The sequence below is a fragment of the Telopea speciosissima genome, chromosome 4, assembly GCF_018873765.1.
Source record: "Telopea speciosissima isolate NSW1024214 ecotype Mountain lineage chromosome 4, Tspe_v1, whole genome shotgun sequence".
NCBI classification, from domain to species: Eukaryota; Viridiplantae; Streptophyta; class Magnoliopsida; order Proteales; family Proteaceae; genus Telopea; species Telopea speciosissima.
Window position 1 is genome coordinate 39,375,840 of NC_057919.1, and position 144,179 is coordinate 39,520,018.

The window sequence follows — 144,179 nt, forward strand, 5'->3', positions numbered from 1 at the left end:
AGGTCCATCCTTATCTAATTGGTTATGTTAATTCATCTGAACTATGAAACCAGCACAAAACCAAACCATATGTCAGACTCTGTATGTGTAAATTACAAAAATACAAATCAAAGGAAGCACACAAAATTTCAGAAAATACTTAAAATTTCTCATATTAGAAACAGAACTCTTGTTGAACAGTAGAGAGTTCAAGAGCAGGAATAAAAACGCCAAAAAATGCAAGGGAAAATGGTAAAAAAAAAAAAAAAGAGAGAGAATTCAGTATCTTTGTGGCGTTGCAGAGGTCGAGGGTGAAGAGAGCACCAGGACGGAGAGTTGCAGAGGGCGAGCGTGAAGAGAGCACCAGAGTTCAAGCCAAAGCCACAGAGTTGCAGAGGCCGAGTGCAAAGAGAGCACTAGAAATCGACGGAGAGTTATAGAGGTTGAGCGATAATCGTCAAGGTTTTAGTATATTCTCTACAAAGAATCCCAATGGACGATTAAGTTGCATTCACTGGCACCATATCAAAAGTGACTAGCACCTTAAGCGAAAGTGACTAGCACCACGTGTTAAAGTCACTATCTTTCTCAAATAAAATAAATTCTAAATATCCTATTGAACCGGAACATGGTTGGAAATCGGTTCATCTTGGTTGGGATACCCAATTGGGTTTGGGTCGGTCCAAGGTAGTATATTTACGTCAATTCCCCTGGTGTTGAGAAAAACTCGACCTCGAGTTTTGTAGAATGGTTGAAATAAAAGCTCACGAGTGGGGGCTATCGGTTCCATGTCTGCAACTTGAAGAAAATCCAAGATATGAAGCTTTGGAAATAATTTAGACAGCAAAAACAAACTTGGTTTTCTAGACCCGGTTGATGTAAGCTAATTGATTTGGATCAAAGATCAAGAATGATCGAATTAATATTAGAAAATTCAATAAGTCTTGATATATAGATTTGAACCACCATGTGGAATCACGAAGTGCTCTCCTGTCAGTCTGTCACTAGTCCCATGCATCGACGTGTCGACTAAGAGAACTGATCCAAATATCAGACCCAAGTGGATCCTAATAGAAAAAAAAATACCAATGGCTTTTCAACATTTTTGTCTATATTTTCAGTTCTAAAGTGTTACATATATGACAATTGTCATTTACACTAATACCATTAGAATTCATAAAAATTAGACATAAGAAATTCAAGAGCCTTGATGGATTTGAACCATCATCTCTTGGGGAATCCCCAAGTGCTCTACCTATTTGAGCTAAAGACTCATATATAAGAAAGTAAATGAGGCCAATTATAATTGAATAAAAAAGAGAATTCCAAAAAAAATTCATATATAATGGAAAGCCAAGGACTGCAGTAGAATGCTAAAAAAAGACACGACAATAACAAAGTATAACATATCAACTTAAGTAGAAGAATAAGCAACAATAGGTATACCTCTGAGCTCAGTCAAGAATCCTACATTGATAGATATGCGTGTTCTTCACGTGTTGGATAACGATCCTTGATGTTTGAGGCCGGGTAGGATTACTTCTCTTTGGGGATAAGGTCCGTCTGGTCAAAGGATGACGTAGACCTTGTTGGTGACGTCATGGTTGGACCTCGTTGGCTTGCATGGAAGACTTGGTCTCTGGATGACTTCTTGGGTCTATTCCTCATTAGATTTTCCGAATGAGTTCTATTGTGGTCCGGCTTGGGCCAGCCTTTCCTTTGGGTCAGGACATGTGGCATCTCTGGACTGGCCCGTGTACTTTTGGTTTATCAAGCCCCACACTTAAAAAGGAGATCAATGGAACGAGCATTGTTACAAGAGAAGTGAAAAGAGAAATCTTTTACAAGTGAAAGGAGATGATCTCTTTTGCAGATCTTGTCTCGACTGTCGAGCTTCACAAAAGATTTTTTTTTGTACTTTTTGAAAATCAAAAGAAATTGTTTCAGCCCATGTGTTATTGCAAGTCAAGCCCAGTTCATCGTTTTAGCTTCGAACTATGGATTCAGCTCATTATAATTGCTTCAACCTCAGTATATAGCTATCCGTCTGTCTCAGTATGAAGCTGATCTTTAAAATGAACTCATCCAAATGAAGTCATGTTTACTATTGATTCAAACGTGTGAGATATTAAGGGAAAAAAGAGTTTGTGACAAAAGAAAAAAAAAATACAACTGCATATTTAAATGACATGTCCACCAACGGGTGTGCTTAGGCCCATACCAAATGTATGTATAAGCATGAACCTTTGTGGGCTGTATTTTAATCCCACATTCAGTGGGCTGAACCCACAATTCAAAGCTGAAACGATGAACTGGGCTTGACTTGCAATAACACATGGGTCGAACTCTATTTTTAAAAGATAACCGAAATTGAGAAATGGGCTCCGGACTAAACCGGACACGAAATTGGTCATCATTAGGTCGCATGGACCTAAAATCCACTCATGGCCCATGGGCTGAACTCCACTTCATGGAAGTGGATGCGATATGGACTCTTAAGAACTTGAAGAACAAGTAAATACAAAGGCCCTTTCACCAAAAAAAAGAATTTCCTCAGATCTCAGAGTTAACAATAGGAAATGAAAAAAAAAAACTTACTGCGCAAGGCTGAAAATTCATGTATGTGCACGTTCTTGAGAATCTCTTATATGCTTTTGGATCTCAACGCTTGTAGGATGACTCATGGCAACCATATATTTCAATTCAACATTTGTTTAACCATGCATTGGACGAGTTTTGAAACTGAAATAATTTTCCTCTTAAAAGAGGGTACATAATAACAATCCTTTAAAACTAAATTAACAGAATTAAAATTCAAAATAAAAGTTCCCACAGCCATCGCCATGATTTCAGCTCCAGTGCCCATCCGAAGGCACACCTCATTTCTTTTTAGATTCCTTGTCTCATGGAACCCTTGTAAATTATTGCAAATGTGAACAGTGGAACCGCTATCCACCAACCATGATCGGTTCAAAGGACAAATTAGACACGTAAAGAATGTAAACATCACATGTAACTTCTTTAGAAGCCTCTGTATCATCTGGATTCTTGTCTTTCACAGTAGCCAGGAATGCACTATAGTTCCTTTTCCAGTGACCCTCCTTCTTGCAATAGAAGCACTTGTCTTTAGCTTTCTTATTGCTAGACTTCCCACCTTTGGGTTTCAAGGGCTTATCCTTATTTCTCTTTTTCTTCTTCTTCCCATTTGAAGAAGGCTTCAAATCAGTAGCATGGATCTCAGCCTTATCATTTTTTAAGGTGGCCTCCGCTTCTACCAGTGCATTGGCAAGCTCGGTGAGCTCCAGTTCCTTATCTGACATCTTGTAGGACATATTAAAGGATGCATAGGCAGAGGTGAGTAATGCTAAGATCAAATCAGTCTTGTATCGCAGTTCAAACCTGATCCCCATGGATTCCAGTTTCTCGAATAAATTAATCATTTTCAAGACATGGTCCATCACTTGACCCCCTGGGACATCTTGTAGTTATGGATCTGCCAGAGTGTGCATGTGTCAACTGCCTATTGAACAATTCAACAAGCTTGTCCATTTTATTGCCTGGGGTACATATATCCTTGACTAAGTCTAGTACTGACTTCTTCAATAATTCTAGGATATAAAATGATGCCTTGGAGTCCCCCTTAAGGAAATCCCACTTCTCCTCATATGCCTAAAAATCATCTGGGTCAGGTTGAGGAGGAACTTGTTCATCAAGAACTGTGTAAAGTCCTTCTATAGTTAGGAGCAATTTAATGCTCTGGTACCAATCGACATAGTTTATACCATTTAGTTTGTATTCACTAATAAGTGTTAACAGATTGGAATTAACAGCAGCCATTGAATAAAAATCTACACATGTACAAGTAAAAACACATGCATATTAATAACCATTGATAAAAATTGAGTATATACATCAATGATCTTTCATGATTTAGGTCTCCCTCATGACCTAAAAAATGAATTGGATACCTACAACCCTTGTATGCATAACTTACTCTGTTGGGAGTCATTATACACACCGTGGTAGTGTGGACTAATCTGTCCGCCTCATGGGCTTCCAATATTTTTGGCCACCTGGGTGTCATGCCCAGATCCTGTCGGCTGACATACACCAAAGTCATGCATTTACCTATTGCATTAGTTAGAATCATGAAATCATGAAAGATGGCCCATTGCCGCAGTGCCCTCTCATTATCCATATCTTAACGTATCTAGATAGAGGTAAATATAGATAACCATGTGATAACGAGCTTGATAATGTCCTGTCGGCGTATGCGGGGTCATATCGCACAACCTCTACATTTACCTTTAATAGGAGGCCATAGACATGTCTACTAACTTAGACTAGTCCATATCATACATAAGGAGGAAGTTGGTCAGATGACAGCCCTGTTAAAAAAATTTCAAGAAGTGTTCACATGGTCTTACGAAGCTATGCCAGACACCGATACAAGGATAGTACAGCATGAACTGCCCACTTATCCAGGTGCTCAGCCTATTAAGCAGAAGCCCAGAAGAATGCGGCCTGAATGGAGTGAAAAGATCAGGGACGAAGTCATCAAGCAGTGGAATGCATGATTTTTCCAAGTGGCATAATACCCTCAATGGTTGTCCAATATTGTCCCAGTTTCCAAGAAAGATGGGAAAGTACGGATGTGTGTCGATTTTCGAGATCTCAACAAAGTCAGCCCAAAGGACAACTTCTCATTGCCTCACATTGACTTGCTAGTAGACAACACAGCAAAGCATGCCCTATTATCATTTATGGACGGATTTTCTGGGTATAATCAGATCAGCATGTGTCCAAAGGACAGAGAGAAGACATCGTTTATCACACCATGGGGAACCTATTGTTACAAGGTGATGCCCTTTGGTCTGAAGAACGCAGGAGCAACGTATCAAAGAGTAGCTACGGTCATCCTACATGACATGATACATATAGAAGTAGAAGTGTATGTGGATGACATGATTGTCAAATCGATCACCCGACAGGGGCATTTCCTGGCGCTTAGAAAGTTTCTCGAGCGGATAAAAGAATACAAGCTCAAATTGAACCCTAAAAAATGTTTATTCGAAGCAACAGCGGGGAAGCTTCTGGGATTTCTCATCAGTGAAAGAGGAATAGAAGTAGATCCCGACAAAATAAAGGCTATAATAGAAATGTTGTCACCAAAAACAGAAAAAGAGATCCGAGGTTTCTTGGGTCACATCCAATATATAAGCCGGTTCATAGCACGCCTAACCACAACATGTGAACCCATTTTCAAGCTCTTGAGAAAAGAAGAACCAAAAAAATGGAATGATAAGTGCCAAGAGGCGTTCGAAAAAATAAAAGAGTACTTGACCCATCCGCCAGTACTTGTCCCACCGATACTGGGTGAACCCCTACTATTACACTTATTCGTTAAAGAAATGGCAATGGGATCAATGGTAACACAGCTTGATTAGAAGAATGGGGAAGAGCACGTAGTCTACTACTTGAGCAAGAAACTACTAGAGTACAAAACTCACTATACTCCTTTGGAGAAGACATGTACTACCCTGGTTTGGGTGACTAAAAGATTGAGGCATTACATGCTTTCGCATCCAATCCAACTCATCTCAAGGATGGATCTGATAAAGTACTTGTTTGAAAAGCCAGTACTAACTGGAAGGATGGCCAGATGGCTGTTGTTATTATCAAAATTTGACATAACATATGTCAATCAGAAGTCTATAAAGGGGTGACCAGTCTCAGACCACCTAGCTGCACATCCGGTGGAGTCGAATTCGCGAATAGAAGATATTACCCCGGATGAGGACTTAGCATGCATGGAAGAAGAAGAATGCAAAGATTGGTGGCAGTTGTACTTTGATGGCGCAACCAATCAGAGGGGATATGGGGCCGGAATATTACTGATAACCCCAGAAGATCTTCATCTCCCTTCTACTTTCTAATTAAAATTCCCATGTACCAACAACATCACAGAGTACAAAGCATGTATGATTGGCCTCGGGGTCACCATGGCATTGAGAATCAAGAAGTTGAAAGTTTATCGGGATTCGTCAATCATAATCTATCAAACTCAAGGGAGATGGAAAACGAAAGATGAAAAGCTGGAACCCTATCAAGAACACTTGGAGGGGATGATCAAAAACTTTGAAGAAATTACATTCGAATATTTGCCAAGGGTCAACAACAGATTTGCAAATGCTTTGCCCACCCTCGCCTCGATGGTTGAATGCAGCTCAGACACCCAGATCCGACCATTTCTGGTAGACAAGAGATGTGAGCTGGCATATGAAGAATCAGTGAATGCCTTGATAGCTGGTGGGAAAGTATGGTTCACACCCATAGTTGACTTCATCAGAGAAAGGAGGTATCTTGAACATTTCACTGCGGGTGAAAAGAAGCGGCTACGAAAATTTGCCACGCAGTTCATGCTCCAGGGAGACTTGTTGTACAAAAGATCTTATGATGGCATACAACTGCTTTGTGTAGATGAGGAACAAGCTCAAACAATCATGAAGGAATTCCATCAGGGAATCTGCGGAACGTATATGAATGTCAGAATGCTTGCCAAGAAGATCCTGAGATTGGGGTATTATTGGGCAACCATGGAAGAAGATTGTGCCACATTCGTGAAAAGACGTCACAAGTGCCAGATATTGGCCAACATTAGCCACATTCTCCCACAAAACTCCACTCATTGAATGCTCCCTAGCCATTCTCCACATGGGACATCGACATCATAGGGAAGGTGACACTGAAAGCGTCCAACGGACATGAATTCATCCTCGTCACCGTAGATTATTTCACCAAATGGGTGGAAGCACAGTCTTACACCATCTTGACGACTGTGAAAGTAGCAAAGTTCATCAAGGAAAATATCATATGCAGATACAGAGTGCCACATGCCCTCATGTCTGATCAAGGAGCACATTTCTTGGGAAAAATGGATAAGTTTTGCACCAAATTTGGTATCAAAAGGCACCGGTCTATGACTTATAGACCACAGACTAACGGAGCAGTGGAAGCAGCCAACAAAAATGTCAAAGTCATATTACAAAAAATGGTTGATAATCATAGAGATTGGGCAGACAAGCTTCCATATGCGTTATGGCTTATCAATCGTCCATTTGAACTTCTATTGGGGCAACTCCTTTTTCATTGGTCTATGGAATGGAGATAGTATTACCTGTGGAAATCCAAGTACCATCCCTCAGAGTATTGATGGACTACAAATTACCAGAAGGAGAATGGATGCAGAAAAGGCATGATGAGCTTAACCTGCTAGATGAGAAAAGGATGAAAGCCATGGATCACCTTAAGAAGTACCAACTCAGAATGGCGAGAGCCTTCAATAAAGGAGTTCGCCCGCAAAACATCAAAGAAGGAGATTTAGTTCTTCGTGAGCAAAGGGCACCTGTCCACAACCCAAGGGGCAAGTTCAGGCCAAATTAGAGCGGACCTTGTCAAGTAAAGGAAATCCTAACCAGGCAAGCTGTTCGACTTGTGGATCTTGATGGAGAAGATGTCAAGGGCCTTGTCAACATGGAATAACTCAAGAAATATTTCATGTAGCCGTCAGGTCTACATGAACTACATTTGACCTGATTCATTTCAAAGGATACTTAGGCAACTTGGCATGCTCAAGTGCGGTCACATTAACCCTTTATCATGGGCATATTCCTAAATCCGTCACCCGACAATTTCCATCACCAATCCAAAAAAATCCCGCCGTCCAACAAAAATCTGCCATCCGGCATCTCATTGTGTGTTATTAGTAGGAGCTGACTATTCCTTGAGTCCAAAAAAGAAAAAAGAAAAAAAGAGAAATCTTTTCCAGTTTACTAAGGAGTTCTTTGGTTGGGTACAGGCAATATGCATCCCCCAAAGAAAGCAACTCTTGACGAGACTTTACATAAATGGACCGTAGACATGAGCTCAAACGGTCCAACTGCTTTGGAAGATGTACATCTCCTGATCCTTACAGGGATTATGTATGTGGAGATCCATCATGACATGCTTCGGCAAGTATACCAATGCTGGGATCCTGAACTGCACGTTTTCAGATTTGGAGATGTGAAGATAACCCCCATAATTAAAGAATTTCGAGCTTTCATTCTCTCACCGCCATCAAGAAGACTTTTTCGTCCCCCTCTACGCAACAACTATGAAGAAGAGCTGCAAGATTTCTTCGAATGGCCCAAGAGGGAAGTCAAGAAGGTCATGGAATATGGTAGAGTTGACATTATGAAAATAGCAAGAATCTTTTCCAAACAAGAAAGTGTCGGAAACACTCGGCAAGAGAACAGGTGGAAAGCATATTTGTTTTGCATGATTAGGAGATACTTGCTGCGCACCCCAAGAAAAGGTGTTCTCCCTGTAGTGGTCGACGTTGTTCAACAGCTTCTCGAAGGATGTGATATCACCCCTACAGTTCTACCTGAGACTTTCAAAGGTCTGGACGACATGAGTGCTTCCCAAAAGTATGGCACAGATTATTGTGCAGGATCCCCTGCAACTTTGCAAATGTGGCTATTAGAAAGGCTACGATTGGTCCAACCAACACCTGATGCCACGCTGCATTTGAAGCATTTCCGAACCCAAAGAGAAACGATACGATTTCATGCGATCAAGGATTGGAGGAAATATTGAAAGAAAGAATGGATGAGAAGATTCAATGGAACTGCCATTGGTGGAACACAGAAGCCCCGATGTTCAAAATTCCAGATGGTGATTATGTGTGGTTGATGGGTTTGACTCATACCACCTTCTACCTGCCTCATCTTGTACCTACACGATGTCATTTGACCCTAAAAGAAGCAACGGCGAAAGTTCAACCACCAAAAGAGTTAACGCTGAAGATCGTGAATCTACTGGACGAATTATGGATGAAACATGTAATTGAGGGGTGACCTTATTAGACTATGTTTCGTTTCCAGCACTCTCTTTTCCGTTGTCGTACCCTCTTGTCCGTTGCTCTACCATTCCCATGCATATAACCTTTAACCATCAGGGGTTAAATGAAAGACGTTTAGGATTATGCCATGTAAAAAAAAGAAGTAAATATTTTAAAATAATTAACCTACTATGTACATAACATAAAATAAAAATATATATATATAGTGTACAACATCCAAACAACATCTAAAAAAAAATCCCAACAACACTCTAAGAATCCATACAAAAAAGAGAACATGTTCAATAACTTGGGGAGGGAGAAGACTAATTCTCGCCACCAAAAGATCCGACCTCGCTCTTGGCCTTCAGGATGTGCTCATCGTCACTGTCGTCATCATCATCATCATCATCCTCATCAGCATCACCCTGCACCGGGGATGGGAATCGAAAAAGTCATGCACGCGCAAGCTCCCTTCGAAGGTGCCCGTTCTCCTTAGCATACTGCCGCTTCACCTCAGAACTCCACCGATAGCAATGCTCAAAGTGGTCCCGAGATTCCCTCATCTCGTGAAGCTGATCGCTTTGAAAAAGAAAAAAAGAAAAAAAGGGGAAGAGATTCCAAAAGAAGGGAAAGCATCAAAAGATACAGAAGAGGAATTACTCACCAACCATTGGATGTCACGGATCCTCTCCTAGAACTCGGCGTCCACACTCGCCTGCATCCGGTGCATGTCAGCATATCTCTCAGCACTAATCTGTTATGATGACACCAAGCAAAAGTCAACCAGGATCAAGGAATTAATCATAAAGTAAAGAAAAATAAGAGAAAACGTACCCCAGCAAAGGGAATCAGGAGCACAAAGTCGTGATCGGGAACTCAATAGGCAGGGAGGACGGTCTGGAGACTGATGTCAAACCTAGAAGGGATGGTCCACCCCCTGTACCCTGGGATGGGATCGCCCATCTACGCAATAGGCAAGTCAGTACCGGTAGCATGGGAAGGGCGAGAGCTCACACTGCAGCCACGTGAGGGAGGCAATCCGTACTCCCCAGGAATCAGTCGGCGACCTGGATACTACAAAAAGGAAGAAAGAAAAGAAGAGACAAGACTGTCAGTTTCAAAAGAAAAAGAGAGGGACGGAAAATGTCACAAAAGGAGATAAGATTCAAGGGAATACCACGGGACCCTCCCGGGTCAAGCGAACACAGACGATCTCCCGATGAAGGTAGTCCTGGTAATCCTAGTTTGCCACAATCAGCTCTATAGCTGCAATCCCGGCCCTCAAGGCCTCGATGTCAGGGGATAAGAGAGGAGCACGCATATGAGTAGGGGGAGGCCGAGGTACCACCTGAGTAGGATCCCACTGTCGGGTCACACTCCCTCTAAGGTACAACTCCACCCCAGAAGGGCCCTCAAAGGCTATCTGCTTCCGGACAAGCCCACAAGCGAACCGGTACTCCTCCAACTCAGCAGGGTACAAAATCTCCTCATCGTAGGGCTGCCAACGGATCTGCCAACAGAATCATTTCAGTTAAACAGGCAAAGAGGAATCAGTTTAGGAAGAACAAGAAGTCTCAGAGAAGTTTCTTTGATCATTACCTGGGTAGCCACCAAATCATTGAGCTGAAGATGTACTTGCAGCTCTTCGGTAAGAGAACACCTAACCTTCTCCCAGCGAGTCACTCGGGGAATGTAAGGAGCCAACTCATCAGGGAGGCCAGGGGTATGGATCCCAAGAACCTTATAGCATCAAACCTATCAAGAAAATATGAGAGAAATATCAAGAACCAAACGAATATTTAAGGCTAAAAGAAAAAAAGAGAGATCAGGGGAGCGAAGCATACCCAAAGAACATAGGCGTAGCCAGTTAAGCCAGGAGCACCGAAGGCAAGACGATCCAACATCCTCAGAAAGTGAGCATAGGCAGACCCGCCGCAGTTAAAGGATGCTGCTTCATGAAAATCCTCAAAGAAACAAGCAAGAATAGTGTCTGTGTGGCCTCGCCCGTCACAGAAAAGAACATTGGAGACAAGATAAAGGAGAAAACTCCTAGCAGCCTGGTCCAATAACTCCCTGGGGGAGTTGTCATCAATGACACGGTCATCCCACTCCTTTAGGGAAGACAAAAGAATGACACGGGAGGTCACTGTAAAACCCAGGAGTTTCTCAATATCCTTGAGAGACCTCGTCTCGAGGGAGGGAGTCACAGAAACAGGTTTCCTAGTGAAGGGGATCCCTGTAATCATGAAGAAATCTAGAGGAGTGATGGTTACCTCCCCGGTAGGCAGGTGAAATGAATGGGTCGACGGCCACCAGCAGTTCGCCAAAGCATAAACTATGGGAGTATCTAGCTTGGCTCAACTACTTGAGCAGTAAGCCCTAAACCAGTCAAGTCCACCCTCTCCCTCACGGCAGGATGAAGGTGCGAGTACCATGACAAGACGTTATTGGTACGACAATACTTCTTGTAACCAGGGGAATAAAGCTCCTACAACATATTGGGCGGAAATCAAATACTAAACAAGAACATGCGTTGCATGAAAAGAGAAGAAAAGGTGAGCACCACTTACCTTCTTGAGAGCCTGATCCCAGATGGTGCAGCATTTGTGGAACACGGTGTCCACCAAAATACTGCCCGTGTACCACTCCGCCTTCAGGTCGCCGAACACCTCAGAGGAAGAAGATGACAGCCTACCACATTTGGATGAAGACATGGCAAATGGCTCACAAGAGAGATGGAAAAACAAAGAAGAAAGAGAAGACTGAGAAAAACAGGGAAGAGAGAAAGAAGAGAGAGGGGAGAGCCCAAGAAGGGAAGGAACCAAGCAAAGGGAGAGGGGGAGGTGAGAAATGAGGTCCACCCCCCCCCCCCTCTTTTATATAAATTTGGACTTGGCGGCCCCACGGGCTATGGGCACACGCCCGGTGGCACCGCGGCCCAGGCTACGGCCCCGCGTGGCAGTGCCGCGTAGGTCCGTGGCCCTGTGTGGTAGCGCCGCATAGGTCTGCGGCCCCACGTGGTAGCACCATGCAGGTTCGCTGCCCCGTGTGGCAACGCGCAGGACCGGCAGCGTCGCAAAAAAAAAATAAAAATTGGGTTGCAAGCCCACCTCACCATGCACTATGAAAAAATTGGCCACGGGGCCATCTCTTCGAATATTTTTTCCAAAAATTGGTCGCGATGCCATCTCATCGTATGTTTTCCAAAAATTGGTCACGATGCCATCTCATCGTACGTTTTTCAAAAATTGGTCACGATGCCACCTCATTGTATATTTTCCAAAATTTGGTCGCAATGCCACCTCATCGTATGTTTTCCAAAATTTGGTCACAATGCCACCTCATCTTGCTTTCCCAAGTGGGTCGCGATGCCACCTCATCGTACGTTTTTCCCTAGTGGTCATGATACCATCTCATCGTATGTTTTCCAAAAAGTGGTCGTGATGCCATCTCATCGTATGTATTCCAAAATTTGGTCGCGATGCCACCTCATCGTACCTTTTTTCCAAGTGGTCACAATGCCATCTCACCGTACGTTTTCAAAAAATGGTCGTGATGCCGTCTCATCGTTACACATTTCAAAATTCGGTCACGATGCCGTCTCATCATTGCACATTTCAAAATTTGATTGCGATGTTGTCTCATCCTTGCACATTTCAAAATTTGGTCATGATGTTGTCTCATCGTTCCACATTTCAAAATCAGGTCGCAATCATGTATCATCATTACACATTTCAAAATTTGGTCGCGATGCCATATCATCATTGCACATTCAAAATTTGATCGCGATGCCATCTCATCACATTGGGTCACGATGCCATCTCATCGTTTGGTCGCAATGCCATCTCATTGTTTGGTCGCGATGCCATCCCATCGTTTGATCGCAATACCATCTCATCATTTGGGTGCGATGCCATCTCATTGTTTGGTCACAATGCCATCTCATCGTACGTCCCAAAGGAAAATTTTGGTCAATATGCCTTTCTAATCGAGCATTGCCCAAAGCCATTGCCCTTTTTGATCACCCATTTACCGAGATAGGTTTTGGTGTTCAGAATTACAAAAAGAATTTTCATCGAATGGTTTGCCGAGATAGGTTTTATCATTCACCGAGAGATTTGCAGAGTTGAGTTTTATTGTTCAAAACTTCGTCACCTATGAGCAAAGCGACGGTAGTAGTTGCTCAGAAGATTTGTTGAATGGTTTACTGAGACGTAGTTTTATCGTTCAACTCCGCCACCTATGAGCAAAGTGGCGGTGATGCATGCTCCTGTGACAAAATCAAGAGGTCTTTTGTCTTTGCCCTTCGGCTATTGGCACAGGTCTCGGCCAAAGAGGAGCAAACTGTAGACGCTGAATTTTGCCACCCCCCAGCGATGACAACAACTAGACATGAAAGACTGGTAATGCCCTTTAAATACTCCTTTCCTTCGGGGTAACTCGGACACCCCCTATTTTATTTTGTTTCCACCCATGGTCCCCCGCATTCCCGAAATGACCCCCCATGACGCCCACGCTTAAAGCCCTGACCCAGTGGCTTCGCTCGCTGCCGCGGCATCCCCTGGCAGCACCCCGCTCGATCGCAGCATTGGCTAGCAACACCGCGCTTGGCCGTAGCACCGCCCGATAGCACTGCGCCCAGCCGCAACAGTGCCACGCCTAGTGGTAGTGTTGCAGCCAGGGAAATATCCCCTCCACGATGCCGTACAGCAGCACCGCGCCCAGGGCCACGGCGTCGCCAGGGTACCCAAAATGAGTTTTTTCTGTCCGATAGACCACCAAAACTCCCATGGCGCCACCAGACGGATTTTTGCCTATAAATAGCCCCCCTCATTTCAACAAGGTCTTAAGTGGAGGAGAGGGGGGACCCCAGAGCTCCATTTTTTCAGTTTTTTTCCTTTTTCCTAGTTTTATGGCCCTGCCCCTGTCCGATTTTGAGCCTTCGAGCCTAGTCCCTCTGTCTGAAGTTCGGGTCCTCCAGACCCAACTTCCCTAACCCGGTTCTATCCAAAACCCCGAAGCCTTCCATAGCCTAGTCACCCTACCCGATGTCCTAATCCCCAGTTTCCAAAGCGCTTTTTGACGCCATTATTCTATCTGAGGTCCTAGTATCCGACACCCATGCACCGTTACTCTGCCCGATATCTGAAGAAGCCTAGCTTTTGAAGCTCTCTAATGCTGTTATTCTGTCCGAGGTTTCAGCACCCGACACCCGTACGCCGTTACGCTACCCTCATCTGGGTAAGTACTCCCCAAATATTTTTCCAACGTTGTTATTTTGTCTGATATCCAGGTAACTACTTTCCGACGCCATTAATCTGTCTGACAAAGGACAAAACCATTCTTTTGCCTCCACCTGAGCTGGGGGACACGATTCGTCCCGTATAACTGCATTAGTTTAAACGCATATAGGTATTTAATTCTTTCACCGCATTTTAACTCCGTAGCAATGTAGACCTTTAAATTATAACTGCATAGTGTACAGTAGTTAATTTAATTAAGCAGTTTGCGCATCATTCTAGTCGTACATGTGAGAATAGGACATTTATGAAGGAAGAATATTCGAAAACCAGCATCTAGTAGAAAGACTGGCTTTGCCAGGCGAGGTGCGTGCCTAACACCTTCCCACTCTCGTAACCTGACCACTTACCCCGAATCTCTGACCAGACCAAACGAAGTCCTGTAGCCCTTCATGGGGCTACACCAATGCGTCCTAGGCCCTAATCCTAGGTGGCGACTCCATTTCATTTAATTGTATGACCCCCATCCCTTGATAAATCATAACCATTTGAGAAGATGCATTCCTTCTCTCTCTCCAACCGAGGAGCATGACCCCAAACCCATTCCGAGCCAAGCGCACATGGGGGGGAACACCAAACCCCCCCCCCTCACGTGCGGTTCCCGGAAAGGAACAGATCCTCACAGGTGTAACCCCGCATATGAGGGTGTGGGATCACGCCCGCAATTGTGGACTGTGCAAGCCTCTCTTTAAAAAGTGGAGGTAGGTTCACTTCCTCCTTACTACTTGTGCTTCCTTGAGTTGCTTTGGAGCAGATTGGTGGGTTTCTTAAGCAGCTGGGTCTTGATGATAGGTTACTTTGGCAGCAAACTCGCTTCCCATTTTTCAGTGAGTCTTCTCCCTTCCTTCTTTATTGTCTGCCCTTCCATTTTATAGACCGTGTTAGCCATTTTCTCACTAGAGTGGGACCTTTTCTTTCACCTTATACGAAAGTAAGTACAATGTGCATCACCATCATGGATGAAGTGCTAAGGGGGTGGATCTTCGACATGCGATACGAGAAGTGAGAGGTATTAAGAGAGGTTGGCCTAAGATCTCTTAAGCAACTGTGTGCCATGTTCCCATCGTTGGGGATGCTAGTAGTGGTAGCTCGATTTTGGGTCCCCGAATAGAATGTCTTTCGCTTTGGACACGCAAAGATATGCCATACCTATGAGGATTTTTGGGCTTGCATGAGGTATTCTTTTGAGTGACTAACCTACTGCTTTGTGCTGGGGAGAGATAGTTGTCGAGATGTACTCGAGTTCTTCACTTGGACAACAGAGGAAGCTCAAGGTTCATGTTTGGGGGAACCATTGATATCCATGCTGCGATGAGATTCTTCGTTGCTTGACGTCACGAGATAGAGAGGTACTTAGGCTATCGAGACGATGCATTCCTTTTTTATGTCATTGCTCGTCTTTTGCTATGATCCCCAAGGAAGGGGTGCTTCAGCTACTATCATTGATGTAATTAGATATCTATGCTAACACTAGGGAGCTGATATCGTGTCAGTTGTCCTTGTTGAGACATTTCATGGCTTAGACTTTATTCAAGAGCACTGCCACTACAAGTGGCAACTTTTCTCCGGCAGTCCTAATCTCCTTCAGGTTCAGAATTTATTTATTTGACCAATGGTACCTTCTAGATATGATTTGGAGAGCGTCTATTGACATTCTGAGTGTTTGTAATTGGGTGAGACAACTAATAGGGGAGACGCTGAGAAGATAATACAATGGGATTATAAGTGGTGGAGGGTGGATAGTCTGGTGATGGTTATGCCAGATGAGAGTTATGTGGGACTGATGGGGCTGATGCATACATCATTCTACAATAGGGGCAGATATGTCATTTTATAGGAGGGAGGGGAGAGATAGACACAGAGTGGCGCTAGCATACACTACATAGCTTGGTAGCGTTCTTTCTCCCTAAAATAAATTATAGTTTTGTCATGGCTACCCTTTAGTTGTTCCTTGCATTAGTAACTCCACCACCTCTTGAGAGTCCATCCACACCTCTAGATGTGTCCACCTTAGGATTTTGCTCCCTACAAGTATAGGGTATATTTACATTTAGGGAAGTAGTTTTTCTGTTCAAGAGTGTGCCCTACGCTAGCACTCCCATGTGTATGGCTCTCTCCTCCTCAAAACAAAAGGGCAAAGGTGTCTTTTCAAATGGGGAGCAGAGAGATAGACTCATGGGGAGTGCTGGTGTGGGCCACACTCCCAGACAAAGTTCTTTTTCCCTTACATTTATTTCATATAAGTATATATGCTTTATTCCAATGGCACGATTTAATGGATCTAATCTGATATAACTTAAAAAAGTGGTTGAAGGTTTTGCCTTCTCGAATGGTGTCCAACTGTATACGTGTTGGATTTTTTGCTTCCATTACTTTGTGTCCTCCCTCCATTGCTCTAGTTGCTCGAACTTAGATCCACATTCCTTGTCAAACCTGCCCCTAACTGGCTAAGAATTTGAATAAAGGACAGGAACCCCTGACATGGCATCCAAGCACACTGTGGAGTATCACTCCAGTGATTGAATTTAATGGAGAACCTCCGAGGATGTCCTCCCATATACCTGTCAAAAAATGGATTGCAGACCCTTGCAGTTGCACTGCATATAGCATAATGTACTGCATAAACTCCAAGTATTATTTCTCCTCTCCATAAATGTGGGGCCCACACCTGGAAAGATGTGTGTTGGACCGTAGGTAAGGTGTAGGTACAAAGCCTAAGCCCTGGGCCAAGCCCATGTGCAAGCACAGTGAGTTACAGCTTTGTTGTATTCTCTGGGTGATGCACTGGGCGATGCACACATCACCCAGTGAATCGCCCAGAGTGGTAAAACTGATTATTTTAAACATCAGGGGTGTGGGGACCATCCATACAGACCATGGACACCCTCCAGAGGTAGATGGGAGTCTTGGGAACCACCACATACTCTCAGACTCCTATGGACCCCACCAGAGTGGCCAGAATGGCCCAGAATTAGTTCCAAAATGCATTCTTGAAAGTGGGCCCAGGCTGCCAAATACACCCTAGTTATGGCTGGTCTATAAATAGAGGACCCCATCCTAAATTTAGAACTCTATACACTGTTCAAATCATGGGGTGAGAAGAGAGAAAAGAGAAGGAAAAGAAGAGGAAAGGAAGGAGAACAAGAAGAGAAAGAAGAGGGAAGCTTACCTCTGCATCCATTCAGCTCCAGCAACAACCTCAGCTCAGATTCAGGTATAAAAACCATGACCTTACCTGCTGCTATGCTGGTTCTGTCTATTTCCTTAGATCTCAGTGTTTTGGAGGTGTTTCTAGTCTAAGACAGCCCAGATCACCTGGGGGCTGCCTTGTACTGCCACAGATCTAACATGCAAATAGATTGCATGGAAGATCCGAGGGTTATTCATGTATTTTTGTTCCGTTCGAGACTAAAATCAGTCTCGTGCTGATCGCATTGCTGTTGCACCAAGAAAGCATAACTGGGCTTAGATCTGTGCACACAGCTGCTCTCGGCCTAGCCCTGTGTTGCAGCAGCCTTAAACCACCCTACTTTGCGTAGGATCACCCTTGCATGCAACCCAAACCGTGGCCATAAGCTGGAACCCAGCTGGGCTGCTATTCTCTGTGCTAGCTGGACAGGTCCTGGCAGCCAAATGGTGGGCCCAGGTCATGATCCATGTGGACCACCGCAAACCACTCCTCATGGGGTCCACAACAACCCTACATGCAAGATGGGTCGACCTAGGCATTGCCCATGGCAAAAATTCCAAGGTTGGAAGCCTGTTCACGTTTCAAACAGGCTCTGGGCGATGCACACATCACCCAGAGAATCGCCCAGAGAATGGAAAAGGGTTGATTTGATGTCCTGCCTCAGTGGGCCTCCACCAGTGGGCCATGAATAGTGTAAGGAGGTGGTAAATGACCAAAATACCCCTCCTCACATCTGTCCAAAATTATTTACACTTTGGGTACCCAAGTGGGCCCCACATGGCCTTACAACCCTACCAGTGATGGTCCAACAACACTGCTGACCTGGGGACTGAATTGTGAGACTGTCTGGACCATGTACTACATGTCACACTGGTAAAATACCATACTTGACCCTGATCCACATCTCTGGATGATGCACCAGGACATAGACCCTATGGCCCAGTGCAAGACTCAGAGAATTCCAAGTGATACTATACTGAGCTCCAAGTCAGACCAGTGAACCTAGACCAACACTAGGACATCCAAAAACAATTTGACTAATTAAATAACACAATTCTGATTTATACTATAGGATTTTATCCTACGCTCGAGGTACACTTCCAGTTACCGGTCGGAACTGAAACAGCAACTGAACTTGTAGAACTAGACCCTGGTGAGTGGAATGTCATCGCATATGTAGATGTAACATAAATGACATGCTGAATTCAATTTTATAATATTAATATTGTGATACATATTTAATTCATAAATCTTTAAAATTCAATACACACTGTGTTGACTGCTGGAAATTATGTTTGTATACTCTATGTTGCATGTGAATGCTAGACTAGATGTCATAGCCAGCTTGGAAATGAGGCCTATGGTAGTCCGTAGAATAAGATACGGTTGACACCGCCTGACTCATACGATGCCATATAGACATGGGGTTAGAGTTTCATCACCCGTGCTACGCACCCTTGCCAACAAGGGTTAAGGTGTTGGATGCCTATGGGAGTGACCATATATATGAAAAAGAAAAGAAATATGTTTGCACCGGAATGGTGATTATGGGCTATATGCCGGGCTATAAGCCAGAAAAGAAAAGAAAAGAGAAAAAGGGATGGATGCCTCACAGGTTAATCACAGAGGGCTGGTCGGGCTGACCTTGGTGTACGTACAACGGACTAAGATCGATCCGCGACCTCTTTCTGGTGTGGTGCACCCGAGTGTGGGAGCGGTGCGGGGATTATTGTTGATGGTGTAGGGAGTCGCCACCTAGATCAGGGTCTAGGACCCACAAATGGTGTCCGTCCTTCAGAGAAGGGTGCTAAATTAACACCAATGACTCAATGGATGGTCTGCTCCAAATCTCTGGGTAAGTGTCAAGTTACGGGCTGGGAAGGTGTTAGGCACCCAGCAACCGCCCGACCGACGGTCGGTCTTCCTAAACCAAACTCTATTGTATACTGTTGTGTTATACGTATTATGCACCTAATTAAACTATTTTTTTTTGTGTGTTGACTATTTTTGTTGAAATTTATGGACTTAATTAGGCTAATTAAAATTAATGTTTTAATCCTAATTACTACCCCTAAGTTAGTTGATTATGTACATTATGCGCCCTAATTAATCTAGTTGATTTATTTTACCTAAGTTAGAAAATCTAACTCTATGATAAAAAATAGGGTCAATTGTGCAAATTTATTAAGATCCTAGGGCAATGGTAATATCATGGATAAGTTTGATAAACAAAATGGCTTAAGGATCAAAATGACCAAAATACCCCTAAGGGCAAAGTGGTAAAAATGCTAGAACAAGAACTTTTAAGTCATTTCAGGCATTTGATATGTCATTAAACATTCTGAAATTACTAAACATGTCGAGTGAGACTATTGGATGGCACAATGGGCTTGCATTTGGTAAATTACCAAAATGCTCCCGAGGGCAAGAATGACTTTTTGCGCATGGTTATGATCCATGGTGGGCATGTATGCATATGAAAACATTATAAAACAACTTGAAACAGATTTTCATGTTTAAAAATATATTTTTTCTGATTTTCTTGGATTTTCACAGCAAATAGAAAAATGATATCTACGTCCCTAACATGGTAGGGAACACCTATGAAAATGATCAAACATTCATGTCAGTGATTAATGATCCCATAAAATCAATCCTGATGAAATATGTATCCCATTAATTTTTTTGTGAATTTTTATGCATTTATACTATTTTTAATATTTTCTGAAATGCTAAAAAGAAGGGAAAACAAAGAAAACTACAAAATCCCCATCACAGATCCGAATTGGATCAAACCAGAGCCCATTCCCACTAATCAAAACAAGATCTTTAACATGGTCAGAATTATTTTGTCCAAATCCCCACCCACAGGTTCAGATTTCATAAAATTCTAAAATACTCACAGGGGCAAAACTGTCACATAAAACATGGTTTAGAGCTCGGAAAAATTAATGGGCATCAAGCACAATGGGGACCATCTTCCCTAAAAGTTTCAGAATTTAATCATTCTTGTGATAGTTTTGAAGATTTTTTAACTGAAAACAACCTCTTTTAGCTAAAGAAAATCAAAAGAAATACATAAAAATACTTAAAAATATATAAAAACTACCCTTGAAGCGTGGCAATATCTGGGCTCAGTTTACATATCCTTGGATGGCCAGAATTATTGCCAAAAGGCACCGAAATCCGCTCCAAGTGTGGTTGCCCCGAATGGCAAGAGTGGTGAACAAGGGGTATTTGAGGAATTTTATATGTCCATGGGAGCTTGATCTGGGGATTTATATGGCATAAATGGAAAGAGGGGATCGTGAAATTCATTAAGGTAATTTTTTCTGAATTTTCCTGGGTTTATAAATCTTCCAAAACACAGACTATTTCTAGGCCAAAATGTGTTCGACAAAATGACTGAATGAGCCCTGGGCATTCAATGCTGATTGACAAGAAAGGGGGTTGGGGCTGGCGGGCTGTGGCCTGTGCCCTGGCAGGCTGCGGCCAGGTGCATGGCCATGGCCTGTGCACATGGGCCTTAGGCCTTGTAGCCTCTGCCGACAGCCTATGTTGCCGACATGGCTAGGCTGCCAACAGGCCCAAGCAGGTTGGGTTGGTCCGGGTCGGGTTAACCCGGCCTGACTCGGTTCAGTCAACTTTTTTTATTTTTGTATTCCATTTTAAAGGTCCACATTCAAATGCTAATATCTCCCAAACCAGATGGCCGATTTTACTGTGCCACACATCGTCACGAAGGTCTCAACACCTACTTTCCATCCGTACGGATGATCGGGTCAGATTTCACCGCGAAATGGCATAGATATCGAGAAAAGTATAAAAATATGGTTTTTCACACCCATCAAGGTCCAAATGATATCGGAATTACACGAATTTTTACGTGTAAGCACAACATGACCAAATGAGATCATCCAAATGGTTTCGGGTCACATCAGGTGGCTCGGATACCAAAAACCGTGCCAAGGGCAAAATGGTCATTTTAACAAAAGTTATCCAAATTGGCCAAAACTTAACGTAAAAGCTTAATATGATCAAATGAGGTCATCCAAAGTGTTTCGAACTAAATTGGGTGGTCCAGATACCGAGAACCATGTTAAGGGTAAAATAGTCATTTTGACAAAAGGTGTCAGATTGGAGTGAAATTTCACAGGTGGGCTTAAAATGGTTAAATAAGGCTATCCTAGGGATTTGGGCTCTACTTGGGATAGTTTGGTTACAAAAAGTGGGGTAAGGGTAAATTGGTAATTTTTTACCATTTGTTCACCACGCAAGCTAGTCGGGCTTTGATCATCATCGTCGAGTCACACTTCCAAGGTGCCAAAATTCACCGTCTACAGAATGCCCCCCTTTGACTGAGGGCACGCAGTGTACGAAAGTCAAAGTAATGACTCAAATTTTGGCACAAGGGGAGCAAAAATGAAAACTTCCCACATCTTGCTCATGAATGTGGTAATTTGAAACCATCGGTGAAGTACGGTGTACAATAAAATCACGGCGGTGTACAGTGACATTCGATGAAATCAAGGTAATTCATCATACGATTAGCTACAACAGAAACATGTAAAGCTTACAGTGCATTATGACTGATATAGTCTGACGGGGCTCTCTATCGGCTGACAGACGACATAAACAAAATGGTACACCTGCAAGAGATACATGTAGGGGTGTCAATAATGCCCGGCTGGCCCGAACCCACCCGAACCCGCCCTGAGCCCGGCCCGGACCCGACCCTGATTTCCCAACCCGAAGGGCGGGTTAGGATTGAGTTTTTTGCTGACCCTGGCAGGGTCGGGTCGGGTCAGGGTTAAGACCCCGGGCTTAGCCCGGCCCGGCCCGGACCCGACCCTGATTTAATTATAAACATTTATATATATGAAAATACCAAAATGCCCACAAAATACCCTAATCCCATATTCCCTATTTCCCTTTTCGTTTTCACTTTTCACCCTTCATTCCTCATCCACGAGAAAGTGAGAAACTGAGAAAGCCGCCGCTCAACTAGCCTTCTTCTTCCTCGGTTCCTCCTTCCCAGATTTGCATCAAGGTAGTTTAGGGAGTACTCACTCAGTAGTTGAACTTTGCATCACTCAGAAAATTTTCGATTCTCATAAGCATCTTTATTTTGTTTTGTTTTGTTTTATGTAGGCTGAGAAAATCACAAAACTTGCAGAAACTGAATCACCTTATCCGAAACTCATACTTCTTCAAGCTCCGAACCTCGATTAGCCTTCTTCTTCACTCATAGAGGTACGTTCGTTCCCTCCCCTTCTCTATCTCAGTTCATCCTTCTGTGCAATAATTAAACAACTGCAGAAGAAGGGTTCATAAGCTACTGTAATTAAAATTTAGGGCTTTCTCTCTCTCTCTCTCTCGCTCACCCCACACAAACACAGAGAAAGTTGAAAAAAAAAAAATTGATACAGAGAAGGGGAATTGAAGTGTGAAATGGGGCTAGACCTTGAAATCCTTTTAGGGCTCTGCCGACCTTCCGAGCACAAGCCTCACAATACATATCAACTTTAAGAACGATCTCCTGAGGCTCTTCAGCTTTCTTCTCCTCTTCTTTCTTTTCTTCTTCTTTCTTCTTCTTCTCTTCTGTGCCTCTTACCTCTTTCTTCTCCTCTTCTTTTTTTCCTTCTTCTTTGTTCTCCTGCCATAATGTTAGAGTCAAAAATACCTTCTAGATCAGCCCTTCAATTCTCTAATTACCAACTACATCCAAAACCCAAATAAAAATTATATTCCAGATATCAATAGTGACAAGAAATTTCTGCTCAGAAACTAGTGTAATATACTTACTTCACCCATCTGTACCCAGATAGGGAGCAGCAAACTGTGCTTAAGACTCTCTGCTACCAAATAATTTCTTTGGTGCAAACTGCAAAAGTTGCAGAGCACTACTTAGAAATGCAAAAACCAAAAAAACCCTTCTTAGATGAGTTGGATTAATCAGGGCCAACCCGACCCTATCAGTGTCGGGTCGGGCCAGGCCGGGGCGGGTTGGGTCGGGTCAGGGTTGAGGGTTTCTTGACCCTGCCAGGGTTGGGTCAGGGTCAGGGTTTAGGCAGGCCCGGCCCAACCCGACCCATTGACACCCCTAGATACATGGATGCAATAGACTAATAACACTATGACAAACAACAATGACAGTGGATGTTGGTTTGATGGTTTTAAATAGTAATACAAAATAATGACTCACTAGGGGGAGAAATACACTTATTTGAGGAAAAATGTGTGTAGCTAGTATCGGCACTACTTGGCAGATTAGACTAGAAGTCAACACGAAGGTTGAAAATGCATTCAATTGGCAAATTCGATGTCGGGTGAAAATGCACTCAATCGGCAAATTCAATGTTGGATGAAAATGCACTCAATCGGCAAATTCGATGTTAGGTGAAAATGCACTCTATCGGCAAATTCGAAGTTGGATGAAAATGCACTCTTTTGGCAAATTCGATGTTGGGTGAAAATGCACTCTATTGGCAAATTCGATGTTGGGTGAAAATGCACTCTATCGGCAAATTCGGTGTTGGGTGAAAATGCACTCAATCGGCAAATTCAAATTTATGAGTCTGACTTATATGGTCTCAATGCTATTAATTGAAGGAGCTTGTGAACTTTGGTGATTTATTCCCTGTAAAACAAAAACATGCAATTTGCAACATATATTCATGCGCACAATCCTAACGCTATGTTCATGCAAAGGAGAGAGCCCGAATTTCAGATGAAAATAGTAGTGATGCTGATGATGGATTGTGGTAATGGTTTTTGGATGGTTGGATTGTATGGTGAGTTTGTGGTGGTGACCTTCGGATGGCTGAGATTGATGATTTTTTTTCTAATGGATGGGTAGATGTGTTTCATCATCTGTATGAACACCTTCCCAAATCATAGACCACCCTTTCTTGATGCCCCCTGGTCTTCTGTGTTGATAAGACATGTTCATTGATGCATGTTACCTTATATCTGTGCTTGTGACTCTTGAAGTCAAATCTTCTCTTGCCCCTCGACTTGGCTTGACCTCTAACTCAGTTATTATAGAATCATCCAATGATAGCTTGCCGATTGAATTTGTATCAGTGAACTACCTTTTAATCCAAGAGAGAGAGAGAGAGAGAATCTATTTTTCTTTTCTCTTCTTCCTTTTTTTTTTCTCTTTTGTTTTACTTGGACTCTGCAATGTATCATGTCAGACTACAAATAACTGACTGAGTCTTCAATACTGTAGTCATGCCACTGGATCCGGATAACAATAGAAGATTACAAGGTGGGATGTTTCGGTTAAGATAAAAGACTTATCTTAGCCAGAGGTGATGATGAAGTTGATGGCCAAGTTGGCAGATTTCATGGAGAATGATTGGAGAATGACGAGTTTATTAGTGAGATTAGGAAGTGCACAGTGGATGAACATTAAGGTGAGAAAAGGATTTGGAAATCTGACAGATTAAGATCGAAAGAGATTCAAACTTTGGGAATGGAAGAAAGCAGAATGACAGAGATGATATGAGTGATGAATCTTCTTTTTTTATGATTTTTTTTCTTATTTTGACCGAGTTTGTTGTATTTTTTTTTTTCAAGCTGCCTACGTATCCTCCCTTTGAGGAATCAGGTCACACCGTAGTTTTATCCTGATGATGGTAAGAAAATGAGGTTTGATGGAAAGATGTGATGGGTGGTGTGACCGAGCTTGAAAGCTGCCTACATATCCCAAGTTGGGAATCAGGTCAAACGTAGTTCGTGCCTTTATGGTGTCAAAGCCTTGATAATTAAGTTCCATCGTAGCCGGGTGAGCTCAGAGCCATCGATGAAGATCTCACCGCGTTTAGCCTAGGAGGACTTATTAGGTTGTAATGGGGTTTAGGACATGGGTTCTAAGAAATGGTAAAGGCTCAAATATGCCCCCAGGGTCCAACCAGAATTCAGTAATTTTTGCCTCAAAAGGTTAATTGAAAGCTTGGCAGTTACACCCTCAAAGGTTTGGCAATTTTTCTTCTCAAAGATTTGACTAAGAGGTTTTACAATTTTGTTCCCCAAAAGTTAGACCGAGAAATTTGATAATTTTGCCCCCGGTTACTTGTAAGAATTTTTCTCAACCTTGCTCAGACTAATGCATTCCCTTGACTTTTTTAATTTTTTTTTCTTGCTTTTTTTGAATTTTTTCCGTTCTTTTTTTTTTGGATTGTCATCACTTTTTTTTGGCTCATTTTTTTTGTCCCTAGCTTGGGTTCTTGAATCTTCTCTGGAATAAGATTTTTCTTTTCACAATCTAAATCTTGGGGATTCTCCTTTTCCCTTTGTTGCTCCCGGCACATCAAACTTTAATATGAAAATGCTTCCAATTAGACCCTGGGAGCGGTTAGGACTAAGTATATCAAGGGTACTTTGGTGATGGGTTAGAGGGTAAGCTAAAATAGGTTTTCCAAATGAGTAGGCTGAGGCCCAAAGTGGTAACTAGTGGATTCCAATGTTTCAGGATTTATTTGGCATAGCTAGCGGTCAAGGATGGCCTCCCTTAACAGGTTCAATGAAGTGAAATCTCCTTCTAAGCTCCGTGCTCATCAGATGTTTGGAAAGCTCAAGAACTTTTATTGTCAAGACTTCGACACCATTTTTTTCTTTTCATTTTTATCATCACGAAGATCATCTTCAACATTGAGTGAAAGCAAAGAGTAAAGAAGAATGTTTATGTAGAAAAAAGATAATTTATTGATAACTGATGGAATAAGCACATCAAGAGGCATTTACAGAAGGAGATTCGACAAAAGAAGAATCTAAAGACCTAAGGGACTCATATCCGGACCCGGTAACGTCTTCAGTGTGCATTCTCCATCTCCGTGCAGTAGTGTCATGGTGCCATTTGCCATCTCAAAATGTGCAGTAACCAAAAGATGCCCTTCTAGCTGGAGCTGGGAGCCTGGAATCATTTTTAAGTCAGCCAGCAAGACTATTCTCATCAATTTGATGACCGTAGTTTAACGCCTTCGGGCAATTCTGCTTCCCTCACTTTGGATGTGTCGGGAGGGGATTGGTTATCACATTAGGTTGCTCCTGTTTGGGATGCAATTCAAATGTTCCAGCTTCCAAAAGGTCTTGTATCTTGTGCCGAAGGATCTGACAGTCATCAGTAGAGTGCCCATGTTGTGTGTGGTACACACAATACTTTTCAGGTTTATACCAGCGTGGTGGAGGCTGAGGGACAAATCAAGGCTCTACTGCTGCAATCAAACCTGCATTGAGTAGCTTGGTGAAGACATGACTTAATGGCATTCCAAGCTCTGTGAATTCTCTCTGTGGTTTCTGTGGTGGAGCCGCCCTTTGTGCATAAGTGGTGGGAGGTGGAGCTGATGACAGAGACATGACTGGAGTAGGAAGCACAAGGTTCACCTCGGGGGCCCTCTTTGGGAAGTTCTTCTTGCCCCCACTTGAACTAGGGGCATAACGATCCATCTCTGAAAGCGACCCATGGGATAATTCATCCTCAATTTACTGCCCAGCTATTATCAATGAGTTGAATGAAGTTAATGGCTGTGGAAACAGATACTTCTTGAGGTGGGGTTGCGATCCTCTGACGACCATTGCCACTTGTTCTCGTTCAGTGGGGCGATTTGCCATCAATGATGCTTTATCGCGGAACCTTATCAAGTAAGCTGTGAAGGTCTCATTGGGCTCTTGCTTTGTTGTCTCGAGATCCCAACGAGTCAGCTCAACATCAATGTTATAAGAGTACTGTTGGTTGAATGCCTTGATCATATCATTCCAAGTACGAGTCTGAGATGGGTTAAGGTTCATAAGCCATTGGAGAGCTGCATCCTTGAGACTCAGCTGGAAGGCCTGTCCCATTTGCTCAGGGGTAAGGTTATCTATCCTCATCTGCCCAATATATGCTCTGAGATGGGCTCTAGGATCTCCTTTTTCTACGAATTTCTCACCCTTGTATTTGAAATTCAAAGGAAGTCTCACTTCAGGAAAGAAACATATTCCTTCTGCATCAATAATTTGATCCTCGATGCCCTTTACATTCTTGAAAGCTAACTCGAGCTTCTCCAACTTCTCACGCATAAGCTTCTCCCTCTTTGTCTCAGGGGGTTCTTCAGGATTTTGGTGTTGCTTGAACACCACATCTTCCTCCTCATCCAACATCATGTGTCGGATGCTCCATGGAGTATGAGGAACACTCTGCTCACACACGAGTTGTCTACTAGCCTGAAATTGTGACTGAAACATTGCTGACAAATTGGTCACTGCCTCTTGCAATTTGTTCATTTGCTCTTGCAAAGACTCTTCTCCGACAGGGAGATTTTTTGTTGAGCTCATGGTGAACGAAATACCTTGACTAACTGGTGGTGATGATATTCTGACAAGACGGCCGTCCCTCCGGGCCCACAGAGGTTGATTTTGTTGTCGGGAAATGGTGCCTTACAACTGAGAAACACACCTTGATCAGGTTCGACTTCAGGTGAGATGACTCAATGCCACAATAGAAGGGATGTTAAGGGATGGACTCACTCCTTTGATAGAACACAAGGCAACAATCATGCACAAGATAAAATGACCGAACCATACAAGGGTGGCTTAGGTAAGAACAAACCCTATTTCCAATTCTACGTTGAAACAGTGATCGAGAACCATGTAATGGATGAACTTGATCTGTCCTTAACATCGAGATAGAGACGTGGTACCTTTACTAGGTTGAAATGTACATCACACCGGATCGATTGTGTAGGCATCACCCTACGATACCAACCATGCGGAGTGGATGCATAAGTCAACGCTGATGTAGTTACCAACACTCAAATCTTAATGTTAAAGATGGATCAGGTTTGTCCGTTTGTGGGCGAAAATTGAAACGGATAGAACTGGTTAATGGGGAGTTCTAACCCGAGTCTCGGACAATTTTACATTTGTAGCATTCTTAATGATTCATATCTCTATCCACTACATGATGCATGCAAAGGGTAGGCTGATAGGACAGAACAGGCCACCCTTGACAGACCCGATATACCTATTGCTCGTATAAGCGAGTCATGGGTACATGGTTCCTTTGATATACCAGGGGAATAGATCAGTCGATCTCAGAATGGTCAAACTAGTGCCTTTTTTTAGTATCGAATGTACCCCACAGCACACTAGTGACCACCCTCACCAGTGATTCTAAATCCATAAAGTACAGTATCAAGGGGTGTGACTTAGCCGCGGATTACCCATGACTACACATGGGTTCTAATGACTAAACCACGTGGTTAAAGTGATTCCATGCCGTGAGTGTGTGCATGATTGTAGTGTAGAAAGTGGCCATCAGTTGAACTTAGAATATCCGTAAGGAACATCGTCGTTGCCTAATTTCACTTCGAACACTCTTATGTAGGAAGCGGGTATCATCCGATCTTAGAGTACTTAGTATGATGTGTCTCACCTCCCAGGGGGTAGAGACACAACAGGGTGTACCCTCGTCGTTTGATTTCACTCCGAACATGATGCATGATGTAATCAGTACAATTATGATATATACAAACAAATATGTATAACACAACAAGTATACAACAAAGAGTATGGTCAATCACATGTCTGACAATCCCCAGCGGAGTCACCACTGTAGGTACAATGGACTAAGATCGATCCGCAACCTCTTTCTGGCGTGGTGCACCCGAGTGTGGGGATTATTGTTGATGGTGTAGGGAGTCGCCACCTAGATCAAGGTCTAGGACCCACAAATGGTGCCCGTCCTTCAGAGAAGGGCGCTAAATTAACTCCAATGACTCAATGGATGGTCTGCTCTAGATCTCTGGGTAAGTGTCAAGTTACGAGCTGGGAAGGTGTTAGGCACCCAACAACCGCCCTGCCGACGGCCAGTCTTCCTAGACCAAACTCTATTGTATACTGTTGTGTTATACGTATTATGCACCTAATTAAACTATTTTTTTTTTGTGTTTTGATTATCTTTGTTGAAATTTATGGACCTAATTAGGCTAACTAAAATTAATGTTTTAATCCTAATTACTACCCTAAGTGAGGTGATTATGTACATTATGCGCCCTAATTAATCTAGTTGATTTATTTTACCTAAGTTAGAAAATCTAACTCTATGATAAAAAAAACACGATCAATTGTGCAAATTTATTAAGATCCTGGGGCAATGGTAATATCATGGATAAATTTGATAAACAAAATGGCTTAAGGATCAAAATGACCAAAATACCCCTAAGGGCAAAGTGGTAAAAATGCTAGAAGAACTTTTAAGTCATTTCAGGCATTTGATATGTCATTAAACATTCTGAAATTACTAAACACGTCGAGTAAGACTATTGGATGGCACAATGGTCTTGCATTTGGTAAATTACCAAAATGCCCCCGAGGGCAAGAATGACTTTTTGCACATGGTTATGATCAATGGTGGGCATGTATGCATATGAAAACATTATAAAACAACTTGAAACAGATTTTCAGGTTTAAAAATATATTTTTTCTGATTTTCTTGGATTTTCACAGCAAATAGAAAAATGACATCTACGTCCCTAACATGGTAGGGAACACCTATGAAAATGATCAAACATTCATGTCAGTGATTAATGATCCCATAAAATCAATCCTGATGAAATATGTATACCATAATTTTTTTTGTGAATTTTTATGCATTTATTCTATTTTTAATATTTTCTGAAATGCTAAAAAGAAGGGAAAACAAAGAAAAATACAAAATCCCCATCACAGATCCGAATAGGATCAAACCAGAGCCCATTCCCACTAATCAAAACATGATCTTTAACATGGTTAGAATTATTTTGTCCAAATCTCCACCCACAGGTTCAGATTTCATAAAATTCTAAAATACTCACAGGGGCAAAACTGTCACATAAAACATGATTTAGAGCTCAGAAAAATTAATGGACATCAAGCACAGTGGGGAACATCTTCCCTAAAAGTTTCAGAATTTAATCACTCTTGTGATAGTTTTGAAGATTTTTTAACTGAAAACAACCTCTTTTAGCTAAAGAAAATCAAAAGAAATACATAAAAATAATTAAAAATATATAAAAACTACTCTTGAAGCGTGGAAATGTCTGGGCTCAGTTGACATATCTTTGGATGGCCTGAATTATTGACGAAAGACACCGAAAGCCGCTCCAAGTGTGGTTGCCCCGAATGGAAAGAGTGGTGAATAAGGGGTATTTGAGGAATTTTATATGTCTATGGGAGCATGATCTGGGGATTTATATGGTATAGATGGAAAGAGGGGATCATGAAATTCATGAAGGTAATTTTTTCTGAATTTTCCTAGGTTTTTAAAGCTTCCAAAACACAGCCTATTTATAGGCCAAAATGTGTTCGACAAAATGACTGAATGAGCCCTGGGCATTCAATGCTGATTGACAAGAAAGGGGGTTGGGGCTGGCGGGCTGTGGCCTGTGCCCTGGCAAGCTGCGGCCTGGTGCATGGCCATGGCCTGTGCACATGGGCCTTAGGCCTTGTAGCCTCTGCTGACAGCCTATGCTGCCGACATGGCTAGGCTGTCGACAGGCCCAAGCACGCTGGGTCAGGCTGGGTTGGTCCGGGTCGGATTAACCCGGCCTGACTCGGTTCAGTCAACTTTTTTTTATTTTTATATTACATTTTAGGGTCCACATTCAAATGCTAATATCTCCCAAACTAGATGGCCGATTTTGATGTGCCACACATCGTCACGAAGGTCTCAACACCTACTTTCCATCCGTACGGATGATGGGGTCAGATTTCACCGCAAAATGGCACAAATATCGAGAAAAGTACAAAAATGGTTTTTCACACCCATCAAGGTCCAAATGATACTGGAATTACACAAAATTTTATGTGTAAGCACAATATGACCAAATGAGATCATCCAAATGGTTTCGGGTCACATCAGGTGGCTCGGATATCGAAAACCGTGCCAAGGGCAAAATGGTCATTTTAACAAAAGTTATCCAAATTGGCCAAAATTTTAAGTAAAAGCTTAATATGATCAAATGAGGTCATCCAAAGTGTTTCGGACTAAATTGGGTGGTCCAGATACCGAGAACCATGCTAAGGGTAAAATAGTCATTTTGACAAAAGATGTCAGATTGGAGTGAAATTTCATAGGTGGGCTTAAAATGGTTAAATAAGGCTATCCTAGGGATTTGGGCTCTACTTGGGACAGTTTGGTTTCAAAAAGTGGGGTATGGTAATTTTCTACCATTTGTTCACCACGCAAGCTAGTCGGGCTTTGATCATCATCGTCGAGTCACTTCCAAGGTGCCAAAATCCAGCGTCTACACTTGGTGAACGAATGCGGGATTGGTCCTCTCCGACAGCTCAATGGGTGTATCGCGGGAAGGGGTTAAAAGCTCGCACCAAGGATACATGTATTAGGGATTGTAGTAGCACAGTGCCTTAGTTGTATTTACAGCTAGCTAATAAATAATTTGACCTGCATATCATGTAGGATCATATGATTGTGGTTGCATATGCATGCATGATGATATGTTTCATTCACGGGCTCAGTGAGGCTCACACTCCGTTATATATGTTTTTATCTATTAGATGATTCTGCAGGTAGATGTCACTATGGCAGGGAGGCTTATTACCCAGAGGAGAGCCGTGGTGGTTATGATGATATATGTATGGACCCCGACGGAAGTCGTACCGTTGATGCGAGTATTCTCAGTGGTTACTGAAGATGACCCGTGAAGGGTGTAGCTGATGCTTTTTGTTTTGGGGACTTCTTTTTGTCTTTGACAGGAGTTTATCCCCGTTTCCACTTTTAGTTTTCTACTTTCTTTTGGGGCTTGAGTTACCTTGCCCTGTGTATATTTTCCTTTTGTTTCACTTGATGTATATATTAGCTTTTACCGTTCTGTTTGTGGGTGTGAGAGAGGGAATGATTCAACTTACTAATATATATAACATCATTTCCTGTACTGCTACGCTTTCCTTTTCTTTCAATGTAAATATAGTTTGCTGCAGCACTCTGAGTTGTACTTATTGTATTACTATGGATGTGTGTCTGTGAACGGATTAACTGCTTCTAGAGCCGTGGGATTTGGCGGATTGTCGTTATGCAATTCGGGTTACCTACCTAATCCTCCTCCCGGGGGTGGTTTGGGGTGTGACAGAGCTTGGTATCAGAGCGTGAAGCTCTTTCTACATTCATCGACGACAGAATAGGAATAATAAATTACAAATAATAAAACATATAATAATTAAAAGCCATAGGAGGGTCAATGTAAATAAAAGATAGAAAGCATATTTACAGTAATTAAAAAAAAAAAAGTTAACTGTGGCCGAAGCCACTACATGAGTTCAAACGGAAGCGCTACTTCCAAGTACATCAGCTGACAAAAAAAAAACTACTACATATATATATATATATATTATAATAATATAAATAATTAAATAAAATACACTTTGTTGGCTAAACAATGCAACAATAGGTTATTACCCAAGGGTGAACCATCAAAGTAAGAGATATGGGGATTAAAAATTTTCTCTCTTTTATTTAAATGAATGTAGACATATAAACATAGGTGTATAAATAAAAAATAGAGTGTACTTTTAATATTAAATATTATGTGCCTATATTCATGTGTGTTCGAACCATGGTTGAGTGATGCTGTGCAAACTTGAACATAGGTATATAGGTATGTTGTAATGTGTGGATTATAGGATTTTAGGGAGCATAGATCCTACCATACTCATAACCTAGTTCAACCAGGAATAGGATATAATAGGCTACCATGTGGAATTTGAACCCCATAGGTACCGAGACACCTTGTGCAACCTCGAGCTGATCTATTTATTTTCCTGCTCATGCTACTTAATTCCCTATAGTACTGTACTTAATTCTTGTGATTTAGTGACCATAGTGGCCTAATACATAGTATTTCTTTATGGCAGGACCTTATTGCATTGTTCGGGCTTAGAGACCCGAGCAACATGCTTTATATTAGGCAACTAAGGAGGAAATTGATTCAGATACGGGAGATACAGGCCTGTGCTGAGAACCAGTTAGTTTTCTTTCTAGCACTTGCAGATACTAGTGGATCCGTAGGTCCAGCCATCTACCTATCCCTAGCTGACGGAGTTAGGAGTGACATAGTATACCTTTACGTGCAGACTGCTATCACCAGTTGGAAGTTGCAGAGGCTTGCCTGCTAGATACAGGTATATATTTAAGAAATTGTTATTTAAATTAAATTTCCAGATAACATCATGCATAACATAACACTGCATAAAACATTCTTCGAACATAAGTCAAACAACATCAAACAAATAATACAACTTTCTGGGATGACAACATAATCTTCACTGGAAATGGGGAATAGGAAATGTACATGTGTTAGATAGGAATTTTTCTTGACCTCGGTATGAGTGTTGAATTATTGAACAAGTAGTTTTTTCCAGAAAAGCAATCATGGTCAACACTAGAACCAATCGAGGTGGTCGTTGAGGAAGACGCCCTCGAATAATCCCAAAAGTTGAGCTGCCGAACAGAATCGAATCTCAAAATTTTGAAGTGTCGGCTACTTCGCCGAGGGCACCAATGGCTGCTCAAGCCACTGCTGCGGCACCTTAGCCAGGTATAGTAGCTGGTGAGGTGAATGCCTTCATGACGACCATGATGCAGACCATATAGCAACAATAGGAGCTGCTGGGCAAGATGTCTACAGAATTTATGGCCATGATGTAAGAGCATGCAGTGCCACCTCCACCACCCAACTGGTCCGTACTTTTCCCACCACCTGTGGGTTAACACTTAGCAGAAAATTCTACAGCTAAGGTGATGGAGAGATTCAAGAAACTCCAGTCGCCCATGTTTTCCAAGTTGAACTCTGAAGTAATGCAACCAGAACGATGGATTAGCGCCTTAGAGAAGGCATTTGATGTGCTTGAGTGTACGGATGCATAAAAGCTGATATGTGTGGGTTATCAGCTACAGAATGAGGTTGAAGCCTGGTGGAAGGCCACCAAGCCAAATCTTGAAGCCGCTCATCCAAATCCTACTTGGGAGCAATTCAAAGAGATTTTCTTCAAGAACTACTTCCTAGAGAACTTTAGGGACAAAAAAGGAAGCTGAGTTCTCTGCACTTGTGCAAGGAACCAAGTCGGTGCAGGATTACTAGCAATGGTGCGAAGATCTGTTCCATTTCTCTCCGGGACACCTGAAGGGGGAAGTTAGTAAGATGAAGAAGTTTGAGAAGGGACTTAAACCGGAGATCGGGTCTGTCCTGTCAATTATGGACAGTCGGGATTAAGCTCAAATGGTCGACAAGGCGAAAACTATGGAAGATAGATTGAAGGACAAAGAAAAAGAGAAAGCTACAACGTTGCCTGGATTGGGTAAGAGGCCAAGCAATTACCAGAGTTTCGGTTGGTCAAACAAGGTTTTCCAAGGAGCTAGTTCAAGCTCCAATCCGACTCCGTATCATAGGCCAAATGTGGGTCAGAACCCTTTCCGCCCCACTTATAACCGGCCTGCTCAACTAACTGCGAGTCAAGCGACAATGGTAGCTTCGCCAGCCCGACCAGCTACAAGCCAAGTAAGCCAAGCCACAACACCGACCGTTTCGTCCAACAAGTGCTACATGTGCAACCAAGCAGGACATTTGGCCGGGGAATGCATGTACCGTGGATACAACACGTACTCGAGGAACCAGTCCTATGCTAGACCTTTTCAACCAGGGGACAATCGGACTCGAGGGAAAGTATTCATGCTAACCAATGAAGAAGCGGAGGCGAACCCCGATGTAATGATAGGTAACTCCACTGAACACTACTAAGTTGTATGGAATAACCTGGTATATGTGGAACCTAAACTATATACAAACCCTAGGTACCTTGAATGTCTCAACCATTCCCGCGTGAGTACTATTCGACTTGGGTGCATCCCACTCCTTTGTTTCTACTACCTTTGCGAGTAGGATGACTGATCAACCGAGAGACATCGGGCATGATTTAGTAGTCAGTATGCCGACGGGTAGTGTCGTGAGCCTGAAGGAAGTCTACGACCCCTGTTAGATAGAAATTTGTGGGAAGAACTTGACCACATGTTTGATAAAGTTCGATATGAGGGATTTTGACGTAATACTAGGCATAGATTGGATATCCGCCTACGGAGCAAACGTCATGTGTGCGGAGAAGAAGATAATATTTAAGTTAGATGATGGGTCGGTTTTCACCTACCAAAGTGAACCGATGAGGAAGCTCAGAAGGATAACCTTATCTGCCCTCCAGGCATGGAAGTTGCTGGATGAAGGATGTCAAGGCTATTTGGGCTACTGTGATGGACACTGAGGCAAAGATAAAGCCTTTGAAAGAACTTGACATTATCAGAGACATTCCTGATGTTTTTCCAGAAGATCTGACCCAGCTACCGCCTGATCACGAGACAAAATTCGTGATTGATCTAATTCCTGGTGCAGCACCGGTATCCAAGGCACCATATCGAATGGTACCTATCGAGTTGAAAGAATTGCAGGTCTAACTACAAGACTTGCTAAAGAAGGGTTTCATACAACCTAGCGTGTCTCCCTGGGGAGCACCCGTGCTATTCGTGAAGAAGAAGGATGGTAGTATGCATTTGTGTATCAACTACCGCGAACTAAATAAGTTGATGATCAAGAATCGATACTCATTGCCATGCATTGATGACCTATTTGATCAACTACAGGGAGCAAGAGTTTTCTCCAAGATCGATCTTAGGTCCGGATACCACCAATTGAAGATCAAGAGTGGCGATATTCATAAAACGACATTTAGAACTCGATACGGATATTATGAATTTCTAATATTATCGCTCGGGTTAAGCAACGCCCCGGCAGCGTTCATGGATATGATGAATAGAGTGTTCCATGATGTGTTGGACAAGTTCATCATTGTATTTATCGACGACATTCTGATGTACTCCAAGAGTGAAGAGGAGCATGCTCGACACCTTACCTTCGTGTTGCAGCGGTTGAGGGAACACCAGTTATATGCCAAGTTCAACAAGTGTGAATTTTTGCTTCACCAAATCGGATTCTTGGGGCACATCGTCACCAAGGGTGGCATCAAGGTAGACCCAGGCAAAGTGAAGGCAATTCTTGAGTGGGAGACTCCAAAGAATGCCATAGAGATCTGAAGTTTCTTGGGTCTGGCCGGATATTACAGCCGATTTATTGAAAATTTTTCACGTATATCGGCACCTATGACAAAGCAAATGAAGAAAGGGGCAAAGTTTGAATGGAATGATGCTTGCGAGAAAAGCTTCCAAGAGTTGAGAAATCGATTGGTGACGGCGCCAGTATTGACCATTCCAGATGAGTATACACTGACGCATCTAGAACGGGATTGGGTGGTGTCTTGATGTAGAGAGGTAAAGTGGTCATTTATGACTCAAGGCAGCGGAAGGAACATGAAAAGAACTACCCCACTCATGACTTAGAGTTGGCTGCAGTAGTCTTCGTGTTGAAAATATGGCGACATTATCTGTACGGTGAAAAGAGTGAAATCTTCAGCGATCACAAAAGTTTGAAGTATTTCTTCACCCAGAAGGAGCTGAATATGAGACAGAGACAGTGTTTAGAGTTGGTGAAGGACTACGATTATGAGATCCAATACCACCCTAGCAAGGCCAACGTAGTAGCTGATGCATTAAGCAGGAAATCACAAACCGCATCCCTCGCTTCCTTGGTTGTAAGCGAGCAACTGATAGAAGAAGCCGTGAAGTTTGACCTGGAGCTCTTGAACGAAGGAACGGCTACGTAGCTAGTAGCTATAGATATACAACCGTCAATCTGGGAGGAGATAATTGAAAAGCAACCTTTAGACCCTGAATTGGCTAAGATAATCTGAGAAGTGCAGTATGGTGTCCACAAGGACCCAGACTTTTCATTGGCCCATGATGGGGCATTAAAGTTTTAAGATAGATTGTGTGTGCCTGGCGACTATGATGTGCAGGATCGGATCCTTAAGGAGGCACATAACTCACCCTATTCAATCCACCCTGGAAGCACGAAGATGTACAAAGATCTGAAGAAGTACTATTGGTGGATTGGAATGAAAGAGACCATAGCTATATACGTGTCCAAATGCCTCACCTGCCAACAGATAAAGGCAGAGAGACACCGACCGTATGGGTTATTGCAGCCACTCGCTATACCTGAATGGAAGTGAGAAAGAATTACCATGGATTTTGTGACAAATTTACCCAACACCAGGAAAGGATGAATGCAATCTGGGTGATTATAGACGAACTAACAAAGGTAGGTTACTTCATTCCCATTAGAATAAACTATTCGATGGAAAAGCTCGCCCAATACATTGAGAATATAGTCAGCTTACACAGTGTGTCTGTCAGCATTGTTTCTGATAGAGATCCCCGATTTACCTCAAGGTTTTGGAGAAGTCTGCAGAAGGCATTGGGATCTCAACTAAATCTCTGTACGGCTTTCCATCCTTAGACGGACGGATAGTCCGAAAGAACAATTTAGACTCTGGAGGACATGCTCAGAGCCTATATATTAGAAATGAATGAGAGTTGGGATGCCCACATATCCTTGGTGGAATCTGCATACAACAATAGCTACCACTCCACCATTGGCATTGCACCGTATGAAGCTCTTTATGGTCGAAAGTGTCGGACCCCGTTGTATTGGGACGAGGTCGGAGAATGGAGGTATCTTGGGCCCGAGATGATACAAGCAACCTACGAGAAGGTAGATATCATTAAAGAGAAGATCAAAATAGCCCAATCAAGACAGAAGAGTTATGCCGATAATTGGAGGAATAATATCAAATTTAATGTCGAAGAAAAGGTATTCCTCCGAGTGTCTCCAACGAAGGGATTGCTACGTTTCAACAAGAAGGGCAAGCTGAGCCCAAGATTTATTGGTCCCTATGAAATCCTCAACAGAATGGGACCCGTAGCATATCGGCTGGCGTCATCGCCATCCTTGCAGGGTGTCCATGATGTTTTTCATGTGTCGATGCTAAGAAAGCATATCAACAACCTGGCACATGTACTCTTAGCTGAACCTGAACAGTTAGAAGTGGATATGACCTATAAAGAACAGCCTACGGAGATATTGGACAGAAAGGAACATAACCTCCGTAATCGCACGCTCGCATTTGTTAAGGTTCGATGGGGAAACAATCCCATAGATGAAGCATCGTGGGAACGCGAAGAGGAAATGTAGGAAAAGTATCCCCAACTCTTTGAGCTACAAAGTAAGCCAATTTCGAGGATAAAATTTTTTTAAGGTAGGGAGAAATGTCAAACCTGCCCCTAACTGGATAAGAATTTGAATGAAGGACAAGAACCCCTGACATGGCATCCAAGCACACTGTGGAGTATCACTTCAGTGATTGAATTTAATGGAGAACCCCCGAGGATGTCCTCCCACATACCTGTCAGAAGATGGATTGTAGACCTTTGCAGTTGCACTGCACACAGCATAATGTACTGCATAAACTCCAAGTATTCTCTCTCCTCTCCATAAATGTGGGGCCAACATTTGGAAAGATGTGTGTTGGACCCTAGGTAAGGTGTAGGTACAACAGCCCTAGGCCAAGCCCCTGTGCAAGCACAGTGAGTTACAGCTTTGCTGTATTCTCTGGGTGATGCACTGGGCGATGCACACATCACCCAGTGAATTGCCTAGAGTGGTAAAACTAATTATTTTAAACATCAGGGGTGTGGAGACCACCCATACAGACCATGGACACCCTCTAGAGGTAAATGGGAGTCTTGGGAACCACCACATACTCTCAGACACCTATGGCCCCCACCAGAGTGGCCAGAATGGCCCAGAATCAGTTCCAAAATGCATTCTTGAAAGTGGGCCCAGGCTGCCAAATAGACCCTAGTTATGGCTGGTCTATAAATAGAGGACCCTAGCCTAAATTTAGAACTCTATACACTGTTCAAATCGTGGGGAAAGAAGAGAGAAAAGAGAAGGAAAAGAAGAGGAAAGGAAGGAGAAAAAGAAGGGAAAGAAGAGGGAAGCTTACCTCTGCATCCATTCAGCTCCAGCAGCAACCTCAGCTTAGATTCAGGTATAAAAACCATGACCTTACCTACTGCTATGCTGGATCTCTGTCTATTTCCTTAGATCTCAGTGTTTTTGAGGTGTTTCTAGTCTAGGACAGCCCAGATCACCTGAGGGCTGCCTTGTACTGCCTCAGATCTAACATGCAAACAGATTGCATGGAAGATCTGAGGGTTATTCATGTATTTTTGCTGTTGTTCTTGCCTGAGACTGAAATCAGTCTCTATGTCAGACTGCAGACAGTTTGGGCTTAGATCTGTGCACACAGGCTGCTCTTGGCCTAGCCCTGTGTTGCAGCAGCATTAAACCACCCAACTTTACGTAGGATCACCTTTGCATGTAGCCCAAACCGTGGCCATAAGCTGGAACCCAGCTGGGCTGCTATTCTCTGTACTGGCTAGACAGCTCCTGGCAGCCAAATGATGGGCCCAGGTCATGATCCATGTGGACCACCGCAAACCACTCCTCATGGGGTCCACAACAACCCTACATGCAAGATGGGTCGACCTAGGCACTGCCCATGGTGAAAATTCAAAGGTTTGGAGCCTGTTCACGTTTCAAACAGGCTCTGGGCGATGCACACATCACCCAGAGAATCACCCAGAGAATGGAAAAGGGTTGATTTGATGTCTTGCATCTGTAGGCCTCCACCAGTGGGCCATGAACAGTGTAAGGAGGTGGTAAATGACCAAAATACCCCTCCTCACATCTGTCCAAAATTATTTACACTTTGGGTACCTAAGTGGGCCCCATAGGGCCTGACAACTCTGCTAGTGATGGTCCAGCAACACTGCTGACCTAGGGACTGAATTGTGAGACTGTCAGGACCATGTACTACGTGTCACACTGGTAAAATACCATACTTGACCTTGATCCACATCTCCGGATGATGCACCGGGACATAGATCCTATGGCCCAGTGCAAGACCTGGAGAATTCCAAGTGATACTATACTGTGCTCCGAGTCAGGCCAGTGAGCCTAGACCAACACTAGGACATCCAAAAATAGTTTGACTAATTAAATAACACAATTCTGATTTATACTATAGGATTTGATCGCGCTCGATGTACACTGCCAGTCACCGGCCGGAACTGAAACAACAACTGAACTTGTAGAACCAGACCCAGGTGAGTGGAATGTCATCGCGTATGTAGATGTAACATAAATGACATGCTGAATTCAATTTTATAATATTAATATTGTGATACATATTTAATTCATAAATCTTTAAAATTCAATACACACTATGTTAACTGCTGGAAATTATGTTTGTATACTCTATGTTGCATGTGAATGCTAGACTAGATGTTGTAGCCGACTTGGAAATGAGACCTATGGTAGCCCGTAGAATGGGATACGGTTGACACCGCCTGACTCATACGATGCCATATAGACATGGGGTTAGAGTTTCATCACCCGTGCTACGCACCCTTGCCAATAGGGGTTAAGGTGTTAGATGCCTGTGGGAATGACCATATATATGAAAAAGAAAAGAAAAGAGAAGAAATATGTTTGCACCGGAATGGTGATTATGGGCTATATGCCGGGCTGTAAGCCAAAAAAGAAAAGAAAAGAGAAAAAGGGATGGATGCCTCACAGGTTAATCACAGAGGGCTGGTTGGGCTGACCTTGGTGAACAAATGCGGGAGCTGATTGGTCCTCTCCGACAACTCAATGGGTGTATCGCGGGAAGGGGTTAAAAGTCCGCACCAGGGATACATGTATTGAGGATTGTAGTAGCACAGACCTGTCTTAGTTGTATTGACAAGTGGCTAATAAGTAATTTGACTGCATATCATGTAGGATCATATGATTGTGGTTGCATATGCATGCATGATGATATGTTTCATTCACGGGCTCAGTGGGGCTCACACTCTGTTATATATGTTTTTTTCTATTAGATGATTTTGCAGGTAGATGTCACTGTGGCGGGGAGGCTTATTTCCCGGAGGAGAGCCATGGTGGTTATGATGATATTGGTATGGACCCCGACGGAGGTCGTACCGTTGATGCGAGTATTCTCATTGGTTATTGAAGATGACTCGTGAAGGGTGTAGCTGATGCTTTTTGTTTTGGGGATTCTTTTTTGTCTTTGACTGGAGTTTATCCCCATTTCCACTTTTAGTTTTCTACTTTCTTTTGGGGCTTGAGTTACCTCATCCTGTGTATATTTTTCTTTTGTTTCAGTTGATGTATATATTAGCTTTTACCGTTCTGTTTGTGGGTGTGAGAGAGGGAATGATTCAACTTACTAATGTATATAACATCATTTCCTGTACTGCTATACTTTTCTTTTCTTTCAATGTAAATATAGTTTGCTGCAACACTCTGAGTTGTACTTATCGTATTACTATGGATGTGTGTCTGTGAATGGATTAACTGCTTCTAGATCCGTGGGATTTGGTGGATTATTGTTATGCAATTCGGATCACCTACCTAATCCTCCCAGGGGTGGTTTGGGGTGTGACATTCTCCCCCATCAAACTTAGTGGAATCTAAATAAGCAAATAGGCGAATATGTTTCTTTAGCGATACACTCAAGGCTAGTTAAAAAATTGGAATAAGTGGGTCGATCTAAAATAAGTCCCAAAATCTCTAGAATTGGATCTTAGATCTAAAAACTTAGCGACCTAGTGACCAAAACCCTATAATCGACCAAAATTAGAACCGGTCACAATTCACCAATTTCAATTATTTAAACGGTGGGTACACCGAAGGCTAGAAGCAGGGTTTTTAAACACGAAATCAGAGATTGAATCAGTCAATGACAAATCCAATTTGTATTGGATCGAAATCAGCTGGAATTGATCCTCAAGAACCTTAAAAAACGGTCCTTAGATCCAAAACAAGAAATTTCTAGGGTTTTTGGGTGTGAATTGGTGGTATCAGATTGGTAGAAATTGAGATTGATCACGACTGATTCACCGATCCGATTTCCGATTCTTAAAACCTTGGCTAGAAGAAAGAGACACATAGCAAAGATTGAGAAATGCCAATTTGATAAGAAGGTTACTTTCGTGATTAAGATCAACAATGGAGGCATTTTGCACAAAACACCCCAACTCCCCCAACAACCACCCAAACACAAACACCCCCCCCCAAAACCCCCCCCCCCCCCCCCCCCCCCCCACCCCAAACCCCAAAAAAAAAAAAAAAAAAAAACACCCCCTAAACCCTCCCCCCTCCTTTCTCCCCATCTTTTTCCCCCCCCCAAATCCCCCCAAACCCCCCCAACCAATTTTGACCACCGCCCCCCCCCCCCCCCCCCCCCCCCCCCCCCCCCCCCCCCTACGTACGTTTGTTGTCCAAAAATTTTTTCCCCTTTTTTTTTTTTTCATTTAAATTTTATTATACCCCCCCCTTCCAAAAAAAAAAATAAAAAAAAAAAACCCCCCTTTTTTTTTTTTTTGTTTTTTATTTTTTCTTAAATTTTTTTGAATAATAAAAACCCCCCCCCCCTTTTTTTTTTGTGTGGTTTGTTTTTTTTTTTTTTTTTTTTTTTTTTTTTTTTATACCAACACAAAAAAAACCCCCCTTTTTTCTTCCTCCCCTCCCCCCCCTTCCCATTTAAATCCTTTTATTTTTTTTTTTTTTTTTTTTTTTTTTTTTTTTTTTTTTTTTTTTTTTTTTTTTTTTTTTTTTTTTTTTTTTTTTTCTTTTTTTTTTTTTATTTGAAGGGTTGGGTTTTTTTTTTTTTTTTTTATTTTTTTTTTTTTTTTTCCTTTTTTCCTTTTCCCCCCCCCCCCCTGTACTCTGTACTCGACAGTGTAGGTGGGTGGTGACAGATTCCGCCAACGCGAACCATTGGCTTTCTACCTCGTAAGCCTCTCTCTCTCTTCTCTAGTATTTCAGTTCGGTAAAAAGATTTTATATATTTCAGAATTCAGATCTGAGTGGGAAAATGGACTTCTGGAGGGGTTTTTTTCCCAAGGAAAATGGGTTTCAGATTCGAAGTTGAGGAATTAGAGTTCTTTCTTTTTCTTTTTTCCTCTTTTTGTTGGATGATGAGTACGGAAGGGAAAACCCTAGATGTGGGTATATTTATAGCTTTCGGAAGTTTCTGAAAACGGTAGAAAAGAAAAGAAGTGGTAGAAAATTCTGTTCTTGGTGAAATCTGTCTGCAAGAAATCCAATTTTGTCTGGCTATAACTTCTCTAGAGCGGAATCAAGAAAAAAAAAAAGGTTATTAAAAGGCAAACATGCTTTCAGTATTTATGAATTATGATGGTATTTATAACGAGTCATCACGAATTTGATTCGTTTTTTGGCCACAAACTAGAACATGTGTTACACGTTAAAATCTGCAGAAGGGAAGAAAACAGCAGAATTCTTCTTGTATTTACAGTATTTAATACAATGCCCATTTAATATTAATAAAATAATAAACGTTTGGTGATTGATTAGGTGGAGAGCACTTTGATGGTGATTTCCTAAGTTTCAGAGTAAAGATGTCTTATCTTTGTTGTGTTGCAGAAACAATGGCTTGTGTAGTGGATTGAGTAGGGGATAAACCACCCCTTCCCCTCCCAACCAACTGCGGAGGGAGAAGAGAGAACGGAAAAGGGTATATATCGTGGATGCTATAGTTTCCATTTTGGATGTGTATATTCGTATCTCTTCATTTAGCTCACTGTTTTGCATGGATGTTCTTTCTACTTTTGTTTTAAGATTTCATCTGTTTCTCCCAATAACTTATCTGAAAGGTTGGATTAATTGATTGTAAACTGATTTTTCAGGTGATGTAATAACATCCTGGAGATGAATTCAAGACTGCTGAGGACAAATTGTTTATCTGCATAGTAGGAAGCCCCGACAATCTCTGGGTCAGTCGCAGCAGGTACATGAATTTAAGTGGAATGGTGATAGCGGATGGATGGATTTATAAGATCATTAATGAAAAGTTAGAAGGTTTGGTGGTAGTTAAACGATTAGAAAGTTTGGTGGTAGTTAAAAATGCAAAGGGGAAAAACATGAAAAAAGTGATTTTTTTGGCCAGATTTAATGCAAGAGCTCCAACTCCAAGAATCTCTAGTTTAAGGCTGCAAAAAGTTCTGGCAGATAATGCCGAGTTATGTCCAGAAATAATTGGGTAAGGCATGTTGCAGGGGGATATAAGGGAGAGTCAGCTTTGTGGTTCAATTGGGAGAGCAGACAGATTTTATACAAGGAATTGGGAATACTTAGGTGTAATGGGTAACGGTAATTTCTTTTGGGAACAAGTAGGGTGGTGAAAATTATTAAGGATAGATGATAATGCCATCTCCAACGCAGAGCATAAAGCATGCTAGAAGTCTAGGGTAGTTAGGTACTTGGGTCATTGGGTGGGTGTTGTAGAATCAAATTTTACTTATTTATAGGCTGTAAGCTTGGGTTAAGACAAGAAAACCTCCGTTTTCAAAGGCACTTCTAGAATGCTGAGCTTTAGATTGTTTAAAGGTACAACTAGGATTTTGTAGAGATTTGAGCTTTATATTAGTATAGCTAATACTTTTTATCTGTTTTGTTGTAGTATGAGCTTTGGCAGCTAGGTGGGTTGCTGGAGATTTGTCTGAGAGTGCAATGTTTAATCAATGATGATGGAAGATACAGATGGGGTTGTTTCGTGAGGTGCAAAGTGCGTCTCTCTTTGAACGTACATTTTTCTTTAACTTGGGCCCAAGATTTGGATGTAGACTAGTGAACCAATGAAGGGAAGAGATAATATAATCTCTGGAGACCAATGGGTTGAAAGTCTGGTTTTGTAAAGTGTGCATATCGTTCCTTTATGTTTGCACTCTAATCCCCCTCTAAGTGTCTCATCTGCTTATCTATTTTTCTTGGTGCTTCCCATCCTTTGACCTACTCTTGAATGGAATTGAGTTTTAAGCGCTATCAAGTGGTAATAGTGTATATTCAGGGAAGGAGGAATAGGGTTTCCTACCCATTCCATATGTTCTTGGTCTGCTGCTGCTGAGAATTGTCGGAGCCAAACAACGACCTCTCCAATATTTCCTCGGTATGAAATTTTAAAATGCTAAAGAAAGCACTTTAAAGCCAAAGTGTCACTTCTCTGGTCATCATTAAGACCTCAATGAAGCTATGTCCTGCCTATTCTGCCTGATATTAAAATGTTTAAGGTGACATTTCTATCTGCCTTTATTGAAAGTAGTAGCTTTCTTGTTTTAACATAATTGGGTTTATGCATGTAGGTTCTAGTACTGTCCAGTGGAGACAGGTGGTTCTTTGCTCAACAGATGGAGAACAAAAGTTTTTGAAGCACTCTATGAGGTCCTTTTCTGTGATGGAGGGGAATGCAAAGACTCTAATGCAGTGGGACTGGGGGAATTTGGTGACATTTAATGGAAGAACAAATGGGATTCCTAAGCCGGTACAACTGACAGATTGGGAAATTGAAGGAGTTGACAGCGGGTCCATCTATTCATCTGCTGGTGGTGGTTGTTCAGGATCTGATTTGGGACATGGCTACTCATCTATGAGCTCAGTCTCGGCCTCTGTTGATTCTTCATTGAAGCAGGCGACAAATATATCCAAGAGCAATAGTGAGAGAGGTGATGCTCTCCCCAAAAAATTATCCAAAAGGAAAGAATTTCCCAGGTTGGAAGATACTGGCTCTTCTCCAACACATGACCCTTCAGTTGGCTCTGGTGAGCCAGTGATTGGGTTAAGGCTTGGTAAACGAACATATTTTGAAGATATTTGTGTTGGGAGCAACAATAAGACCTCATCTTTTTATGTCACACCTACTACATCTATTATGACGACAAAGAGATCCAGGGCATCTTATCAGAATACGCTGAACCCCCATTGCCAAGTAGAAGGTTGCAACCTTGATCTCACATCAGCAAAAAGTTACCGTCGTAGGCATAGAGTCTGCGAAAGCCATTCCAAATGTCCAAAGGTTATTATTGCTGGTCTGGAGCGCCGATTCTGCCAACAATGTAGCAGGTATGCTTACATATGAGAATGCTACTTTGTAGAGTAGGCTCATTTAAACTACTAATTAGGACCAACGACCCTAGTTTTGGAGAATGATTTGTGCTAGTTGAGTGTCTTGGCTGTGTTAGCTTGATCTCAAATTTATATTTGGTCTGTGGTTATGCTAATGTGGTAGCATGTTGTCAGCCATGTCTTGATGTTTCCATTGCAAATTTGCTCAAATGAAATAGTGAATATCTGTGCAACATCAAGGAATTGTTTGAAGGATGGTAATGTGGCAACTACTTTCTTGGCTGTGTGAAAGGTTCCATGACCTGTCCGAGTTTGATGCAAAAAAGCGAAGCTGTCGTAGGCGTCTCTCTGACCACAATGCACGTCGGCGCAAGCCACAACCAGAGGAAATCCAATTCAATTCCACTGGGTTGTCTTCATCATTTTATGGTATTGCTTTTAAACCTTATTCTTTGAGCCTATTTTCCCTTTTGTTAACATATGCAATTACAGTGGATGCCCTTGTGATATGTGCCTGCCACCCTCCAGAGGTTAAACTTTTTATTGATGAAATTCGGAAACGAGGTAAATCGGGTGCACTAGTGGCCCTCCCCTTTCTTGAAGGTGATTGATTATCAATGAAACCATTCAAAAGTTTTAGTTTGGAATGTTCTCCAATATCATGTTTCTCCTTTGGGGTTAATGCACTTACATGCTAAATATTAAGTGAAATTTGAGAAAGCAGGATATAGATGCATCTATTGAATATCAAGAAAATATTTGTACAACCTGATCAATTTCGTATGGACAAGTTTCATCATCGTTTTGATGTGGAACCTGGGTCAAAATACTCTATTGGGTTTGCTTATGGGCCCACCCAAGAGTTAAGCAATTCAAAATAACAGGGATGATGGCAATCTAGTAATTATGTGGAAAGTGTAGGACCCCTTTGTAGGCAAGAGTTGCAATCAGGACATGGAGGTAAATATAATTTAAAGTGTAAGGGGAAACTAGGAAATAAATCAAATAAAAGGACAAGCTATAAAGGAAAAGGGATGGGGGCAATATAGGAAATTGACTTAAAAGGGCAAAATCATGGGTGAGGTGGGGTTTAAAGGTTGTTTTCTGCCTTCTGTTTTCTCAGCCATGTAACGAAGCCAGGAAATCCTGTTGAAACCCAATCTCCTTCAAGATGAAATATTGCGCTCAAGCTAATGTGGTTGGAGCTGAAACTTTAGGAGAATAATCCTAACACTGGACTCTCTTAAAAGCACCCAGTAACATTCCCAACGAAGTACCCGACAAGAAATCAAAACCTGCTGAACCAGAAGTGGCTGTAATTCTGGAATCAGCCTGTTTTGCAGGTTTGGTGCCAAATGTAGGAGGGGCCTTCGGGTTTGGATCTTGGGGGCTTGAAACGTCTATAGTGCTGGTCTGCATGGATGAAGAGATTTGCAATGGTAGCGGCTTCAACTTCATCAGAAATAACCGAAGGTTCCTGAAATGAGTAACAGGAGGCCGGTCGAAGGTGCCAGATTTGATACGGCTGGAAGAAATGTTCTCTTTGTCTCCATCCCAATGTACTGGTAATGGTGAACTCGAGTCCTCCAAAGAATCGCCAGTTGGCAGTGGCGTGTGCCACCATGGTGCGGATCATCATGGGTAGCTGATCAAGGACCTGAGTACAGTTGCTTTGGAATATTAACTGTCCGACAAGTCCCCATTCAACAACAGCAATACTCCAGGGTTCATGTCCGGGGTAGAAGATAAGTCTATGCTGTTGATTATGTGTACGAAATATGCTTTTATTATATTCGAGCATAAAATTTTTATAGATTAAGTATTGTTCTTCATCACATTGACGTTGTATCAATGGGAAGATTTCTTGGGGAAGGGTATCCCGTGCTTTATCATATAAACATATTTTTCTAATTTTGTGAAAAAGGGGGTCCTTTTGATCATTATCTATAAAATCAGAAATTTTTAGAAAGGTGTGTACTTTCTCTGGAGAAACAGTATCATCCTAATCAATTTGTTTGATTGAATTAAGAACAATAGATGAATGAATGATCTAAGCCCCAAATCTCAGAGTGAATAGAAGGGGACAAGGGAGATCGACACTCAACTATTGGGCTGTTATTACCATCCAAAACAGAACTTGAGTTACGAACTTCTGAAGAACTGAAATAGAAAAGAATAATAGGGAGAAGAAAGAAGGAGAAAAAAGGGAGAACTCTCACACGGGAAGGGAGGGAAGAGAAAAAAGAGATGAATGAGAGGGGGGGGGGGGGGGGGGAAGGGATCACACAAGCCACATGGCTCTCAAACCAAAATTCAATATTCCATTTTCTTCAATTAACTAAGTTGTTGGATTACAAGCATAAATAAAAGGGTTAAATACACATACCCCCTAAAATGTACTCAATATTTTTCATGCACCTCTACGATTCTGACAATTCCACACACACCCCTTGAAAATTCCACGTACAGCCCCTACTTTTCAACCTAAAGCAATTTAAGTCCACGCCGTTAATTTCAGGCGTTAAATGCTAATGGATCTGAAATTGAAGAATACATTTATACCCTTGCTAGGGCATAATTACCAATTTGCCCTTAAGTTAAAAAACAAAAACGAAAAAGGATGAACGAGGAAGATGAGGGTATAATTATCAAAATGCCCTCTTCTTCCCTAAATAGTTTAGGGTTTGAAACCCTTCAATCCTCTCTTCAAACCCTTCTGCCATCCACCTCTATTCACCCTCATCCTTCGATCTCACAACCCAAATAAATGGTTACCTTAAAGCCCTATCACCACCAACGCCGCTGCTGCCAAACCCAAGAACCCCTCCATCGCCGACTCATCCTCTGCACCAGGAATTGCAGCGTTAATCTGGGGGAGGTCCTGATATGCTGATTGAATGCTCAAATTTACAGATTAAATCGATGGGGAAGTGGGAGAAGAAAGGGTAACTTTCTGTGTAGTGAATCTGTCAAGATAGTAACTACATATGGTGAAAGAGAAGAGGAAGACAAATCTTCATGGAACCTCTACGCAGCACAATAAAAATACCCATTAGCAATGCAGGTGACACACCAAAGATAGATTTGTCTAATGGCCCACCTATAATTTTATAATAACTTTGATTATATAACACAGATTTTGAGTTACCTGTTTGTTTTTTATTATCTTATTTGCTTATCTATCTATTTAATGTTAAGGGATAGCCAAATTAGCCCCAAATTCGAGCTCTGTGTCATTTCATACTAAGATAGGGGACCGGAAACTCAGAGCGGTACTCTCACAAGTCACAACTTCCTCGTAGCTTTCTGACAAAGCAAATATGGTGGCTCATGTTGCTTTTCCAGTTCAGAAGAAGATGGAGCAGTAATGGTAATGGAAACCCTTCCGCTGATATCTCTGAACTGAACTCTCCCATTTTTGGAGATTTCTAAGAAGGAATATCCCGACGTATCCATGTTTCAATACAAACAGATCCTTCGCCTTCCTTTTTTTTCAGTGCCCAAGCCCAAGGTAGTATTAGACAAGGGTCCCAAGAACCCCAGAATCGGCCTTCATAGTGAAATCTGTCAAGCATTAACAGAATTAAACCTCTAGCTCTCAAATTTTAAATGATTTGAGGAAGATGAGGGTTGGGCAAAAAGGTATTTTCAAATTACAGGGGTAGTAGAAGAAAGGGTAATTTGGACAATAAAAAAAAATTTAATGTCTAACGCCTGAAATTAATGGCGGAGACTTAAATGGCTTTAGGTTGACAAGTAGGGGGTGTACGTGGAATTTTCAAGAGGTGCCCCCTAAGATTCCTAACCAAATACAAACTTTAAACTTGCTAAAGCTCTTCCTACGTATTCAACTTTCTAAAAGAAACAAAATAAAATAAAACAAAAGATATTGTCTTTCTAAATAAAATAAATTCCTAAAATCTTACTAGACCCAAAAAATAAAAATTGGATCCAGTTAATCTCTGTCTAGATTCCCAAACGGGTTTGGGCCAAGCCTTAGAAGCACTCTTGCGTTACGTTTTGGTTGATGTTAAAACTAAAGCAAGGTTGAGCTCCTAAATTCAGAGTAGTTTTAGAGATAGAAACATCAGAAGTAGATACAGGAATCCAAAACCCAAAGCCAAAATTTTGAATTTATTTTTATTTTGTGAGGAACTTCATCTTGCGATGCATCCCCTCCAAATCTCTGAATAAGTACTTCCTGGCTACAGCTTGTTCGCAGACAAGTGGTGCTGATCGATAAGCTACTAATAACCCCAAAGAGCCCATGGGTTTATAGCCCTTGCTACCGAAAATCGATAAGCTACTAATAACCCTAAAGAGCCCACGGGTTTATAGCCCTTGCCACCGAACGTTCCTACTTATTCCAGTCCTTTAGCCAGCATACAAGTGAAGAGGAGGAGGTTCAACTATGCCTGATATGGGTTTTGTGTTTTTTAATTTTATGAGCTGTCTTATAAAAGCCCAATAATAGGGTTATGTAGTTCTGATGCAGATAGATCACCTAAATGGACTTATTTTAGTGGAAATAAGCTTTGGGTTGGGCCTTTGATCCCATGGATTTTCATTGTAATGAGACACTTTAATGGGCCTATGATATGGGTATAGGCTAGGCATATGGGATTAGTTAGTTGAATGAATTTATTTATTTATTTTATTTGTTATTGTTATTAAGTGTTTAAGTTAGGTTGGATTGGCATTCTATAAATCCAGCTCTGTTTTGAGTCATTTTCCTTTAGTATTTCAGTTTCCTAGTAAGTTTAAGTTACCTTATTAGTTAAGGATTGTGTTAGGCCTTCCCTTTTTATTATAGGAATTTATTTTGAGTCTTCTATATAAGTTTGTAAGGGAGGCCAGTATTGTGATGACCCGCCCTCTGGGCACGTCAATCGATGCATCTATAAATATGTGATCTACTATTTAAATAATTTGACGTGTGTAGCGGAAGCATAACTCATAGGGAAAACAAGGCATCCTAGGACTTAAACAGGCCGAAGGTATAATATCTAGCAACAAGGGGTGAGCTGTAATGGCGGTGTCAGTGGGGACCGACACAACCTTAAGACGACATGGTTGTCTCGAGTCACTCGATTCTTCCGGGATCAATAGACAGGTGACTCTCTCATATCTCGCATAAAATAACTACAACAAAAGTCTAGGTAGGTAAATTCTAAGGTTAAGACTAACGCATTATCCTAATAGATAATCAGTGCTGACAACAATTAAAAGTATGAGAGTTATTACAATCCTCCAAATAAAAGTATCTAAGAAAAAGCATAGAGTGTTTAACAAAACGATAAAATTCAAGAAAAGTCCAACGAGGTCTTGTCCTCTTGACCTCAGTCCTTGCAATAGTGGCAACCCACTTGTGGTTCCTCTGAAAAAATCATCAATAAGGGGGGTAACGTTACAAGCCCGTTAGTAGGAACATGATAGCCATATAAAACATGCACAAGATATTCTTTCAAATATACAAGTAAGAGTCAAATACATAAATAACTCTTAAGTCAACAAGATCCAAGATTCTTATTTCTATGGTCGGTCTTTGATGGACTGTCAAGTGCACGTATATTGGGATATGCATGCTCGTTGCATAAGAACCATGTGCTACACCTCCGCCCGTCTACAAAGTACGGTGGACACGTGCCACACCTGCGTCCGTCTACAAGGTACGGGGGACACTAAACATGAATGGTCCAGATACCGTCACTAGGTTGGCCAATTGACGTCGCCGGCCACATCCTGGCGGGGACTTATAATATAGATTGTCCCTCACCTTCGCCAGTCTACTCAGTACAGGGGAGACCCGTCCCACACCTTCGCCTGCCTACAAAATAGGGGGGAGACGTTGTACCTCATCTGCGCACGTCTACAAAGTACGGGGGACACGTAGCATCGGTGTTATCCCAATCCAATACCTAATCCCCTATTGGCAAGGGATGATAGCCATCTGGTTCCATAATTTTAAGGAAAAAAAAATGAATTATAGTTAAATCATGCTAGCAACATATAATTAATCATATTCTGATATAAAAATGACATTTCAAAACATCATTCGTCAAATCATGCATTTTCACAAAATATGCATACGTCAAGAACAATAATTATCATATAGCCACTCACCAAGATACTCCGTGAAATCCTAGAATTCCTGTTCTGAATGGAGCTCGTCCTCTGCGGATGGCTCACCTAATAAGATTCCTGATGAAATTAGATTTCGGTGATTTAACTATAAGTATAAATTATTGCTTTAAGGTTTCTTCTTAAGGATTATATTCCAATCTTGTGAAAATCCAACCATCACAGTCCAATTTTCTCTTGTCCATCATATTATGTTTAATTCAGTTTATATGTTCCTCATAACAATCCCCCATGTAATAACAGTAACTTAGTTCGTAAGTTACCCCCATTGGCATTAGCAACCATGGGCATTACATTTTGGCAATTTGCTCACACAAGGCTACACATCCCTTGCCCTTCTTGTTTCATTAAAGTCTCACTAAATATTTCAATCATGTGTTATGCACTTGTGTTTATACATATTCCATACTAAATTCCATTATACGATCATAACCATATTTAGTTAACACACTTTAATTTGTCCCAAGTCCAAAATATAGTTAAAAAATTCTGGGTACATATTGTGTGCACAGCCCCAAAACTCATGTTAAAACCCCTACTTCCGAAAATCCATTTGTAATGAAATTATACAGGGTTCTACTATGGATTATGATGATTAACTGCACAAAATTTCTGGTCTTAAATCAAATTATAAGTTGTTCTTCACCTCTCCTAAAGTTCAGCCAAAAATCGGTTTACAGAAAACAAAAATGTGTGCACAGCCCCAAAACTCATGTTAAAATCCCTACTTTCCAAACTCCATTTGTAATGAAATTATACAGGGTTATACTATGGATTATTATGATTAACTATACAAAATTTCAGGTCTTAAATCAAATTATAAGTTGTTCTTTACCTCTCCTAAAGTTCAGCCAAAAATCTGTTTACAGACTTGGGTAACCCTAGGGAAATGGCCATAACTTTCTGGATATAAGTTGAAAACACTTGATTCCAAAGCCAAAAGTTTGGGATCTTTTATAGCCCTACAATTTTACTGAAGTTGTCTCAGAAACACACTGTAAGAGTCTCATAATTTGTCTTGAAGTTGGGGTATTTGCACAGGCCGTGCTCTGTGAAACTGATCTAAGTAATCTTAGAGAAATAACCATAACTTCTTTGATATAAGTTGGAAAGACGTGCTTTCAAGTCCATATGTTCATGACTCATACTACTACAAATTTTCTTTTGAAACTATCTTTAGAAACCCATTATAATTTGTAAAGACCTCTAAAATCGTCTTGAAGATTAGATAAATGCACAGACAGATTCTATAAAACAGAATTTAGTATTTTTTCTTCATTTCCACACCATCCCCATCTTCAATCCCATTTAAAAGAATACATGAAGTACAATGACATAAAAACACTAAATCATACCTCAAAATCTAAGATCCAAGCTCTCTCCCCTTCCTGCTTTTGATCCACACCTTCCACACACTTCACACTCTTGCAAGTTGCAACCCGCCTTCCTTTTTTTCTTCTTTTTCTTCCTATTCTCTCCTTCTCCTCCAAATATAATTCTGACAACCTCTATTGTATTACAGTAGCAAGAGCTCCTCCCTTTCACATGAACTAGTTCTAGGAGAAAGACTAAAAGCTTGTCTATAAGGTCAGCTTTGCTTTATATAGAAAATTGTCATCAATAGTGCCCTTCAACCGATTATCAAGTTTCCTTGCATTTGGCATCATCACACTATATGGGGTTGATTCTTATTCCTCATTCATTTTGGTCAAAGCCTACATAGACCACATGCATGACCAAGCCCATGTGGGAGGCCACCTCACATCCCACTAGCCTCACAACCTCCTACATGTCCTATTAGGTGTAACACATTACTCACATGCATTGCTCATTTCTTAGTCAAAGCTTAGGTGTCATTACCCCATCTTTTGGAACATACAAATGGGACACCTCACTCACCCATTGCCATGTGGCAATGCATAAGTCAATAGCTCATAGCTCACCATGCCATGCAAATACTGTCTTTCTCAATTAAAATAAAAAAGACCAATAATCAAATAGCAAAAAATCTAATATTCTTGTCAAAGATATAATCTTAAGTTATTACGTGTTTAACCTCTAATCATAGTAGGATTAGGATTAATTAAGATATACAGGATCCCCACACTCTTTTAATCCTTCATTAGTGTCTTGTCTACAAGGGGAATCTACCTTTTTAAAATCACCATTTATCACTAATCATAAGTCAACACATCACCATGTCATGCAAAAATTGTCTCAATTAAAATTAAAAAGACAAATAGACAAATTGCAAATTAAATGTACTATTCATGTCAAAGATATAATCTCAAATTATTGCCTGTTTAACCTCTAATCATAGTAGGATTATGATTATTTAATATATAAAGGATCTTTACACTCTCTTAATCCTTCATTAGTGTCTTGTCTATAAAGGGAATCTGCCCTTTTCAAAATCACTACTCATAACCACTATTCCTCTTATGTTATGCTTACATCACCCTCCACTAACACTATACCCTTGCTTTATATGATATTTACAATCCTACCTTGAACACTATTGGTCAACTACACTATAGTGAGCACATCATTAAGATCCGTTACCTCTTAATTGGCCAATTAAGAAATTCTTCCTTTCTTGGTACAATATATGATCTAATGATCTAAGTCCTTAACGACATTAAATATTCAATTCACATACTATATGATAATTAAATAATACCCTATAAATTCATCATTCAAAATGGCTACAAGGTACTAAGTTTCTTAAATAAAATAGATCGAAGGTGCGAAATACCTTAAAGTCCTTATGCTTCGTTCGATGTTGATGGACCGTCTGGTCGAAGCGGTGGAGTACCTATCGACCGACAAGGTTATATCAGAAATATAAAAAAAAAAAAACAAAAAGGGGCATTACGTCTTATTTCATGTAAGACGTACTCAACACTCATCTAGACTTCAGCATGACCTTCCATCCGTAGACTGATGGACAGATCGAGAGACTGATTCAGAGATTGGAGGATATGCTTCGAGCTTGTGCCTTGGACATGAAGGGGAATTGGGACAAACACCTGCCATTAGTCGAGTTTGCTTACAACAACAGTTACCAGACAACAATCGACATGGCTCCGTATGAGACACTCTATGGTAGAAGATGTCGATCTCCCCTGTTCTAGGATGAGGTTGGGGAGAGAAAGTTGTTGAGACCCGAACTGATTCAACTGGATGTAGAAAAAGTGGAGTTGATTCAAAAGAGGATGAAGGTCGTCCAGGACCGCCAAAATTGCAATGCAGACAGCTGACGAAAGGACCTGGAGTTTGAGGTAGGCAGCCCAGTTTTCCTCAGAGTAGATCCTATGAAGAGAGTGATGTGTTTCGGGAAGAAGAGCAAGCTAAGCTCTAGATATGTGGGACCATTCAAGATATTAGATAGGATTGGACCAGTGGCATATAGAGTAGCATTACCACCGGCCCTCTCCAACATGCACGATGTGTTTCACGTGTCAATGTTACGGAAATATGTGCCAGACCCTTTTCACGTCCTCAGCTACAAGCCATTGAAGCTGAACCAAGTCTTGTTCTATGAAGAGATACCAATACAGCTACTGGATCGGAAGGAATAAGTGCTTTGCAAGCGCAACATACCCATTGTAAAAGTATTAGAGAAACCACGCGGTAGAAGAAGCCACGTGGGAACTTGAGGATAGTATCCAGTCCAGATACCCCCACCTATTCGGTACAGGTATGGTTACATTTTGAGGACGAAATTTCTTATATGGGGGGAAGGATGTAATGCCCTGCATTTTTTTTTCTATTTTACTTCTAACGTCACCTTGATGGTCAAAGGTACTCCACTGGTTCGATTGGACGGTCCATCGACATCGAACAAAGAATAAGAATTTTAAGGTGTTTCGCATCCTCGATTTATTTCATTTAAGAAACCTCGTACCTTGTAGCCATTTTGTGTGATGAATTTATAGAGTACTATTTAATTATCATAGTATGAGAATTAAATATTAAATGTGGCTAAGGACTTAGATCATTAGATCATATATTGTACCAAGAAAGGAAGAATTTCTTGATTGGCCAATTAAAAGGTAATGGATCTTAATGATGTGGCCACTGTAGTGTAATTGACCAAGAGTGTTCAAGGTAGGATTGTAAATATCATATAAAGCAAGGGTATAGTGTTAGTGGAGGGTGATGTAAGCATAACATAAGAGGAATAGTGATTATGAATTGTGATTTTGAAAAGGTCAGATTCCCCTTGTAGACAAGACACTAATGAAGGATTAAAAGAGTGTAGAGATCCTTTATATATTAATTAATCCTAATTCTACTATGATTAGAGGTTAATCAATTAATAGTTTGAGATTATATCTTTAACTAGAATATTATATTTAATTTGCTTTTTGTCTTTTGGTCTTCTTTATTTTAATTGAGAAAGACAATTTTTGCATGACATGGTGAGGTGTTGACTTATGCATTGCCACATGGCAATGAGGGAGTGTGGTGTTCCCACACTCCTTTGCATGTGCCGTGAGATAATGACACCTAAGCTTTGACTAAGAAATGAGCAATGCATGTGAGTAATGTGTTACACCTAATAGGACATGTGGGAGGTTGTGAGGCTAGTGGGATCTGAGGTGGTCTCCCACATGGGCTTGGTCATGCATGTTGTCCATGTAGGCTTTGACCAAAATGAATGAGGAATAGGAATCAACCACATATAGTGTGATAATGCCAAGTGTAGGGAAGCTTGATAATAGGTGGAAGGGCACTATTGGTGACAATTTTCCATATAAAGCAAAGCTTGCCTTATAGACAAGCTTTTAGTCTTTTTCCTCATAGTTGTCATGGTGTCTAGGCTACCCAAGGCGCTAGAGAGGGTAAAAAAATCAAGGCGACACCAAGCAGGCAACTAAGGCGCCCAAGTCGACCAAGGCGCTTGGACGCCTTGACAACTATGTTTCTAGTAGAACTAGTTCTTGTGCTATGCATTGCCACATGGCAATGAGGGAGTGTGGTGTCCCCCTTTGCCTGTGCCAAAGGATGAGGTAATGACACCTAAGCTTTGACTAAGAAATGAGCAATGCATGTGAGTAATGTGTTACACCTAATAGGACATATGGGAGGTTGTGAGGTTAGTGGGGTGTGAGGTGGTCTCCCACATGGGCTTGGTTATGCATGTTGTCTATGTAGGCTTTGACCAAAATGAATGAGGAATAGGAATCAACCACATGTAGTGTGATAATGTCAAGTGTGGGGAAGCTTGATAATAGGTGGAAGGTCACTATTGGTGACAATTTTCCATATAAAGCAAAGCTTGCCTTATAGACAAGCTTTTAGTCTTTCTCCTCATAGTTGTCACAGCGTCTAGGCGACCCAAGGCGTTGGAGAGGGTAAAAAATGAAGGCGACACCAAGTAGGCGACCAAGGCGTCCAAGGCGCCTGGACGCCTTGACAACTATGTTTCTCCTAGATGTAGTTCTTGTGCAAGAGAGTGAAAGAAATGAGCTCTTGCTACTGTAATACTATAAAGGTTGCCGGAATTATATTTGGAGGAGAAGGAGAGAATAGGAAGAAGAAGAAGAAAAGGAAGGTGGGTTGCAAGAGCGTGAAGTGTGTGAAAGGTGTGGATAAAAAGCTAGAAGAGGAGAGAGCGTAGATCTTAGATTTTGATGTATGATTTAGTGTTTTTATTCTGTTGTTTTCATTGTACTTAATGTATTCTTTTAAATGGGGTTGAAGATGGGGTTGGTGTGGTGATGAAGAAAAGATAGTAAAATTCTGTTTTAGCGTCTTGCGACATGCATTAACACATGTTCAGCCAACCATGCTGAACCAAGAGGCCGAAGCCTCGGCGGTGGTGGTGGTGGCAGCGGTGACGGTAGTGGCGGCAGACTCTAAAAAAAAATCCCTAAAGGGATTGCGCTTTGATACCAAGTTGAGAGAAGGAGAGAGAAGAGAGAATGATTTGACTTGTCAATGAGACAGAGGCCACCACTTTATTTATAATTTTGAGAATATTACAAATATGGTATGATTGCACAATCACATAATTCACACATTAAACATATGCATAATGAATCTAGACACTCTAATGTACCTAGTGACATTACACACTTTACAAGGAGAACCAAACTAGAAGAGAACCGAATCGAACCAATCTTCAACACTTCAACACTTTGGCGTCTAACTTTGTTTGGGCTGAGGGGCAAGTTCCTGCACTACTTTGCTATTGGTGCTATGCTGTTTTTGGGAAGAGTGATGGTGAAAGCCCCTGGGTGCCTAGATATATACTCGGTTTTTTAGGTTGAGAGCTGCCAATTGGTGCAGAAATGCCAAGGTTAGGACCATCACCAATCCACCCAGCCTGGGATACTACAAAAGCAGGACATGCACTGATTTACTGCCTTCATTGGTTTTTATGAAGAGGATAATGCTGGACTACTTTGGGATGTCTTCGGCTTAGGAGGTCATTCATAAGGCTATAGTCAAGTGACACTAATGCAACCCCGGGTTCCAAAACCCTAGGTCTCTATGGGCCCACCAAAGCAATAAGAATTCAAATATAGTTGATTCTGTAAATAAGTTGAAGTTCATAGTCCTGTTGGGAAGGCTAAACGAGAGCAGGGGCAAAACAGTAATTAAATTTAAGGAGGACTACTAGGGGATTTCAGAAAATGAATGAGCTAAGAGAACCAAAAGGATGGATATGAGGGATTTTATGTAATAATAGTGATGCAGGGCTGATTTGTAAATATAGGATTCTGCCTCTTCGTCAACCTCACGATAAGGGCAATAAAAACCAGCTGATGGGGTTTCTCTTGTGAGTGAGAGAACATCTAATACCCAATTAAACAAGGAATTTAGAGTTAATCCATCGATCTTTAACCCTATCGAATCCTCCCAACAATGAATCTAAAGATCAATGAATATTTTATCAATAAGGTGCCAAATCGGAGGAGGGTGGTAAGAAAGAGAACAGCGTGGAGTTTTAGATTGGAATCCTCGGTTCCAGCAGACTGTGGGGCAGAGGTTTTGCAGGTAAGGTCACTGATAATGTAGAAGGGGTTCAACTAAGAACCATTCTACAGTAGGATCGGTAATAGTTGCAGTAGATCATCAATCATAGAAGCAAATCAGAATTAGAAGGTAAAACACCAAAATAGAAGGTAGATGCTGCAGATCAATCCAACCATCAACAGGGTCTGAAAGCGGTTGAGTGGGCTTCTCGTAGGTCTGAATCAGTCCTCCAAATATCAATACCGATGGAGGAGGGGTTGCTGAGTTCAAGTCCTTTGATTGCAACAGTACATAAATAGAAATTGATGCAGCCACAGGTGTGTAGAAGGTCTGCCTTGCCTCCGATCAGCAACAGCAGGTCTGGTTGTTGGTTGGAATGGCTTCTAGTCCCTCACAGATGTAGCAGTAGCTCTCGATTGCAGCAGTCTCAAACAACAGAGATAGTGGAACTCGATTGGGAGAAGAGATAATGAAGTAGAAGAGATAGAAAATAGAAGATAAGGGGGATAGGGTTTTCGGCTCTCTCAGCTCTTCATCCTCACACTAGGATAAAACATCTTTGCCAAAGCTAATCAAATCAACTTCATTAATCGTTAGGGGGCTCCTAAGAGCTTATACATATTTATGGGCAGCTATTGCTTGGCTTATAAGTAAGAGAAATTAGAAATTTAACAAGAAAAGGAAACAAACTAAAGGAAAAAGAAACTTAAGCCTACTTTCTAAATCTGAAATTAGAAACTAAACTGAGATAAGGTTGCTTAATAGACAACCACAAAATATCTAAGAGAATGATTGTAAAATATAAACAAAACTGAACTCCTAAATCCCCGATGCATAGACAAAATTGACTCTTCTAATAAAACCTCCATGCAATCTGGTCTTGGGCCCCACAGGATCTCCTAGTAATATTCCCACCAAGGCAAATATGGGGCTTTGACACTGTTCACGTGAACAGTGTTTTGGTCTTTTCTTCTTCAGGTTTTGACCTAACTCAACTCTCCCCCTCTTAGAAAAAATTTGACCTCGAATTTTGAAGAAGGAAGGAAGGAGTGTTGTGTTCTGCACATCCATCTTCAAGCCGTAGTAGAACTCTGCCAGTCCCTACATTAACCGAGGGGTAGTGATCCTAAGTCCTAACCCCCAAGCTTGAGGACGAAATAATATGGCATGAGAGAGATCAATTCGATTCTGCTGGGCTGCAACTACCTCCCAGAAAAGGGTAGACCTGAAAAGAATAAAAGGGTGTCCCAGTGAACAAGGTTCTTGCTTCTACAGGGCCTTGGGAGGGGTAGATGTACGGAGCCTTGCCCCGCTTCGCAGAGAGGCTGTTTCCTTGATTTGAACCCTCAACCACCAGAACAACCTCACAGTTGTGCCAAGGTAGATCAGAAAGGAATAATGACAGAAAATAAAGAGGAATAAACAAGGAGGAAGAAGAAACGGAGTCACAAGAGAACTCATCTATAAGGGAGGACAGAATCGATGGGGAAAGGGAAGATAAGGCCACACAGCCAACAGTCAAACACCAATATCCACTCAAATTCAATTTATTCCAATCTATTCAATCGGTAGGATTACATGCATTTAAATAAGAAAATAAAAAGTGATACAGATACATCACCAAAAGAGACTTATTTTAATGGGAATAAGTCTAGGGTTAGGTTATATACATATTGGGCCTTTGATCCCATGGATTTTCTATGTAATAGGCCACTTTTATGGGCTTAAAGTATGGGTAATTAAGTTGCATACAGGATTAGTCTTTATACTTAGTTTATTTTCATGTTTTTAATATTTTAAATTGAACCGGTCCAAAGCTTGTTTGAAGCAGTGGTTCAATTTAAGTGATTTTAATATTTTCTTTAAGTGTTTAGTGGGGCTGGATTAGGATTTTATTTTGAGTCTAATTTAGTTTCCTAGTTAGTTTAAAAAACCTAATAGGTTAAGGATTGGGTTAGGCCTTTCCATTTTAGTATAGGAGTCTATTTTTGAGTCTTTTATATAAGGTTGTAAGGGAGGCAAGCATTGAACACGAATTTTGATATTAATGAAAAGCTTTTGCTGTACTTCTTTTCCATTGAATATTTTTGTCTTGTGATTGATCAAGGTTGGTGGGATTGGTGTTTGATCCGATTGACACCTTGCGTGGGAATTCCGGGTGGTTCGTTTGTGGGATTGGTATTTGATCCAATCGACACTTTGCGGTGTGAAGCCCGGGTGGTTCTTTTGAAGATCTCCTTTAAGTTCGTTAAAGATTCAATTTTTATTTGTTGGTAGAACCGTGGGTTAGGAAGAGAGAATTTATAATAGAGGGGAAAGTTACAAAGGGACTGAAATAGACATAATTACCCCTAACTAGCTGACTAAGAGCAACAATCTAATCCTAATAACTTAATAACTAAGTAAGCCCAAAAGGACCAGAATACCGTGGTACCCCCACGGTATTCTAGATTACATATTCCAACACTCCCCCTCAAGTTGGATTATACAAATAAGTAAAGAAAGAAGATCCAGCTTGAACTAATAAGAAAAAAAACTCCAATATTCTGACACTCCCCCTCAAGTTGGCGCATATAAGGCACTGTTAGAAGGGAGAGAGGGGGAGTCGTGAATAGGGAATAGCGTCAGCCCCTATTCACGATTTCCCCTATTGGGGTATTTTTGTCTCTTGCTATTTTTTATCTTTTACCCTATTTATTAATATATGTTTTGGGGGCAGTCTTCCTTACGACTGCAGTCCCAACAGAGCAGTTCTTCTTTCTCCTTCTCCTCTCTTCTTCTTCCTTCTTCTTCTTCTTCTTCTTCTTCACTTAATCTAATATGGTATCAAAGCTAGGACTGTAGGAGTCAATTTAACATCCTTGAACCTTCTCCATTCTCTTCGTTTGGATCAAAGCAAGGTTGCGACTTTGGAGACTTAAAGCTTTGAGGATTTTCGTGGTCTTATTGTGAAGGGGATGCAGCACCCTATGCTGCAACTTTGTGGAACTGTTTGAGACTAGTTCATGTCTGCATAAAAGAACTAGGTCTCAATTTTTGGTATGTATGAAGGTTGAGATCGATTCAGGTGCTGTTTTGCGATTTGGAGACTGATATTGTTCTTTCTTTTCTGAATCGATTTATTGGAGGGTATTTATTTTGCTGGCTGGTGTATTGATTTCACTACAAGAATCAATTCCAGAATTTTTCGTGGTTGATTGAAGTTCTTATCTTCTATGGTGTATTGATTTCACTACAAAAATCAATTCCAGAAAATTTTTTTTTTTCGTGGTTGATTGAAGTTCTTATCTTCTTCTTGGTGGTGTTTGTTGGTTGTGAGTGATTGAAGATCATATCACCCTGCTGTCCTACGATTCTGAACCGTTTGTAATTTCGAAGTGTTTGCAAGTTGAGAAGTACTTGCTGTCCTCTGTCGAGACTGCTCTGTGAATTTCAGAAGTGTTTACAAGTTGAGAAGTGCTTGCTGTCCTCTGTCCGAGACTGCTCTGTGAAGATTCAAGGTGTTTAGTTAAGCATGGGTGATGCAAAGACGACTGTGACTGAACTGTCCTCCTCTTCTCATCGCATTACAGAAAGGAAACTTGAAGGAATTTCTAATTTTCAGCAATGGACAATGGTGGTTCGATTGGCCTTGAAGGGTTGTGATCAACAGGATCATCTCACCAAGCCAAAGCCTGAAGGTGACACGACATGGGATACAGTGGATGCACGCATATTGAGTCAGATGTTGAACTCAATGGATAATCATATTGTAGACCTGGTTACTCACATTGACACAGTAAAGGATTTATGAGAATACTTGAATGTCCTCTATTCTGGGACGGACAACTTGTCTCGGATTTATGACCTGTCCCAAGCATTTTATAAAGTGGATCAGAAGACTCTGAGTGTAACCCAATATTTTGCGGAATTCAAGCGACTATATGAGGAGCTGAATTCCATTCTTCCTCTCATGTCTGATGTGAAGGAGATGCAGCAACAGCGGAGAGCAAGCTGGCTGTTATGGTATTTTTGGGTGGACTTCGAAAAGAATTTGAACCAGTACGGTCTCAAATTCTTGGTGGGGATAGAGTCACCACACTTCCAGAGGCTTTTGCTCGCCTTTTACGGGTTTCTTGTGAGAACAGCCAAGACTCCACCCATGGTAATGAGGGTTCAGCACTTGCAGCCCTTCCCAACAGTGGGCCTAGTGGTGGGACAGGTACGGGCAGCAATGGTGGTGGCCATGGTCGTGGGTCAGGGAACAGTAAAGTACCCACATCCGGTACTTCAGAGACTTCAGGACAGGTGCGCACTTGTCATCATTGTGGCAGAGCTGGTCACATTCAACGCTTCTGTTGGAAGCTTTATGGTAAACCACCTTAGTTTGCGAATTCAGCCCGCAGTGAGCCGGTGGTTACTCCTCCTTCCAAGCCTGAGGGTAAAACAGTGACTATGTCTGATGAAGATTATGAGCGATTTACTCAATTTCAAAATTCTCAGTCATCTCAGTTCTCCACTGCTACCCTAGTTCAGCCAGGTAATGCTATTGCATGCCTATCATCTACTTCTCGTCCTTGGATCATTGATTCAGGTGCTTCGGACCATATGACTGGAGCATCAGGTATCTTTTCTTCATTTCGTGAATCTTCTTCTGATGTTGTGTTAGCCAATGGGTTTCTTGCTAAAGTTTGGGGTACAGGCACTGTGAATGTTTCCCCCTCGTTGTTGTTGTCTTCCGTTTCTTACTTGCCCAAATTTCCTTTCAATTTATTATCTGTTTGAAAATTTACCAAAGCTAACAATTGTTCGGTTACCTTTTTTTCCTGATTATTGTGAGTTTCAGGATCTCCAGTCGAGGAAGACGATTGGTAGAGGTCGCGTATTTGGGGAACTGTATCTTCTTGATGACGCATCCACTATGGTGTGTTCGAGTGTGGCACTTCCTCATCAGCTTCACTGTCGTTTGGGTCATCCTTCATTGCAGAGTTTGAAGATTTTAGATAGTCGGTTTCAGTCCTTGTCTAGTTTGCAGTGTGAGTTTTGTCAGTTTGGGAAACTTCACTGTGTAAGTTATTTCCCTCGAGTCAGTAACAGGGCTGTCCAACCCTTTTCTTTAGTTCATTCGGATGTGTGGGGTCCGTGTCCTGTTTCGTCTATGTTGGGTTTTCGTTACTTTTTCACTTTTGTAGATGACTTTTCCAGAGTTACCTGGATTTATTTAATGAAGGATCGTTCTGAATTATATTCCATTTTCTGTAATTTTGTGCTTGAAATTCAGAATCAATTTACTACCTCTTTGAAAGTTCTTCGAAGTGACAATGCAAAAGAATATTTTTCTGCTCCCTTTAATGAGTTTATGGTTCAACATGGGATCATTCATCAGTCCTCTTGTGCGGATACACCTCAACAAAATGGTGTAGCTGAGAGGAAGAACAGACATTTGATGGAAGTTACTCGATCTCTTTTATTTGAGATGAAAGTGGCTAAAGTTTTTTGGGCTGATGCTGTTTTGACTGCATGTTATCTCATTAACCGCATGCCTTCTTCTGTTTTGGGTGGTGCATTCCATATTCTTTGTTGTTCCCTTCCCATCCGTTGTTTGTCTTACCACCACATGTTTTTGGGTGTATTTGTTTTATTCGGGATCATCGTCCTGGTCGCTCTAAGTTGGATCCTAGAGCTCTTAAATATCTTTTCGTGGGGTATTCTAAAACCCAAAAGGGTTACCGGTGTTATTATTTTGATTTGCGAAAGTACTTTGTTACTGCTGATGTCTCCTTTTTTGAATCTACTCTATTTGTTGCATCCTCGCTGCCTGCTTTGGAGATGGACGATGATCTCCCTCTTTATGTTGTCGATAATTCTTCTCCTGTGCAGGATCCTTTGCCTATGGTGCCACCTCCTACCAAACCACTGGATGTTTTTCGTCGTCACCCACCTAATGCACCGGCACATCGCATTACACCTATGGAGAGATACAGTACCCAGGCAGCACCATCTACCACGTTATCCTCGCCTTTAGATCCTACTTCAGGTACTTCCTCCTCTGTTACTGTACCTCCTATTTCTGATCTTGATGTTCCTATTGCTATCCGTAAGGGGGTTTGCAGTTGTACCCAACACCCTATTGATCGTTTTGTGTCCTATACTCGTTTGTCCTCTTCTTTTGTTGCTTGTTTATCTACTATTGACAGTTATCCTATTCCTAAGTCAGTGGTAGAGGCCTTGGCTCACCCTGGGTGGAGGGCTGCCATGACTGAGGAGTTATCTGCTCTGAAGGACAATCAGACATGGGAGCTTGTTTCTTTACCCTCTGGTAAGACTGCTATCGGTTGTCGTTGGATCTTTGTGGTGAAGGTTAATCCTAATGGTTCTGTGGCTCGGTTGAAGGCCCGTTTTGTTGCTAAGGGCTATGCCCAGGTGTATGATGTGGACTATCTGGATACTTTCTCTCCGGTTGCAAAGCTTACTTCTGTCTGCATTTTAATTTCCTTGGCTGCTAGACATCACTGGCCATTATTTCAGCTAGACGTCAAGAATGCGTTCTTGCATGGGGACCTCCTTGAGGAGGTGTATATGGAGCAACCTCCTGGTTTTGTTGCTTAGGGGGAGTCTGGTAAGGTGTGTAAGCTGAGAAAATCTTTGTATGGGCTGAAGCAGTCACCACGAGCTTGGTTTGGCCGCTTTACAGATGTTGTACTGGAGTTTGGTTTGACTCGGTTTGAGAGTGATCACTCAGTGTTTTTCAGGCAGTCAGATGCAGGGAAGATATTTTTGGTAGTTTATGTAGATGACATTGTTATTACATGGGATAACTCTTCAGGTATTGAGAGCTTGAAGACATATTTGGGGCAGCAATTCCAGACTAAGGACCTGGGACGACTAAAGTACTTCTTGGGTATTGAGGTAGCTCACTCAAGGAAAGGGATTTCGCTCTCACAGTGAAAATATGTACTTGATTTACTTTCAGAGACAGGATTACTGGGCTCTAGGCCTTTGGATACTCCTATGGATCCAAATGTGAAACTCATGGCAGAGGATGGGGATGTTCTGGATGATCCAGAGAAGTATCGAAGGCTTGTAGGGAAACTCAACTATTTGACTGTGACTAGACCTGACATCTCTTTTCCTGTCAGTGTACTGAGTCAATTTATGTCCGCCCCTAGGACAACTCATTGGGAGGCAGTTATAAGGGTGTTGAGATATATTAAGGAGGATCCAGGCCGTGGTCTCTTGTATTCTAATCATAATCATAGAAGGATTGAAGGATTTACTGATGCAGATTGGGCAGGATCTTCTATTGATAGAAAGTCTACTTTGGGCTATTGTGTCTTTGTTGGAGGGAACCTTGTTTCATGGAAGAACAAGAAACAGAGTGTAGTAGCTCGGTCTAGTGCAGAGTCGGAGTATCGGGCTATGGCTCATGGCACTTGTGAACTAATGTGGATTAAACAGTTGATGACGAAACTTGGATTTGGTGATGATTCTCCTATGCTGTTGTGGTGTGATAGTTAGGCTACTATTCATATTTCTGAGAATCCGGTGTGTCATGAGAGAACGAAACACATTGAGGTCGATTGTCATTTTGTTCGTGAAGCTGCAGCAAGGGTTTATTTCCACTCGCCATGTTCGCACTGGGGAGCATCTTGCTGATTTGTTCACTGAGTCTTTGGGAAGTATGAGAGTGAATTATTTGTATCAAGCTGGGCAAGATTAACATCTATGCTCCAGCTTGAGGGGGAGTGTTAGAAGTAAGGGAGAGAGGGGGAGTCGTGAATAGGGAATAGCATCAGCCCCTATTCACGATTTCCCCTATTGGGGGTATTTTTGTCTCTTGCTATTTTTTGTCTTTTATCCTATTTATTAATATATGTTTTGGGGGCAGTCTTCCTTACGGCTGCAGTCCCAACAGAGCAGTTCTTCTTTCTCCTTCTCCTCTCTTCTTCTTTCTTCTTCTTCTTCTTCTTCTTCTTCACTTAATCTAATAGGCACTAATACCCAATTTGAACAAAATGGGAAGAAACTAAGTTGCAGCAGAGTCCAGCTTGACAAATGAATGAAGCTCCCAAATAAACCTTCAAGAACTTGAAATAATTGATCTTCAAAAAATTGGGCAGACGTCCAATGAAGAATCTCAGACTGATAATCTTGAAGATAAGCAACTAGGGCAACAAGCAGTGGAATCAACTGAATTAGGCAGCGGAAACAACTAAATCAACCCAACTGTAGATCCTCATATAGGTAGGCAACAAATCCTCAAATAGGCAGGCAACAACCAAATATCTTCAATACTTTAATACTTCAATCTCCCCCTTACGGCAAACTTAAGCCAATAATAAAGGATATCCAATGGCAATGGTGGAAACACTGATCTTCTATGTTTTGCACCAAGTGTTCTTGCAAGTTCTGCTTCTACAATCTCTGCAGGTGTACTGTACATAATCTCCCCCTCACGTGTAGTAGTACAAGTGGACATAACAGAAATGATGAAGGATATAGTGCAAAAGGATAACCTTCCAGAGTTCTCCAAAGGTGCTATGGGTAATAGAAAAGAGGAAGTAATGGCAAAGTAGATTATACCATAAATTTCCAAAGTGGTTATTGGTAAATGCCAAAGGTATGGTATGGCAGATGGGTAAGGAAAAAAAAGCAGTGGTATAAAGAACCATGGACAAAAACAACGCAACACAATAATCTTCAACCTTCTTCAATCGATCAAACTAACTCCGAAAACCAATCTCCAATGATCAGATCTGAATTAAATAAAAAAACAGGTCTGATTTGTTACGAGGAGAAGGCACCATTCTTCAAAACTTGATCGATCTTCACACAAGGAAGAAGTGCTAAATTCCAATCTATAAACTCCCATATGCTGAATAGAACTGATGAAGATATCTGGGCAAAATTGATGTAATAAGCTTCTAGAAAACTTAGATCAGTCTTGATTTAGTGAACAATGCTAGGATCAAGCTCTCACAGTAAGCTGGATATAAACTTGTAGAAAAGCTTCACACAACTGAATAGATTCGTAGTTGCAACCAATAAGCATGGAACACACTGTTGTAATCCCAAATAGAAACCAATCTCCAGGGTAGTAGATCCGACTCTTCAACAATGTGAAAGAAATTTGATCTCCAATACTAGGATATTCAGTCTCAAGAATAGGGCAACCGTATTCCACATAAAGGCAGCAGTAACAGGTTAACCAGTCATGCTTACAGAAGCCAATCAATAGAACCAGCAAGGTATGTAGTAAAGCTCAATAGAACCAGCCAGTATAAGATAATAACTCAGCAGATCCAATAGTAAGTGATGCAGCCAGCCACATAGGAACTAGAAAATAAATAGGTTCATAGTTGGTGAAAATGAGTCATAAGAGTAAAACCTGAATTTTTTGTGCAAAACTCCAAGAATGATGCTGTAATTTGGGTTGAATACTCCTTTGATGTTGATAAAAGTCCCCTAAAAAAATCAGCAAGCTAGGACATTCCTTCCCCTAAGATCGATTAGAGTCAGGGTTTTGTAAACTTTTACAAAACCCTGAAAGTTTGGATCGATTATAGGGAAGGGGGCTTCAAGAAAATGATGATGACTTGTTAAAGTGATGATGTCTTTACATAGATGTTGTCCGCAGCTGCTTGAATGAATCTCCAATATGAACACCCAATCTCTTGTAGGGTTTGAGACTTGATCTTCTAGTGGGAGAAACACCCAAAAAGTGCAGAAAAAATAGGGCAGCAGCTATCTTGTGTAAAAGAACTTCTTCAAGCCATGAATAATTGAAGTAAATTGCCTCTCTTGATAGTAGAAACACCTTTAAAAAACTCCAGAAGCAGCAGGTAACCCTAACCCAAAAAATCGATTAATGTCAGGGTTTTGAAAAACCCTGAAAAATAGAGATCAATTGGGGTAGGGGTCTTCTAGAAAACTTGGATAGGTGCAAGATGAGGTTGAGTGGTCCTAGTAATGGAAGTAATCAGCCCGCCAAAAATTCGATTGGAGTCAGGGTTTTGTCAGGGTTTTTAGTAAGTAACCAAATTAGACGGTTAGGGAAGCTTTGCTGTAAAAACTAATCCAGCCATCAGAATGGGTTCAAACTCAGGTCGAGTGGGGCTTATTAATGTAGTCTTAGATAGGTAGAAGACCTACTAGGAGCCAGGTAAATCAGAGTTTTTAACTATGTTGGCCGAATGGGACATAATTAGGGTTAGGGTTAGGGTTTGAGCTAGGGTTTTATTTGGTAATGATGTGCAGGTTTTTAGGAGTCTATTAATGTAAGTTTGGTTTGATTTGGATGAAGTTGGAAATCTCGGGTTTCGGGTTAGAGGCATTGTAAAAATTGGGTGTTTTTAGAATTTAGGGTTTAGAGATGGAATCTGGGGAAAGTGAGTTGGTCGAGTGTTAATGGCAGTATGGGGAGTGAGATGAAAATAAAAAGATCAGATTTTGATGGGTGGTTAGGTCTAGGTTGAAGTTAGGATTGTAGGGCTTAATTAGGGCAGTATGGGGAGTAAGATGAAAATAAAAAGATCAGATTTTGATGGGTGGTTAGGTCTAGGTTGAAGTTAGGGCTGTAGGGCTTAATTAGGGTTCAAGGGATTATAAGGCTGCAATGGAGAATTGAAATTAGGGTTGTTGTAGAGTAAAGTATGAAGGTTGTGGATGAAGTTTAATGATGATTGATGGAGGGAATAAGGCTGCTGGTTTGAAGAACTCAAAGGTAGCAGCTTGAAAATTGAAGAAGCCTCTCGATCTTCTCGATGCAATGAGTCGTAGGAGTCCACCCATCTTATCCACCTTGAGATCCACAAGGATGCACACTCATAAGGAGCAAAGGAGCAGCTATGGCAGCCAACAAAAGCTTTTCATTAATCAAAATTCGTTTTCAATGCTGACCTCCTTTACAAGCTTATATTGAAGACTCAAAAATAGACTTAGACACTAAAAAGAAAGGCCTAACCCTATCCTTAACTCATTAGGTAACTTAAACTGACTAGAAAACTGAAATAGACTCCAAATAGAGTCCTAATCCAGCCCAACTAAACAACTAAAAGAAAGACTAATAAAATCACTTAAATTGAACCACTGGTTCAAACCAGCTTTGGACCGGTTCGATATAAAACATTAAAAATATGAAAATAAACTAAGTATAGGGCTAATCCCGTATGCAACCTATGTACCCATATTTTAGGCCCATTAAAGTGGCGTATTACATAGAAAACCCATGGGATCAAAGGCCCAACATGTATATAACACAACCCTAGACTTATTCCTAATAAAAGAAGCCCATTTCGGTGATGAATTTGCATCACTTATAGTAGTAGAAAATCACCCCTAAAAAATCAGCTGCAACTGAAAGGAGGAACCCAAAAAATCGATGGAGTCAGGGTTTTGAAAAAACCCTGATAAAGGAGATCGATTGGGGTCAATCAAGGATGGAGAATAAAAAGGAAAGGGGAGTAGATGGAAGAAGGGAGATAGGTGCTGGGAATGGTTGCATAGGAAGCTCCAACAATGGAGGATCAACCTTCATGAGTAAGAGAAATCTGATCTTCAAAAATTTCTGGAAAGCTCCAATATCGCAGTGGTAGTTTCAGCAGCTATCTATTAGAAACAATTGTAATGAAAAAGGTAGATTGGGAGGAGGGAAGCAACTAAATCATTGGATGCTTTGATTACCTCATTAGTGCTACCCCCTTACAAGGATGAGAAGAAGAAAAAATAAAAGGAGAAGCCGAGAAAGGAGAAAGGAGAAAGGAGAAAGGAGGGAGAAGTCAATTGAAGAAAAAAGGTTTTTTTTTCTTTCTAACTTAGATCAAACCTACTCTTATTCAAGTGTCTCAATCAAACAAGCTGCTGCCAAGGATTCTCTGCAACAACAGTAAGTTTGAATCATCCCAAACCCTAACCTCTCTTCTTGTAATCCTCTAAACCACCAAACCCTAACATTTCCCCTTTTTGTTTTCACTTTTCCCAATGCCTAAATTCTGTCTAGACCAAACCAGCCAGCAAAATTCCTCCTTTTTTGGATCGAATTCTCCTCTCACCATAATGAAAACTTGATCCAAGTTGCTCCCTCGTCTGACCATCATAAACCCTAAAAATCCATCTTTTTCGCTTTTCAAAAATCCGAAACCCTAACCCTAACCTTGCTGCCCATTCAAGTTTACATATCTAACTCCATCAAAACATCTTAGGACCTTCACTAATAGACTCCCATACATTAACTTGACATAACCCATACATCAAACCCTAACCCTCACCAAATCCTAACCCTAATTTCACCAAAAACCCTATTTTGACCTAGCCGATTCACCTGTTCATAACAAAGCCTAGTTGATTGACTCCTAGTTTGTCTCCTACCAATCTAGGACAATATTAAAACTCCTTACAAAATTGGAACTACTAAATAGACTTTTCTCAAACTAGGAAACTTGAAATATTTAACATCAATAAAAATAAAGATTACAAGATAACCCAAATGCATAGATAAACCCTTAAATATCCTACTGGACCAGAACCAAATTTGGACCTTGTTCGTCTCGATCTGAGCTTCCAAACATGGGTTTGTGCTAGTCCATGGAAGTGCTACTGCATCTAGCACACTGGCCAGCTAGGGATTCACTACTCAATGAAGTGTCACATGTCTATATTTTTCAGAGATTGATAGCTGTTTATTTGATCCTCCCCACAGATTGAAAGAGTGCAGACTTGTAGCTCATTGAGTGACCTCCCATTCAGTTGATTGGTAAAGTTGATTTTTGATGGATGGGGAGCCTAGGCCTGTTGTACGACCGGTTATGGTGTATGGGGCAGAATGTTGGGCAGTTAAGAAGTGTCATATTGATAAAATATGTGTAGCATAGACGAGGATGTTAAGATGGATGTGGAAAAACAAGGATAAAGTACGGAATGAACGTATTAGAGCAGATTTGGGAGTTGCCTCGATCAATGATAAGCTCCAAGATAGTCGTTTAAGGTGGGAAGGTCATATTCAACGGAGGCCTAGGGATGCCCCAGTAAGGAGTGATATGATTCTGATTGAAGGAGAAAAAAGAGCTAGGGGCAGGTCTAAAATGACCATAGGAGAAGTGGTGAGGAAGGACATGCATAGTCTAGGTCTTGTACCAAGCATGACCTCAGATAGAGCCTACTGGAGGGCAAGGATCCATGTACCAGACCCCATTTAGCAGAGTTTCTCTTGACGTGTTGGGTTGTGCCTCTTACCTCTTTCTATCTTTCATATGTCACATTGCATCTTTCATTTTTTATCTATTTCCATCTTTCTTTTTTCATTTGCCATTTTTTCATTTTTCTTCTCTTTCCCCAACCCTATTTTCCCATCTCTTCTTCCCCTTTTTTGGTTAAAACTCAATTTTCCTTACTTTGTTTTGTTTGGATCCATGTAGCCGACCCCATTACGTTGGGATAAGGTTGAGTTGTTTGTTGTTGTTGTTGGGGAGCCTGGGCCCTTCTGGTACTTGAGGTATGGCAAGGACAGCAACAGGAGGTGCAAGAGTTGGGATATGTTTCTGGACCTAGAGGGGAAGGGACTAACTCTTATCACTTCGTAATGGTTTTGACTTTATTATCAAGGAAGGTCTCTCCCATAGTTCAAAATCTCGCGAAATCTCGATCGAGATTTCTGAAATTTCGGATATTTCGAGCTGTTCGAAACGAAATGCTACTTCGAGTCGAAAAAATACAATATCTCGAGCGAAATTCTCGAAATTTCGTGATATTTTCAAAATCTCACGAGATTTCGAATTTTTCGTCTAACCCCTTAATATAAAAGACCACATTTCGTCAGTCTCGGTCGAAACGAGACTTCAAAACAGCTCTGGTTTTTTGGTTTTTGCTTGGTTTTTGCTCATTTCTTCTCCATTCTTCCACGTCCCATTTGAATCCTTGCCGCATCTACGCCGGAACCACTTGGAGAACACAAGATTCAAACTTCTTAGCACATCTGTGAAGCCTTTCCACTATTCCAGGTAAACCCATATTCTCAAAATTGGTTTTATTTTAGGGAAATGCATGATCCATATGTTTGTTTGTGATGAAATAAATATATGTTAGACACTGGAAGCCGATCTACAACTTCACGGTGTCGAAAACACCATATTGGGTGACTATTTTTCCAAAACACCATTTTGGGTGACTATTTTTGCAATTTGAACATTTAAATGTGTGTATATAGCCTAAAATAGGATTTCCATGAAGTTTCAGGCCTTAACTTGGCCTAAAACCCACCGAAATGACTTACCGAAACATACCAGAAAAATACAATATTTTGACCGAAATATTCAAAATTTCGAATATTTTGGATATTTCGATCAACCCGAAATACCGAAACGAAACGAGTTCTCGAACAATGGTCTCTCCAACGTCATGGTTTTGGGGGGGGGGGGGGGTTCATCTAGTGTGAATATTAATTAACATTCTGTTCTGGGCCTAGAGGTTAAGGGGACTCTTCCGGGGCATAGCTCTTAGCACTAAATGATGGATTAGATTCCACTGTGTCCGTACCACATGCACAGTTCTTCCCATTTTGGGATGTCCTGAATTACTTGTCCATCTTTTAAATTAGGTAATGACTCCCCTTGCATTGATTACCACAACTCATTTAAGAGATTTTAGATAAGTGGTGGGGGGAGGGCAAAATTGTCAAGTACGTTTGATTTTAATGCCATAACTGGCACCCTAGAACTTTATGCTGTTTCAGAGGGACAGCCATTGTAGGACAGAGGGAGTATTATCAAGGAAGGTCTCTCCAACATTATGATTTTAGGCGGAGTGTTCATCTAGTGTGCATGTTCTTATATACATCAGACAGAGGCTTCTCAAGTAAATATCTTGTTCCATTTGTGGTCTAGATTTGCCAATGAATTGGTGGATGCCTTGGTTAAGCACAGGGAGTAAGTGAGACCGAAATGATGTTGGGGGCTTAGCTTCTCTTTGTGAGACATTGTTGTATGACTTTCTGATTCTATATTATGGGGGCCTTGTTAGTGGCCCATTTCCCTGGTTTTGGAGTGGGGGGATACTCGCATACTGCATCCTTTTCTCTGTTCTGTAATAAAATTCGATATGTATTACATGAATGATTGACTTGAAACCAACAATTAAATTAATGAAAAAGAATATATATAAGATAGAATAGAAGTGGTGAGGATTGTTAAATGTATGGCCAAACTTGCTGATTAAATTGGTGTGTAACTGTATATAGACGAAGAGAGCAGCAACAATACAAACTCCAAAGTGCACCAAAATTAAATTGCAACCCAATCGAACTTTTAAGTAATAACAATTTCATTCATGATTTTGCATTGATTCAAAACTGAATTGGTCTTGCAAATTTTAGAGACATGATTTGCACAAGTTTTAATTTTTTGGGGAACCTTTGCATTTTGTATATTTCTTTTTTTTTTTTTTGGGTGTAAAATGCACCTAGGTTCCTAACATTTGCTGTTACAGCTATGGTTCCTAACATTTAAAAATTGACGTTTGGGGTGACTCAAGCACAAATGGTGCTAGTCCAAGCTAATAAGTTGACAATAAAATGACCAAAGAGACTCGAATTTTTAAATCGACCAAAAGATTCTAATCGGAGGAATATGGTTCAACCATCATGTTTCTATATTTTTAAATCTTTGATTTGCATTGTGGTCGCTCATTTAGCCGTTTCAAATAATGGTAAACACGATAGTATAATCTGATCTAAGATCAGACCATCAAAAAGATTACAATTGAAAGGATACTATGCAACCATTATGTTCTGGCATTTCTAAACCTTTGATTTGGATCACAGCTGTTCATTTGCAATTTAAATCATGGCAAACACGATGGTACCAACCAATCTTTGATCAGATCACTAGAAGCATTTGATCTAGAAATCACTATTTCAATCATATGATTGGGTGCTTTTAATGATCTAATCTTATATCAGACTTTACGATCATGTTTGCCATAAAAATGCAAAATGAACTATCGTGATTCAAATCAATGGTTTAAAAGTCAAACATAACGATTAAATCATATCCTTTAAATTAAAATCTTTTGGAAGCTTAAGATGGTCTGGTATTGGATAAGAATGTACCGTTATGATTTCAGTGATTTAAAATGCCAATTGAACGGACATCGTCCAATTCACACTTAAAAATGCTAACACATTATGGTTAAGCTCCATCTTTCCAATTGCAATCCTTTAGAAGCTTTTGATTGTCTGATCTTAGATCAGATTTTGCTTTCGTGTTTACCATGATTTGAAATGCTGAATGAACGATTATGATGCAAATCGAAGGGTTAAAAATACAGAAACATGATGATTGAATCATATCTTTCCAATTAAAATCTTTTGATAGATCTAGAAGCTTGTGTCATTTTGTCATCAACTGTAGCATAGTTGTCATGGCGTCTAGGCGACCCAAGGCATTGGAAGTGGCTTGGACTCTAGGTGACACCAACAAGGTGATCAAGGCATCACCTACGCATCAATTATGAACTGTAACATGGACTAACACCTTAGGTGTAATTTATATTTTTTTATTGACAACTTTCAATGTGTTCCTTTCCATTTTCTTTTCCCTTTTTTTTTTTTTTTTTTTTTTTTTTCTGTATTTATAACCTTCATAAAGTTTTTGATATGGAAACTCTTTTCTTAGGAAGATTTGCATCATTGTTAAATGGAACATCTCATGCATTAATTCCAAGTTATTTTTCTAGTAGCTTCTATTTGGGCAAAGGTTTGTTTTGTTTACATTATATGTTTTTGCAGTAAGGTTTGAAATTTCGGCAAAATTGCGCTGAAATTACAGATATTGTGAAACTGAAATGAAATAATTATCAAATTGATATGCGAAATTTCACCAAAATATTTTGGTTTCGGAGGAAGACAAAATCCAAAATTTCGAACCTTACTTTGGGGAAATTACACCTAAAGTTCCTAAATTAAGGTAACTATGGGAGGGGTTACTTGACATTGGAAACTTGGGCTGTGTTTGGCATGCATTCGGAATATATTATGGGTCTAAGATGCATTCTAAAGTGAGAAAATAGAGAAGAATCGGGTTTTAGAATGCTTTCTAGACCCAGAATCTATTCCGAGAATGCATACCAAACATAGCCTTGATGTTTGGGCGTGCCCAAGCAAAAGGTTAGTCTAGACTAACGGTTGATGACAAAATGATCAAACTACCCAGACCTTCTTCATCTTTTGAATACAAATTGAAGTGGCTTACTGTAGCTTGGAGCCAATAGTTAATGCATGGTCTTCTTCCTTTCCCATCGTTTCTCTCTTCCCCCGGCATCAATTCTCTTTTTCTGAATTTATTTCCCAGGTTTGATCTCTCCTTAATCTTTGTTATACTATCCATATTTTCTTTCATTTCTTTTGCTATTGTTCCCTTTATTTTTTTCCAGCAACCTGCGGTACTGTTGAATACTGACATGCCATCACTAGTTGATTTGGTGTGATATTCAATGCATAGATTGCCCCTTCACATACGACTTAAACCCCCAAAGCAGAGATCCGAAGACCTTCTTCCACTTTGAGAGCCAAACCTGCAAACCAGGCTGGTTCATAACTTACTACCAGTTCTGAGTTCAGGCATTAAACTCTCTCTCTTCACCTGTTGATTTGAGTGGTTGTTGGCTGGAATCAAGAGTCCTAAGGGTTAGGAACCCCATTCCGAAATTCCGCACTGTTTGAATTTCAAACGGAAGAGATATCCCACCTTGAGCCCAATTGACTCCTGCTTGTTTGCTTTGGTTGAGAGGTTGAAGACAGCCTCCAATTGTGTTTATTCCTGAAACTTGATGATATTTATGACAAAACCCCTCTGAATTCTTGATTCTTATAGTTGGTTCCCATTCTTAAAGTGTGATCCAGTTTGACCCGGCATCTTCACTTTTAATTATCTTTTAGTTCCAGGGATTGTGTGCCTTCCTAAAGGAGCTCAAATTGTTCCTGAAAATAAGGAATTGCCACTATCGCTGTTGTTTGAGTTGTTTATCATTTGGGTGGGCCCATAGCGACGCATATTCAAGGTTATTGAACCCAAGATTGCATCCATAGTTGTCAAGGCGTCCAAGCGCTTTAGTCGCCTTGTTGGTTTCACCTTGCGTCTTGGCCCCCTCCAGCATCTTGGGTCGCCTAGAGGCCGTGACAACTATGATTGCATCAGCCACATTACCTCCACCACCACAAATTTGTTGTGCCATTGTGGATTATAACTGTCACTGCTACCACACCAACTTGACAATTCCTGTACATACTTGCTATTTCCACCTCAATGTCATGACCTCTTTCACACCATACCATTATGTTGGAACCGCTTCCTCTAAAAGGCCGACCTTGTAGGAAAGGGAGGAAACTATATATATATATCATACAGGAGCTCTAACACGGCGGACTATCCAAAGGGGGACACGGGTGGATAAATAATTTTTTAATACCTGCCCGCTCCCAGGGGGACTTGATACCGTGACCTCTGCCTGCTCTGATACCATGTTGGAACTGCTTCCTCTAAAAGGCCGACCTTGTAGGAAAGGGAGGAAACAATATGTATATCATATAGGAGTTCTAACACGGCGGACTATCCAAAGGGGGATACGAGTGGATAAATAATTTTTTAACACATTATTACCTGACCTCCAAACCCACCCACACCACTCAGTCCTGGAGCCACTACATCTGCGTCAATTTTGATACTATTGTAGCCATAAATTTTTCTCTTGTAACTGTTTTACACCTCCATTACCTCTGTCGAAGTACTGTTCACGTCACTGTTCATCTGAACAGTGTCTGTTGAAGTACTGTTCACAACCTCTATTACATGAGCTCAAACTCAACACATCAATCTCCCTCCGTCCAATATGGAACCTAAGGAGTAGGTCTTGAAGTTGTGGAGATTTGGTTCAATGTTTTTTTTTCTTTCTTCATGATGGGCAACAATGGAAAGATATTTTTTGAAAAAGAACAAATCGATATCATAAACTTTAAAATGAAGAGCTTTACCTTAAAACTGATGAACAAAGATAATTCACCCACAAAAAAAAAAAATGTGACTATATCATTGGCATAAAAAATGATGTGTATATCATAGGACGAGAACTCGCGAGATCTCGACTGAGATCTCGGTTTTCCAAGGGGTCAAGAGGAGACTTAATACAAGTTCTAAAAGTGCAATATCTCGGTCGAGATCTCGGGTAGACCTAGATCTCGACCCATCTTTTTTTTTTTTTTGGGTGAATAAAAAATTCATTACCAGAAGGAGAAAAAACAAGAAACCCCCCAGAATGCAGGGGGGAGGGAGAGACAATACAAAGGCAAGAAGACCCACCTAGGTTGGGGGGGGGGGGGGAGAGAGAGCATAGAAGAAGGGAGTCCCCAGGAAGCAACAATGAGCCTCGATCTTGACCCATCTTATCCTTTAAAAGTATTGTAACTCGACAGAACTCGAGATATCTCGATCGAGTTCTGTACAAAACCTCTTTTCTTCCCCTGTGAAGGCTATGAGCTCATTTTACCTCCGGATTTCAACGTACAACGTGCCGAAGAGTTGATTCAGCTACATAATTGAAGGATTCAGTGACAAAATTTAAGGATTCATCTCAAATTTGAAGCATTTTTCAAAGGTAAACAATGGCCAGGAGAGCACCGGTTCCAAATATAGTGGCTATGGTCAGTTTGGGCAGTCAGCACTTGAGTTTGACAATCAAAGCACTAGGTTTTGGGCCCATATTCCCAGTCCCAAACCAGCCACACCCATACATACCTTAATATGACAATAGCAGTGGATCTCACGCCTCATGGCAACCGCCTCCCATGTACCCTAGGATAGGGGAATTAGCATATGTTGATGACAACACTTATATGAATGCTGTGGCAAACTATGTGCAACACTACAACAACACTATGATATGGGAATTCTATGTAGATAATTTTGGGACTGAATTAATTAATCAATCAAATTTTATGTAATGTAACATTGTTAAACAGATTGATGTATTGTACACTTTAATGCTTATTTAAGTTGTTTTACATTAATTGAATGTTTTGATTGCTTTCTATTACTAAATTATGTGTAGAGTAGGGTATTTTAGTACGTTGTTGCCTACCAACCTAAGGTCTAAAGTGAAACTCATATTTGGACTTTGTTTTTGCAAATCTGATAGTGCCATTGTGTTTAAATGACCTAATATAGGCTGAGTATCAAGTTTCAGACCCAAACTAGGTCTAAAACCCACCGAAACTAGGTTTCGAGTTGGAAATGCATCAACTCGACCGAGATCTCGAGATATCTCGAGTCAACTCGGTTTTCCAAGGGGTCGAGTTCCAAGTTTTAGTTCTATGGTGTCCATCAACATCATCTCAATTAAGCCTTATCCCAACTAAATGAAGTCAGCTATATGGATCCTGTTTCACCATTTAACTCTATTCAAAGCTATACTTGTTGAGTTATTGTCAACCCTAATCCATGCATATCTTTTCTCTCTTCTCCCAAAGTCATTTTAGGCCTGGTCCTTGCTCTTTAGCTCCTCCAATTTGAATTATATTGGTTCTTACTACTGCATTGTGCATGTCTATACCATCTCAAATGATTTTCTCTGAACTTATCAAGTGTCAAAGCTACACCTCTATTACCTTTAATGCCTTCATTCCTTATTTTAATATTTTATAGTTTTATCATTATCCCTCTCAATATCCTCATCTCAGCAGAATGATAATATTATCAGTTCTTAGTGAAAGAGGTCAAGGCTTTATGAAGCCGTCCGACATCTTGGTAGTGAAAAGATCCAAAATAAAACAAGTGAAATAAGAAAACACGTATCTAACTTCTCAATCCTCATTGAATGCTGTTAACCATCTAAGAGAGCATGCTCGTTGATGCGGAATCCCCCATAGACTCATGCATAAACATGTATTGGCCAGTGGACCTTGACCCCATTTTATTGTTGACCAAGCTTGACCATGCTGTGCAAAACTGGTAGCAACTGAACTCCGTCACTCAGTGAACTGTCACCAATGATGATTCAATGCTATTGCCATAATTCACCGCTTTTGCTGCTGTTGCTACTAAACTACCACCATTAAATGAGAGGTTCAAGATAATTTAATTTTATAGACAACAGTCACAAGACCATGAGAGAGAGAAATTGAGTTTGTGAAATTGGGTGTACTAGATTGGGAAGTTGGTAGTTTGAAGGCATGGAATAATGTAAGACTAGGTTAGGGTTATCCTAGCCCCAAATTAAACCCACAACACAAAATAGAAGAAAAGGCTGAAATTAGAAAGTAATCAAATCTGAGCAAATCAGCCGCAGGAATGGACTCCAAATCTGATCGAAGACTAGCCTTGGTGTTGTGAATGCCTGCTCCAAATCTGGTTCAACTCTGATGGTCAGAAGTGGAGATCTGACTTGGTCTTGAAAATAGAAGGTAAAGCTCAGAATTAGAAGGTAGTGCTGTAGAACATTCCAGCCAGCAGTAGAGGCTGAAACTGAGATCAAGTGAAGGCCCAGACAGCAGTAGAAAATCCTCCAAATCTCAGTCAATTTGGACCAAGGGTTGCTGAGATATAGGACAGATTCAAAATTAGAAGGTTGATGGAGATCTTGCAAACCAGAGGGAGTTTTAGACTCCAAGTCAGGATCGAGTTTAGGCCCTTGTGCAGGTTCTTTGTGTTCCAAAACCCAGCAGGTTCTGATGGTTGGTTGAGGAGTTATGAAGGCCTGAAGATGCTGGGGAATCCAAGCAGGAACAGCAGGCCGCAAGGTACTTTAAGCCTTCTCTAGGTGTGTTACAGCAGCAACTGAGAAGGACTTGACAGAGGCTTGATTCTGGTCTTCAAAGTGTACCCTCACAGTGGTTAATTGTAGTCACATAAATAGCACCAGTGTAGATTGAATACGGAAGGGAGGATGAGAAAGATAGAGGAAGAAGCGGGTAGGGGAATGGGCTTTCTCAGCCCTGGGTCTCTCACCCACAGCTATCCCAGCTGTTGAAACAAGGATTTACTCCCATAACTAGAGCAAGGATGCCTCAAATCTTCATTCAGTAATTCATTAAATCGTGGGGAGCCTCTATGGGCTATTACATATAAATAGACTCGAGGGGATGAGTCAAAAATAGAAGGAAATAAAATAGCAGTCTCTTATATGGCTGAGACTTGTTTTACAAGTATTAAACTGAATTAGAAACTAATTGAAATAGAAATCCTACTTGACTAAGTTACTAAAACAGAAATTAGAAACAAAATAACTATTAAAATAGAAACTAAACTAATTCCTAAATCCCCACGCATAGACGAAATTAACCCTTCTAAAAAAGTCTTCACACGATCTGGCCTAGGGCCCCACAGGATCTTCTAGTAGCATTCACACCAAGGCAATATAGGGGGATTAGGGGCTGTGACACTGTTCATGTGTACAATACTGTGAACAGTGTTTTGGCCTCTTTTTTTCATGTTTTGTCCTACATCATGGAATTTGTTGTTTTAAACTAAGGATTACCACTTTTTGAATTCAAGACATGGAATTTGAAAGAACATATACATATTTGTTAAAAATAATACAAGGAAAGACCTTTCTTCATCTATAATGTGTCCAAAGGTAAGCACAATATTGTGGAATTGAGGAATCAGTAGTTTCAAAGGATGCAACCATATGACTTATTCAGATTGTGTCTGAGTTGTGTGTGTCCCATTGTTGAAGACTTGTCCTATCCTAGAATGTTTTTGTAATTTTTTAAAGAATTGTTAATCAACTATTTTTTTTTTCTAGGCAAAGCTGCTATGGGTAAAAGTTAGGGATAAAGTTCTCTGCACTGGGGGTGCAGGGTGCGCCCAAACACATGGGGGGTGGGTGAAATGACCGGCCCGCCCCTCTCCCACCCCATGTGTTTGCTGCGCCCAGATGCGCTCCTGGGCAGAGAACGTTGACCCCAAAAGTTACTTTTATCCCCTTTAGTCCATATTATAGGTAGATAAGCCAATGAGAACCATCCGTATTTTATTAGGTGGCTCCCGTCGCACCCTATGTTTAATTACTGCTTAAGTACAATAAATATGTGGAAGAAATCAAAACAATGCTCCAGGTGAAATACATATTCATTATTGAAGGATGCAAACAGCAAACTAGTTTTCCCAACCTCTTTGTAACCTTTTCACAGCAATGATCTTCTTATTGACAATGTCCAAGAAATAATGTTATTTTCCATTTCAATTCCCATCTGAGTTTTTGCCCCTTTCTATAAGAAACTGTAGTCTGGACACGTTTGATTCACCATCTATAAATCATGTAACGCAAGGTTTCCATTTGAACAGGATGACAAAATGTGGGTGTGTATGTAATGTAACTTTAGAAAATTCTTTGTTTTAACCTACTAAGGTGAAGGTAGAGAATACAATAAATCTTGCTTAGTATCAGAAACTTAATATATGTTTTCAAATCTTGGTTAATTGAATCTGTGATGAAGAGGACCGATTTTTGGTCTAGTGCGTTTTTTCCCCCTAAATTTCTTTTCAAAATGCATGTATTTCTGTGGCTTTACCTTTAAACTTATGCATGTATTCCACTGATACATCAGCTGTCTACATTTATTTTCAAAAGTTGGGAGAAAATCTACAAAATGAAACCTGGCAAGACCTGACATTTTTTTAAAGATCACATAACCTAATTAGTGAATCTCCCATATACCGCGTGTATTCTCTTGCTATTATAGAAATGTTTTGTTACATGAAGGTTTGCATTTCCATTTTGCAGGTCCAGAAGCATCTGGAGCTTCTGGCTTAGATGCATCATCGGATCTTCGGCGTGCTCTCTCTCTTCTGTCAACTAGTTCATGGGGTTCAGGTGACCCTGAACCCACCTCTCTTGACATGCTCATGCATGCAGACCAAACCAACATGGCCCATCCAGTGATGCATATGGCTCCACAAACCTTCCCTCTTGCTTCATCAGGATACTGGCTAGCCGAACATCAGCATACTGAGTCTCGGGTGCCTACGTTGAACTTGCATAATAGAGGCAGCCAATTCCAAGAGTTTCATCGGTTCAAATCACCAGGTGTACCTGGTTTATTTTATTCCAATCATGTGAACTGATTACTGGATCCCAGACAGAAAACTACCTGCCTAAGCATTAAAAGGTTAGTGAATTCTGATCCTCTCCCCATTTCCCCCCCCTTGACCATTACCTTTCTAAAATTTTGTCATGTAGTCCTGTCATCTTAATTCAAAATATTTGACCCATAGAAGATGCGAGTGCATACTTATGTATACAGCTGTCAAATTGGTTCCCAGTCACTCGGTTGACCTGGCCCTGATTAGTAGGTTCCAGGTTCACACCTGGTTACGCATTCAGTAAATGTGTTTGGTCCTGGTCCTGGTCCTGGTCCTGGTCCAAGCTAACTTTTTCAGTAGCCTACCCTCGAATATGCACTGGCATAAAATTCATAAATGCCTAAGCCAGTACCATGCAGTAGTACTTATAGGATAAAATGAATTCCACTTGGTCCGTGTTCAGGATCTGCATTAGACAGACTTGGTATGCTATTTCAAAGGGTTTGGTTCTTTTGGATTGATTTTAGAAGCATCCATCATCAACAAACCGCATTTTGGGCATGGTTTGCTCAACATTCTCACCAAGGAAAATCCACCTCCATCTGAATGTTCTGATAAATTCAACTCATATGCAGGGATACTGAACATTTTATTACAAGAATCAGACAAGTTATAATACCAAGTGTTGGGGCTGGAGAACAGGTGTAGTTTCTGAATTCTGAAGAGGCCGGGCAACTGTTCATCAGGATATTTTCCCTTTGGACGGCTATTTTTCTATGAATTGATCTCTTTCAAAAATGTAGTAACTCCATCTAAAGCTCTTTAAAATTGTCATCGCTGTTATCGCTCCCTGAAGAATTCTTGTGCTAAATGGGAAATTGGGTCATAATATTCAGACTACTGTGGTCTAGCAAATTGTGAGCTTAAATCCTGCAAATAAGGTTGTTTCGTTTTTATATTTTTTGCAGTTTAGTTCTCGTCGGTCTTCTATATTACTATCTCTCTGCAAATACCGACATCTAATCTTATGCGTTGTGTTGTGTGTCTAGTCCAACGGAACCAATGACAGTATGTAGCCTGATAGATTTCTTGGTACTTATATTCATCTCCCACGAATTTTTGGCTTTCTGATTTCTTGTTTTGTTTCATCATTGGTCATGAAATAATAATTGTGAGAAATTTCTGAACATTCAAAAGATGACATTTCAAAAAATAAAATTATATATATGATTCCTCTCTGCGTCCCCTCCCAACCAGCAGTAGAAAAATCTGATTCATTAGAGGGATAGCCACCTCCCTCTGCTCGGCTGCAGTCACCCACTGGAACTCAGAAGCAAACTATAGAAACCTTTGGTATGCATTGAATTACCTTTACTCCAAATAACAGCCTACTGCTGAGCTGCCCGGCAGGACTGTGCTACGTAGACATGGCGAGGCGTGCAATGACCGCCTTACCCCAACTCGGGCAAGGTGCTTGGATAGGGGTAAGGCGGTCAGTGCATGCCTCACCGTGTCTGCAAAACACAGTCTTTCCGGGCAGCTCGGCAGTAGAGGATCCAAATTGCAAATTCTATAGCCTCGTTCTAGATGAAAACTGTTTGCCTCTAATTTAAAAAACTTTTGGATAAAATCTATCATTTCAACTTTTGAAAATGATATAATGGTAAGTCTCTTTTAAATGATTTGAAAACTTTTTTTATTTTTTTTATCCTTGATTGAAAGAACTGTTGGGAATAAAACAAGAGGAAATCAAAACAAAATACATATATGTGTGTGTGTGTGCAGGAGAAAGAACGCTACCAGGGAGCATGCGGTTCGCTGCCTTGGTGCCCAGACATAGAGACCCACCCTTCCTCCTCCCCTCTTTTTCTCTTCCCCCCTCAGCTGATTGAGTCATTAGGGCAAGAGAAGGTGGAGAGGATGACGATGTTGTCCCAAATGTTGCGGATGCCATCATTAGGGGTGTCAATAATGCCCGGCTGGCCCGAACCCGCCTTGAGCCCGGCTTGAACCCGACCCTGATCTGTCAGCCTGAAGGACGAGTTAGGGTTGAGTTTTAGTCTGACCCTGGCAGGGTCGAGTCGGGTTCAGGATAAGACCTCGGGCTTAGCCCTGCCCGGCCCGGCCCTGTATTAGTTATAAGTATATATATTTTTTGGTGAATAAGTTATAGGTATACATTAATGTATATATTATCAAAGAAAAGACAAAAAACCCCTTAGAGATGGCTAAACCCTAAGAATGCATTTCTGATTTTCACTGTTCCTCCAAATCTCTTAAGGGAGAGAAGCCGCCGCGGTGAGAAGCTCATCTTCTTCGAGAGTCCATGGCCCTCTTTTCAGGCCAACCTTACTACAACACGGCGTCTTACTCGACGATGAAGACCCAGATGCCATCGTCGCCATCGCCACCACCGCATCCGCTGCTGTTGCCGATGCTGATCCGGTGCTGGGCTCTCTCATTTCTTTTTTCTTTTTCTCTGTTTCTTCTTTGGAAAGGTTTTTTTGTGCTATGTATAGGCTTGGTAGTGGGGTACTCAAAGACAACATCTTTCCCCGCAAGCTTCTTGTAAACTCCTGAGAATGTCTCGCTCTTGTACTCGGTGGCATTTCGCTCCTTTGAGTCCAAGAAAATCTTGTTGATTTTGGACCCATCAATGCAGTATCTGACACGCTTTCCAATAATCTCTGAAGGATAAACAATATCCTCCTTCCCACTGAACATCTTCTCCAACTCCCTTACAAGCTTAGGATGAATTTTGCGAAAAGCTTTCCTCAGTCTGTAAGGAACATGAACTACAACAGCCTTACGATTCCCAGCAACATCCATCTGAACTGCTGAATTTATGTAAAGATCCTTCAAGTCACTTTTTAGATCCTGGTTGGAAGTCTCCAAATCGAAGAGCACTTGGGCGAAATATACCTTATACGTGACGGAAAGTGTGAGAGGGCTAGAGAGAGAGAGAGCCGGAGAAGATGGGAACTGGGGAAGAGAAGTTAAGAAAGCAGAGAGAAATGGATAGATAGATAGAACGGCCTCGAGGTGGGGACCATCATATAGTAAGTGGTGGGACTCATTTTCCTTATGTTTCATTTTTTTCTAAATTTGGACAACAAATAGAAACTTTCTCAGTCTGTTTAAGAAATGATCCAGTGCATTTTGATGCTCATGTGTAACCCTAATATATGGATTTATATGGATGCATTCTCAATCCTATCAATCAGGGTCAGGGTCAGGGTCAGGGTCAAGAAAAGGTCAATCAGGGCCAACCCAATCCTGCTTGACCCTATCAGGGTCAATCAGGGTCGGGTCGGGTCAGGGAAAACCCTGGCAGGGTCGGACCGGGTTGAGGGTTTCTTTGGCCCTGCCAGGGTTGGGTTGGGTTAGGGTTTAGATTAAGGCCCCTAGGGTTGGGTTAGGATTTAGGGCAGGCCCGGCCCAACCCAACCCATTGATACCCCTAGCCATCATGGTTGTTTCCTATGCAGCAACTTGCTAGGCAGCTCTTCGTTAGTTGGATGGGTGTCGAGTGACGTAAGCATGTCTACAATGTGACCCTTGTTCTCAGAGTCGCCTACTTCCCTCTTTGTTCTGTTACTCTAATTCATGTCCTGTTGTATTTTATACTATGAAGTTTCAAAATAACTCTGTATGTTTTCAGTTGTATCCGAGGTTGATCAGGTTTAACCGATGTTGACTTTTTCCGTTGTGCCTCTTGAAGGGACATCCCTTGGGAAGGGTATTTCCAAGGGGTCCTTCACCGTTATACATAGAGGATGTTTTTTGGACACTTTGTAGTGATGATGAATTACAAGTGTTGTTACACACTTTCTCTTGTATTCAATTTCTCTCAAGTTTTCTTTTTAGTTTTTATTGTTTTGAGCGGTCTTGTTATTACCTGAACACAACCCGAATGTGTCTCGACGAGGCTCAGCCAGTTTGCGAGTGCAATGAATACTGGAGGGGCCAAAGGCTATTTTATCTTGGAGGCTAATTCGCAAGAACTCGACTCGCACCATAGGGGGCTTCTACAGCATAAGCATAGTGTCCATTGACACGATTCAACCCCCTAAGTTTCTCAACATAATTCTTGGTTCGTGACATTATATTTGGTGCTTGAGTTGTTGACAGCAACTTTGGTTTGTCTACAAAACAGATAAGTAATATTGTATTTTCATGTATGATTTGGATGATTTATTTCCAACAATCTTAAGACTTGCAATTCTATTTTATCATTTGACAAACCTGTTAAAGGTTACTTGATACTGGAAAGACTTGTTCTTTCATAATCTCAAACCATATATGTGAATATATGATATTTATGTTGAATGAAGAGAGAGAGAGAGAGAGAGAGAGAGAGAGAGAGAGAGAGAGAGAGAGAGAGAGAGAGAGAGAGAGAGAGAGAGAGAGAGGGATAAGGTAAGGACATGAAAGGTGATAATAGATAATACCGAACACTGATGAAAGCTTGAAGCACAAGAAACACGTTCTGTCCAAGACTCGCATGTCACGTGCAAGGTGGCTAAACCGGTATAAACACTTCAGCAGAGATGGTTAAAGAGAATCTTGAAGGCGATAGGAATGATAACCGTAATCCACGTATGGAAAGATTCTTAATTACTAAAAAATAGGAGAAGATCACTCCTCCACAGAGTATCCTAAACCAAGAACGACTTAATCTCTTAACAAGGAAGGAAACCTATCGGGAAGATCTTTGTAAAGGGGATTGTGATGAAACTTGCATAAATAGAGGCCATTGAACCCCAGATTAGAGGGATCAATCAATTGAAAAATCAAGAAAGTTTCTAGAGAGTTCTTTGTTTCCATTACTAGTTTCAGTGTTGCAGAGAGGGAAATCTCATAGTGGAATAGTATCTTTCCTTATACAACAGATATCATAACCATTATAGTGCTTCTGTTGATAATTATTATTGATTCTTAGGGATAAAGGATCACAGTGTTAGTAATTCTTTTTCCTTATGTAACATATATGCATTGACCCAAAAGAGTGAAAGGTAATATATCAAGTGGAATATAATTATTTTGCTCCTGCCCGATCGTGGCTTAAATTACATGATTAGCTACTTTTGGGTTTTCATTTACAAAACTGTCCACTATATGTTTGAGTTAACCAAAATAGACAAAAACAAGTTAAGGTTTACAAAACTGGACAAAATAGTCTCTCCCTCCCTCACTTTTTTAGACATTTTTACCCCTGCCATTGCCTTCTCGCTCAGGCATCAGTTCCACCTGATTTTTTTCGTCTACGGTTCCCTGACCGGTGTGGTTCCCTAACCGGTGCGGTTCCCTAGTGCCTCTCACAAGAGGAGGGTGAACCCCACCTGGGCAGAGTGTTTGGTCAGGTGCCCCGGGTGAGTCCCACCCCCCTCTTGTGAGAGGCACTAGGGAACCGCACCGATCAGGGAACCGTAGACGATAATGATTCCAGTTCACCTTGGGTTACATCTTTTAGAAGTAAGCTTCATATCTGCCGATTCAGACTATCTAACATCGTTCCAAGACCAACTGTTTTTATTAAGTTCATGTGCCAAGTGAAACCATTGTATTACCTTGTAGATTGTGCATTCGTAGGTTGAGGTTTTACATCCTGAGCATTAGGATGGATCACTTTGGTTTAAAATGGACTCTTTCCAAGTGTTGCCTTTTTTTCACTTTGGTTTGAAAAACTGTTGTAGCCACTTCCAAGGGACATGATCTTTGAGATAGGTCTTGAATATTTTGTTTACGGTCATAATGGACAGCATTAGCTCAATTATAATTTTTTTTAATCTATTTGTGGATCAAGTGTATAGTGAAAGCCCATTCATTGGTTTAGTATAAATATATTTTTTAATTTGAAGGTTTGGGTTGAGTTGCACTTTGATTCTCGATTATTCTTTAAAGGCCATTTTGAACTATTTCTTTGTACATGACATATGGTCATTGATCATGTTGTATGTTTCATGATTTGATAGTAATAATTTTGGATTTGGTAGAATGTATTATGAGAACATAGCACAAGTTTTTGACATCTAAGAGTTGTGTGTTTGTGAGGCTAGTGACATGACTGGGGATCGCTACGTGTTCTCCATCTCATCCTTCTTTTGGGGAGACGAGAGAGGTGAATTGTATGTAGAAGTCACCACCTAGTGGAGGGTCTAGGACCCAATATTGTTATGTAATGACTCTCACGCAATGCCTTTTTGGGGACTAATTGGTTCATTGGTCTGGGTACGGGTCTGGGAAAGGTATTAAGCACCCTAGTTTGCCCGGATTTGCCGGTATTTCTATTACTTGGTAGGATAGGATTAAAACATGCTTTTGGGTGAGAAATATAATATGCAGGGGGGGTGAAAGTAAAAATACAAGGAGGAGAGGAGGGACGTACTTGGAGGTTCACCTGCATGGCAAGAGTTAGTATACATAAAGTAAAAAACAAACTCTGTGAAACCTATAGCATCTAAGCATAATCAACACCAAACTAAGCATGAGGGACGATGGGTGCATGAAAATAAGGGAATGGTAAAAGTACAATGGGACAGCTAAAGCCTACTTTATAGGCATGGCATGGAGAAAATATTAAACATGGGAACATGGAAACTTAATATATGTAGTAGCATGATATTGAGCATTCAAAACTAAAACTAAGGATGCATGAGAAGAGTATGTAAGGCGCATGAATGCATGTAAAACTCATAACATGAATGAAAGTGGGGGAAGTCTTAGACTACAGGGGATAGGGATTATAGATTAATGCATGCATGCAAGTGAAATACAACAAGAGGGGACATGCGATCACCATCTAGAGAGATGGGATCACACTCCACCAGGAGATGCAAACGAATAATAAAAATAAGCAAATTGGTCAAAAATACAAGAAGCAAGTAAGATCTTACCTATTTGAAAGTAATTCAAGACTAGAGATGTGGAAGTTTTCCTTTTGTGACTTAGGAGATTTGTATTTGGAGCAAGTCTCGTCCCTTGTAATGACTTTTCTTGTCTCTTTGTAAGCGACACTTCATTGTCAAGCACCAAAATCACCAAGATTGATGACTCTAAGCTATGATCTTGAAGACTCAAGTATGTACTCAAGAGGCAATGGCTATGAAAGCAACGGACTAAGGGCCAATGAAGGGAGGGACCAAAGACCAAGGGCCAAGGAAAAGTTGAGTACAGAACTGAACTATGGACCTAGCAAGGACCAATTCAGTAGTCAGGGGATCCTCTTCAACGTGAGAGGAGGTGAATTTATAGATGTAGAGGGGTTCGTGCACTCCCAAATTCATGTAAGGATGCTGGGTTTGATCCAGATCGTCGATGACGCATCAGAATGGGTGTCTTTACATCGACAGCGGGTGTTTGGTAAAAGTAATGTCCAATGGGCTGCGTGAAACTGGATTATTGCCAAAGGGGGAGTTTCTTTAGGCCTAAAGAAGCCAAAATATGCAACAACTTACCAAAATTAGACTTGATTGCAAAAAGAATCAAAATCAGATCTAAACATTGCAAGTTTGTGCTTCTCCAATTTGCATAGGATCGACATTGAACTAGGGTCAAGTCGACATCGAGGAGGGGTTAGGTCGACATCAGGTGGCTATCGATGAACAGATCTTGACATCAAGAGAATGGCTTTGGGTGTTGGTGCAAAATTTTTGAATGTCGAAGTGGGCCAAACAATAGGAATGCTCTGCTCGACATTGGGTGGATATGGCTCGATGTCAACTCGGGGTCTTTGAGTATCGACCTAGGCTTCGGTGTCGACAAGGAGGATTTGGGCTATTTGGACCAAGTTCTGTGCTGGGCCAAACTGGTTCCAAATGGTCTAGGTCAGGGCTAACCTTTCTAGGGGATCTTGGAGGGCTTGGAGGCTCTAATTTTGGACTCCGACAAGGGATTTTGACGATCAATAAACGAACTCGGGCAGTGCACACTTGTGCTAATCTATCGATACACCGACTTTATGCCTTGGAGGTTGCTCATCATCGTCATAGGAAACCTTTGGGGGAAGACAAAATGAGGTGTCTATAGAATGCTCTTCTTTGACTGAGATTATGGAACAATTGAAAGTCAAAAAAGTGATTTTTTCCAAACACTTTGAATTGTCGGATTGAGCAAAAAGTCGTCAGTGTCTTACTTAGGGACACTGGAGCATGGGGGATAGAGCCGTACCTACGTAGGTGGCTCCATCAGGTGAGCTAGTAGTAATGTCAGAGCAGCCAATAGTATAGGCTACGTTGGCTGCCGACGAGACTGCCGATAGTGTGGACTCTTTCGTCAGGGTTGTAAACAGTATTTGCCATGGTACAAGCGTACTAAAAAATATTATTGTTAATAGGGCACAGTGAAATTGAAGTCGCCAATAGTACGAGCGCTCTGGATAATTCGCCGTTGTCTAGGCGTGCATAGGGGTGATTTTGTAAATTATCGTGAGCAGTTGTACAACTCTTGCCATGGTTTGGGGCAAACGGGGATTTACATTGTAGGGGTATGCATAGTATGGTGATTGAAATCCCAAGTTGGCAATCGCCGATTATGCGGGCGTGATTGGAGATTGAGAATCTCTCTTGTGTACACATGCAAGGTATGTATTGGCGTGCCAAATGTGCCAAGTCACTATGGGGGTGGACCCACCAATTTAAATTTGGAATCTGGCAGAAAAATGTAAAAGTTGACATTGAAAATGTCTTCTTCGACATTTAAAACCCGAGTTGACATTGACCTGTGCACATCGATAATGCATCGATGTCGAGGGATGCCCTGTTCGATATCGAGTTTGCACGATTTCAGCTTTTATGAATACGAAGAGTCTCCTTCCATTTTCATTTCTCTTCTTACCATTTTCAAGTGCTTAGGGTTTCCAAAAGGATTTTTGACCATTTGAGGTCGTGAGAGACCAGTTGTGGATCAAAATTTTCATTCATGGGCTTGAATTGATTGTGTCTTCCACCTCTACATTTCCATCTGTGTAGAATTTCAAAGAGAGGCCTTTCTTGTGAGTTTTTTCCTTGCTCTTCTCTTGTTCTTCTACCTTCTTTCCAGCCCTTTCGGGGGGTACACCTCCTCCCAAGAGGCCGCGGAGCCAAGGGATTGTGATAGGGAGGGACATGACTCCTCTCACCGTTCGGAGATCGAACATGACGAGGATGTGTTGAGCGACTACGAGGAGACGACTAGGGCTCCACGGTACGAGAGTCATCTCCTTCATGAAACTGCTGCGCATATCTGCAATAATGCATGGAAGCTGCCCAAGGTAAGTTTCTAATTCCCTTGCTTGAATTTTGTGTTCGACGCTATGTTCGTAGGCTTGTTTGCATGGTTTGATACTATTCTTGCTAGAACTTGTTCTTGTGTAAGGTTTGCTTTCTACTGGAGATGATTGTTTTATTGTATGTATGCCTAGAATGTGAATCTTTATATTGTTCTTGTATGCTGTGTAGACCCTGTGTTGATTTTGTTGGTGACCCCCTGCTTGTAATGTCATGGATTCTAGATTCTATAGAGAATTTCCATGTGTCAATCAATTTTTTCCCTGGGGATAAAATTGTGAATCTATGCTAGTCGATCAATTAGAGAATTACCAATTGTATGTCTGCTCTGTGTCTTGGTAATTTATGAAATCAATCGCCTCTTGAGTCTTTGGGGTCCACTAGGGAATGATTATTTCTTAGCTTAGGTTCGTTTTTGGATTTCTTTGTGTATACAACAATCCATTATTGGAACCTATGCTCAATGCCCGACTTGTATGGTTTTTGAAATATATTGCCTTGTAACATTTCTTATGGGGATTTTATGCTTCCGTTCATGGTTTATTGATTCCTATCACTTGACTTGCTTGTTGTGTTCATGTTTGTATTTTGCCTTGTCTGTGTCTGTACCCACCATATCTCTTTTGGCTAGGGTGTTATGATAATCCTGGGGGTTGATGAATTATTGGCCTTCCTTGAATTTGGACTCTGATTGGGGAATGGTCATTGCTTGGGTATAGATTCAGTTTTTTGGATTTCCATATGTGCATATGAGTAACCCATTTTGAAATCATTGTATGTCATTTTGTACTTGCATTTTTGGATGCCTGAGATTTATGCCTGGCTCACTTGGTTTTCTAGATTTGATTCTTAGAATTATTTTATCTTATTGTGAAGAACCCCGTGACCTATCACAAATATGGGTCACCGAAGATTGTTCTGAGCTGGTAAGGTAGCTTTGTAGCACTATCCGGCGACGAGTGGTGGCTATCAACTTCGAGGACTTGGCTCTTCTTCAGGCCAGACCCTTCGATACGTCACTGACCTAGGCTCTGATGGAGAGGTGGCGGCCTATCACCCATACCTTCCATTTGCCCATGGGTGAGATGGCCATCAGCCCCACTATGTTATTTCCTTTTTATTGGCCTGTCTTTTGGCGGTAATGTAGTGACTGGTCGTCCCGACGAGTGGGAATTTATGGAGGACTTGAAGAAGCAGCTCGACTCTTGCCCTCTAGAGTTGATGGTAGTAGTGCAGTGATTCCGTTGCGAGTAGGATGGGAAGACTATAACTGACTCCTCTAGCCGAGAGGATATTGACCAGCAGACAAGGTGTTTCCTCTTGTATCTGTTGGGGAACATGATATTCAGTAGTAGTGGTATGAGGGTACACATCTCCTTGGTGTGGTATCTTCGCGATCTGTCAAGGGTGAAGACCTTCGATTGAGCTAGGGCGGCATACGCCCATATGTTGTGGACTCTTGATTCCTCGACGCACCCAATGCGTCCACCCAATGCGTCAGCGACACCTGGTTTGTACCAGAGGTAATTTCTTTCTTCTTTTGCATTTTGTATTTGCTTGCTTTGATTTGTACTTGATATGACATTCTCTTGCCTTAATTACAGTGCTGGTGCTATGATGACTTGGGGGTGTGTGCTCCCAGGTTGAGGACTCGGGGTGAGACTTTCTTCCCAAGGGCAAGGATGTGGCTATCCGATAACACCCACCCTAAGGAAAGGGTGGTCCTAGTGTCCGTTGTGAGGGAGATGTTGAACCGGCTCTCTCCTCAGGAGGTAATACTTTCTTTTTACTCTTTTCCATTATTTTTCTTTCTTTGTCTAATATTTTACCCTTGGTACTATCCTTCACTCTGTTTGCATGGTAGGTGGTGTAGCAACCCTTTGCCACACTCAAGCTAGCAATGCAGGCCCAACTGGAGGCTGCCAGGAGACTTGTACCTCGATGCATGGTCTTTGCCGGTCCTTCTGGGTACGCTTAGTACCTGGGTGATAGGGCCTATAGGAAATGGCCCAATGTCGAGAGCCCTTGCATCCCTAGGCGGCCTCCCCATTTTTTGATGGAGCCAAAGAGGCTCTCAAAGATGGAGATGAACAGGCATATGAAAGGTGTTGACCCATGGCCCTTCATGGAGGAGAACTCGTGGGGGCGCTACCACAAGTACAAGATGAAGGAGCTGGTGTGTCTTCGCCTGACCCCTTTCGATCCTCGGGTGAGTCTCTTTTAGTCTTTGATCTCTTCCACTTTGAATTTCCAATTTGCTTTTTGGTTATCTGACTTGCTTGTTTATGTGCAGGCTCCTACTAGCGCAAAGCCATATGAGTCTGAGAACGCTTCCACTGCTACTGCTTAGACCCGGGAGACTTCCTTCGGGTCTCCTCCTATGTTGACACCTCCTCCGACTGGTGATGCTACCCCCTTGATCATCGGCTGTGCCTTTGTCTGCTTGGGCAAGGAGGTACCCATTCCTCATCCTTCATCAATCATAGTCGGTTATCCGTGCGGGTATGACTTCATAAGTGTGCCGACTTTGTTCATTATTTTACTTTCTTTTCTCTTATAGCGGCTAACCATCAATTTATGTTGCAGTTCCCCAGCTATAGGTACGACGACCTGTTGGGGATGGTTGCCAGACTGAAGGAGCTTTCAGCATCCTTAAGTGAGCGAGTGGCTCAGCTAGTAAGTAGATTGCTCATTTGTGTCGCTTCCTATAGGGATAGTACATAGAAAAATAAATGATGCTGATGCTTGGTATGCAATGCAGGAGGGCAACGTCTTGGGGTACGAGGTGATGGCCAACCGTCTTTAGAAGGAGAGGGATGAGGCCCTAGCTGCTGCCCAACCTACCCCATCTGCGGAGGTTCTAGTGCCACAGTCTCCCACTGATGATGTGGTCGATCAAGGTGGCGACAATGTTGAGGGACTGGAGGAGAGCAAGAGCAAGGAGGAAGAGGATGATGAGGATGAGAATGGGCCCGAGGAAGAGGGTGACGGGGAGCAGTATATCTCATTTTTGGTTATTTTTTTTTCAATTGGTTGTAAGGATGGATGGGCAATTTAGGGACTTAAAGCTTTGTAATTTTTTTTGAGTTTTTCAATTCAATGATATTTTTATCCACTTTAGGATTTTTTGATCAATTAAGAGCGTGGTAAGGTCAAAATATGATGTATGAGTGTATGCGTGGCATGGAATGGTCCATCGTGACCTTAGAGTGTAGGTAGAGGCGTCAGGACGACAGGGACCCACTGGTGCAGTGCAGACTATCTGATAGTGCAAAAACTCATTTGGATGGGAAATTACAGTAATTGATATTGAGCTATTATCAATCGACACTAAAATGGGATCCATCAACAATGAGTATGGGTGTTGTCGACGTCGAAGGGAACTTTTTGAATGTCGATTGAATTTCAATAAATAGGCTCTGTCCAACAGTGAACCATTTGGCATCGACATCGAGTTCAATCCTTGACAATGTCTCGATGTCAATGTGACCATGGTTCGATGTTGACTCGTGGTCTCTCACTATCGATCTTGAGTTTCCAATTGTGATTTGTTTCCTTTTCCTATAGTTCAAGCCTTGAGCTCATGGATCGATTCCATGTTAAGAGATGATCAGGAAGTTTTGGGGAGAAAGCATCGCCAACCACTAGTGGGTATGAAGGCTATGGTGTTATCTTAGGACTTGATTCGAGGTGTTCCTCTTCCAATGACCCTCCTTTTTGCAATAAAAGCAAGGTCCCTTTTCAGTTTTCTTGCTTTTCTAAATTCCCTTAGAATCTACCTTAAGGGTCTTACCCTTGTTCCTAGGGTCTCCAGTTCCTGGAATAAATTCCTCAACTTCATGACATGGTCAATCACTGGAGCCCTTGGGGTCAACTTTGTACTATGGAGAAGCGAGACTAGTTGATGGTAGGCATGTCTATTCTGCCTACCATACAACTCTTTCAGCTCCTCCAGCATATCCTTTGTCAAGGTAAGATCCTTGACAGAATCAGCGATAGTCTTATCAATAGAACTCAAAACAAAAAGTCTAGCCTTAGAACTATTCTGCCTGAACAACTCATAGGCTTTTACAAGTTTAGGGTTCTTATCTTTTAGGTATTCAGACTCATCTTGCTCTAGGATAGACATTAGCCCTTCTACGATCAAGAGCAACTTAATGTTCCTCCTCTAGTCAACGGTAGTTTGTGCCAAGTTAAAGTGTGGTCTTTGATAAGGTTAGCATAGTTGATTTGGAAAGACATTGTAGCAAATCTACACGATGTACAAAACGACAAATTAGCATGTTCTAAAACCATTGAAAGGAAGGGGCATTATCAACAGTCACTCACACCTTAAACTTCCCTCCAAGCTTTGGGGTGTGCATTGAAATAAATCAACCCTTACACACATGACTCAACCTATCGAAGTTCATCACATACATGTTGGTTGAGTGGACTATTCTGTGGGGGTGGCAGGACCAAAAGCTCAATTTTCTAAAGCTAGGAAAATCATGAAGAGAATAGGCATGGACTTAGTTTGCTCTAATGGCCTAAACTATGGAGAAAACATCTGGATTTTTTGGAAGAGGTCTTTCCAAATTAATGTTGTAGATGAGCATCTTCAGTTTTTCACTTTGGAGTGTGTGGACTCCACCAAGCCTTTGAGGTTTTTTATTACATTTGTTCATGGATCTTGTTTGTTGGCGGATAGGAGAGATATGTGGGAGCGTTTGGAGTTATTTTCTCAAACTTCCTTGCTCCCTTGGGCAATAGGGGGAGACTTCAATGCTGTTTTGTCTCCTACAAAGAAGGTGGGGGGACGCCCAGAATGTTCATTATCTCTTGAAGAGTTTCGCAGTTCTGTCAATAATGCAGCTCTTATTGATGCAAGGTATATTGGAAATGTCTTCACTCAGACGAACAAGCAAGAGGGAGCATGTAAATTCATGGCTCAATTAGACCACTTTCTGTTAAATAATGCCTGGTTAACAGCTATCCACTCAAGTCAGGTAAGTCACTTAAACCTAGTTTGCTTGGATCATGCTCCCTTATGGTTGAATGTTTCTTTGTTTGGTACTCCCTCTCATCCTTCAAGTTTCAATAGATGTGGTTGCACCACTTGAATTTTTTTTGTTTTTGTTAATGAACAATGGGAAAGGCCTACGTTTAGATCTCCTTTATATGTGTTACATATAAAATTGAAGTCTCTTCACCATGGTCTTTGTACATGGAACAAAGAGGTTTTGGGGAATATTCATCAAAATGTCAAGAATGCTGAGGATGCGGTTAGCAGGGCAGAAGCATCCTATCATCAGCTCCCTAACCCTCTTTTGAAAGAAGAATTAAACGTGGCCAAAGAAAATCTACAGAAGGTCCTTCTCCAAGAGGAGATTTTTTGGAGGCAAAAATCTAAGGCAACTTGGCTCAAGGAGGGGGAACGGAACACTAAGTTTTTCCATGATATGGTGAACGTACGAAGGAAGAAAGCCGACATTAATAAATTAAAAATGAGAGAGGGGATGTGGATAGATGATCCAGAAGAGGTGAAGACTGAAGCCGTTAGACATTTTTCCAATATTGTCCCTTCTTAAGGCAGTTCTGTGGATGAAGATCTGCTTGATTGTATTCCTCACTTGCTGATTGAAAAAGATAAACTACCCTTTTGCTTTCCTCTTCCTTAGAAGAGGTGAAAGATGCGTGTTTGAGTTAAAATAAAACCGCAAGCGTACGGGTCAATCGTAGCTACGGGTCGAACATGAGGAGATATACGCCACTCTATTTAACTAACTTACAAGTAATGCAAAGTGAACCAAATTAAAGTGTTAAATTAAACTAATTAAACTAACGAAAATCATTGCATCCTAACTTATAAGTATCTAACAAAATTAAGGGATTAGCGGCGTCCTAACACATGAGCATCTAACCTATCAAACTAAAGCGAATTGAAAGGAATAAAAATTCAGCCACACATACTAACCACATAAAAAGAAATAAGGGAATAAAAATGCATCCATAAACCACAACCATATAAAATTAAAATAAAAGAAATAGAGGGGGAAGAAGAAGAAGATAGAGAGAGATAGAGGAGATGGAGAATGAGATTGAGAGTTTAGATAGTAAAACCTAGATGTGCTTGTATGAATGTAATTGAAAAACTCGAATACTTGCATAAACTTACCATGGCCTCCTCTTCTAAATCTTCAAGTCTTGTCATCAACTTAAGAAATTAGACTAGAAGGCTTAAAACCTAAACTAGAATTAAGAAATTACAACCCAATTGAAGACTTAAATTGAAATTAAAGTATAAACTAAACCTATTATAACCATTAAATGAAAATAAAAAAAAGCAAACTAGAACTTAGAAAAGCCAAAAATCACAAATTAGAAGGAGAAGAAGAGAAGAAATTTCACTAAGTGAATGAGCAATTTTTACAAGAGAGGTAGGGGGTATTTATAGGTGGAAGAGAGGAGAAGAGAGAAGATGGAAGTGTAGGAGAAATATTCCCTAAAAAAAGAGAATATTCTCTTCTCTTTCCTATTTTACAATGCCTTGAATCCTAAGAAAAAAGAAAAAAAATAGAAAGAAGAAGAAGAGAAGATTGTTTACATAGACCTTCTATTTCTAGAAAAGTAAACTTCTAATTCTAACAAGTGCTTCCTTTTCTTTGTAGATATCTTCTCCAAGCAATAAAATCAAAGCATCTTTGAATTTTCAACCTTCCATAGATGAGAAAATATAAATCTATCTCAAGTAGAATTTCAGAAGTGCCCTTGAGAAGTTGGAGGAGAGAGAGAGTAAGGGTGATGACTAGGATTCCTTCAAGAATAAATTAAATACCCATTCTGTCCTTCAGAAAATGAGGAGCATGGGGTGCTTATATAGGCCTCACCATTGTGTTCTTTGCGAATAATCACCCAAAATAGACCCAAATTTCGTCCAATTTGGAGTTCGGGAGCCCAAGATATCTAAAGTTGAAGTTGGACCGTCCAGAGCCCTCCAAATGAAATCTTTTAGGTACAAGAAATATAACTTCTGGTTATTGTGTTAAGGCCCCTGGAATCCAAACTTTCGCTTCACTTTGTCCCCGGCCGACTGTCAATAATTATAAATAAACCCCTATTGACCATTTTCGCGCTTCGTTACGGAAACGGCCGTAACTTCTTCGTTTCAACTTGGAATCAAGTGCCGTATGAACCATTGCAAAGCTGACTCGATGGGCTACGTATCCAAGCCATTAACACCTCTAAACAGCTCAAAAACATTTCCTTAGCATCATCTCCTCCATTTTTACAAGAATTCACCTAAAACCTAAAAAACACAAGAAAGCACCGAGTAACTCTGTCCAATGTGGTAAAATGTATGCTTTATGCCTTAAGATTTCACACATAAATGTGCTCATCAGATTCCCCCACACTTGAACGTTACTTATCCTCATGTAAAGCAAAAGATAAACTAACCTAGAATGCAAAAAAAATCCTAACTCACTTTCGTAGGAATCACGGTTGCACTTAGCATGTGCAACAAGCCTTTCAACCCCTAGGTTACCCCTAGTGGACGAATTGTGTCTCGTGGGTGTTTGCAGTGAATATGCACCCAAAATTCAATAAATCAAAAAGAATGATGTAAATTTTTCTCATGGCATAAGTAAGATAGGGCACACAATCTCAAAGGAATACTCAACTAATGATTAAGGAGCCAAAGGTTCCCCCACACTTGAATTTTATCACCCCACATCAATTCAAGTAACAAGCATGCATCAAGGTCAAGGGATCTCCTCATATTTTTTGAACACTACTCACCTTCAAGTAAACCACTCATAGCATTGATGGAACCAAAGACTTAGGCATTGAGTATTTTTGACCATACTTTCTTTTCCAAGCATTAAGGCAAAAGCTTTTTTTTTTTTTTTTCAACAACAAACTCTTTTTCTACTCTACTACTATTCTCTGAATGACATGGTGGAGCATACACCAGACACCCAAATACTTGGTAGCTTTGCTTTTTGCATGTATCCATAAGACATTGAGACATTGATGCAAGAGTTTTTTTTTTTTTTTTTGAGTTTCCTTCCAAGGAATTTCGATCAAGTCACCCTGCTTCATGAGGCACAGTGCCCTGTCTAGTCCCAAGGAATTCCACTTTCCTTTCTGTTTCTCTTTTTTTTTTTTTTTCATTTACTTTCACTTTCATGCCTTGCCACAAACAAATTGGTCTCAACTACTAGCCAAAAGATCAAAGAGGTCCATAAACACATAGAGGAATCTAACCATCACATGAAGTAGCACTCATATTTTCAAACTCAATCCCCATCACCGGATACAAACCAACTACCATCCTTGAAAAGGGATTTTTTTATTATTTCGCATGCTAGGGCACCTAATTCCCTCTCACTCTCGCTTTGCAAATCGAAGAGACTTATGCACATAACCAAAAACTATCACCACAATCAAAATTCACAATTAAAGTCCAACGCACCCCCCCCACACTTAATTCATGCAGTGTCCTCAATGCATGCAAAAAAGAAAGAATAAGGATAAGGGAGGGGATACATACTAGGATATCAGGGGTCAAGGTAAAAAGGCTCATGGAGATCCATGACCTCTTCTTCAACTGGAGTAGGCATTTCTATGTACGGCTTCAATCTTTGGCCATTGACCTTGAAAGTAGCTCCTGTACTTGGATTGAGGACTTAAACAGCCCCATGAGGATAAGCTTTTTGAACAATATAGGGGCCATCCCATCTAGAACGTAGCTTACCTGGAAAGATATGCAAACGAGAATTGTACAGCAAAACTTTTTGGCCTACCTCAAAAGATTTTCTCAAAATGTGCCTATCATGAAAAGCCTTGGTTTTTTCCTTGTAAATCCGGGCATTCTCATATGCCTCATTCCTAAGCTCTTCCAACTCAGATAGTTGGAGTTTCCTATGGGCACCTGCAGTGGGTAGGTCAAAGTTAAGCTTCTTGATAGCCCAAAAGGCCTTGTGCTCAATCTCTACAGGTAAGTGACATGCCTTTTCATACACCAGACGGTACGGAGATTGACCAAGATCGGTCTTGAAGGCTGTCCTATGGGTCCACAACGCATCTACCAACCGGTTAGACCAATCCTTGCGGTTCGGGTTGATGGTTTTCTCAAGAATTTGCTTGATCTGCCTATTTGAAACCTCAACCTGGCCACTGGTCTAGGGATGGTAGGGTGTGACCAACTTATGGATGACACCATACTTTCTCATGAGGGCCTCAAAAGGCCGATTACAAAAATGCTTGCCCCGATCACTAATGATAGCCCAGGGAGTACCAAAACGGAAGAAGATGTTCTCCTTAAGAAATTTCACAACTACCTTGTGGTCATTGGTCTTACAAGCAACTGCCTCAATCCATTTGGACACATAGTCCACAACAAGTAATATGTATAGGTTACCAAAAGAGTTAGGGAAAGGCCCCATGAAATCAATACCCCATACATCAAACACCCCAACCACCAGAATTGGGTTGAGGGGTATCATATTTCTCTTAGTAAGACGCCCTAAGGATTGGCATGAAGAATATGCCTTGCAATAAGTAAAAGCGTCTTTAAACAGACTAGGCCAATAAAATCCACACTGTAAAACCTTGGCCGCAGTCTTATTAGGCCCAAAATGGCCTCCACAAGCCTGATCATGGAAAAAAGATAAGACAGATTGTTGCTCATGATCAAGGACACATCTCTGGATTACTTGATCCGGGCAGGTCTTAAAAAGATAAGGATCATCCCAAAAGAAATACTTAACTTGTGAAAAGAAACGATTCTTATCTTGGGTGGACCAATGTGCAGGTGTCACACCCGTAACCAGATAATTAACAATGTCAGCAAACCAAGGTTCACTAGACACTGCCATCAAATACTCATCAGGAAAACTCTCATTGATTGGAGAATCAACAGTCAAGAAATTAGGCAGCCGGGATAGATGGTCTGCAACTAAATTTTCACACCCTTTCTTATCCCTAATTTTAAGATCAAATTATTATAACAAAAGGACCCACCTAATGAGGTGAGCCTTGGCATCTTTCTTCTGCACATGATATTTTATAGCTGCATGGTTAGTATAAATAATCACATGTGATCCAACCAAGTAGGACCTAAACTTCTCTAAAGCAAACACAACAGCTAAAAATTCTTTCTCAGTGGTGGTATAATTAAGCTGTGGATCATAAAGAGTTCGACTTGCATAATAAATCACATGGGGCAATTTGTTGATTCTTGGCCCAAGAACAGCCCCTATAGCAAAATCAGAGGCATCACATATAAGCTCAAATGAAACTGTCCAATTTGGAGTTTGAATAATGGGGGCTGAGGTCAAAGATCTTTTCAATTGCTCAAAACTATCATGACACTCAGAAGAGAAATCAAATGGATAGTCCTTTGCCAAAAGAGAAGTGAGAGGTCTAGCTATCTGGCTAAAGTCCTTAATGAATCTCCTGTAAAAACCTGCATGGCCAAGAAAAGATCTAATGTCCTTCACACTCTTGGGTGGTTGTAAATTGGCAATAAGGTCCACCTTAGATCTATCAACCTTGATCCCTTCTTTGGACACAATGTGACCAAGAACTATGCCTTACTTTACCATGAAGTGGCACTTCTCCCAATTCAGGACCAAGTTCTTTTCTATGCATCTTTTAAGAACCAAAGAGAGATGATGCAAGCAATTAGAAAAAGTAGAGCCGTGAATAGAAAAATCATCCATAAACACCTCTAGGAAGTGCTCTACCATATCAGAAAAGATACTCATCATGCACCTTTGGAATATAGCAGGGGCATTGCAAAGCCCAAAAGGCATACGCGGTAAGCAAAGGTTCCATAAGGGCATGTGAAAGTGGTCTTGTGTTAGTCCTCTAGAGCAATAGGAATTTGGTCATCAAGAAAACAATAATATTCATGACTAGCTAGTCTCTCTAATATCTGATCAATAAAAGGCAAGGGGAAGTGGTCCTTCCAAGTTGTCGCATTCAATTTCCTATAGTCAATGCACACTCTCCATCCCGTTTGGATACGGGTTGGAATCAACTCATTATTGGCATTCTCAACTACAGTGACTCCTCCTTTCTTAGGCACAACCTGCACAGGACTCACCCATTGGCTATCAGAAATAGGATAAATGATACCATGATCCAAGCATTTTAGGATCTCTTTCTTGATTGCCTCTTTCATTACAGGATTAGCCCTCTTTTGGGGTTTCCTAGAAGGTTTAGAACTCTCCATCAGATGTATATGTTGTTGAACAATAGAGGGGCTAATACCTTTGATGTCAGACATGGTCCAACCTATGGCTTCCTTATGGTCCTTTAGAAGCTTAATCAACAACTCTTCTTCCTGAATAGAAGTCAAATCAGAAGCAATAATAACAGGAAGAGTATGATCATGTCCAAAGAAGGCATACTTGAGGTTGGAGGGCAATGCCTTCAACTCTAATGTGGGGGGCTCAATAATAGAGGATTTGGGAATGGAAGTAGATAGGAGTCCAAGGGGCTCTAAAGGTGGTTGGATGCTCCAGACCTCAGATAAAGGGGTATCATCAACACCCTCCAATTCCTGCATACATTCTTGAAATCCTGAATCAAAATCAATCTTAAAGAACGTATCAATATCATCGGAAAATCCTTGAAGCATATGCACCTCGTCATCCATATCAGGCTGCTTGTCCAACCTAAACACATTGAAGTCAACAGAAGTATTGCCAAAAGATAATTTCATGAGACCATTCTTGCAATTGATTAAAGCATTACTGGTAGCTAGGAATGGCCTACCCAAGATGATAGGGATTTGGTCCTTGAAGTTGGCAGTAAGTTGGGTATCTAAAACAATAAAGTCCACAGGAAAAATAAATTCCCCAACCTTCAACAGGACATCCTCAATCATTCCCTTAGGAACTTTAACCGATCGATCTGCAAGCTGAAGAGTGATTTTGGTGGGTTTCAGTTCTCCCAATCCCAGTTGTTGGTAGACATAAAAGGGTAAGAGGTTCACACTTACACCAAGGTCCAATAAGGCATGATCAATAGTAGTATTGCCTATAGTGCAAGAGATGGTGGGGCTACCAGGATCCTTGTACTTGGCTGCTACTGGCTACGAGATGAGAGAACTGATGTTAGCAGTCAAGAATACCTTTTTGGGCACGTTAGTGGTCCGCTTTTGGATGCATAAGTCTTTGAGGACTTTAGCATAAGCGGGGATCTGGGCAATGTCATCCAACAAAGGGATATTCACCTGAACCTGTTTGAACACATCCAATATTTTCTCCACAGAAGGAGATTTCTTGCTAACCAACCTATTTGGGAAAGGGGCAGGTGGGGTATAAATTCTTCCAGGGTTGGGCTTTTTAACTTCCTCAACAGAATCCTCTTTGGTTTCCTCAATCGAATCATCTAGAATATTTTCAGGTTCATCAGACGAACCTGGAACAGTAGGCACTTTAATGGCCTCTTCAGAAGGGGGAGAGTCAACAGGAGTATGAGATGGTAAAGACTGAGGTGCACTAGCCTGTTGATACTCACGGCCACTCCTTAAAGCATAAACAACATTTACCTCTTTGGAGGGCCCTTGGTGCTGTTGGCCTTGTGCAACATTGGTTGGAGGAGCTTGGGTACCTTGCTGAATATGAACCTGATGCCTAGGATTTGGCTCAGGTTGGCTAGGTAACTTTCCTGTTTCTCTCTCATGCAAGATTGTGACAGGCTGGGTGAGTTGTTTCTCCATGTTATTGTGGCTTGTCATGAGAAGAGCTATCTTGTTGTCCATCTCATTCAGTCTTGTTGCCTCTCCTGTATTGATAAACCCTGGGGATTGCTAATAAGGTGCAAGGAGAGGAGGCCTAGCAGAATTAACAGAAGGTCCTGGATGAAGACGAGGGGGGAAAGGGTTAGGAGACAGCCCTTGGTTTTGTGATGCAAAGTTGGGCCTTTGGACACCAGGCTAGCCTTGATGGTTAAAGTTGGATGGGCCTGCTTGGTTCCCTTGATTCTAGGAGAAATTAGGGTGATTTCTCCATCCTGGATTGTAAGTATTGCTATATGGGTTATTTTGGTAGAGAGCACTTACATTCTCAATACTGGAATTGCCCACCAAGGTGTTGGGGCATTCCTCAAAAAGGTGCCCAGGGGTTTGGCACCAACTGCATACCGACACATGGTTGACCTGATTAACTGGTATAGACTCTTTAAGAACTATGGACTCCAACCATTTTATGAGGCTGTCAAGTTTGGCCTCCTTGGCTGGCATACCCTCAATGAGATACCCCTTAGTGGTCTTTTCAGCCTCTTGGGAAGATTCCCATTCCCTAGTCTTATCAACCAAGTTGGTTAAGAATGTCCATGCATCATTTTCCTCAAAAAAAGAAGTAAAGCCTACTGGACACATGGACTCTACAAGTTGCTTGGTCTGATAATCAATACCCTCATAAATAATTTGGCATAGTTGCCACAAGTCAAAACCATGGTGAGGGCATTCTAAGAGGAGGTCCTTGAATCTTTCCATGAATTTAAAAAATGACTCATGTGGTTTCTGTCTGAACTGGAGGATGTCACTCTTAAGCTTATTGGTCTTGTGAAGAGGAAAGAATTTTCTCAAAAAGACAATGGTGAACTCATCCCATGTACTAATGGAGTTTGTAGGCAGTCCATAAAGCCACTTCTTGGCTTAGTCTTTCAGGGCAAAGGGTATAAACCTAAGCCTAACTGCATCATCAGTCAAATTCTGGATCTTAATTAGAACACACACCTTCTTAAATTTCCTAAGGAAAAGATCTGCATCCTCATTAGCCATCCCATGGAAATGGGGTAGCATGTTAATGAAGTTGGTCTTGAGTTCATAGTTATTCCCTGTAACAACAGGCAGACTAATGCATGAGGGCTGTGTAGCCCTGGTGGGGTAGAACCTATCCTTAAGAGTCTTGGGTTGTTGGTCAACCATGGTCTAAGGTTGGGTTAAGGGTAGTGGAGGAGATGGTATTTTAATAAGACGATTAGATGAATCACGAGTCTACACCGTAGCCACCTAAACAGATATGAGGTCTCCTCCTTTGAAAAATTAAAGAAGAAAAAAAATAAAAGATTTCAGGAAAGCGACATAGTGAGAGCGTTGGAAACATAAACATATAGTAGTCCTCTACTCTATATCAGAATCCATTTGGAGTCACATGCCAATCCACCCAACCAAGTCAAGATGTAGCGTCATAGGTAACTTAATCCTATGAGGGACACCAAAAGATGGAGGGTTGAAGCATATGAAGGACTTTAGATTGGGCGCACACTATTTGAAACAGAAGAGAAACAAGAAGAGGTTTTCAAAAACTAATTTTTTTTTTAAAAAAAAAAAAAGAAGAGAAAATAATAAACTAAAACACTTCGAACTACTTAAAAATCAGACAAATAAAATTGACAATAATCTCCCCAGCAACGGCGCCAAAAACTTGTTTGAGTTAAAATAAAACAGCAAGCGTACGGGTCAATCGTAGCTACGGGTCGAACATGAGGAGATATACGCCACTCTATTTAACTAACTTACAAGTAATGCAAAGTGAATCAAATTAAAGTGTTAAATTAAACTAATTAAACTAAAGAAAATCAATGCATCCTAACTCATAAGCATCTAACAAAATTAAGGGATTAAATCGGCGTCCTAACACATGAGCATCTAACCTATCAAACTAAAGTGAATTGAAAGGAATAAAAATGTAGCCACACATACTAACCACAAAAAAAGAAATAAGAGAATAAAAATGCATCCATAAACCACAATCATATAAAATTAAAATAAAAGAAATAGAGGGGGCAGAAGAAGAAGATAGAGAGAGATAGAGGAGATGGAGAATGAGATTGAGAGTTTAGATAGTAAAACCTGGATGTGCTTGTATGAATGTAATTGAAAAGCTTGAATACTTGCATAAACTTACCATGACCTCCTCTTCTAAATCTTCAAGTCTTGTCATCAACTTAAGAACTTAGACTAGAAGGCTTAAAACCTAAACTAAAATTAAGAAATTACAACCCAATTGAAGACTTAAATTGAAATTAAAGCATAAACTAAATCTATTATAACCATTAAATGAAAATAAAAAAAAGCAAACTAGAACTTAGAAAAGCCAAAAATCACAAATTAGAAGGAGAAGAAGAGAAGAAATTTCACTAAGTGAATGAACAATTTTGACAAGAGAGGTTGGGGGTATTTATAGGTGGAAGAGAGGAGAAGAGAGAAGATGGAAGTGTAGGACCCTAAGAAAAGAGAATATTCTCTTCTCTTTCCTATTTTACAATGCCTTGAATCCTAAGAAAAAAGAAAAAAAATAGAAAGAAGAAGAAGAGAAGATTGTTTACATAGACCTTCTATTTCTAGAAAAGTAAACTTCTAATTCTAACAAGTGCTTCCTTTTCTTTGTAGATATCTTCTCCAAGCAATAAAATCAAAGCATCTTTAATTTTTCAACCTTCCATAGATGAGAAAATATAAATCTATCCCAAGTAGAATTCCAGAGTGCCCTTGAGAAGTTGGAGGAGAGAGAGAGTAAGGGTGATGACTAGGATTCCTTCAAGAATAAATTAAATACCCATTCTATCCTTCAAAAAACGTGGAGCATGGGGTACTTATATAGGCCTCACCATTGTGTTTCTTGCGAAAAATCACCCAAAATAGACCCAAATTTCGTCCAATTTGGAGTTCGGGAGCCTAAGATATCTAAAGTTGAAGTTGGACTGTCCAGAGCCCTCCAAATGGAATCTTTCGGGTACAAGAAATAACTTCTGGTTATTGCGTTAAGGCCCCTAGAATCCAAACTTTTGCTTCACTTTGTCCCCAGCCGACTGTCAATAATTACAAATAAACTCCTATAGGCCATTTTCGCGCTTCGTTACGGAAACGGCCGTAACTTCTTTGTTTCAACTCGGAATCAAGTGTCGTTTGAGCCGTTACGAAGCTGACTCGATGGGCTACGCATCCAAGCCATTAACACTTCTAAAAAGTTTAAAAATATTTCCTTAGCATCATCTCCTCCATTTTCACAAGAATTCACCTAAAACCTGAAAAGCACAAGAAAGCACCGAGTAACTCTGTCCAATGTGGTAAAATGTATGCTTTATGCCCTAAGATTTCGCACATAAATGTGCTCATCAATGCGGTTTTTTCTCTATCCTATGGCAGTGCGTTGGGTCCGAATGGCTTCTTTATGTATTTTTTTACTTCATTTTGGGAGATTGTTGGAAGAGATGTTTGGGCTGCGGTGAAGGATTTTTTTCTCAGGAAGGTTCCTTTCTAAGAGCTATACTTTGGCTAATCTAGTGCTCATTCCAAAAAAAGAGAATCCTAAGGTAATGGCTGACTTTCGCCCCATTAGTCTTTGCAACTTTTCTTTTAGGGTAAATTACATGTCACCCCTAGTTTTCAAACGAAGTTCAGACCACCCCCTGGTTTTTGAAAATACTGATCCGTCCCCCTCTATTGTAGTAGTGTTAAGTAAAATCTAACTAAAAATTGAAATTACATATTTACCCTTTGTTTAAATCTATTAAAAACAATTCATTTTACCATTGGAGGGAGCATTCTCAACTAAAATGAGAATCTAAACATCAAACCTCTGCTAGGGCTTTTCAAGTGCAACAACCCATTCATCTTCTACGACATTCTTAGCTGCTCTTCTACGGCAAGTCCTATACCTAAGTCTTCCTTCCATCCTCTTCTCCTCTTCTTCTCTCTATTATGCACCAATAATGTATGTGTTTGAATCTAAGAAAACCCTAATACTTATTTGAACTGAGAAAATCTCAATTTTTAGGTCACTCATAAGAACTTTCAGTTCCAAGTACAGATATATCTTATTAATCTGTCTTGCTTGCTTGTAAGAATGGATTCTTTTATCTTTTTGGCTCTATTTAACTCATTTCCTACTTACCCACTGAGAAAAAGTCATTGTGAAGAACCTTATAGACCTGCTACGGTAAGTCCAATACCTTAGTCTTCCTTCCATTCTCTTCTTCTCCTCTTCTTCTCTCTATTATGCTATTGTATCTCTCAATTCATCTTTCTATTAGCACCCTTCTTCTCGCCTTTTATTAGCCCCTTTCTTCTCCCCTTCTATTAGCCTATGATTCTTGTGGCAGCTAGACCTTGTGTTGTTTGACTGTATTTTTCATATAAAAGTTTCTTCTATTCCATGGTTATTTGATTCTCTTCTTTCTTCTTCTATATATACCTACTATGTTATGTAACATTTCTTTCACGTGTCCTCTATGAGACAAAAATATATGAATCTTATAATTTTAGCACCTGATTAAGTGAATGTATATAGTACATAGAGCCAGAGGAAGAGAGATAGGGCACAACACAGGTTCTACTAGACATTCTCATATCCATTCCTTTAATACTCTAAGAATTCCATAGGGAGCTGCAACAAGGCAAATTATCGATTCTAGTACGTAGTGCTATGAGGCATTATAGGGTAACCACATCCAAATCCAAGATGCTGGATAACCTAGAGGGGGGGGTGAATAGGTTATCACTAGTGAATTTATGTCCTTTTTAAATTTTTAAAGAAATTAAATAAGATAGAGAAAAAGAGAGTGCGCAAATAGAGGGCACAAAGAATTTATAGTGGTTTGGCTAAACTTAGCCTACGTCCACTCCTCTCAACCTTGAGAGAATTCATTAGTTTCTTCCTTTTAGTACAGTAGGTGGGAAGAACACCTTTACAATCTTTTTACATGGGATAAGAGGATCCCAATCTTTTAAGGATAAGAGAATCCAAAATCTTTTAAGGATTAGAGGATCATTGCAATGCCTAAGTACAGTCTAGGCCAATGCAAACAATGCTTTGTAAACTTAAAAGCATAAACTAAATACAAAAAGAAATAAGATAGAAATACCAAAGCAAGGAGTGTGATGTGTACTCCTTGCAAATGCCAAATGATGCGAATGTATGCTTGCACAATGCAGACCTTCTTTTAGAATTAATTCCTTAAATAAGTTTGGGAAGGTCCTTTAAAGCTTTGAAGTCAACTCTTGATCGATGCGGATAAGATTTCAATTATGAGAGCAATTATCACTTTTCACCTTTCTCAAAAGTAGGATTTTAGACTGCAATGGATAGGTGAAAATGACTGACCAGTTCTCTATTTATAGGCTCATTAATGGCCTAAAGAATATGTGTAAAATGTGCTCTAACGGATATATTTTTTTCACTAATCCGGTCGACCTGAAGATTGATCCGGTTGACCGGATCCTAGCCGTTGGAGAATATAACCGTTAAAAACTAGCCGTTGGAGGCAAACAGGGCATCCAGTCGATGTTCGGTCGATCGGATCATCGTCCCACTTGATCTGGTCAATTGGATCATCTATGGGAACGTACCCATGAAGCTTCTGCCCAATCCGGTCTATGCATGTACTGAGATCTGGTCGACCAGATGCTCAGACCGAATCACAGTCAAGACTTGATTCCGACCATTTGACTGAGGGGATTGGTCCAGGTCTTTTCCCAACCAATTCAGTCATATTTAAGGGTCATGGAGGGGTTCATTTATAACCTCCTAAGGTCTCTAAGTGATGCAAGTGCTTATAAATTTAAGTTATGCACATGCAAGTACAAGTATGCAATGAGTGTTCTAAGAGTGCACACGAGCATCTTTGTCTTCCTTGCTTCACATGTCATTCTTCAACCTTCAAAAACTCTTTTGTTGTCTTCTACGCTTGTCAAGCAAGCTTTGTCATGCCTTCATGGTCTTGATCTTCAATGGTTAGTTCTTGAACTTCTCTTTATTACCTTCTCTTACTTTGTGTCTTCAAGTTCCTCATCTTATTTTCCTAGTTGTCATAGAGACACACACAAGACCACACACACAACCTTGTCTACATGCTTGTTATCATCAAAATATTTATGGAGGTGGGGCTAGAATTCCCCAACAATCTTCCCCTTTTTGATGATGACAAGCATAGGATTTGGTAGCAATATATATAGCAAGTATAGTGACCAAGCAACCAAATAAAATGAAAAGTATAAGATCAAGCAAATTAAACTATGCACATTATTATATATTCCAAAGTCCAACCAACTTATACAAGTCAAAAAATATATATAAGATATATAAGTCCAAATCACCAAATCATCATATATCTTCTCCCCCTTTGTAAACAACAAAAAGGATAGAGAAGGCTCCCCCTGCAATAGTGAGTCATATGCAAAATCTAAGTATTGCAACTAATAGATAAGTCAACCATATTGGAATAAAAATTCAAAGCAGGAAAAGCACATAGTTGTAAAGTTTTAAACCACATGGTCCGAAATAAAAGCACTCTCCCCCTAGAGAAGTGCAATACTGAAAAGTCATTAAAATATTACAACTCAAAATGTCTTTAAGATAGGCATAAATAATTCAAACTAAGCATCTGGAGGAGGAGGAGAAATATGAAAATGCTGAGTGAGCATCCTAAGCTGTGCCAAAATCTCCTTGTTGTCACCTCGAAGAGCTGCAAGCTGATCATCAAATCCCTGCAGACGGGAGTCAAGCTTCTCCTGGTAAGCAGCAAATTCGGCCCTGGACGCATAATCTTCATCCTCACTGTCATCCTCATCAGAAGCATCACTATCAACAATGGATGAAGAGGCTTGCTTGCGCCTGGCTTAGCGACCAACAGGAGGAGGAGGAACATCGGATCCGCTAGTATGAATGCCCCATCTTCTTCAAGGAGGAATATGGAAATGCTGATAATTCAAACTAAGCATCTGGAGGAGGAGGAGAAATATGGAAATGTTGAGTGAGCATCCTAAGCTGTGCCAAAATCTCCTTGTTGTCACCTCGAAGAGCTGTAAACTGATCATCAAATCCTTGCAGACGGGAGTCAATCTTCTCCTGGTAAGCAGAAAATTCGGCCTTGGACACATAATCTTCTTCCTCACTATCATCCTCATCAGAAGTATCACTATCAACAACGAATGAAGAGGTTTGCTTGCGCCTGGCTTGGTGACCAACAGGAGGAGGAGGAACATCGAATCCGCTAGTAGGAATGCCCATCTTCTTCAAGGAGGAAGAATCAATTGCAAAAGGATTTGAAGTTGAAAGTTCATCAAATAGATCAACCTCAAAATGTTTAAAGATAACTGTTAGGAACCTACTATAGGGGAGGCTTGCCTTAGAGTCCCTTTCAGCAGCCAATTCCATAGTTTTCATAATCATATAGGGAAGACAAATTTGGTGAGTATTAGCAATGCACCAAATGAGATTCGGGAGGGAAGCGGGTAACTGCATCTCTATGCCTACCAAGAGGGAGGATATTATAGGTTAAAATTAAATTGACTACCCTAGGAATATCTTTAAGATGAATAGCAGTAAGGCCCTTGGTTTCCCCCCAAATAATTCTTGAAAATTGAACCATACACCTCATCAACATCCATAAATCCTGTAGGGGGAGTCTTGGTATGGAGATACTTTTGTTCTCCAGAGTCAGCTACCCCAATAATCTGAGCAAGCTCCACAATGTCAAAAGAGATATGTTTTCCCTTAACAAGAGAAGTGATGGTATAGTCTCCTTCAACTCCAACTACTTGGAGATTGCAATAGAACAGTTGCACTAGCCTAGTATAGGCTTTCTCTTGGGGATAAAGAATGAAATCCCAACCCAACATTTCAAAAAATGTATTGATTTCACTAGGGAGAATATTATTGAGTTCAGTGATACTTACTAGTCTTTCCCTAATGAGTTTCTCGAGTTGGAATTGCATCCACCAAATCGAGGTCTCCTTTGAACAAAGTCCCATCATATTGATCCTTCTTTGAAGCAACCGTCTTTCTCTTCTTTGAGGGTTCTCCTTTGGAAGCCATAAAGAGCAAGGGTTTTGAAGAAAGAGGGATTTGAAAGGTTTTTGAGAGAAGAAGAGGGAAAACTAAGAGATTTGATGATGAAAATGAGTTTGGATCACCAAAAAGATAAAAATCTTCAAGGATTTAGCAAGATTTTGCCCTAGAAACTCAGAAGAGAGGTTTTGGAGAGAAGAGAGATGGATTTTAGAAAGTTAGAAATGAGCCATTTGAGTCTCGGTTTTGCTTAAAAAGACCATTTTCGACGATCCGGTCGACCGGATGACTTAAAAATGCTTCTTAAACCGGTCAGCCCCAGATTTGGATCGTAAAGTCGATTGGGGGCAGGCTCAGGGGATTTTTCTCATTCAAAAGGATTACACATACCTAATTCTCGTCGAAGATTGCAGAATCGTTCTTCGAACAGAGGTTTGGTGAAGATATCCGCAACTTATTTTTCAGTTTCGATGTGTTCGAGTATAATTTCTCCCTTTTGGACAGTGTCTCAAAGAAAATGATGGCGAACATCTATATGTTTTGCTCTTGAGTGAAGAATAGGGTTTTTACTTAGATTGATGGTGCTAGTGCTGTTGCAGAATATTTTGGAAGGATTGAATTGCAGTCCATAATCTTGAAGAGTCTGACGCATCTAGAGAATTTGGGCATAACACCTGCCGGCTGCAATATATTCGGCTTCGGTGGTTGAGAGGGCCACACAGTTTTGCTTCTTGCTGAACCAAAAAACCAAACAAGATCCAAGAAAGTGGCAAGTACCACTCGTGCTCTTGCGATCAACATGACAACCAGTAAAATCAGCATCAGAGAAGCTAAGTAATTCAAAATTATTATGCATTGGATACCATAATCCTATATTAATTGTCCCTTTTAAATATTTAAAGATTCTTTTAACTGCACTAATATGTGATTGCATTGGACTAGCCTGAAATCTAGCACATGCACAAACATTAAACATGATGTCAGGTCTACTAGCAGTTAAATATAACAAACTTCCAATCATACCTCGATAATGAGTAGGATCAACAGGGGTTCTACTCTCATCTTTTGAGAGAGTTATAGAGGTACTCATTGGAGTGTTAAAGGCCGTTTGGGAATTAATATCAAATTTTTTTAGCAACTCTTTGATATATTTAGATTAATTGATGAAAATCTCATTTTCAGTTTGTTTGATCTGAAGGCCTAAAAAGAAATTGAGTTCACCCATTAAACTCATTTCAAACTCACTTTTCATGCAATTACTAAATTCAATATATAGTGAATCATCAGTAGCACCAAATATAATATCATCTACATATATTTGCACTATAATCAAATTAGAGCCCTTACGTTTAACAAATAATGTAGTATCTATCTTACCAATGGTATAAGCATTTTCTATCAAAAATGTCTTCAATCTGTCATACCATGCTCTTGGTGCCTGTTTAAGTCCATATAAAGCCTTCTTTAATCTAAAAACATGATTAGGGTGAGAAGAACTTTCAAAACCAGGAGGTTGAGATACATACACTTCTTCTTCAATAAACCCATTCAAGAAAGCACTTTTCACATCAATTTGAAAAAGTTTAAAATTTTTATGACAAGCAAAAACTAGGAGCATTCTAATGGCTTCTAATCTAGCAACAGGGGCATATGTCTCATCAAAATCAATTCCCTCCTGCTGATTATATCCTTGAGCCACTAGTCTAGCTTTATTTTCTATCATAATACCATTTTCATCCAATTTATTTTTGAATACCCATTTTGTTCCAATTATGGATTTCTTCCTGGGTTTGGGCATAAGCTCCCAAACATCATTTCTTTCGAATTGATGAAGTTCCTCTTGTATGGCCAAAATCCAATCATTATCCATCAAGGCTTCTTTTATGTTCTTAGGCTCTACCATGGATAGAAATGCAAAAAAATTGCAAGTGTTTTGAAGTTTAGACCTAGTTTGAACACCTGATTCTAAATCACCAATAACTTATTCTAATGGATAATTTCTTACTGGTCTAACTTCTTTAGGAAGTTCTAATGAGTCTTCATTTGATGTGTCTAGAAGAGAATTATTCTCATTTAAAGAGGTAGTCTCAACTCTTTTTGAGACTTCGGATATAACATCCTCATCATCATCAACTAGAGGTTTATACTTTTCTTTTGGAGTAGAAATATCAAATCTAATGTTCATAGATTCCTTCACTACTAAGGTGTTTTTGTTGAATACTCTATATGCACGACTATTGCCAGAGTACCCAAGAAACATTCCTTCATCTGATTTTTCATCAAATTTTCCTTTGGAGTCTTTAGTATTCAAAATGAAACATTTACAATAAAAAATCTGAAAATAATCAACTTTGGGTTTCTTTTCAAAATATAACTCATAAGGTGTTTTGGATAAGATCTTTCGAATCAAAACACGGTTTAAAACATAACAAGTAGTATTCACAGCTTCAACCCAAAAATATTTAGGTAGGGGATATTCATTAAGCATAGTCTGGGCAGTCTCTTGAAGAGATCTATTTTTTCTTTCAACAACCCCATTGGATTGGGGTGTTCTAGGAGCAAAAAAATTATGAGTGATGCATTCATTATCACAGTATTTTCCAAACTAGTTTGAGTTGTCAAACTCACTACCATGATCACTTCTTATTGTGGTGACCAAATAACCCTTTTGGTTTTGGATTTTCTTACACAGTTTTGAAAATTCATCGAAAGCCTCATTTTTATGTCTAATAAAAGAAGTCCAAGTATATCTAGAATAATCATCAACAATGATAAAAGTGTATATTTTTTCACTCAAGCTTGGAGTAGGGATAGGGCCAAAAAGATCTAAATGGAGAAGTTCAAGTGGTCTAGAAGTTGAAACTATGTTCTTAGATTTGTGAGAAGCCTTAACTTGTTTACCCTTTTGGCATGCATCACAAAAATGATTCTTGTCAAACTTTAGTTTAGGTAAGTTTTGGATAAGATCCTTGGAAGCTATTGATTGATATTTATATGCCCAAGTTTTCTATGCCAAACATTTGAATCTTCATAGGAAACTAAGAAAGTATTGCTAGAACTAGCTTCATCAATGATGCAAGTATATATATTGTTATTTCTAGTTCCTTTCAATACTACTTTGTTATTTGTATCCATAACTAAGCAATGTGAAACATCAAAACTTACTTTATATCCAACACTACATAGTTGACTTACACTGAGTAGGTTGTAGGCAAGTTTGTTTACCAGATAGACGTTTGAGATGGTAGTACCTCCGATATTGATATTTTCAATGCCAATTATCTTTCCTTTGCCATTATCTCCAAAAGTTACCCATCCTTCATCATACTTTCTCAACTCTGTGAATAACTTCGTATTTGCCGTCATATGCTTGGAGCATCTACTGTCGATATGCCATTCTACTTGCCCTTTGCTCTTCAAGCATAGCTACAAAATAAAGTTTACACATGCATTGGTCCCCATAATCTCATGGGTCCATTGTTGTTAGAGTTGAGAGATTCCTTAAGTACCCAAACTGTCTTGTAATTAGGACTATAGTTTGTGTTTGAAACATAGTTCTTAGGTCGTTGGTACCTAGGGTCACAAATATCAAATGGAGATGGTGTCCTTTTCTGTCTTTGTGGTCTTTGGCTATTGAAGGAGTTTTAAGTCCTTCTACCTCTTTGGAATCTTTGATGGTCATAAGTTCTATATGAGTTATACTTCATATATGACCTATAGTTTGGTTGAGGTCTATAGCTTCTTTCCACTGAGTATGGAGCATATGGCCTATAATATTGACCTTGGGGTCTTTGAGGTCTTTGAGATATATATTCCCTTTGAGGTCTATTCCTTCTTTGAGAGGTATATTGAAATGCATGATGATGTTGATTTCTATACCTTTGATTTCTATGCTCTTGATTTCTATATCCTTGATTCCTTGAAAGGGGAACATGAGAAGTTGACATTTGACCTTGGTATGTTCTTCCCTCTACCACTTTTTCTTTTCCTTTGGCATGATATGGGTTTTTCCCATTATAGCCTAAACCTTCTTTGTCTTGTGGTGGCTTTTGAGGGGTACCAAGAAGAGTGTCTAAAGATTTTTGACCCTTGGTGAAGGTTAGCAAGGCCGACACAATCTCCCATTTTCTCCTTCAAGTTGGGCAACATAGATACGTAGGTCATCGATTTTATTGTTTAATTCTATTACTTCTTTTTCTAAAAAGGAGTTTGAAGCTTCAAGCTTGCGACTTGCCTCATAGAGAGCTTCAAATCCCTTTTCAATATCATCTTCATCTATGTCATCCGTATCTATCTCTTCAATTGAATCACTATTTTTAGAATTTGAAGTTAGATAGGCTGAACTTACCTCAATGTCTTCTTCTGTTGCCATAAGAGCTAGATTTGTTACTTCTTCATCAGAATCTCCCACCACTTCTTCTTCACTTGAATCCCATAAAATTTCAGCAGCATATGCTTCCTTCTTATCTTGTCCTTTTAGGCATTCAGTTCTGAAGTGTCCGGGCTTTTTGCAGTCATAGCAAATAATATCTTTCTTGGAAAGAGGAGTTTTATCTTTGGTTAGATTTTTACTTTTGCTTACTTGTCCCTTATTGAAGTATTTTTCACCTTTCTTCTTGAGGAATTTCTGAAATTTCTTTGTAATAAGGGACATTTCTTTTTCTGAGAAAGTGACATCCTCTTCTTCATTGCTCTCTTCATTAGAAATATTTGTAGTCTTGAGAGCTATAGACTTCTTCTTTGGTTCTTTCACTTCCGACCATCTTTCATCATCATTCAATTCGACTTCGTGAGTAAGAAGAGATCCAAGCAGTTCGTCTAGGCTAACCTTGTCGAGGTCCTTTACTTCCTTAATGGCTGTTACTTTTGGTCTTCACTTGGGGGGAAGTGACCTGAGAATTTTTTTTACATTCTCGGACTTGGTGTATGTTTTACCCAGTCCCTTCAACTTGTTGGTAATGTTAGTAAAACGTAAAAACATGCTTGAAATACTCTCATTTTCTAACATTTTAAATAATTCATATTCATGCACAAGTTTATCAATCTTGGATTCTTTTACTTATGAGGTTCCCTCATATGAAACCACAAGTGTATCCCAAATCTCTTTAGCCGTTTCACACATGACTATCTTATTAAATTTGAGATCGGTCAAGGCATATTGTAGAAAGGTGATAGCCTTGAAATTAAACTGAATTTTCTCCTTTTCAGTCAGAGTTAATTCAGAGATTTCCTTAGGCACACTTTCACCATCTACAATATTAGTAAAGAAATAAGGTTCATTTTCAATAACATACCAAACTTCAAGATTATGTGCACATGTGAAGTTCCAAAATCTAATTTTTCAATAAGGAAAATTATCTCCATTGAACAAAAGGAGGTCTAGATACATTTAGTCACTCAAGAGGATTGGTATAATTAGATCTCATTGATCTTAGTCTCAATCAAAATAAGCTCCCGCTCTAATACCACTTGTTGGATAACCTAGAGGGGGTGAATAGGTTATCACTATTGAATTTATGTCCTTTTTAAATTTTTAAAGAAATTAAATAAGATAGAGAAAAAGAGAGTACGCAAATAGAGGACACAGAATTTATAGTGGTTCGGCAAAACTTAGCCTACGTCCACTCCTCTCAACCTTGAGAGAATTCACTAGTTTCTTCCTTTTAGTATAGTAGGTGGGAAGAACACCTTTACAATATTTTTACACTGGATAAGAGGATCCCAATCTTGTAAGGATAAGAGAATCCAAAATCTTTTAAGGATAAGAGGATCCTTGCAATGCCTAAGTATAGTCTAGGCCAATGCAAACAATGCTTTGTAAACTTAAAAGCATAAACTAAATATAAAAAAAAATAAGGTAGAAATACCTAAGCAAGGAGTGTGATGTGTACTCCTTGCAAGTGCCAAATGATGCGAATGTATGCTTGCACAATACAAACCTTCTTTTAGAATTAATTCCTTGAATGAGCTTGGGAAGGTCCTTTAAAGCTTTGAAGTCAACTCTTGATCGATGCGGACAAGATTTCAATTATGAGAGCAATTATCACTTTTCACATTTCTCAAAAGTAGGATTTTGGACTGTAATGGATAGGTGAAAAGGACTGACAAATACTCTATTTATAGGCTATTTAATGGCCTAAAGAACATGTGTAAAATGTGCTCTAATGGATCTATTTTTTTCACCAATCCGGTCGACCTGAAGATTGATCTGATCGACCAAATCCTAGCCGTTGGAGAATATAATCGTTAAAAACTAGCTGTTGGAGGCAAACAGGGCATTCGATCGATGTTCGATCGATCGGATCATCATCCCACTTGATCCGGTCGACCGGATCATCTATGGGAACGTACCCATGAAGCTTTTACCCAATCCGATCTATGCATGTACTGAGATCCAGTCGACCGGATCACAGTCAAGACTTGATTTCAAGCGTTTGACTGAGGGGATTGGTCCAGGTCTTTTCTCAACCAATTCGATCATATTTAAGGGTCATGGAGGGGTTCATTTATAACCTTCTAGGGTCTCTAAGTGATGCAAGTGCTTATTAATTTAAGTTATGCACATGCAAGTACAAGTATGCAATGAGTGTTCTAAGAGTGCACACGAGCATCTTTGTCTTCCTTGCTTCACATGTCATTCTTCAACCTTCAAAAGCTCTTTTGTTGCCTTCTACGCTTGTCAAGCAAGCTTTGTTATGCCTTCATGGTCTTGATCTTCAATGGTTAGTTCTTGAACTTCTCTTTATTATCTTCTCTTACTTTGTGTCTTCAAGTTCCTCATCTTATTTTTCTGTTGTCATAGAGACACACACAAGACCACACACACAACCTTGTCTACATGTTTGTTATCATCAAAACATTTATGGAGGTGGGGCTAGAATTCCCCAACACAAGAATCATATAAAATAAAATAGGCAGTAGTGTGTAATGCCCTATGGACAGCAACACAGAGTCATCCACAAGAACAAATTACCTCACACTCACACTCACACACACACACACACACACACACACACACACATAAGAACACACTGCCTCACACTCACATTCACACAAACACACACCTATACACAAGAACACACTGCCTCACACTCATGCTCACACACACATTACTTGATGTAATTTATACCATATTTACATTACTTGATGTTTCCTTTGTAGATAAACAATGTCATCAGCAAGTGTGAATGACAGGTACAACGTTGGTGATTTGAATTATTTGAATCGGACTTGTAACTATAATAAAAGAGCAGCCGTGAGAATATTAGAGTCTCAACATAATAAGCACAAACTATACTATTACTATCAATATGTACCATCAACAGAATGTGGATACTTCTCATGGTGTAAACCTGTGGGTGCTCCAGGAGGGGTGTCTCTGATCAGAGAGAATTCCCAGATAGTTGTAGTTGAACTGTTAAACCCATGCCCAAAAATACGGGCTAATTTGAATTTTTGTTGAAGGTCTGGAACCCGAGGTCAAAGCTACCAGTACACTATGGTGCATTGATCGCATGGTTGAATTTAATGAGATAGCCCTATTGGTGAGAACCTACATACCACTAAGAAGGCAAACACCAACTCCTTGTAACTATACCGTTCACCATCAAATATATAGCCTAAGGTAGCTACCATCCCTTGATTACGAAGGCCCTACCCGAATACATGATACATTAGGCCTTTGAAACATTTAGGGAAGGTTAATTGGCGAAGACATTAACAATGGGGTGATTGGCACTATTTCATTAAGGAAGAAAGAAGAATAAAAGAGAGGCCTAGGCTCCTAAACTTAGCTTGAGTGTGAGAAGCCAAGCTTGGAATCTTATCAAATTGCCCCCAATTTCTAAGGTAAAGACCCCAACCTAGTTAAATTCTTTCTCCCAACCTATTCTTAAAAATAGGGCTGGTTGGTATTTTGGAATTAAAGATAAGAAGTGTTACCCATCATGCTTGCATATGTTCTATCTTGTTTTGGGTTAATTATAAACCCAATTCCTTTACATGCATGCTTAAACCCAACCATAGGACCTAATCCTAGTTCTAGGTTAAACTAATGATGACCCTCATCACCTTGAATGTTCCAGTTAAAGCATTTTCAGACCAAGCATTAAATTGCATGTTTGATTTGATGATGAGAACTCAATTCCATATATGCATGTTAAAATCTCAACACAAATATCAATTTTGCTACTTAGTTAAAATGATATAACTGCATAATCCAAACTTCATTTGCATTGTTTCCAATTTTGTTAGAAACTAGACTCATAGAGCTATATTTCCTTAGAGGGAACTATTGTCCAATTATGTCTCTAAGTGAGCTGAAATTTTACTTCAAGTTTCTGTCCAAAATCGAATCCTTCTGTTGGAGAGATTGACCTTTGTTTAATAAAAATAATATAACTCCATCATCCGAACTTCATTTCCTTTGATTCCAATTTTGTCAGAAACTAGACTCATAGACGTGCATTTTCTTCGAAGGTACCAGGTGGAGGAACCAACCCCTGTGGAAGCCACAACAAAAATTCAGTAGTGCTGCATTCTCTGGATGATGCACTGGACGATTGGCCCAAAGCTCCAGTGCAAGCTCCAGAGATGCTGAAACCTATTTTTTCCATTCCAAACTTGTGGGAATTGAGCACATTGCTTGCAAACACTCCTTATATGAACTTTAGAATTTTCGGAACCATCCCCTACCTTTGGAATCCATGTGGGCCGCACCTATATATCTAAACTAGGCAAGAATCAAGTTAAAAATGCATTTTGGGTTATGGGACTGCCAAGACAAACAGACCTTAGTAGGCTAAGGCCTATAAATAGAAGACTCAACCTTAGACATTAGTTCCTACTGTTCAAAACATTGGAGGAGAGGGAAGAAAGAAAGAAAGGAAGAGAGAAGGAAGAGACGGAAGGAGAAGAAGAAGGAAAGAAGCATTGGAAGCTAGGATCCTTAGCCGAGGTTCCAAAACCCCTTTGAGCTCAGCCTAGTATCCTACCATGTTTTCATTTCTGTACTTTACATGAAAATCCTAAAGTTGAGCCAAATAGCCATGTCCTACCATGCCTTATTGTGTAAATGTCATGTAGAACACTAGGATGGCCATGGATCCTCACATGCATGCTGTCTTTTATATGATTTACCCATCATCTACACTATTATAACTTGTAGCTGCATAAATTTCATGTTCCAGCCATGTTCATAGCTTAGTCTTATGTCAAAACATGTATGTAACACATGGATGCTAGGTTAGAACCATGGATCCTTGCATGCATGCTTTCCTTTACATGTTTTACCCTTCATATATATCATAGCAGGTTGTAGATGCATAGACTTCAAGTTCCAGCCATGTGTATAGCTTAGCCTTATGCTAGATCATGTATATGACACATGAATGGTACGACAGAGCTATGGATCCTTGCATGCATGTTGTGTTTGTTGCTTTATAGCTTAGGACTGCTACTGTAATAAGAAAATATATCTAATACCATGTTGATTGTATGAATTAATGGTGTTGGAAGACTGATCTTGGCCATAGTTGCTTGAAACTTGAATGCTTGAACCCAACCTATCAACCCATATAGCTAATCATGGTTAGGATCATGTAAACCTATTGAATTTACCTAAATACAAGCATTACTTGTCAAACCTGTCCCTCACTGGCTGGGAATTTGATTGAAGAACAGGAAACCCTGGCCAATCATCCAGGCACCCTATGGAGCATCACACCAGTAGCTGATGCTATGAGAATGACCTCTTACATACCTGCCAAGAGGTGGATTACAGTTCCATGCTACTGCACTACACACTGCATAATGTACAACCTGGACTCCAGGTATTCTCTCTCCTCCTCACAAATATGGAGCCCACACCTGAAAAAGGGTGCAAATTACCCTGGGTGAGGTGTAGGTGTAAAGCCTAAGCCTTGGGCTAAACCCTTGTGCAAGCCCCATTGAGATACAACTTTGCTGTATTCTTTGGGTGATGCACTAGGTGATGCACACATCACCCAGTGAATTGCCCAGAGTGGGAAAAATGAGTATTTTAATCAGTAGAAGTGTGGGGACCACCCATACCGGCCATGGACACCCTCCATAGGTTGATGGGAGTCTTAGGAACCATCACATACCCCTGGACCCCTGTGGACCCCAACAGAGTGCCCAGAATGACTGAGAACCAGTATGAAAATGCATTCTAGGAATGGACCTAAGCATAGGCCTCAGTAGGGGGCTAGTCTATAAATAGAGGAACCCAGCCTCATTTTAGATTTTCCAAACCCTGTTGAAACCGTAAGAGAGAAAGAAGAAAGAAAAGAGAGAAAAGAGGAGAAGAAGAAGGAAAGGAGAAGAAGCTGCCCTGCCTCCAAGACTCAGCTCCAGCAGCCATCCTTAACCCAGTTCAGGTATAAAACTATACCTATACCTACTGTTATGCTGCTATTACTATTCTTCTCCATGAATCTCTGGTGATTTGGAAGCATTTCTGGCCATGGGCAACCCAGAACAGCTGGGGGCTGCCTTGATCTGCCTCAGATCCAACATGCAAACATGTTGCATGGAGGATTGGAGCATTTTGAGGTGATTTTGGTTGCTGTTCAACTGAGACCGAAATCCATCCTTGTGCCAGACTACACTGCACTGTTGCACCAAGAACATGCAGTCTGGGCTTGGATCTGTGCACACAGGCTGCTCTCAGCCCAACCTTGTGTTGTAGCAGCCTCAGACCACCTTACTACATGTGGGATAACCCTTGCATGCAGCCCAATGTATGCCCATATGTTGGGACACAGCTGGGTTACTATTCATTGGGCTGTCTGGGCAGCTCCTGGCTGCCAAGTGGTGGGCCCAGATCATGATCCATGTGGACCATAGCAAACTGCCCAACATGAGGTCCACAATGACCCAACATGCAAAGAGGGTCGACCATGGCACTGCCTATAGTGCAAAACCCAAGAAAATGGGCATATTCACGTTTTGAATAGGCACTGGGTGATGCACTGGGCGATGCACACATCACCCAGTGCAAAGCCCAGAGAATTAAACTGGATTATTTTGCAGATCTGACCAAGGGGGTTTTCACCAATGGACTGTAAATAGTGTAAGGAGGTGGTAAATGACCAAAATACCCCTCCTCACATCTGTCCAAAATTATGAACACCTTGTGTCACGCTCGCATCTCGATGAAGATATTTTACATTACATAGGGGGTGATTGGGACAACAGTGTCATCCCAATACCTACCAGGATCGTAGATACAGTGTCCCGGGGTTACGCAATGGGGTTAGCTACACTAGGTAGTGAGGGAGCAAAGGGGAATGCACATACATACACAAACAATTTCAAGCAGAATGATGCATGCTAATGTTAGATTCATTTTTCACCTAACACACAGATTCTATCGATCAAGTGTATGCTACTGTGATAACTCGGGAGACACTGAGGGTCACTTAACCTATCGCCCCAGTGAAACCTCAATTATCACATTAGAGCCTACGCCGGTAGAAACCATCCGATCACCCAGTGGAAGACCCCAATAGCCATCACTACCCCTGACCTGGCCTCTCCCACCTCCACAGGTAACAGGTGCTCAGACTATCCAACACATAAACCCCTGTTTGCAAGGGTCGTAGCATAGGGAGCAAGCATCCTAGCCACAAATATACTACATGCAAGTCCTATCGTCCCAAGAGGTATTCCGGGTGCATCAATATCCCATTCCATCTAGTACCCGGGTACCAGCACGGCACGACACATATAGATCAGGATGGCATATAACAGTTTCCATAATTAAGTAAATTGGGTTTTGGTATAGGTACTGGCACACCTGGCACCGTCACCCAATACAATGGTAAGAATAATATCACATTCATAATAGTTCACATTGAGATAAATAATGCAATGTGCACAATGCTTATAGTTATATAATAACATGCTTAAGGTTGCAAAATATATATATTCAAACCCAACAAAGTCACCCAGAACCCACTCATCGAACTCGGATGTCACCCGGCGTGGTTGACATGAATCTCATCGGTGCACCAGCTATCCATCAAGTTGGGTAGCCTAAAAACACAAAGGCAAGCATTAAAAGATGTATAGAAGGATCCCATGCTAGGCCCCTAAGGTTAAAATCAAGTTTCAACCAAGACTGCGTGAGTGGACTCACGGACGGTTGCAACAGGGTGAATCCGTCCCTGACTCTGTTTAGGCCAAAAGGATAAAACACAGGGAGCAGATCCACGGATGGAACATCTTACTTGGATCTGGTCGTGCATCCATTCGATTTCTGAGACACACTTGAGAGCGAGCGGACCCACGGGCCGATGAGCCATCTTAACCCGCCCCTGCATCCGTTCGATCCCTGAGACATACCCGAGAGTGAACTGACCCACGGGCGGAGGCAACAGATTGGATTCATTCCTTCATCCATTCAAGTCAAATCACAAGGATTACACTGGGTGGACTGATGAACGGTACCACGATTGGTGGATCCGATCGTGCGTCTGTCAGAAATCCTTTTCCAGATTTCCAAGGGCTTCTTCTCCAGCTTGAAGCTTGGAGCACCCCCAACACTTAGGGACATGGAGGGGGTGTCTAGGTCTCCCTAGGGTCATTAAAACCTAAGCTTAGCCCATGGATTCAAGATCACACAAGGGTTTGATCTCAATTTGGCCCAAGGGTAGGGTTTCTTAGCTTAGAACCAAGGGTTCAACAACAATGGCTGCAATACAGCACATATAGGTCTCCTACAGGGTTTGGTATTTACCATTTGAGCTCCATTAAAGGCTGAGCTCCACCTTGAGTCCTAAATGGAACCCTAGGCTAGCTCAAGCTCAAGGAATCTACCAAAATGGAAATAGGAATGGAGAAGTACCAAGTTTCAGGTCTTACCTTGGTGAGAGGAGCTTCAATTCCAGCCCTAGCCAGCCTTGAAGATCCACCTCCTTTTCCTTCCTCCCTTCCTTTCCATCTCTTCTTCTTCTCCTCTCCTTCTCCCCTTGTTCGGACAGTAAGAGGAGGAGATGTGGGGCACCTAGCCATCTTGGCATGGGTTCCATCCTCTTCCCTTCCCCTCCTATTCCTCTCCTACTTTTACTTCTTCTTCTTCCCTCCTTCTTCTCCTCCTTTCCATGTCTCTTCTCCTCCACGGTTTGCTTGGGAGGGGGAGAGATAAGGGAATAGGAGTTTAGGATTGTCTTTTAAGGGTTAGAAGGGTCTTAGGTCATGTTTGGTTAGGTGTCCTTAGAACATAATTAATCCCTTAGGCTTTAAATGGGTTTTAGTTTGGGCCTTAGGTCTAGTTTGGTCTATGTCATAAACCATTAATCCCTTAGGCTTTAAATGGGTTTTAGTTAGGGTATGTTTGGGTGCACCCTAAGTCCATAGGACCTATTTACCCACTAAGACTCATTTGGTTTAAGTTAGGGTACAAAACCCATCATTTATTTAAGTTATGTGGGCCCACTTTCATGGCCCATTTAACCAATTAATGGTAAGGGTGGAGGTCTATCTGGTTTGGGGACCTAATTATGGTATCCGGGACACGAGGGTGTGGGTCCCACAGGAAAATAAATCAAAAGGCAAGTAATCAGCATGGGCGGATCCTCGAGCGGATTCAGTTCGAGTGAGTCCGTTTGTGACTCCAGTGCTGCTATCAGGGCCCAAACTTCAAGGAAAGTTACGGGGCTTTGACCCATACTTCCAAGACTTCGAGGAAACACTTATAATAAAATATTAGGTTCAAAGTCATTAATGTTGACCATTGCCACCATGGCATTGCCCTTTGGTAAAGGTCTAAATTGCCCCGGGGTATTAGGGTATATTTTGGGTGCGGGTGTAACACCTTGGGTACCCAAGTGGGCCCCGCAAGGCTTGGAAACCCTGTCTGTGTTGGTCCTGCAGCACTGCTGACCTGGGGACTGTGTTGTAAGACTATTGTGACCTAGAATCATGTACTACAGTGGTGAATTACCATTTTGACTCTAGACCATATTCTCCGGATGATGCACCGGGACGTAGACCTAAAGCCCAATGCAAGGCCCAGAGAATTCCAAGTGATCTCTGACTGAGCATCGAGTCAGACCAGTGAGTCTAGATCAACACTAGGACATCCAAGAATAATTTTAAATGTTAATAACACATGTCTGATCTAATACCTTAGGATTTGACCCCGCGCTAGAGGTGCACTGAAACTGCAATCGGAATTGAAACTGCAACGGATCTCATAGAACCAGGCCAAGGTGAGTGAAATGTCATCGTGTATGTACGTGTAACATGAATAATATGCTGAATCTAATTTTCATAATTATTAATAATATGATTCATGTTTGATTCAAGTCTTATAAATACAATGCAACATTGTGTTGACAATTGATCAACTCTGCTTGAATATTCTATGCTGATTGTGTATGCTAGACTAGATGCCATAGTCGGCTTGAAAATGAGGCCTGTGGTAGCCCATAGAATGGGATACGATTGACACCGTCTAACTCATACGATGCCATATAGACATGGGGTTAGAGTTTCATCACCCGTGCTACGCACCCTTGCCAACAGGGGTTAAGGTGTTGGATGCCCGTGGGAGTGACCGTATATATGAGCTATATGTTGGTTTTTAAGCCAGAAATCCAATTATGAGCTATATGTTGGGCTTAAAACCAGAAAAAGAAAAGAAAAGAAATATGAGCTATATGCCAGGCCTTGAGCCAAAAAAGAAAAGAAATGTGATTATTGAGCTAAATGCCGACGGTTACCTTATAGGTTAATCACAGAGAGCTGGTCAGGCTGACCATGGAGAGCATGCTGGAATCGACTGGTCTTCTTTGATAACTTAATGGGTGTATCGTAGGAAAGGGTTAAAAGCCAGCACCAGGGATACATGTATTGGGGATTGTAGTAGCACTAACCTACCCTAGTTGTGATGTTAGGTGGTTAATAATAATTGGACTGCATTTTCATGTAGGATTCATATAAATGTGGCTGCATATGCATGCATGATGACATGTTTTACTCACGGGCTTAGTGGGGCTCACACTCTATTATATATGTTTTTTTATTAGATGATTGTATAGGTGGATATCACTATGGTGGGGAGGCTCATTACGTGGAGGAAAGCCTTGGTGGTTATGACCATATTGGTATGGACCCCGACGAAGGTTGTGCCGACGGTCCGAGTGTTTTCAGTGATTACTGAGAACTGAATCGTGAAGGGTGTTGACATGGATGCTGATGCTACTTTTTATCTTGGGGACTCCTTTTTGACTTTGTCAGGAGTTTATCCTCGTTTCTGCTTTTAGTCTTTTTCTTTCTTTTTGGGGCTCGAGTTGTCTAGCCCTGTATATATATATTTTTCTTTTTATTTCAGTTGATGTATTTAGTATCTGTTATTATTCAGTTTATGGGTGTGAGAGAGGGAATGATTCAGCTTACTTATGTACATAACAATCATTTCTTGTACTGCTACGCTTCTTTTACTTTTAATGTAATTATAGATTCTGCAGCACTCTGAGTTTACATGTGGTAATACAGTGGATGTGTGTTTGTGAATGTATTAACTGCTTCTAGATCCGTGGGATTTACCGGATTTCCGTTATGCAATTTGGGTCACCTACCTAATCCTCCCAGGGGGTGGTTTAGGGTGTGACACGGAGGTTGTGCTGATGGTCCGAGTGTTCTTAGTGACTACTGAGGACTGACCCGTGAAGGGTTTTGACGTGGATGCTAATGCTGCTTTTTATCTTACGGACTCCTTTTTGACTTTGTCAGGAGTGTATCCCCGTTTCTACTTTTAGCCTTTCTCTTTCCTTTTGGGGCTCGAGTTGTCTCACCCTGTATTTGTTGGACAAGTATGTGTCCATCAAACCCGGTTCTTCTTTGTATTGAACTTTTATACATTTTAGTTTAATATCATCAGATGCGATATAAATTTTTTGAGCATTATGTGCCCGTAAGTTTTACTTAAAATGGTAGTCACGACTAGGGTTTAGGCTGGGCACCCTTATCATATGGTTGTCGCAGTGGGTATGCCTAGACATGTGATGTCAGGGCACGAATGCAAGTACTCACGTTATTTGGAATTTGCTATTTTAATTGGTTCTTTATTTAATTAATGGATATGGTGCTAATTGTAATTATCCATAAATATTAAATAAAATAACTAATTAATACTTTCCCTATTAGATTCTGCTTCTTTACCTTTTTGAAGCACTTTAAGTTTAAACAGAAATGCCAAACTGAGAGAGAGAGAGAGAGAGTCAGACTCTCACAGGAATTAAACAAATCTCATCAGGATTTTTAATTAAACCCTACATCTATAAAAGGGGACCAAAAACCCAGGAGGGGGCACTGCTCTGCGTTTTCAGCCTGGCCCCCTCTCTCCTACGTTTTGGTCTCTCTCTCTCTCCCTCTCGTGATCTCTCTTCTTCTTCTTCTTCTATTTTTTTTGTACTGCAATTGAGAGTTAGGGTTTTAGAAATCCAGATTGTACTGAAGAATTTGACAGCATCTGGGATTGGCTTGAAGAACCTTGGTAGCGCCATTGGAGGTTTAGATCTATTTACTTGGATTGCTCATTGGAGGAAGAACCATTGTCTATTGGAGGAGCAACACTTGAGGCTCACCAGGTTAGCAATTCTTTATTGATTCATTCAGTTATTGATTATTTAATATTTATGGGATGCAAAAGAAACTCGAATCGATTTATTTTCGTTGTGCATTCGAGTATGGGATGAATCCCTCTTGCCATGTGATGGATTAGAGATGATTTTCTTCCTCCCATTTGTGTTTCATAATTGCATGGGACACATGAGGGAAGGAGAAACCCTAACAGGGATGCACTAGGGTTCCCATGGGCAGCCATGGGAAATCCTAAAATTTAAATGGGGCACCATGGGGTAACCCAGGGCATGCAATACCCTAATTGGTTTATAATTGGTTTCCCTAGGGAACCATGATTTTATCCCTGGACCGTAGTTTGACTACAGTGTGTTAATAGAGCCACCTTTCCCACCCATGAATGTCAGAGAATTAATGGTTAGTATAATTATCATGAGTGGGATGCAAGTTTGCACATGGGTGGTTATATTATGGTTGTTTTAACAACCTTCCCATGTGCACATGGGTAGTTACAAGGTTGTTAGTGTAACGACTTACCAATGTGATGATGGATTTGGTAATTAATTTGTTCATTCCAATTATTGAAACATTGTATCCAAATAGGGTGTGATTAATTATTATTTTTTTAAATTTTAATCATGATTGTATGTGTAGGGGGGGGAGCGCACACTGCCGAGCCTCTGTGCACGCCCTTCCCCTTTTTCCCTGCCTATGTGCGTGGCTCATACATGGGCTGCTGTCCGTGGGCTTGGGGCCTATGGACTGCGCAGGGGGTGCATGTGGGCTGCATGCACTCCACTTTGATTCCCCTCCGATTTTAAATAAATAAAAAAAGGGTTATTTTTCAAAACAGAATTTTTTTAAGTTTGTTTTATTTTTTTTGGAGGAAGAAGATGGGTGAAGGGATCCCTCCCTCCACCCACTTGTAATTAAAATGAGATTTTAATTTTATGGGCTTGGATACATGTTATCACATGTGATGTCGTGGTTCAATAATTGATGGTTTTTGGTTTACTTGCTTTAACAATGCCCATGCATGAAATTATGTTATGATGTGATTATGGGAATGGCATTCTAATAAAATGGATGGATTGTTATGTATGTGATACATGGGATTATGGGTCGATATGATGCTTCTCTCTCTTTCTCTCTCTCCCCCTATCTTTTTTATAAACAAATGTACTCCACCCCATGGGCAGCCCAAATGGTGGGTTGGTTTCTCCATGCAGGGTTTCTTTATTATGGAAAGGAAAATGTATAGATTTTTTCCTAGGTTTTCATTATAATTTTAGAGGAGCTAGGACTCCCAGGGCATGTTGATGGTGATCCACATGTGGCACTCAAAGCTTATGGAGATGCAAATCATCTACTTTGAAGACGTGATCGAGGTGTGGCATCCATGACATGTTTGATGCACCCAAGTTATTAGTTTTATTTTTATTGGGAGGGTTCTTTAATTGCTTCTGATAAAAATGCCGCCATCCCATAATCACTTTTAATTAATATTGATTAATTATGATTGTTTAAATCTATACATGGTATGTTAGAATTGATTAATCCCTCTTTGATCATAATACATGTATGATATGGACTAGTCATAATCGGTAGACATGTCCATGGCCTCCTAGTGAAGATAAATGTAGAAGTATGTGACATAACCCTGCATAAGCCGACAGAACATTGCCAGGACCTCTGTCACGCAGTTATCTATATTTACCTCTATCTAAATACTTTAGGGTATGGATAGTGAGAGGGCATTGCGACAGTGAGTCATCTTTCATGATTCCATGATTCTTACTAATGCAATAGGTAAGTACATGACTTGGGTGTATGTCAGCCAATAGGATCTGGACATGACACCCAGATGGCCAAAAATATTGGAAGCCCATGAGGCAGACAACTTAGTTCACACTACCACGGTGTGTATAATGACTCCCGACAAGGTAAGTTATGTATGCAAGGGTTGTAGGTATCCGGTTCATCCTTTGGGTCATGAGGGAGACCTAAATCATGAAAGACCATTGATGTGTGTGTGCTCAATTTTTTCTTCAATGGTTGTTAATTAGCATGTGATTTTTACTTGTACATGTGTAGATTATTATACAATGGCTGTCGTTAATTCCAACCTGCTAACACTCATTAGCAAATACAAACTTAATGGTACAAATCATGTCGATTGATACCGGAGCATTAAGTTGCTCCTGACTGCTGAAGGACTATACACAGTTCTAGATGAACAAGTTCCTCCTCAACCTGACCTAAATGATTTTGAGGCAAATGAAGAGATACATGATTTCCTCATGAGGGATTCCAAGGCATCACTTTATATCCTAGGATCGTTGAAAAAGTCAGTTCTGGACTCGATCAAGGATATACGCACAGCTGGGGGTAAAATGGATAAGCTTTCTAAATTGTTCAACAGGCAGTTGACACACACCCATTCTGGTGTGGTGAGTCAAATCCATAACTCCAAGATGTCCCAGGGGACTCCAGTGATGGATCATGTAATGAAAATGATCAATCTATTTGAAAAATTAGAATCCATGGGGACGGATTTTGGCCTGCGATATAAGACCGATGTGATCTTAACATCACTCACTCCTGCCTATGCACCCTTTAAGATGTCCTACAAGATGTCTGATAAGGAGATGGAGCTCACCGAGCTTGCTAACGCATTGGTAGAGGCGGAGGCTTCCTTGAAAAAGGATAAGGTTGAGGTCAATGCAACTGATGTGAAGCTTTCTTCAAATGGAAAGAAGAAGAAAAAGGGAAGTAAGAATATGACCCTAAAAACCAAGGGTGGGAGGTCTGGTAATAAAGGCAAAGGCAAGTGCTTCTATTGTAAGAAGGATGGTCACTCAAAAAAGAATTGTCGTGCTTACCTGACGACTTTGAAAGACAAGAAGCCGGATAAAACAGAAGCTGCTAAAGAAGGTACATGTGATGTTCAAGTTCTTTATGAGTCTAATTTATCTTTTGAACCGACCAATTCTTGGTTGGTGGATAGTGGTTCCACTGTTCATATTTGCAATGATTTGCAGGGGTTCAAAGAGACAAGGAACCTGGAAAGAAATGAGGTGCGTCTTCGGATGGGCACTGGAGCTGAGACCATGGCAATGGCTATGGGGACTTTTATTTTAAATTTTAGTTCTGCTTGTTTAGTTTTAAAGGATTGCTACTATGTACCCTCTTTTAAGAGTAAGATTATTTTGGTTTCAAAATTTGTTTTGGGACAGGTATAGTTTTTCCTTTAATACTAAATTGATTATTCGTTTTAATAATTCCTTTGTGGCATCCGGATATATACAAAGTGGTTTGTACTTTCTAGATTTCCCTATTAGAACGAATGTTGTTTCAAATGTTGATTTGAAACGGAAAGCAGCTCCAGTGAACTCAACATACCTGTGGCATCTAAGATTAGGTCACATTAATTTGGACTGAATCAGTAGCTTGGTGAGGGATGGGCCCTTAGAGAGTCTGAGGGTGGAACCATTCCCCACCTGTGAGTTATGCCTTCAGGGCAAACTGACCAAGAAATCCTTTAGCAATAAAGGTGCCAGAGCCACAGATCTGTTGGAGTTGATACACACTGATGTGTGTGGACCCATAAACATACAAGCAAGGTATATGTATGAGTACTTTATAACATTCACCGATGATTACTCTAGATATGGCAACATATACTTGATGCGTAGGAAATCGAAAGCCTTCGATAAATTCAAAGAATTCCAAGCTGAGGTCGAAAGACAGCTCGATAAACACATCAAGTCCTTACGATCAGATCGTGGAGGGGAGTATCTATTAGATGAATTTAAAGAATATCTCATATCATAGGGGATGGTTAGTCAACTAACTAATCTAGGCACACCACAATAAAATGGTGTATCCGAACGATGCAATCGGACCTTATTGGATATGGTCCAGACGATGCTCACTTATAGTGAGTTGTCTCTCTTTTTGGGAGTACGCTTTAGAGACGGCAATTTATATCTTGAATAGGGTTCCATCCAAGTCTATAGCTAAGACACCCTTTGAGTTGTGGAAAGGGCGCAAACCTAGTATTCAACACCTTAGGGTATGGGGTTGCATAGCACATGTGCAAAAGCAATAAACAAACAAGTTGGAATCCAGGACTTCAAGATGCTATTTCTTAGGCTACCCCAAAGGCATGATAGGCTATTATTTCTATGACCCAATTGACCAAAAGATCGTTGTAAGTAAACATGTCACATTTCTGGAGAAAGAAATGATGACCCAGAGGTCTGAACCAGTAGTCATTAAAGAGCTATCAGATAGCTCAGAAACGTCACTTCTAGAAGTAAGACCTATTGACATACCTGCTAAAATACCAACACCTAAAGAACCTCGATGTAGTTGGAGGACTATTAGACCACCCACCAGGCTTACTCTTCTAACCGAAGAGGAAACAGTGGAAGAGTTCCACATGGTATCGGTTGAATCGGATGATAATCTGATATCATACTCTGAAGCTCTTAAGGATGTTAATGCCACTAGGTGGCTGGAGGTAATGCGCTCTGAAATTAATTCAATGCATTCCAACAAGGTCTGGACTCTAGTCTATCCACCACTTGACGTCAAGCCGATTGGACGCAAATGGATCTTCAAGAGGAAGAAGGGAGCAAATGGAAAGGTTGAAAGATTCAAAGTGAGACTGGTGGCAAAAGGCTATACCCAGAAAGAGGGTATAGACTATGAGGAAACCTTTTCACAGGTGGCGATGATGAAATCCATCAGGATTTTATTGGTTATCATTGCACACTTTGATTATGAGATCGGGCAGATGGATGTGCAGACTACATTTCTGAATGGGTTCCTGCAAGAGAAAATCTACATAGAATAGCCAGAGGGGTTCTCTTCCTTGGAGGAAGAAAGAAAGGTGTGCAAATTATAGAGGTCCATTTATGGGTTGAAGCAGGCTTCCAGGAGCTGGAACATCATGTTTGATCAATCAATCAAATCATTTAGTTTTGATCAAAACATGGATGAACCATACATTTGCAAGAAGATCAGTGGGAGTGCAGTATGTAGATGACATATTGCTGATGGGTAGCGATGCAGGATTTCTTTCATCAGTAAAACAATGGTTATCCACAATGTTTTCGATGAAAGACCTTGGTGAAGTTAGTTATATCCTTGGGATCAAACTCATAAGAGATTGCCAGAAAAAGGATGCTAGGCTTATCACAGGCCACCTATATAGACAAAGTCTTGGCCAGACTTAGTATGGAGAACTCCAAACGGCGAAGTGTTCCCTTCCGACATGGAGTCAGTCTTTTCAGATCTCAATGTCCTCAATCTTAGATAGACATTGAAGAGATGAAGAGGATTTTGTATGCCTCTACAGTAGGGAGTCTTATGTACACTATGTTGTGTACGAGGCTGGACATTTGCTATGCAGTAGGTATTATGAGTCGTTACTAGTTTAATGTGTGGAGGTGCCATTGTATAGAGGAGTACAAAATAGAAATCTACAATTGATCCTAATTTTTAAGAACACCTTGCATCATGTGATGCGGCTAATAAGGTGTTAGGGTTAGGAAGTTCCTAACGTTTCTGGAGTAGTCCCTGATCTTGTCAAAGGCCTTATTCCCTTGTTATGTGACAACAGAGGGGCCATTGCACAAGCTAAGGAGCCTAGGGCTCATTAGAGGAACAACCACGTGCAGTGGAAGTATCACATCATCAGAGAGATTATCCAATGGGGCGACATGAGTATCTCCAAAGTAGACACAACTGAAAATGTGTCTGATGCTATGACAAAGGGTTTGTCTCTAGGAGTGTTTGAGAAGCACATGGAGGGCATGGGTTTAAAATGTATGGGGAATTGGCTTTGATGTACAAGTGGGAGATTGCTGGATAAGTGTGTGTCCATCAAACCCGGTTCGGTCCGGTTCAACCTGGTTCTTCTTTGTATTGAACTTTTATACATTTTAGTTTAATATCATCACATGTGATATAAATTTTTTGAGCATTATGTGTTCGTAAGTTTTACTTAAAATGGTAGTCACGACTAGGGTTTGGGCTAGGCACCCTTATCATATGGTCGTTGCATTGGGTATGCCTAGACATGTGATGTCAGGGTACGAATGTGAGTACTCACATGTTTGATGTGTGTATTGGCAAAGAATCTACATTGTCGATTCCCTCATGTATTACTGCCAGATGTAGGAAGGGATAGACATGTGTCACTAACATCCTTTGCCTGAGGGAACCCTGTCGCTGCAAAGTGTGATCGCATTCTTTGGTTCATCAATGACTGAGACTCAAGCAAGTCAAAGCAGTGTTCTGGGAATGCGTAAACATTTTATGAGTGAAGGAGTTATCCAACATGGTCACCACTGTCCGATTGGGGAACACCAAGATTGAGACTGTCTGTGTATGGTCGGATCAGAATTTGGATCCAGTGCCAGTTTGGAAATGGTTTTGCAAAAATCTATTTTACATAAAATAATAGATTATATATGATTATTTGAACAAAGTGTTTTATCGAGTTTTACGGGACCCGATCAGATGCACAGACACTCTTATATGGACATGTACTATGGAATGGGGTTTGGCAGTACATGTGTACATGCCCTAGATTCCATAATGATGGTGTTGATTAGTAGGAGGGTTGTATATGATAATTTGTTATCATATAGGGAGTTATTTAGAATTTTCTATTTTAATTGGTTCTTTATTTAATTAATGGATATGGTGCTAATTGTAATTATCCATAAATATTAAATAAAGTAACTAATTAATACTTTTCCTATTAGATTATGCTTCTTCACCTTTTTTAAGCACTTTAAGTTTAAATAGAACTGCCAAACTGAGAGAGAGAGAGAGAGTCAGACTCTCACAAGGATTAAACAAATCTCATCAAGATTTTTAATTAAAACCTACATCTATAAAAGGGGACCAAAAACATAGGAGGGGGTACTGCTCTGTATTTTCAGCCTGACCCCCTCTCTCCTGCGTTTTGGTCTCTCTCTCTCCCTCTTGTGATCTCTCTTCTTCTTCTTCTATTTTCTCTGTACTGCAATTGAGAGTTAGGGTTTTAGAAACCCAGATCTATACTGAAGAATTTGAGAGCATTTGAGACTGGCTTGAAGAACCTTGGTAGCACCATTGGAGGTTTAGATCTGTTTACTTGGATTGCTCATTGGAGGAAGAACCATTGTCTATTGGAGGAGCAACACTTGAGGCTCACTAGGTTAGCAATTCTTTATTGATTCCTTCAGTTATTGATTATTTAATATTTATGGGATGTGAAAGAAACTCGAATCGATTTATTTCCGCTACGCACTCGAGTATGGGATGGATCCCTCTTGCCATGTGATGGATTGATTAGAGATGATTTTCTTCATCCCATTTGTGTTCCATAATTGCATGGGACACATGAGGGAAGGAGAAACCCTAACAGGGATGCACTAGGGTTCCCATGGGCAACCATGGGAAACCTTAAAATTAAAATGGGACATCCATGGGACACCATGGGGTAACCCAGGGCGTGCAATACCCTATTTGGTTTATAATTGGTTTCCCTAGGGAACCATGGTTTTATCCCTGGACCGTAGTTTAACCTACAGTATATATATATATTTTTATTTTTTTTCAGTTGATGTATTTAGTATCTGTTACTATTCAATTTGTGGGTGTGAGAGAGGGAATGATTCAGCCTACTTATGTATATAACAATTATTTCCTGTACTGCTACACTTCTTTATCTTTTAATGAAATTGTAGTTTCTGCAGCACTCTGAGTTTACATGTGATAATACTATGGATGTGTGTTTGTGAATATATTAACTACTTCTAGATCCGTGGGATTTGGTGGATTGCCGTTACGCATTTTGGGTCCCCAAGATAAAAAGCAACAGCATCCGCATCCGTATCAACACCTTTCACGGGTCAGTCCTCAGTAGTCACCAAGAACACTCAGACCATCGGCACAACCTCCATCGGGGTCCATACCAATATGGTCATAACCACCAAGGCTTTCCTCCGCATAATGAGCCTCCCCGCCACAGTGACATCTACCTGTACAATCATCTAATAGAAAAGCATATATAATATAGTGTGAGCCCCACTGAGCCCATGAGTAAAACATATCATCATACATGCAATTGCAACCACATTCATATGAATCCTACATGAAAATGCAGTCTAGTTATTATTAGCCACCTAACATCACAACTAGGGCAGGTTAGTGCTACTACAATCCCCAATACATGTATTCCTGGTGCAGGCTTTTAACCCCTTCCCGCGATATACCCTTTGAGTTGTCGGAGAAGACTAGTCGGCTCCAGCATCCCTTCCAAGGTCAGCCCGACCGGCCTTCTGTGATTAACTTGTGAGGTAACTGTCGGCATTTAGCTCAATAATCACATTTCTTTTCTTTTTATGGTTTTAAGCCCGACATATAGCTCATAATTGGATTTTTGGCTGCTATTTCTTTTCTTTTCTTTTTCTGGTTTTAAGCCCGACATGTAGCTCATTATTGGATTTCTGGCTTAAAACCCGACATATAGCTCATATTTATTTTCTTTTCTTTTTTTTTTTTTGGTTTTCCTCATCGGTTCACTTTGGTAGGTGAAAACCGACCCATCATCCAACTTGAATATAATCTTCTTTTTCGCACAGATGATGTTTGCTCCATAGGCGGATAGCCAATCCATGCCTAGTATCATGTCAAAGTCCTTCATATCAAACTTTATCAAATGTGCGGTCAGGTTTTTCCCACAAATTTCTACCTGACAGGGGTCGTAGACTTCCTTTAGGCTCACGATACTACCTGTTGGCATGCTGACTACTTAATCGTGCCTGATGTCCCTCGGTTGATCAATCATCCTACTCGTAAAGGTAGTAGAAACGAAAGAGTGGGATGCGCCCGAGTCGAATAGTACTCACGCGGGAATGGTTGAGACATTCAGAATACCTAGGATTTGTATAAAATTTAGGTTTCACACTTGGGATGCTCACATACCTTTGGTGGAATTTATATACAACAATAGCTACCACTCCACCATTGGCATGGCACCTTATGAAGCTCTTTATGGTGGAAGTGATGGACCTCTTTGTATTGGGACGAGGTTGGCGAATGGAAGTATCTTGGGCTCGAGATGATACAAGCAACCTGTGAGAAGGTGGATATCATTAGAGAGAAGATTAAAGCGGCCCAATCAAGGTAGAAAAGTTATGCCGATATTTGGAGGAAGAATATAGAATTTAGAGTCGGATAGAAGGTATTCCTCCGAGTGTCTCCAACGAAGGGATTGCTACGTTTCAACAAGAAGGGCAAGCTAAGCCCAAGATTCATTGGTCCTTATGAAATCCTCAATAGAGTGGGACCCGTAGCATACCGGCTGGCATTACCGACTTCCTTGCATGGCGTCCATAATGTTTTCCATGTGACGATGCTAAGAAAGTACATCAACAACCCAGCACATGTACTCTTAGCTGAACCTGAATAGTTAGATGTGGATATGACCTATGAAGAACAGCCTACGGAGATATTGGACAGAAAAGAACATAACCTTCGTAACCGCACGGTCGTATTCGTCAAGGTTCGATGGGAAAACAGTCCCATAGAAAAAGCATCGTGGGAATGCGAAGAAGAAATGCAGGAAAATTATCCCAACTCTTTGATCTACAAGGTAAGTAGATTTCGACGACAAAATTTTTGTAAGGTGAGGAGAAATGTCAAACTTGCCCCTAACTGGTTGGGAATTTGATTGAAGAACAGGAAGCCCTGGCCAATCATCCAAGCACTCTGTGGAGCATCACACCAGTAGCTGATCCTATGAGAATGACCTCCTACATACCAACCAAGAGGTGGATTGCAGTTCCATTCTACTGCACAGCACATACCATAATGTATAGCCTAGACTCTAGATATTCTCTCTCCTCCTCATAAATGTAGGGCCCACACCTGAAAAGGGTGCAAATTACCCTGGGTGAGGTGTAGGTGTAAAGCCTAAGCCTTGGGCTACACCCCTGTGCAAGCCCCATTGAGATACAGCTTTGCTGTATTCTCTGGGTGATGCACTATGCGCTGTACACATCACCCAGTGAATCGCCCAGAGTGGGAAAAATGAGTATTTTAATCAGTAGAAGTGTGGGGACCACCCATACTGGCCATGGACACCCTCCATAGGTTGATGGGAGTGTTGGGAACCATCACATACCCCTGGACCCCTATGGACCCCACCAGAGTGCCCAGAATGACTGAGAATTAGTCTTAAAATGCATTCTGGGAATTGACCTAAGCTGCCAAACAGGCCTCAGTAGGGGGCTAGTCTATAAATAGAGGATCCCAGCCTCATTTTAGAGGCTCCAAACACTGTTGAAACCATAGGAGAGAAAGAAGAAAGACAAGAGAGAAAAGAGAAGGAGAAGAAGGAAGGAGAAGAAGCTGCCCTACCTCCAAGGCTTAGCTCCAGCAGCCATCCTTAACCCAGTTCAGGTATAAAACTACACCTATACCTGCTGTTATGCTGCAGTTACTATTCTTCTCCATGAATCTTTGGTGATTTGGAAACATTTTTGGCCATGGGCAGCCCAGAACAACTGGGGGCTGCCATGAGCTGCCTCAGATCCAACATGCAAACATGTTGCATAGAGGATCTGAGCATTTTGAGGTGATTTTGGTTGTTGTTGTTCACCTGAGACCGAAATCCATCCCTGTGCAGATTGCACTGCATTGTTGCACCAAGAACAGGTAGTCTGGGCTTGGATCTATGAACACAGGCTACTTTCAGCCTAACTCTGTGTTGCAGCAGCCTCAGACCACCCTATTACACGTGGGATAACCCTTGCATGCAGCCCAATCCATGCTCATATGCTGGAACACAGCTGGGTTACTATGCACTAGGCTGTCTGGGCAGCTCCTGGATGCCAAGTGGTGGGCCCAGATCATAATCCTTGTGGACCATGGTAAACTACCATACATGAGGTCCACAATGACCCAACATGCATAGGGGGCTGACCATGGCACTGCCTATGGTGCAAAACCCGAGAAAATGGGCCTGTTCACGTTTTGAATAGCCACTAGGTGGTGCACTGGGCGATGCACACATCACCCAGTGCAAAGCCCAGAGAATTAAACTGGACTATTTTGCAGATCTGACAAAGGGGGTTTTCACCTATGAATTGTGAACAGTGTAAAGAGGTGGTAAATGACCAAAATACCCCTCCTCACATCTATCCAAAATTATGAACACCTTGTGTACCCACGTGGGCCCCGCAGGGCTTGGAAACTCTATCTTTGTTGGTCTTATTGCACTGCTGACCTGGGGACTATGTTGTAAGACTGTTGTGACTTGGAATCATGTACTACAGTGGTGAATTACCATTCTGACCCTAGACCACATTCTCCAGATGATGCACCGGGATATAGGCCTAATGCCTAGTGCAAGGCCCAGAGAATTCCAAGTGATCTCCGACTGAGCATCGAGTCAGACTAGTGAGTCTAATTCAACACTAGGACATTCAAGAACAATTTTAAATATTAAATAACATGTCTGATCTAATACTCTAGGATTTGACCCCGCGTTCAAGGTGCACTGCCAAACTGCAGCCGGAACTGAGACAACAACAGATCTCATAGAACCAGGCCAAGGTGAGTGAAATGTCATCGTGCATGTACGTGTAACATGAATATTATGCTGAATCTAATTTTCATAATTATTAATAATATGATTCATGTTTAATTCAAGTCTTATAAATACAATACAACACTATGTTGACTGTTGATCAACTCTGCATGAATATTCTATGCTGATTGTGTACGCTAAACTAGATGCCGTAGTTGACTTGGAAATGAGGCCTGTGGTAGCCTGTAGAAAGGGATACGGTTGACACCACCCTACTCATACGGTGCAATATGGACATGGGGTTAGAGGTTCATCACTTGTGCAACGCACCCTTGCTAATAGGGGTTAAGGTGTTGGATGCCTGTGGGAGCAACCGTATATATGAGCTATATGCCAGTTTTTAAGCCAGAAATCCAATAATGAGCTATATGCCGGGCTTAAAACCAGAAAAAGAAAAAAAAAAGAAATATGAGCTATATGCTGGGTTTTAAGCAAAAAATCCAATTATGAGCTATATGCCGGGTTTAAAACCATAAAAAGAAAAGAAATGTGATTATTGAGCTAAATGCCCACGGTTACCTCACAAGTTAATCACAGAGGGCCGATCGGGCTGATCTTGGAAGGGATGCTGGAGCCGACTGGTCTTCTTCGACAACTCAATGGGTGTATCGCGGGAAGGGGTTAAAAGCCCGCACCAGGGATACATGTATTGGGGATTGTAGTAGCACTAACCTACCCTAGTTGTGATGTTAGGTGGCCAATAATAACTGGATTGCATTTTCTTGTAGGATTCATATAAATGTAGTTACATATACATGCAGGATGATATGTTTTATTCACGGGCACAGTGGGGCTCACATTCTGTTATATATGCTTTTCTATTAGATGATTGTACATGTAGATGTCTCTGTGGTGGGGAGGCTCATTACGCGGAGGAGAGCCTTGGTGGTTATGACCATATTGATTTGGACCCCGACGAAGGTTGTGCCGAGGGTCCGAGTATTCTCGGTGACTACTGAGGACTGATCAGTGAAGGGTGTTGAAGTCGATGCTGATGCTAGTGCTTTTTGTCTTGGGGACTCCTTTTTGACTTTGTCAGGAGTTTATCCTCGTTTATGCTTTTAGTCTTTCTCTTTCTTTTTGGGGCTCAAGTTGTCTCACCTTGTATATATATATTTTCCTTTTTATTTCAGCTGATGTATTTAGTATCTGTTAATGTTCAATTTGTGGGTGTGAGAGAGGGAATGATTCAGCTTACTTATGTATATAACAATCATTTCCTGTACTGCTACGCTTCTTTATCTTTTAATGAAATTGTAGTTTCTGTAGCACTCTGAGTTTACATGTGGTATTACTGTGGATGTGTGTTTGTGAATGTATTAATTGCTTATAGATCCGTGGGATTTGGTGGATTGCTGTTATGCAATTGGGGTCACCTACCTAATCCTCCAAGGGGGTGGTTTGGGGAGGATTAGGTAGGTGATCCGAATTGCGTAACAGTATTCCACCAAATCCCACGGATCTAGAAGTAGTTAATACATTCACAAACACACATCCACAGTATTACCACATGTAAACTTAGAGTGCTGCAGAAACTACAATTTCATTAAAAGATAAAGAAGCATAGCAGTACAGGAAATGATTGACATAAGCAGGCTGAATCATTACCTCTCTCACACCCACAAACTGAACAGTAACAGATACTAAATACATCAACTAAAATAAAAAGGAAAAAATATATATATAGGCGAGACAACTCGAGCCCCAAAAAAAAAGAAAAACTAAAAGTAAAAAAGGGGATAAACTCCTGACAAAGTCAAAAAGGAGTCCCCAAGATAAAAAATAGCATCAGCATCCATGTCAACACCCTTCACGGGTCAGTCCATAGTAGTCACCAAGAACTCTCGGACCATCGACACAACCTCCGTCGGGGTCCATACCAATATGGTCATAACCACCAAGGCTCTCCTCCGCATAATGAGTCTCCCCGCCATAGTGACATCCACCTATACAATCATCTAATAGAAAAGTATATATACCAGAGTGTGAGCCCCACTGAGCCCGTGAGTAAAACGTATCATCATGCATGCATATGCAACCACATTCATATGAATCCTACATGAAAATGCAGTCCAGTTATTATTAGCCACCTAATATCAAAACTAAGGCAGGTTAGTGCTATTACAATCCCCAATACATGTATCCCTGGTTCGGGCTTTTAACCCCTTCCCACAATACACCCATTGAATTGTCAGAGAAGACCAGTCTGCTCCAGCATCCCTGCCAAGGTCAGCCCGACCGGCCCTCTGTGATTAACCTGTGAGGTAACTATTGGCATTTAGCTCAGTAATCACATTTCTTTTCTTTTTATGGTTTTAAGCCCGGCATATAGCTCATAATTGGATTTCTGGCTTAA

General features: G+C 40.9%; 3 protein-coding genes, 1 long non-coding RNA gene and 1 other non-coding gene across 6 annotated transcripts; 3 read left to right on the forward strand and 2 right to left on the reverse strand.

Moving 5' to 3' along the window:
* Positions 1 to 968: 968 nt before the first annotated feature.
* LOC122660078 lies at positions 969 to 22,971 on the reverse strand. Its single transcript, XR_006332614.1, has 5 exons — positions 22,820 to 22,971; positions 17,841 to 17,845; positions 14,878 to 14,883; positions 11,433 to 11,436; positions 969 to 983 (listed from the first exon to the last, which is right to left on the reverse strand). It is a non-coding gene; the product is annotated as an uncharacterized LOC122660078 (long non-coding RNA).
* A 21,798-nt stretch (positions 22,972 to 44,769) lies between these two features.
* LOC122657875 (squamosa promoter-binding-like protein 3) lies at positions 44,770 to 83,661 on the forward strand. 2 transcript variants are annotated; one of them, XM_043852669.1, is made up of 4 exons: positions 44,770 to 45,376; positions 45,570 to 46,326; positions 46,622 to 46,758; positions 83,203 to 83,661. In XM_043852669.1, exons 2-4 carry the CDS (start codon positions 45,644 to 45,646, stop codon positions 83,541 to 83,543), a joined length of 1,161 nt encoding a protein of 386 aa, XP_043708604.1. In that variant the 5' UTR covers positions 44,770 to 45,376; positions 45,570 to 45,643; the 3' UTR covers positions 83,544 to 83,661. The 2 variants fall into 2 exon arrangements, with proteins under 2 accessions (XP_043708604.1, XP_043708603.1); XM_043852668.1 differs by lacking the exon at positions 44,770 to 45,376 and having other exon boundaries at positions 45,386 to 46,326.
* A 2,207-nt stretch (positions 83,662 to 85,868) lies between these two features.
* On the reverse strand, positions 85,869 to 86,410 carry LOC122659285 (40S ribosomal protein S7-like). Its single transcript, XM_043854416.1, has one exon. It carries the CDS (start codon positions 86,328 to 86,330, stop codon positions 85,869 to 85,871), a length of 462 nt encoding a protein of 153 aa, XP_043710351.1. The 5' UTR covers positions 86,331 to 86,410.
* An 8,976-nt stretch (positions 86,411 to 95,386) lies between these two features.
* LOC122659286 lies at positions 95,387 to 98,337 on the forward strand. Its single transcript, XM_043854417.1, has 4 exons — positions 95,387 to 95,443; positions 95,577 to 95,764; positions 97,458 to 97,755; positions 97,951 to 98,337. The coding sequence occupies exons 1-4, from the start codon at positions 95,387 to 95,389 to the stop codon at positions 98,335 to 98,337; spliced, it is 930 nt and encodes a 309-aa protein (XP_043710352.1).
* A 7,875-nt stretch (positions 98,338 to 106,212) lies between these two features.
* Positions 106,213 to 106,319, forward strand: LOC122660654. Its single transcript, XR_006332760.1, has one exon. It is a non-coding gene; the product is annotated as a small nucleolar RNA R71 (small nucleolar RNA).
* The last annotated feature ends 37,860 nt before the right edge of the window (positions 106,320 to 144,179 follow it).

Excerpts from the sequence above, each read along its gene's own strand:
- LOC122657875 (XM_043852668.1), top strand. The coding sequence starts at position 45,560 with ATGCATGTAGGTTCTAGTACTGTCCAGTGGAGACAGGTGGTTCTTTGC. Across the intron at positions 46,327-46,621 it reads TTCTGCCAACAATGTAGCAG|GTTCCATGACCTGTCCGAGT; the intron begins GTATGCTTACAT and ends GCTGTGTGAAAG. Across the intron at positions 46,759-83,202 it reads GTTGTCTTCATCATTTTATG|GTCCAGAAGCATCTGGAGCT; the intron begins GTATTGCTTTTA and ends TCCATTTTGCAG.
- LOC122659285 (XM_043854416.1), bottom strand. The coding sequence starts at position 86,330 with ATGGATGTTGCTGGGAATCGTAAGGCTGTTGTAGTTCATGTTCCTTAC.
- LOC122659286 (XM_043854417.1), top strand. The coding sequence starts at position 95,387 with ATGGTTGCCAGACTGAAGGAGCTTTCAGCATCCTTAAGTGAGCGAGTG. Across the intron at positions 95,765-97,457 it reads GAAGAGGGTGACGGGGAGCA|GAGAGATATGTGGGAGCGTT; the intron begins GTATATCTCATT and ends GTTGGCGGATAG. Across the intron at positions 97,756-97,950 it reads CAGCTATCCACTCAAGTCAG|TCTCTTCACCATGGTCTTTG; the intron begins GTAAGTCACTTA and ends ATAAAATTGAAG.